Raw genomic sequence first — 144,179 nt, 5'->3', positions numbered from 1 at the left:
TTCGTCGTCAATATGAAGGTCCTAGGGATACAGTAAACCTGAAGTGAAGCATCGAAATCTATAACTAGTGTCACAGGAATGGTTCAAAACATAGAGAGTAAGAAGAATCAGTCTTCTAGTACTTAAGTCGGCATTGTGCCTTTTGTATTTAATTCCGATACAATTTCTGTGTTTCATCGTCAATAAGAAGGTCAGAGGGATACAGTAAACCTGAAGTGAAGCATCGGAATCTATAACTAGTGTCACAGGAATGGTTCAAAACATAGATAGTAGGAAGAGTCAGTCTTCTTGTACTTAAGTCGGCATTGTGCTTTTTGTATTTAATTCCGATGCAATTTCTGTGTTTCATCGTCAATAAGAAGGTCTGAGGGATACAGTAAACCTGATGTGAAGCATCGGAATCTATAACTAGTGTCACAGGAATGGTTCAAAACATAGTCAGTAAGAAGAGTCAATCTTCTTGTACTTAATTCGGTATTGTGCCTTTTTATTTAATTCCGATGCAATTTCTGTGTTTCATCGTCAATAAGAAGGTCCAAGGGATACAGTAAACCTGAAGTGAAGCATCGGAATCTATAACTAGTGTCACAGAAATGGTTCAAAAGATAGTCAGTAAGAAGAGTCAGTCTTCTTGTACTTAAGTCGGCATTGTGCCTTTTCTATTTAATTCCGAAGCAATATCTGTGTTTCATCGTCAATAAGAAGGTCGGAGGGATACAGTAAACCTGACGTGATGCATCGGAATGTATAACTAGTGTCACAGGAATCGTTCAAAACATAGACAGTAGGAAGAGTCCGTCTTCTTCTAGTTAAGTCGGCATTGTGCCTTTTATACTTAATTCCGATGCAATTTCCGTGTTTCATCGTCAATAAGAAGGTCAGAGGGATACAGTAAACCTGAAGTGAAGCATCGGAATCTATAACTAGTGCCACAGGAATGGTTCAAAATCATAGACAGTAGGAAGAGTCATTATTCTTGTACTTAAGTCGGACTTAGCCGTTCGTGCGCGCCTATATATTTTTACTAGTCTTTGTTGCTGGAAAATCAAGATTGCGCAACTTCCGGCAGTGTTATTCTAATGGAGAGTAGAGCGCTGATGAGGAAGTTGACTTGAAAATCAAGTGAAAATCAAACGCCGTTCTGCAGCAACGAGGGACCAAGATTTACAGGAATCGTTCAAAACATAGACAGTATTAAGAGTCCGTCTTCTTCGAGTTTAGTCGTCATTGTGCCTTTTGTATTTATTTCCGATGCAATTTCTGTGTTTCATCGTCAATAAGAAGGTCAGAGGGTTACAGTAAACCAGAAGTGAAGCATCGGAATCTATAACTAGTGTCACAGGAATGTTTCATAACATAGACAGTAAGAAGAGTCAGTCCTCTTGTACTTAAGTCGGCATTGTGCTTTTTGTATCTAAATCCGATGCAATTTCTGTGTTTCATCGTCCCTAAGAAGGTCAAAAGGGATACAGTAAACCTGAAGTGAAGCATCGGAATGTATAACTAGTGTCACAGGAATGGTTCAAAACATAGACAGTAGGAAGCGTCAGTCTTCTTGTACTTGAGTCGGCATTGTGCCTTTTGTAATTATTTCCGATGCAATTTCTGTGTTTCAACATCACTAAGAAGGTCAGAGGGATACAGTAAACCTGAAGTGAAGCATCGGAATCTATAACTAGTGTCACAGGACTGGTTCAAACATAGACAGTGGGAGGAGTCATTCTTCCTGTACTTAAGTCGGCATTGTGCCTTTTTTATTTAATTCCGATGCAATTTCTGTGTTTCATCGTCAAGAAGGAGGTCCAAGGGAGACAGTAAACCTGAAGTGAAGCATCGGAATCTATTACTAGTGTCACAGGAGTTGTTCAAACACAGTAAGAAGAGTCAGTCTCCTTGTACTTAAGTCGGCATAGTGCCTTTTGTATTTTATTCCGATGAATTTTCTTTGTTTCATCGTCAATAAGAAGGTCCAAGGGATACAGTAAACCTGAAGTGAAGCATCGGAATCTATAACTAGTGTCACAGGAATGGTTCAGAACATAGACAGTAAGAAGAGTCAGTATTCTTGTACTTAAGTCGGCATTGTGCCTTTTCTATTTAATTCCAATGCAATTTCTGTGTTCATCTTCAATAGGAAGGTCAGAGGGATACAGTAAACCTGAAGTGAAGCATCGGAATCTACATCTAGTGTCACAGAAATAGTTCAAACATAGACGGCAAGAAGAGTCAGTCTTCTTGTACTTATGTCGACATTGTGCCTTTTCTATTTAATTCCGATGCAATTTCTGTGTTTCATCGTCTATAAGAAGGTCACAGGGATACAGTAAACCTGAAGTGAAGCATCGGAATCTATAACTAGTGTCACAGGAATGGTTCAAATCATAGACAGAAGAAGAGTCAGTATACTTGTACTTATGTCGGCATTGTGCCTTTTCTATTTAATTCGGATGCAAGTTCTGTGTTTCATCGTCAATAAGATGGTCCAAGGGATACAGTTAACCTGAAGTGAAGCATCGGAAGCTATAACTAGTGTCAGAGGAATGGTTCATAACATAGTCAGTAAGAAGAGTAAGTCTTCTTACACTTAAGTCGGCATTGTGCCTTTCCAATTTAATTTCTACGCAATTTCTGTGTTTCATCGTCAATAAGAAGATCAGAGGGATACAGTAAACCAGAAGTGAAGCATCGGAATGTATAACTAGTGTCACAGGAATCGTTCAAAACATAGACTGTAGGAAGAGTCCGTCTTCTTCCAGTTGAGTCGGCATTGTGCCTTTTGTATCTATTTCCGATGCAATTTCTGTGTTTCAAAGTCAATAAGAAGGTCAGAGGGATACAGTAAACCTGAAGTGAAGCATCGGAATATATAACTAGTGTCTGGGGAATGGTTCAAAACATAGACAGTAGGAAGATTCATTCTTTTTGTACTTAAGTCGGCATTGTGCCTTTTCTATTTAATTCCGATGCAATTTCTGTGTTTCATCGTCAATAAGACGGTCAGAGGGATACAGTAAACCTGAAGTGAATCATCGGAATCTATACCTAGTGTCACAGGAATGGTTCAAAACATAGACAGTAGGAAGAGTCAGTCTACATGTACTTAAGTCGGCATTGTGCCTTTTGTATTTAATTCCGATGCAATTTTTGTGTTTCATCGTCAATAAGAAGGTCCAAGGGATACAGTAAACCGGAAGTGAAGCTTCGGAATCTATAACTAGTGTCACAGGAATGGTTCAAAACATAGTCAGTAAGAAGAGTCAGTTTTCTTGTACTTAAGTCGGCATTGTGCTTTTTCTATTTACTTCCGATGCTATTTCTGTGTTTCATCGTCAATAAGAAGTTCAGAGAAATACAGTAAACCTGAAGTGAAGCATCGGAATCTATAACTAGTGTCACAGGAATGGATCAAATCATAGACAGTAGGAAGAGTCAGTCTTCTTGTACTTAAGTCGTTAGTGTGCCTTTTGTATTTAATTCCGATGCAATTTGTGTGTTTCATCGTCAATAAGAAGGTTCAAGGGATACAGTAAACCTGAAGTGAAGCATCGGAATGTATAACTAGTGTCACAGGGATGGTTCAAAACATAGACAGTAGGAAGCGTCAGTCTTCCTGTACTTGAGTCGGCATTGTGCCTTTTGTAATTATTTCCGATGCAATTTAGTGTTTCATCATCAATAAGAAGGTCAGAGGGATACAGTAAACCTGAAGTGAAGCATCGGAATCTATAACTAGTGTCACAGGAATGGTTCAAACATAGACAGTGGGAGGAGTTATACTTCCTGTACTTAAGTCGGCATTGTGCCTTTTGTATTTAATTCCGATGCAATTTCTGTGTTTCATCGTCAACAAGGAGGTCCAAGGGATACAGCAAACCTGAAGTGAAGCATCGGAATCTATTACTAGTGTCACAGGAGTTGTTCAAACATAGTAAGAAGAGTCAGTCTCCTTGTACTTAAGTCGGCATTGTGCCTTTTGTATTTCATTCCGATGAATTTTCTTTGGTTGAACGTCAATAAGAAGGTCCAAGGCATACAGTAAACCTGAAGGGAATCATCGGAATCTATAACTAGTGTCACAGGAATGGTTCAGAACATAGACAGTAAGAAGAGTCAGTATTCTTGTACTTAAGTCGGCATTGTGCCTTTTCTATTTAATTCCGATGCAATTTCTGTGTTTCATCGTCAATAAGATGGTCAGAGGGATACAGTAAACCTGAAGCGAAGCATCGGAATCTATAACTAGTGTCACAGGAATGGTTCAAAACATAGACAATAGGGTGGGTCAGTCTTCTTGTACTTCAGTCGGCATTGTGCCTTTTCTTTTTAATTCCGATGCAATTTCTGTGTTTCATCGTCAATAAGAAGGTCCAAGGGATACAGTAAACCTGAAGTGAAGCATCGGAATCTATAACTAGTGTCACAGGAATGCTTCAAGATATAGACAGTAAGAAGAGTCAGTCCTCTTGTACTTAAGTCGGCATTGTGCCTTTTTGTATCTAATTCCGATGCAATTTCTGTGTTTCATCGTCAATAAGAAGGTCAGAGGGATACAGTATACCTGAAGTGAAGCATCGGAATCTATAACTAGTGTCACAGGAATGGTTCAAAACATAGTCAGTAAGAAGAGTCAGTCTTCTTGTACTTAATTCGGTATTGTGCCTTTTTATTTAATTCCGATGCAATTTCTGTGTTTGATCGTCAATATGAAGGTCCAAGGGATACAGTAAACCTGAAGTGAAGCATCGGAATCAATAACTAGTGTCACAGAAATGGTTAAAAACATAGTCAGTAAGAAGAGTCAGTCTTCTTGTACTTAAGTCGGCATTGTGCCTTTTCTATTTAATTCCGAAGCAATTTCTGTGTTTCATCGTCAATGAGAAGGTCAGAGGGATACAGTAAACCTGAAGTGATGCATCGGAATGTATAGCTAGTGTCACAGCAATAGTTCAAAACATAGACAGTAGGAAGAGTCCGTCTTCTTCTAGTTAAGTCGGCATTGTGCCTTTTATACTTAATTCCGATGCAATTTCCGTGTTTCATCGTCAATAAGAAGGTCAGAGGGATACAGTAAACATGAAGTGAAGCATCGGAATCTATAACTAGTGTCACAGGAATGTTTCATAACATAGACAGTAAGAAGAGTCAGTCCCCTTGTACTTAAGTCGGCATTGTGCTTTTTGTAACTAATTCCGATGCAATTTCTGTGTTTCATCGTCAATACGACGGTCAGAGGGATACAGTAAACCTGAAGTGAAGCATCGGAATCTATAACTAGTGTCACAGGAATGGTTCAAAGCATAGACAGTAGGAACAGTCGGTCTTCTAGTACTTAAGTCGGCATTGTGCCTTTTCTATTTAATTCCGATGCAGGTTCTGCGTTTCGTCGTCAATATGAAGGTCCTAGGGATACAGTAAACCTGAAGTGAAGCATCGAAATCTATAACTAGTGTCACAGGAATGGTTCAAAACATAGAGAGTAAGAAGAATCAGTCTTCTTGTACTTAAGTCGGCATTGTGCTTTTTGTATTTAATTCCGATACAATTTCTGTGTTTCATCGTCAATAAGAAGGTCAGAGGGATACAGTAAACCTGAAGTGAAGCATCGGAATCTATAACTAGTGTCACAGGAATGGTTCAAAACATAGATAGTAGGAAGAGTCAGTCTTCTTGTACTTAAGTCGGCATTGTGCTTTTTGTATTTAATTCCGATGCAATTTCTGTGTTTCATCGTCAATAAGAAGGTCTGAGGGATACAGTAAACCTGATGTGAAGCATCGGAATCTATAACTAGTGTCACAGGAATGGTTCAAAACATAGTCAGTAAGAAGAGTCAGTCTTCTTGTACTTAATTCGGTATTGTGCCTTTTTATTTAATTCCGATGCAATTTCTGTGTTTCATCGTCAAGAAGAAGGTCCAAGGGATACAGTAAACCTGAAGTGAAGCATCGGAATCTATAACTAGTGTCACAGAAATGGTCCAAAAGATAGTCAGTAAGCAGAGTCAGTCTTCTTGTACTTAAGTCGGCATTGTGCCTTTTATACTTAATTCCGATGCAATTTCCGTGTTTCATCGTCAATAAGATGGTCAGAGGGATACAGTAAACCTGAAGTGAAGCATCGGAATCTATAACTAGTGCCACAGGAATGGTTCAAAATCATAGACAGTAGGAAGAGTCATTATTCTTGTACTTAAGTCGGACTTAGCCGTTCGTGCGCGCCTATATATTTTTACTAGTCTTTGTTGCTGGAAAATCAAGATTGCGCAACTTCCGGCAGTGTTATTCTAATGGAGAGTAGAGCGCTGATGAGGAAGTTGACTTGAAAATCAAGTGAAAATCAAACGCCGTTCTGCAGCAACAAGGGACCAAGATTTACAGGAATCGTTCAAAACATAGACAGTAGGAAGAGTCCGTCTTCTTCGAGTTTAGTCGTCATTGTGCCTTTTGTATTTATTTCCGATGCAATTTCTGTGTTTCATCGTCAATAAGAAGGTCAGAGGGTTACAGTAAACCAGAAGTGAAGCATCGGAATCTATAACTAGTGTCACAGGAATGTTTCATAACATAGACAGTAAGAAGAGTCAGTCCTCTTGTACTTAAGTCGGCATTGTGCTTTTTGTATCTAAATCCGATGCAAATTCTGTGTTTCATCGTCCATAAGAAGGTCAAAAGGGATACAGTAAACCTGAAGTGAAGCATCGGAATCTATAACTAGTGTCACAGGAATGTTTCATAACATAGACAGTAAGAAGAGTCAGTCATCTTGTACTTAAGTCGGCATTGTGCCTTTTGTATTTAATTCCAATGCAATTTCTGTGTTTCATCTTCAATAGGAAGGTCAGAGGGATACAGTAAACCTGAAATGAAGCATCGGAATGTATAACTAGTGTCACAGGAATGGTTCAAAACATAGACAGTAGGAAGCGTCAGTCTTCTTGTACTTGAGTCGGCATTGTGCCTTTTGTAATTATTTCCGATGCAATTTCTGTGTTTCAACATCACTAAGAAGGTCAGAGGGATACAGTAAACCTGAAGTGAAGCATCGGAATCTATAACTAGTGTCACAGGACTGGTTCAAACATAGACAGTGGGAGGAGTCATTCTTCCTGTACTTAAGTCGGCATTGTGCCTTTTTTATTTAATTCCGATGCAATTTCTGTGTTTCATCGTCAAGAAGGAGGTCCAAGGGAGACAGTAAACCTGAAGTGAAGCATCGGAATCTATTACTAGTGTCACAGGAGTTATTCAAACACAGTAAGAAGAGTCAGTCTCCTTGTACTTAAGTCGGCATAGTGCCTTTTGTATTTTATTCCGATGAATTTTCTTTGTTTCATCGTCAATAAGAAGGTCCAAGGGATACAGTAAACCTGAAGTGAAGCATCGGAATCTATAACTAGTGTCACAGGAATGGTTCAGAACATAGACAGTAAGAAGAGTCAGTATTCTTGTACTTAAGTCGGCATTGTGCCTTTTCTATTTAATTCCAATGCAATTTCTGTGTTCATCTTCAATAGGAAGGTCAGAGGGATACAGTAAACCTGAAGTGAAGCATCGGAATCTATAACTAGTGTCACAGGAATGGTTCAAAGCATAGACAGTAAGAAGAGTCAGTCTTCTTGTACTTAAGTCGGCATTGTGCCTTTTCTATTTAATTCCGATGCAATTTCCGTGTTTCATCGTCAATAAGAAGGTCAGAGGGATACAGTAAACCTGAAGTGAAGCATCGGAATCTATAACTAGTGCCACAGGAATGGTTCAAAATCATAGACAGTAGGAAGAGTCATTATTCTTGTACTTAAGTCGGACTTAGCCGTTCGTGCGCGCCTATATATTTTTACTAGTCTTTGTTGCTGGAAAATCAAGATTGCGCAACTTCCGGCAGTGTTATTCTAATGGAGAGTAGAGCGCTGATGAGGAAGTTGACTTGAAAATCAAGTGAAAATCAAACGCCGTTCTGCAGCAACAAGGGACCAAGATTTACAGGAATCGTTCAAAACATAGACAGTAGGAAGAGTCCGTCTTCTTCGAGTTTAGTCGTCATTGTGCCTTTTGTATTTATTTCCGATGCAATTTCTGTGTTTCATCGTCAATAAGAAGGTCAGAGGGTTACAGTAAACCAGAAGTGAAGCATCGGAATCTATAACTAGTGTCACAGGAATGTTTCATAACATAGACAGTAAGAAGAGTCAGTCCTCTTGTACTTAAGTCGGCATTGTGCTTTTTGTATCTAAATCCGATGCAATTTCTGTGTTTCATCGTCCATAAGAAGGTCAAAAGGGATACAGTAAACCTGAAGTGAAGCATCGGAATCTATAACTAGTGTCACAGGAATGTTTCATAACATAGACAGTAAGAATAGTCAGTCATCTTGTACTTAAGTCGGCATTGTGCCTTTTGTATTTAAATCCAATGCAATTTCTGTGTTTCATCTTCAATAGGAAGGTCAGAGGGATACAGTAAACCTGAAGTGAAGCATCGGAATGTATAACTAGTGTCACAGGAATGGTGCAAAACATAGACAGTAGGAAGCGTCAGTATTCTTGTACTTGAGTCGGCATTGTGCCTTTTGTAATTATTTCCGATGCAATTTCTGTGTTTCAACATCACTAAGAAGGTCAGAGGGATACAGTAAACCTGAAGTGAAGCATCGGAATCTATAACTAGTGTCACAGGACTGGTTCAAACATAGACAGTGGGAGGAGTCATTCTTCCTGTACTTAAGTCGGCATTGTGCCTTTTTTATTTAATTCCGATGCAATTTCTGTGTTTCATCGTCAAGAAGGAGGTCCAAGGGAGACAGTAAACCTGAAGTGAAGCATCGGAATCTATTACTAGTGTCACAGGAGTTGTTCAAACACAGTAAGAAGAGTCAGTCTCCTTGTACTTAAGTCGGCATAGTGCCTTTTGTATTTTATTCCGATGAATTTTCTTTGTTTCATCGTCAATAAGAAGGTCCAAGGGATACAGTAAACCTGAAGTGAAGCATCGGAATCTATAACTAGTGTCACAGGAATGGTTCAGAACATAGACAGTAAGAAGAGTCAGTATTCTTGTACTTAAGTCGGCATTGTGCCTTTTCTATTTAATTCCAATGCAATTTCTGTGTTCATCTTCAATAGGAAGGTCAGAGGGATACAGTAAACCTGAAGTGAAGCATCGGAATCTATATCTAGTGTCACAGGAATGGTTCAAAGCATAGACAGTAAGAAGAGTCAGTCTTCTTGTACTTAAGTCGGCATTGTGCCTTTTCTATTTAATTCCGATGCAATTTCTGTGTTTCATCGTCAATAAGATGGTCAGAGGGATACAGTAAACCTGAAGTGAAGCATCGGAATCTATAACTAGTGTCACAGGAACGGTTCAAAGCATAGACAATAGGGTGGGACAGTCTTCTTTTACTTTAATCGGCATTGTGCCTTTTCTATTGAATTCCGATGCAATTTCTGTGTTTCATCGTCAATAAGACGGTCCAAGGGATGCAGTACACCTGAAGTGAAGCATAGGAATCTATAAGTAGTGTCACAGGAATGGTTCAAAACATAAACAGTAAGAAGAGTCAGTCTTCTTGTACTTAAGTCGGACTTGTGCCTTTTCTATTTAATTCCGATGCAATTTCTGTGTTTCATCATCTATAAGAAGGTCAGAGGGATACAGTAAACCTTAAGTGAAGCATCGGAATCTTTAAGTGGTGTCACAGGAATAGTTCAAAGCATAGTCAGTAAGAAGAGTCAGTCCTCTTGTACTTAAGTCGGCATTGTGCCTTTCGTATTTAATTCCGATGTAATTTCGGTGTTTCATCGTCAATAAGAAGGTCCTAGGGATACGGTAAACCTGAAGTCAAGCACCGGAATCTATAACTAGTGTCACAGAATTTGTTCAAAACATAGACAGTAAGAAGAGTCAGTCTTCTTGTACTTAAGTCGGCATTGTGCCTTTTCTATTTAATTCCGATGCAATCTCTGTGTTTCATCATCAATAAGAAGGTCAGAGGGATACAGTAAACCTGAAGTGTAGCATCGGAATCTATATGTGGTGTCACTGGAATGGTTCTAAACATAGTCAGTAAGAAGAGTCTGTCTTCTTGTACTTAAGTCGGCATTGTGTCTTTTGTAATTAATTCCGATGCAATTTCTGTGTTTCATCTTCAATATAATGGTCCAAGGGATACAGTAAACCTGAAGTGTAGCATCGGAATCTATATGTGGTGTCACTGGAATGGTTCTAAACATAGTCAGTAAGAAGAGTCTGTTTTCTTGTACTTAAGTCGGCATTGTGCCTTTTGTATTTAATTCCGATGCAATTTCTGTGTTTCATCGTCAATACGAAGGTCAGACGGGTACAGTAAACCTGAAGTGAAGCATCTGAATCCATAACTAGTGTCACAGGATTGGTTCAAAACATAGACAGTAAGTGGAGTCAGTCTACTTGTAGTCAATCGGATTTGTGCCTTTTGTATTTAATTCCGATGTAATATCTGTGTTTCATCGTCAATAATAAGGTCCAAGGGATACAGTACACCTGAAGTGAAGCATTGGAATCTATAACTTGTGTCACAGGAATGGTTCAATTCATAAACAGTAAGGAGAGTCAGTCTTCTTGTACTTAACTCAGCAATGTGCCCTTTCTATTTAATTCCGGTGCAAATACTGTGTTTCATCGTCAATAAAAAGGTCAGAGGGATACAGTTAACCTGAAGTGAAGCATCGGAATCTATAACTAGTGTCACAGGAATGGTTGAAATCATAGACAGTACGAAGAGTCAGTCTTCTTGTACTTGAGTCGGCATTGTGCCTTTTGCATTTAATTCCGATGCAATTTCTGTTTCATCGTCAATAAGAAGGTCAGAGGAATACAGTAAACCGGAAGTGAAGCATCGGAATCTATAACCAGTGTCACAGGAATGGTTCAAAACATTGATAACAGGAAGAGTCAGTCTTCTTGTACTTAAGTCGGCATTGTGCCTTTTCTATTTAATTCCGATGCAATTTCTGTGTTTCATCGTCAAGAAGAAGCTCCAAGAGATACAGTAAACCTGAAGTGAGGCATCGGATTCTATAACTAGGGTCACAGGAATGGTCAAAAACTTAGTCAGTAAGAAGAGTCAGTCTTCTTGTACCTAAGTCGGCATTGTGCGTTTTCTATTTATTTCCGATGCAATTTCTGTGTTTCATCGTCAATAAGAAGGACCAAGAGATGCAGTACACCTGATGTGAAGCATCGGAATCTATAACTAGTGTCACAGGAATGGTTCAAAGCATAGACAGTAAGAAGAGTCAGTCTTCTTGTACTTAAGTCGGCATTGTGCCTTTTCTATTTAATTCCGATGCAATTTCCGTGTTTCATCGTAAATAAGAAGGTCAGAGGGATACAGTTAACCTGAAGTGAAGCATTGGAATCCATAAGTGGTGTCACAGGAATTGTTCAAACATAGTCAGTAAGAAGAGACAGTCTTCTTGTACTTAAGTCGGCATTGTGCCTTCCGTACTTAATTCCGATGGAATTTCGGTGTTTCATCACCAATAAGAAGGTCCAAGGGATACAGTAAACCTGAAGTGAAGCATCGGAATCCATAACTAGTGTCACAGGAATGGTTCAAAACATAGTCAGTAAGAAGAGTCAGTTTTCTTGTACTTAATTCGGCATTGTGCCTTTCCTATTTAATTCCGTTGCAATTTCTGTGTTTCGTCGTCAATAAGAAGGTCCAAGGGATACAGTAAACCTGAAGCATCGGAATCAATAACTAGTGTCACAGGAATGGTTCAAAACATAGACAGTAAGATTAGTCCGTCTTCTTGTATATAAGTCGGCATTGTGCCTTTTGTATTTAATTCCGATGCAATTTCTGTGTTTCATCGTCATTAAGAAGGTCCAAGGGATATAGTAAACCTGAAGTGAAGCATCGGAATCTATGACTAGTGTCACAGGAATGGTTCAAAACATAGACAGTAATAAGAGTCAGTCCTCTTGTATTTAAGTCGGCATTGTGCCTTTTGTATTAAATTCCGATGCAATTTCTGTGTTTCATCGTCAATATGAAGGTCAGAGGGATACAGTAAACCTGAAGTGAAGCATCGGAATCTATAATTACTGTCACAGAAATGGTTCAAAACATAGTCAGTAAGAAGAGTCAGTCTTCTTGTACTTAATTCGGCATTGTGCCTTTTTATTTAATTCCGATGCAATTTCTGTGTTTCATCGTCAATAAGATGGGCCAAGGGATACAGTAAACCTGAAGTGAAGCATCGGAATCTATAACTAGTGTCACAGAAATGGTTCAAAACATAGTCAGTAAGAAGAGTCAGTCTTCTTGTTCTTAAGTCGGCATTGTGCCTTTTCTATTTAATTCCGATGCAATTTCTGTGTTTCATCGTCAATAAGAAAGTCAGAGGGATACCGTAAACCTGAAGTGAATCATCGGAATCTATAACTAGTGTCACAGGAATGGTTCAAATCATAGACAGTAAGAATAGTCAGTCTTCTTGTACTTAAGTCAGCATTGTGCCTTTCCTATTTAATTCCGATGCAATTTCTGTGTTTCATCGCCAAAAGGAGGTCAGATGGATACAGTAAACCTGAAGTGAAGCATCGGAATCTATAACTAGTGTGACAGGAATGGTTCAAACCATAGTCAGTAAGAAGAGTCAGTCTTCTTGTATTTAAGTCGGCATTGTGCCTTTTCTATTGAATTCCGATGCAATTTCTGTGTTTCATCGTCAACAAGACGGTCCAAGGGACGCAGTACTCCTGAAGTTAAGCATAGGAATCTATAAGTGGTGTCACAGGAATGGTTCAAAACATAGTCAGTAAGAAGAGTCCATCCTCTTGTACTTAAGTCGGCATTGTGCCTTTCGTATTTGATTCCGATGTAATTTCGGTGTTTCATCGTCAATAAGAAGGTCCAAGGGATACAGTAAACCTGAAGTGAAGCACCGGTATCTATAACTAGTGTCACAGAATCGGTTCAAAACATAGACAGTAAGAAGAGACAGTCTTCTTGTACGTAAGTCGGCATTGTGCCTTTTCTATTTAATGCCGATGTAATTTCTGTGTTTCATCATCAATAAGAAGGTCAGAGGGATACAGTGAACCTGAAGTGAAGCACCGGAATCTATAACTAGTGTCACAGAATCGGTTCAAAACATAGACAGTAAGAAGAGTCAGTCTTCTTGTACTTAAGTCGTAATTATGCATTTTCTATTTAATTCTGATGCAATCTCTGTGTTTCATCATCAATAAGAAGGTCAGAGGGATACAGTAAACCTGAAGTGAAGCATCGGAATCTATAACTAATGTCAGAGGAATGGTTCATAACATAGTCAGTAAGAAGAGTCAGTCTTCTTGTACTTAAGTCGGCATTGTGTGTTTTCTATTTACTTCCGATGCAAATTCTGTGTTTCATCGTCAATAAGAAGGTCAGAGGGATACAGTAAACCTGAAGTGAAGCATCGGAATCTATAACTAGTGTCACAGGAATGGTTCTAAACATAGACAGTAATAAGAGTCAGTCTTCTTGTACTTAAGTCGGCATTGTGCCTTTTGTATTTAATTCCGATGGAATTTCTGTGTTTCGTCGTCAATAAGAAGTTCAGCGGGATACAGAAAGACCTGAAGTGAAGCATCTGAATCCATAACTAGTGTCACAGGATTGGTTCAAAACATAGACAGTAAGAAGGGTCAGTCTACTTGTAGTTAATCGGAATTGTGCCTTTTGTATTTAATTCCGATGTAATTTCTGTGTTTCATCGTCAATAAGAAGGTCCAAGGGATACAGTACACCTGAAGTGATGCATCGGAATCTATAACTAGTGTCACAGGAATAATTCAATTCATGAACAGTAAGGAGAGTCAGTCTTCTTGTACTTAAGTCAGCAATGTGCCCTTTCTATTTAATTGCGATGCAAATTCTGTGTTTCATCGTCAATAAGAAGGTCAGAGGGATACAGTAAACCTGAAGTGAAGCATCGGAATCTATAACTAGTGTCACAGGATTGGTTGAAATCATAGACAGTAAGAAGAGTCAGTCTTCTTGTACTTGAGTCGGCATTGTGCCTTTTGCATTTAATTCCGATGCAATTTCTGTTTCATCGTCAATAAGGTGGTCAGAGGGATAGAGTAAACCTGAAGTGAAGCTTCGGAATCTATAACTAGTGTCACAGGAATGGTTCAAAACATAGACAGTTGGAAGAGTCAGTCATCTTGTTCTTAAGTCGGCATTGTGCCTTTTGGATTTATTTCCCATGCAATTTATGTGTTTCATCGTCAATAAGAAGGTCCAAGGGATACAGTAAAAATGAAGTGAGGCATCGGAATCTATAACTAGTGTCACAGGAATAGTTCAAAACATAGTCAGCAAGAAGTCTCAGTCTTCGTGTACTTAAGTCGACATTGTGCCATTTCTATTTAATTCCGATGCAATTCCTGTGTTTCATCGTCAATAAGAAGGTCCAAGGGATGCAGTACACCTGAACTGAAGCATCGGAATCTAACTAGTGCCACAGGAATGTTTTAAAACATAGACAGTATGAAGAGTCAGGCTTCTTGTACTTATGTCGGCATTGTGCCTTTCGTATTTAATTCCGATGCAATTTCGGTGATTCATCGTCAATAACAAGGTCCAAGGGATACAGTAAACCTGAAGTGTAGCATCGGAAGCTATAACTAGTGTCAGTGGATCGGCACAAGACATAGACAGTATGAAGAGTCAGTCTTCTTGTACTTAAGTCGGCATTGTGCCTTTTCTATTTAATTCCGATGCAATTTCTGTGTTTCATCATCAATAATAAGGTCAGAGGGATACAGTAAACCTGAAGTAAAGCATCGGAGTCTATAACTAGTGTCACAGGAATGGTTCAAATCATAGTCAGTAGATAGATTCAGTCTTCTTGTACTTAAGTCGGCAATGTGCCTTTTCTATTTAATTCCGATGCAATATCTGTGTTCCATCTTCAATAAGAAGGTCAGAGGAATACAGTAAACCGGAAGTGAAGCATCGGAATCTATAACCAGTGTCACAGGAATGGTTCAAAGCATAGTCAGTAAGGAGAGTCAGTCTTCTTGTACTTAAGTCGGCATTGTGCCTTTTGTATTTAATTCCGATGCAATTTCTGTGTTTCATCGTCAATAAGAAGGTCCAAGGGATACAGTTAACCTGAAGTGAAGCATTGCAACCCATAACTAGTGTCACAGGAATGGTTCAAAACATAGTCAATAAGAAGTGTCAGTCTTCTTGTACTTAAGTCGGCATTGTGCCTATTCTATTTAATTCCGATGCAATTTCTGTGTTTCATCATCAAGAAGAAGGTCAGAGGTATACAGTAAACCTGAAGTGAAGCATCGGAATCTATAACTAGTGTAACAGGAATGGTTCAAACATAGACAGTAGGAAGACTCAGTCTTCTTGTACTTGATTCGGCATTGTGCCTTTTCTAATTAATTCCGATGCAATTTCTGTGCTTCGTCGTCAATTAAAAGGTCAGATGGATACAGTAAACCTGAAGTGAAGCATCGGAATCTATAACTAGTGTCATAGGAATGGTTCAAAACATAGATAACAGGAAGAGTCAGTCTTCTTGTACTTAAGTCGGCATTGTGCCTTTTCTAATTAATTGCGATGCAATTTCTGTGTTTCATAGTCAAGAAGAAGCTCCAAGGGATACAGTACACCTGAAGTGAGGCAACGGATTCTATAACTAGTGTCACAGGAATGGTCCAAAACTTAGTCAGTAAGAAGAGTCAGTCTTCTTGTACTTAAGTCGGCATTGTGCCTTTTCTATTTATTTCCGATGCAATTTCTGTGTTTCATCGTCAATAAGAAGGTCCAAGAGATGCAGTACACCTGATGTGAAGCATCGGAATCTATAACTAGTGTCACAGGAATGGTTCAAAGCATAGACAGTAAGAAGAGTCAGTCTTCTTGTACTTAAGTCGGCATTGTGCCTTTTTATTTAATTCCGATGCAATTTCTGTGTTTCATAGTCAAGAAGAAGCTCCAAGGGATACAGTACACCTGAAGTGAAGCATCGGAATCTATAACTAGTGTCATAGGAATGGTTCAAAACATAGATAACAGGAAGAGTCAGTCTTCTTGTACTTAAGTCGGCATTGTGCCTTTTCTATTTAATTCCGATGCAATTTCCGTGTTTCATCGTCAATACAAAGGCCAGAGGGATACAGAAAACCTGAAGTGAAGCATCGGAATCCATAAGTGGTGTCACAGGAATTGTTCAAACATAGTCAGTAAGAAGAGTCAGTCTTCTTGTACTTAAGTCGGCATTGTGCCTTTCGTATTTAATTCCGATGGAATTTCGGTGTTTCATCGTCAATAAGAAGGTCCAAGGGAAACACTAAACCTGAAGTGAAGCATCGGAATCCATAACTAGTGTCACAGGAATGGTTCAAAACATAGACAGTAATAAGAGTCAGTCCTCTTGTATTTAAGTCGGCATTGTGCCTTTTGTATTAAATTCCGATGCAATTTCTGTGTTTCATCGTCAATATGAAGGTCAGAGGGATACAGTAAACCTGAAGTGAAGCATCGGAATCTATAATTACTGTCACAGAAATGGTTCAAAACATAGTCAGTAAGAAGAGTCAGTCTTCTTGTACTTAATTCGGCATTGTGCCTTTTTATTTAATTCCGATGCAATTTCTGTGTTTCATCGTCAATAAGATGGGCCAAGGGATACAGTAAACCTGAAGTGAAGCATCGGAATCTATAACTAGTGTCACAGAAATGGTTCAAAACATAGTCAGTAAGAAGAGTCAGTCTTCTTGTTCTTAAGTCGGCATTGTGCCTTTTCTCTTTAATTCCGATGCAATTTCTGTGTTTCATCGTCAATAAGAAAGTCAGAGGGATACCGTAAACCTGAAGTGAATCATCGGAATCTATAACTAGTGTCACAGGAATGGTTCAGATCATGGACAGTAAGAATAGTCAGTCTTCTTGTACTTAAGTCAGCATTGTGCCTTTCCTATTTAATTCCGATGCAATTTCTGTGTTTCATCGCAAAAAGGAGGTCAGATGGATACAGTAAACCGGAAGTGAAGCATCGGAATCTATAACCAGTGTCACAGGAATGGTTCAAAGCATAGTCAGTAGGGAGAGTCAGTCTTCTTGTACTTAAGTCGGCATTGTGCCTTTTGTATTTAATTCCGATGCAATTTCTGTGTTTCATCGTCAATAAGAAGGTCCAAGGGATACAGTTAACCTGAAGTGAAGCATTGCAACCCATAACTAGTGTCACAGGAATGGTTCAAAACATAGTCAATAAGAAGTGTCAGTCTTCTTGTACTTAAGTCGGCATTGTGCCTATTCTATTTAATTCCGATGCAATTTCTGTGTTTCATCATCAAGAAGAAGGTCAGAGGTATACAGTAAACCTGAAGTGAAGCATCGGAATCTATAACTAGTGTAACAGGAATGGTTCAAACATAGACAGTAGGAAGACTCAGTCTTCTTGTACTTGATTCGGCATTGTGCCTTTTCTAATTAATTCCGATGCAATTTCTGTGCTTCGTCGTCAATTAAAAGGTCAGATGGATACAGTAAACCTGAAGTGAAGCATCGGAATCTATAACTAGTGTCATAGGAATGGTTCAAAACATAGATAACAGGAAGAGTCAGTCTTCTTGTACTTAAGTCGGCATTGTGCCTTTTCTATTTAATTGCGATGCAATTTCTGTGTTTCATAGTCAAGAAGAAGCTCCAAGGGATACAGTACACCTGAAGTGAGGCAACGGATTCTATAACTAGTGTCACAGGAATGGTCCAAAACTTAGTCAGTAAGAAGAGTCAGTCTTCTTGTACTTAAGTCGGCATTGTGCCTTTTCTATTTATTTCCGATGCAATTTCTGTGTTTCATCGTCAATAAGAAGGTCCAAGAGATGCAGTACACCTGATGTGAAGCATCGGAATCTATAACTAGTGTCACAGGAATGGTTCAAAGCATAGACAGTAAGAAGAGTCAGTCTTCTTGTACTTAAGTCGGCATTGTGCCTTTTCTATTTAATTCCGATGCAATTTCCGTGTTTCATCGTCAATAAAAAGGCCAGAGGGATACAGAAAACCTGAAGTGAAGCATCGGAATCCACAAGTGGTGTCACAGGAATTGTTCAAACATAGTCAGTAAGAAGAGTCAGTCTTCTTGTACTTAAGTCGGCATTGTGCCTTTCGTATTTAATTCCGATGGAATTTCGGTGTTTCATCGTCAATAAGAAGGTCAAGGGATACAGTAAACCTGAAGTGAAGCATCGGAATCTATAACTAGTGTCACAGGAATGGTTCAAAACATAGTCAGTAAGAAGAGTCAGTTTTCTTGTACTTAAATCGGCATTGTGCCTTTTCTATTTAATTCCGTTGCGATTTCTGTGTTTCGTCGTCAATAAGAAGGTCCAAGGGATACAGTAAACCTGAAGCATCGTAATCAATAACTAGTGTCACAGGAATGGTTCAAAACATAGACAGTAACATTAGTCAGTCTTCTTGTATATAAGCCGGCATTGTGCCTTTTGTGTTTAAATCCGGTGCAACTTCTGTGTTTCATCGTCAATAAGAAGGTCCAAGGGAAACACTAAACCTGAAGTGAAGCATCGGAATCCATAACTAGTGTCACAGGAATGGTTCAAAACATAGACAGTAATAAGAGTCAGTCCTCTTGTATTTAAGTCGGCATTGTGCCTTTTGTATTAAATTCCGATGCAATTTCTGTGTTTCATCGTCAATATGAAGGTCAGAGGGATACAGTAAACCTGAAGTGAAGCATCGGAATCTATAATTACTGTCACAGAAATGGTTCAAAACATAGTCAGTAAGAAGAGTCAGTCTTCTTGTACTTAATTCGGCATTGTGCCTTTTTATTTAATTCCGATGCAATTTCTGTGTTTCATCGTCAATAAGATGGGCCAAGGGATACAGTAAACCTGAAGTGAAGCATCGGAATCTATAACTAGTGTCACAGAAATGGTTCAAAACATAGTCAGTAAGAAGAGTCAGTCTTCTTGTTCTTAAGTCGGCATTGTGCCTTTTCTATTTAATTCCGATGCAATTTCTGTGTTTCATCGTCAATAAGAAAGTCAGAGGGATACCGTAAACCTGAAGTGAATCATCGGAATCTATAACTAGTGTCACAGGAATGGTTCAAATCATAGACAGTAAGAATAGTCAGTCTTCTTGTACTTAAGTCAGCATTGTGCCTTTCCTATTTAATTCCGATGCAATTTCTGTGTTTCATCGCCAAAAGGAGGTCAGATGGATACAGTAAACCTGAAGTGAAGCATCGGAATCTATAACTAGTGTGACAGGAATGGTTCAAACCATAGTCAGTAAGAAGAGTCAGTCTTCTTGTATTTAAGTCGGCATTGTGCCTTTTCTATTGAATTCCGATGCAATTTCTGTGTTTCATCGTCAACAAGACGGTCCAAGGGACGCAGTACTCCTGAAGTGAAGCATAGGAATCTATAAGTGGTGTCACAGGAATGGTTCAAAACATAGTCAGTAAGAAGAGTCCGTCCTCTTGTACTTAAGTCGGCATTGTGCCTTTCGTATTTGATTCCGATGTAATTTCGGTGTTTCATCGTCAATAAGAAGGTCCAAGGGATACAGTAAACCTGAAGTGAAGCACCGGTATCTATAACTAGTGTCACAGAATCGGTTCAAAACATAGACAGTAAGAAGAGACAGTCTTCTTGTACGTAAGTCGGCATTGTGCCTTTTCTATTTAATGCCGATGTAATTTCTGTGTTTCATCATCAATAAGAAGGTCAGAGGGATACAGTGAACCTGAAGTGAAGCACCGGAATCTATAACTAGTGTCACAGAATCGGTTCAAAACATAGACAGTAAGAAGAGTCAGTCTTCTTGTACTTAAGTCGTAATTATGCATTTTCTATTTAATTCTGATGCAATCTCTGTGTTTCATCATCAATAAGAAGGTCAGAGGGATACAGTAAACCTGAAGTGAAGCATCGGAATCTATAACTAATGTCAGAGGAATGGTTCATAACATAGTCAGTAAGAAGAGTCAGTCTTCTTGTACTTAAGTCGGCATTGTGTGTTTTCTATTTACTTCCGATGCAAATTCTGTGTTTCATCGTCAATAAGAAGGTCAGAGGGATACAGTAAACCTGAAGTGAAGCATCGGAATCTATAACTAGTGTCACAGGAATGGTTCTAAACATAGACAGTAATAAGAGTCAGTCTTCTTGTACTTAAGTCGGCATTGTGCCTTTTGTATTTAATTCCGATGGAATTTCTGTGTTTCGTCGTCAATAAGAAGTTCAGAGGGATACAGAAAGACCTGAAGTGAAGCATCTGAATCCATAACTAGTGTCACAGGATTGGTTCAAAACATAGACAGTAAGAAGGGTCAGTCTACTTGTAGTTAATCGGAATTGTGCCTTTTGTATTTAATTCCGATGTAATTTCTGTGTTTCATCGTCAATAAGAAGGTCCAAGGGATACAGTACACCTGAAGTGATGCATCGGAATCTATAACTAGTGTCACAGGAATAATTCAATTCATAAACAGTAAGGAGAGTCAGTCTTCTTGTACTTAAGTCAGCAATGTGCCCTTTCTATTTAATTGCGATGCAAATTCTGTGTTTCATCGTCAATAAGAAGGTCAGAGGGATACAGTAAACCTGAAGTGAAGCATCGGAATCTATAACTAGTGTCACAGGATTGGTTGAAATCATAGACAGTAAGAAGAGTCAGTCTTCTTGTACTTGAGTCGGCATTGTGCCTTTTGCATTTAATTCCGATGCAATTTCTGTTTCATCGTCAATAAGATGGTCAGAGGGATAGAGTAAACCTGAAGTGAAGCTTCGGAATCTATAACTAGTGTCACAGGAATGGTTCAAAACATAGACAGTTGGAAGAGTCAATCTTCTTGTTCTTAAGTCGGCATTGTGCCTTTTGGATTTATTTCCGATGCAATTTATGTGTTTCATCGTCAATAAGAAGGTCCAAGGGATACAGTAAAAATGAAGTGAGGCATCGGAATCTATAACTAGTGTCACAGGAATAGTTCAAAACATAGTCAGCAAGAAGTCTCAGTCTTCGTGTACTTAAGTCGACATTGTGCCATTTCTATTTAATTCCGATGCAATTCCTGTGTTTCATCGTCAATAAGAAGGTCCAAGGGATGCAGTACACCTGAAGTGAAGCATCGGAATCTAACTAGTGCCACAGGAATGTTTTAAAACATAGACAGTATGAAGAGTCAGGCTTCTTGTACTTATGTCGGCATTGTGCCTTTCGTATTTAATTCCGATGCAATTTCAGTGATTCATCGTCAATAACAAGGTCCAAGGGATACAGTAAACCTGAAGTGTAGCATCGGAAGCTATAACTAGTGTCAGTGGATCGGCACAAGACATAGACAGTATGAAGAGTCAGTCTTCTTGTACTTAAGTCGGCATTGTGCCTTTTCTATTTAATTCCGATGCAATTTCTGTGTTTCATCATCAATAATAAGGTCAGAGGGATACAGTAAACCTGAAGTAAAGCATCGGAGTCTATAACTAGTGTCACAGGAATGGTTCAAATCATAGTCAGTAGATAGATTCAGTCTTCTTGTACTTAAGTCGGCATTGTGCCTTTTCTATTTAATTCCGATGCAATATCTGTGTTCCATCTTCAATAAGAACGTCAGAGGAATACAGTAAACCGGAAGTGAAGCATCGGAATCTATAACCAGTGTCACAGGAATGGTTCAAAGCATAGTCAGTAAGGAGAGTCAGTCTTCTTGTACTTAAGTCGGCATTGTGCCTTTTGTATTTAATTCCGATGCAATTTCTGTGTTTCATCGTCAATAAGAAGGTCCAAGGGATACAGTTAACCTGAAGTGAAGCATTGCAACCCATAACTAGTGTCACAGGAATGGTTCAAAACATAGTCAATAAGAAGTGTCAGTCTTCTTGTACTTAAGTCGGCATTGTGCCTATTCTATTTAATTCCGATGCAATTTCTGTGTTTCATCATCAAGAAGTAGGTCAGAGGTATACAGTAAACCTGAAGTGAAGCATCGGAATCTATAACTAGTGTAACAGGAATGGTTCAAACATAGACAGTAGGAAGACTCAGTCTTCTTGTACTTGATTCGGCATTGTGCCTTTTCTAATTAATTCCGATGCAATTTCTGTGCTTCGTCGTCAATTAAAAGGTCAGATGGATACAGTAAACCTGAAGTGAAGCATCGGAATCTATAACTAGTGTCATAGGAATGGTTCAAAACATAGATAACAGGAAGAGTCAGTCTTCTTGTACTTAAGTCGGCATTGTGCCTTTTCTATTTAATTCCGATGCAATTTCTGTGTTTCATAGTCAGGAAGAAGCTCCAAGGGATACAGTACACCTGAAGTGAGGCAACGGATTCTATAACTAGTGTCACAGGAATGGTCCAAAACTTAGTCAGTAAGAAGAGTCAGTTTTCTTGTACTTAAATCGGCATTGTGCCTTTTCTATTTAATTCCGTTGCAATTTCTGTGTTTCGTCGTCAATAAGAAGGTCCAAGGGATACAGTAAACCTGAAGCATCGTAATCAATAACTAGTGTCACAGGAATGGTTCAAAACATAGACAGTAACATTAGTCAGTCTTCTTGTATATAAGCCGGCATTGTGCCTTTTGTATTTCAATCCGGTGCAACTTCTGTGTTTCATCGTCAATAAGAAGGTCCAAGGGAAACACTAAACCTGAAGTGAAGCATCGGAATCCATAACTAGTGTCACAGGAATGGTTCAAAACATAGACAGTAATAAGAGTCAGTCCTCTTGTACTTAAGTCGGCATTGTGCCTTTTGTATTTAATTCCGATGCAATTTCTGTGTTTCATCGTCAATAAGAAGGTCCAAGGGATGCAGTAAACCTGAAGTGAAGCATCAGAATCTATAACTACTGTCACAGGAATGGTTCAAATCATAGACAGTAAGAGGTGTCAGTCTTCTTGTACTTAAGTCGGCATTGTGCCTTTCCTATTTAATTCCGACGCAATTTCTGTGTTTCATCGTCAAGAAGGAGGTCCAAGGGATACAGTAAACCGGAAGTGAGGCATCGGATTCTATAACTAGTGGCACATGAATGGTCCAAAACTTAGTCAGTAAGAAGAGTCAGTCTTCTTGTACTTATGTCGGCATTGGGCATTTTCTATTTATTTCGAATGCAATTTCTGTGTTTCATCGTCAATAAGAAGGTCCAAGGGATGCAGTACACCTGATGTGAAGCATCGGAATCTATAACTAGTGTCACAGGAATGTTTCAAAGATAAGACAGTGAGAAGAGTCAGTCTTCTTGTACTTAAGTCGGCATTGTGCCTTTTCTATTTAATTCCGATTCAATTTCCGTGTTTCATCGTCAATATGAAGGTCAGATGGATACAGTAGACCTGAAGTGAAGCATCGGAATCCATAAGTTTTGTCACAGGAATTGTTCAAACATAGTCAGTAAGAAGAGTCAGTCTTCTTGTACTTAACGCGGCATTGTGCCTTTCGTATTTAATTCCGATGCAATTTCTGTGTTTCATCGTCATTAAGAAGGTCCAAGGGATATAGTAAACCTGAAGTGAAGCATCGGAATCTATGACTAGTGTCACAGGAATGGCTCACAACATAGACAGTAATAAGAGTCAGTCCTCTTGTACTTAAGTCGGCATTGTGTCTTTTGTATTCAATTCCGATGCAATTTCTGTGTTTCATCGTCAATATGTAGGTCAGAGGGATACAGTAAACCTGAAGTGAAGCATCGGAATCTATAACTACTGTCACAGAAATGGTTCAAAACATAGTCAGTAAGAAGAGTCAGTCTTCTTGTCCTTAAGTCGGCATTGTGCTTTTTCTATTTAATTCCGAGGCAATTTCTGTGTTTCATCGTCAATACGAAAGTCAGAGGGATACCGTAAACCTGAAGTGAATCATCGGAATCTATAACTAGTGTCACAGGAATGGTTCAAATCATCGACAGTAAGAAGAGTCAGTCTTCTTGTATTTAAGTCGGCATTGTGCCTTTTCTATTGAATTCCGATGCAATTTCTGTGTTTCATCGTCAACAAGTCGGTCCAAGGGATGCAGTACACCTGAAGTGAAGCATAGGAATCTATAAGTGGTGTCACAGGAATGGTTCAAAACATAGTCAGTAAGAAGAGTCCGTCCTCTTGTACTTAAGTCGGCATTGTGCCATTTCTATTTAATTCCGATGCAATTCCTGTGTTTCATCGTCAATAAGAAGGTCCAAGGGATGCAGTACACCTGAGGTGAAGCATCGGAATCTAACTAGTGTCACAGGAATGTTTTAAAACATAGACAGTATGAAGAGTCAGGCTTCTTGTACTTAAGTCGGCATTGTGCCTTTCCTATTTAATTCCGATGCAATTTCGGTGTTTCATCGTCAATAAGAAGGTCCAAGGGATACAGTAAACGTGAAGTGTAGCATCGGAAGCTATAACTAGTGTCAGAGGATCGGTACAAAACATAGACAGTATGAAGAGTCATTCTTCTTGTACTTAAGTCGGCATGTGCCTTTTCTATTTAATTCCGATGCAATTTCTGTGTTTCATCATCTATAAGAAGGTCCAAGGGATACAGTTAACCTGAAGTGAAGCATCGCAACCCATAACTAGTGTCTCAGGAATGGTTCAAAACATAGTCAATAAGAAGTGTCAGTCTTCTTGTACTTAAGTCGGCATTGTGCCTATTCTATTTAATTCCGATGCAATTTCTGTGTTTCATCATCAATAAGAAGTTCAGAGGTATACAGTAACCCTGAAGTGAAGCATCGGAATCTATAACTAGTGTAACAGGAGTGGTTCAAACATAGACAGTAGGAAGACTCAGTCTTCTTGTACTTAATTCGGCATTGTGCCTTTTCTATTTAATTCCGATGCAATTTCTGTGCTTCGTCGTCAATAGGAAGGTCCAAGGGATACAGTGAATCTGAAGTGAAGCATCGGAATCTATAACTAGTGTCACAGGAATGGTTCAAAACATAGACAGTACGAAGAGTCAGTCTTCTTGTACTTAAGTCGGCATTGTGCCTTTTGCATTTAATTCCGATGCAATTTCTGTGTTTCATCGTCGATAAGATGGTCCAAGGGATACAGTAAACCTGAAGTGAAGCATCGGAATCTATAACTAGTGTCACAGAAATTGTTCAAAACATAGACAGGAAGAAGAGACAGTCTACTTGTACTTAAGTCGGCATTGTGCCTTTTGTATTTCATTTCGATGCCATTTCTGTGTTTCATCGTCAATAAGAAGGTCCAAGGGATACAGTAAACCTGAAGTGAAGCATCGGAATCTATAGCTAGTGTCACAGGAATGGTTCAAAACATAGACAGTAGGATGAGTCAGTCTTCTTGTACATAAGTCGGACTAGTGCTTTTTCTATTTAATTCCGATGCAATTTCTGAGTTTCGTCGTCTATAAGAAGGTCCAAGGGATACAGTAAACTTGAAGTGAACCATCGGAATCTATAACTAGTGTCACAGGAAGAGTTCAAACATAGGCATTAAGATGAGTCAGACTTCTTGTACATAAGTCCGCATTGTGCGTTTTCTATTTAATTCCGAAGTACTTTCTGTGGTTCATCGTCAATAAGAAGGTCTAAGGGATACAGTACACCTGAAGTGAAGCATCGGAATCTATAACTAGTGCTACAGGAATGGTTCAAAACATAGACAGTAAGAGGAGTCAGTCTTCTTGTACTTAAGTTGGCATTGTGCCTTTTCTATTATATTCCGATGTAATTTCTGTGTTATATCGTCAAAACGAAGGTCAGAGGGATACATTAAACCTGAAGTGAAGCATCGGAATCTATAACTAGTGTCACAGGAATGGTTCAAAACATAGACAATAGGAAGGGTCAGTCTTGTTGTACTGGAGTCGGCATTGTGCTTTTTCCATTTAATTCCGATGCAATTTCTGTGTTTCGTCGTCAATAAGAAGGTCCAAGGGATACAGTAAACCTGAAGTGAAGCAGCGGAAACTATAACTAGTGTCACTGGTATGGTTCAAGACATAGACAGTAAGATGAGTCGGTCCTCTTGTACTGAAGTCGGCATTGTACTTTTTGTATCTAATTCCGATGCAATTTCTGTGTTTCATCGTCAATAAGAAGGTCAGAGAGTTACAGTAAACCTGAGGTTAAGCATCGGAATCTATAACTAGTGTCACAGGAATGGTTCAAAACATAGGCTGTAGGAAGAGTCAGTCTTCTTGTACTTAAGTCGGCATTGTGCCCCTTCTATTTAATTCCGATGCAATTTCTGTGTTTCATCGTCAATAAGAAGGTTTAAGGGATACAATAAATCTGAAGTGAAGCGTCGGAATCTATAACTAGTGTCACAGGAATGGTTCAAAACATAGACAATAATAAGAGTCAGTCTCCTTGCACTCAAGTCTGCATTGTGCCTTTTGTATTTAATTCCGATGCAATTTCTGTGTTTCATCGTCAATAAGAAGGTCAGAGGGATACAGTAAACCTGAAGTGAAGCATCGGAATCTATAACTAGTGTCACAGGAACGGTTCAAAACATAGAGAGTAGTAAGAGTCAGTCTTCTTGTACTTAAGTCGGCATTGTGCCAATTGCATTTAATTCCGATGCAATTTCTGTGTTTCATCGGCAATAAGAAGGTCAGAGGGATACAGTAAACCTGAAGTGAAGCATCGGAATCTATAACTAGTGTCACAGGAATGGTTCAAAACATAGACACTAAGATGAGTCAGTCTTTTGCACATAAGTCGGCATTGTGCCTTTTGTATTTAATTCCGATGCAATTTCTGTGTTTCATCGTCAATAAGAAGGTCCAAGGGATACAGTAAACCTGACGTGAAGCATCGGAATCTATAACTAGTGTCACAGGAATGGTTCAAAACATAGACAGTAGGATGAGTCAGTCTTCTTGTACTTAAGTCGGACTTGTGCTTTTTCTATTTAATTCCGATGCAATTTCTGTGTTTCGTCGTCAATATGAAGGTCCAAGGGATACAGTAAACCTGAAGTGAAGCAACGGAATCTATAACTAGTGTCACAGGAATAGTTCAAACATAGACATTAAGATGAGTCAGTCTTCTTGTACATAAGTCGGCATTGTGCCTTTTCTATTTAATTCTGATGTAATTTCTGTGTTTCATCGTCAATAAGAAGGTCCATGGGATGCAGTACACCTGAAGCGAAGCATCGGAATCTATAACTAGTGTCACAGGAATGTTTTAAAACATTGACAGTAAGAAGAGTCAGTCTTCTTGTACTTAAGTCGGCATTGTGAATTTCGTTTTTAATTCCGATGCAATTTCGGTGTTTCATCGTCAATAAGAAGGTCCAAGGGATACAGTAAACCTGATGTGAAGCATCGGAAGTTATAACTAGTGTCAGAGGATCGGTAAAAAACATAGACAGTATGAAGAGTCATTCTTCTTGTACTTAGTCGGCATTGTGCCTTTTCTATTTAATTCCGAAGCAATTTCTGTGTTTCATCACCAATAATAAGGTCAGAGGGATACAGTAAACCTGAAGTGAAGCATCGGAGTCTATAACGAGTGTCACAGGAATGGTTCAAATCATAGTCAGTAGGAAGAGTCAGACTTCTTGTACTTAAGTCGGCATTGTGCCTTTTCTATTTAATTCCGGTGCATTATCTGTGTTCCATCGTCAATAAGAAGGTCAGAGGAATACAGTAAACCGGATGTGAAGCATCGGAATCTATAACTAGTGTCACAGGAATGGTTCAAACCATAGTCAGTAAGGAGAGTCAGTCGTCTTGTACTTAAATCGGCATTGTGCCTTTTGTATTTGCTTCCGATGCAATTTCAGTGTTTCATCGTTGATAAGAAGGTCCAAGGGATACAGTCAACCTAAAGTGAAGCATCGCAACCCATAACTAGTGTCACAGGAATAGTTCAAAACATAGTCAATAAGAAGAGTCAGTCTTCTTGTACTTAAGTCATCATTGTGCCTTTTCTATTTAATTACGATGCAATTTCTGTGTTTCATCATCAATAAGAAGGTCAGAGGTATACAGTAAACCTGAAGTGAAGCATCGGAATCTATAACTAGTGTAACAGGAATGGTCCAAAGCATAGACAGTAAGAAGACTCAGTCTTCTTGTACTTAATTTGGCATTGTGCCTTTTCTTTTTAATTCCGATGCAATTTCTGTGCTTCGTCGTCAATACGAAGGTCCAAGGGATACAGTAAATCTGAAGTGAAGCATCGGAATCTATATCTAGTGTAACAGGAATGGTTCAAAGCATAGACAGGACGAAGAGTCAGTCTTGTTGTACTTAAGTCGGCATTGTGCCTTTTGCATTTAATTCCGATGCAATTTCTGCGTTTCATCGTCGATAAGATGGTCCAAGGGATTCAGTAAACCTGAAGTGAAGCATCGGAACCTATAAGTGGTGTCACAGGAATGGTTCAAAATATAGTCAGTAAGAAGTGTCAGTCTTCTTGTACTTAAGTCGGCATTGTGTCTTTTGTATTTAATTCCGATGCAATTTCTGTGTTTCATCGTCAATAAGATAGTCCAAGGGATACAGTTAACCTGAAGTGAAGCATCGGAATCTATAACTAGTGTCAGAGGAATGGTTCACAACATAGTCAGTAAGAAGAGTCAGTCTTCTTGTACTTAAGTCGGCATTGTGCCTTTTCTATTTACTTCCGATGCAAATTCTGTGTTTCATCGTCAATAAGAAGGTCAAAGGGATACAGTAAACCTGAAGTGAAGGATCGGAATCTATAACTAGTGTCACAGGAATGGTTCTAAACATAGACAATAATAAGAGTCAGTCTTCTTGTGTTTAAGTCGGCATTGTGCCTTTTGTATTTAATTCCGATGCAATTTCTGTGTTTCATCGTCAATAAGAAGGTCCATGGGATGCAGTACACCTGAAGCGAAGCATCGGAATCTATAACTAGTGTCACAGGAATGTTTTAAAACATTGACAGTAAGAAGAGTCAGTCTTCTTGTACTTAAGTCGGCATTGTGAATTTCGTTTTTAATTCCGATGCAATTTCGGTGTTTCATCGTCAATAAGAAGGTCCAAGGGATACAGTAAACCTGATGTGAAGCATCGGAAGTTATAACTAGTGTCAGAGGATCGGTACAAAACATAGACAGTATCAAGAGTCATTCTTCTTGTACTTAATTCGGCATTGTGCCTTTTCTATTTAATTCCGAAGCAATTTCTGTGTTTCATCACCAATAATAAGGTCAGAGGGATACAGTAAACCTGAAGTGAAGCATCGGAGTCTATAACGAGTGTCACAGGAATGGTTCAAATCATAGTCAGTAGGAAGAGTCAGACTTCTTGTACTTAAGTCGGCATTGTGCCTTTTCTATTTAATTCCGGTGCATTATCTGTGTTCCATCGTCAATAAGAAGGTCAGAGGAATACAGTAAACCGGATGTGAAGCATCGGAATCTATAACTAGTGTCACAGGAATGGTTCAAACCATAGTCAGTAAGGAGAGTCAGTCGTCTTGTACTTAAATCGGCATTGTGCCTTTTCTATTTGCTTCCGATGCAATTTCAGTGTTTCATCGTTGATAAGAAGGTCCAAGGGATACAGTCAACCTAAAGTGAAGCATCGCAACCCATAACTAGTGTCACAGGAATAGTTCAAAACATAGTCAATAAGAAGAGTCAGTCTTCTTGTACTTAAGTCATCATTGTGCCTTTTCTATTTAATTACGATGCAATTTCTGTGTTTCATCATCAATAAGAAGGTCAGAGGTATACAGCAAACCTGAAGTGAAGCATCGGAATCTATAACTAGTGTAACAGGAATGGTCCAAAGCATAGACAGTAGGAAGACTCAGTCTTCTTGTACTTAATTCGGCATTGTGCCTTTTCTTTTTAATTCCGATGCAATTTCTGTGCTTCGTCGTCAATAGGAAGGTCCAAGGGATACAGTAAATCTGAAGTGAAGCATCGGAATCTATATCTAGTGTAACAGGAATGGTTCAAAGCATAGACAGGACGAAGAGTCAGTCTTGTTGTACTTAAGTCGGCATTGTGCCTTTTGCATTTAATTCCGATGCAATTTCTGCGTTTCATCGTCGATAAGATGGTCCAAGGGATTCAGTAGACCTGAAGTGAAGCATCGGAACCTATAAGTGGTGTCACAGGAATGGTTCAAAGTATAGTCAGTAAGAAGTGTCAGTCTTCTTGTACTTAAGTCGGCATTGTGTCTTTTGTATTTAATTCCGATGCAATTTCTGTGTTTCATCGTCAATAAGATGGTCCAAGGGATACAGTTAACCTGAAGTGAAGCATCGGAATCTATAACTAGTGTCAGAGGAATGGTCATAACATAGTCAGTAAGAAGAGTCAGTCTTCTTGTACTTAAGTCGGCATTGTGCCTTTTCTATTTACTTCCGATGCAAATTCTGTGTTTCATCGTCAATAAGAAGGTCAAAGGGATACAGTAAACCTGAAGTGAAGGATCGGAATCTATAACTAGTGTCACAGGAATGGTTCTAAACATAGACAATAATAAGAGTCAGTCTTCTTGTGTTTAAGTCGGCATTGTGCCTTTTGTATTTAATTCCGATGCAATTTCTGTGTTTCATCGTCAATAAGAAGGTCAGAGGGATACAGGAAACCTGAAGTGAAGCATCTGAATCCATAACTAGTGTCACAGGATTGGTTCAAAACATAGACAGTAAGAAGGGTCAGTCTACTTGTAGTTAATCGGAATTATGCCTTTGGTATTTAATTCCGATGTAATTTCTGTTTTTCATCGTCAATAAGAAGGTCCAAGGCATACAGTAAACCTGAAGTGAAGCATCGGAATCTATAACTAGTGTCACAGGAATGGTTCAATTCATAAACAGTAAGGAGAGTCAGTCTTCTTGTACTTAAGTCAGCAATGTGCCCTTTCTATTTAATTCCGATGCAATTTCTGTGTTTCATCGTCAATAAGAAGGTCCAAGGGATACAGTAAACCTGATGTGAAGCATCGGAAGTTATAAGTAGTGTCAGAGGATCGGTACAAAGCATAGGCAGTATGAAGAGTCATTCTTCTTGTACTTAAGTCGGCATTGTGCCTTTTCTATTTAATTCCGATGCAATTTCTGTGTTTCATCATCAATAATAAGGTCAGAGGGATGCAGTACACCTGAATTGAAGCATCGGAGTCTATAACTAGTGTCACAGGAATGGTTCAAATCATAGTCAGTAGGAAGAGTCAGTCTTCTTGTACTTAAGTCGGCATTGTGCCTTTTCTATTTAATTCCGATGCAATATCTGTGTTCCATCGTCAATAAGAAGGTCAGAGGAATACAGTAAACCGGAAGTGAAGCATCGGAATCTATAACTAGTGTCACAGGAATGGTTCAAAGCATAGTCAGTAAAGAGAGTCAGTCGTCTTGTACTTAAGTCGGCATTGTACCTTTTGTATTTAATTCCGATGCAATTTCTGTGTTTCATCGTCAATAAGAAGGTCCAAGGGATACAGTAACCCTGAAGTGGAGCATCGCAACCCATAACTAGTGTCACAGGAATGGTTCAAAACATAGTCAATAAGAAGAGTCCGTCTTCTTGTACTTATGTCTTCATTGTGCCTTTTCTATTTAATTCCGATGCAATTTCTGTGTTTCATCATCAATAAGAAGGTCAGATGTATACAGTAAACCTGAAGTAACTATCGGAATCTATAACTAGTGTAACAGGAATGGTTCAAAGAATAGACAGTAGGAAGACTCAGTCTTCTTGTACTTAATTCGGCATTGTGCCTTTTCTTTTTAATTCCGATTCAATTTCTGTGCTTCGTCGTCAATAGGAAGGTCCAAGGGATACAGTAAATCTGAAGTGAAGCATCGGAATCTATAACTAGTGTAACAGGAATGGTTCAAAACATAGACAGTACGAAGAGTCAGTCTTGTTGTACATAGGTCGGCATTGTGCCTTTTGCATTTAATTCCGGTGCAATTTCTGCGTTTCATCGTCGATAAGATGGTCCAAGGGATTCAGTAAACCTGAAGTGAAGCATCGGAATCTATAACTAGTGTCACAGGAATTGTTCAAAACATAGACAGTAAGAAGAGACAGTCTTCTTGTACTTAAGTCGGCATTGTGTCTACTTGTAGTTAATCGGAATTGTGACTTTTGTATTTAATTCCGATGCAATTTCTGTGTTTCATTGTCAATAAGATGGTCCAAGGGATACAGTTAACCTGAAGTGAAGCTTCGGAATCTATAACTAGTGTCAGAGGAATGGTTCATAACATAGTCAGTAAGAAGTGTCAGTCTTCTTGTACTTAAGTCGGCATTGTGCCTTTTCTATTTACTTCCGATGCAAATTCTGTGTTTCATCGTCAATAAGAAGGTCAGAGGGATACAGTAAACCTGAAGTGAAGCATCGGAATCTATAACTAGTGTCACAATAATGGTTCTAAACATAGACAATAATAAGAGTCAGTCTTCTTGTGTTTAAGTCGGCATTGTGCCTTTTGTATTTAATTCCGATGCAATTTCTGTGTTTCATCGTCAATAAGAAGGTCAGAGGGATACAGGAAACCTGAAGTGAAGCATCTGAATCCATAACTAGTGTCACAGGATTGTTTCAAAACATAGACAGTAAGAAGGGTCAGTCTACTTGTAGTTAATCGGAATTGTGCCTTTTGTATTTAATTCCGATGTAATTTCTGTGTTTCATCGTCAATAAGAAGGTCCAAGGCATACAGTACACCTGAAGTGAAGCATCGGAATCTATAACTAGTGTCACTGGAATGGTTCAATTCATAAACAGTAAGGAGAGTCAGTCTTCTTGTACTTAAGTCAGCAATGTGCCCTTTCTATTTAATTCCGATGCAATTTCTGTGTTTCATCGTCAATAAGAACGTCCAAGGGATACAGTAAACCTGATGTGAAGCATCGGAAGTTATAACTAGTGTCAGAGGATCGGTACAATACATAGGCAGTATGAAGAGTCGTTCTTCTTGTACTTAGGTCGGCATTGTGCCTTTTCTATTTAATTCCGATGCAATTTCTGTGTTTCATCATCAATAATAAGGCCAGAGGGATGCAGTACACCTGAAGTGAAGCATCGGAGTCTATAACTAGTGTCACAGGAATGGTTCAAATCATAGTCAGTAGGAAGAGTCAGTCTTCTTGTACTTAAGTCGGCATTGTGCATTTTCTATTAAATTCCGATGCAATATCTGTGTTCCATCGTCAATAAGAAGGTCAGAGGAATACAGTAAACCTGAAGTGGAGCATCGGAATCTATAACTAGTGTCACAGGAATTGTTAAAAACATAGCCAGTAAGAAGAGACAGTCTTCTTGTACTTAATGCCGATGTAATTTCTGTGTTTCATCATCAATAAGAAGGTCAGAGGGATACAGTAAACCTGAAGTGTAGCACCGGAATCTATAACTAGTGTCACAGAATCGGTTCAAAACATGGGCAGTAAGAAGAGTCAGTCTTCTTGTACTTAAGTCGGAATTGTGCCTTTTCTATTTAATTCCGATGCAATCTCTGTGTTTCATCATCAATAAGAAGGTCAGAGTGATACAGTAAACCTGAAGTGAAGCATCGGAATCTATAAGTGGTGTCACAGGAATGGTTCAAAACATAGTCAGTAAGAAGAGTCAGTCTTCTTGTACTTAAGTCGGCATTGTGTCTTTTGTATTTAATTCCAATGCAATTTCTGTGTTTCATCGTCAATAAGAAGGTCAGAGGGATACAGTAAACCTGAAGTGAAGCATCGGAAGCTATAACTAGTGTGACAGGAATAGTTCTAAACATAGACAATAATAAGAGTCAGTCTTCTTGTACTTAAGTCGGCATTTTGCCTTTTGTATTTAATTCCGATGCAGTTTCTGTGTTTCATCGTCAATAAGAAGGTCAGAGGGATACAGGAAACCTGAAGTGAAGCATCTGAATCCATAACTAGTGTCACAGGATTGGTTCAAAACATAGACAGTAAGAAGGGTCAGTCTACTTGTAGTTAATCGGAATTGTGCCTTTTGTATTTAATTCCGATGTAATTTCTGTGTTTCATCGTCAATGAGAAGGTCCAAGGGATACAGTACACCTGAAGTGAAGCATCGGAATCTATAACTAGTGTCACAGGAATGGTTCAATTCATAAACAGTAAGGAGAGTCAGTCTTCTTGTAATTAAGTCAGCAATGTGCCCTTTCTATTTAATTCCGATGCAATTTCTGTGTTTCATCGTCAATAAGAAGGTCAGGGGATAGAGTAAACCTGAAGTAAAGCATCGGAATCTATAACTAGTGTCACAGGAATGGTTGAAATCATAGACAGTAAGAAGAGTCAGTCTTCTTGTACTTGAGTCGGCATTGTGCCTTTTGTATTTCATTCCGATGCAATTTCTGTTTCATCGTCAATAAGAAGGTCAGAGGGATACAGCAAACCTCCAGTGAAGCATCGGAATCTATAACTAGTGTCACGGGAATGGTTCAAAACATAGACAGTGGGAAGAGTCAGTCTTCTTGTACTTAAGTCGGCATTGTGCCTTTTGTATTTATTTCCGATGCAATTTATGTGTTTCGTTGTCAATAAGAAGGTCCAAGGGATACAGTAGACCTGAAGTGAGGCATCAGAAACTATAACTAGTGTCACAGGAATAGTTCAAAACATAGTCAGTAAGAAGTGTTAGTCTTCTTGTACTTAAGTCGGCATTGTGCCATTTCTATTTAATTCCGATGCAATTTCTGTGTTTCAGCGTCAATAAGAAGGTCCAAGGGATGCAGTACACCTGAAGTGAAGCATCGGAATCTAACTAGTGTCACAGGAATGTTTTAAAACATAGACAGTAAGAAGAGTCAGTCTTCTTGTACTTAAGTTGGCATTGTGCCTTTCGTATTTAATTCCGATGCAATTTCGGTGTTTCATCGTCAATAAGAAGGTCCAAGGGATACAGTACACCTGAAGTGAAGCATCGGAATCTATAACTAGTGTCAGAGGAATGGTTCATAACATAGTCAGTAAGAAGAGTCAGTCTTCTTGTACTTAAGTCGGCATTGTGCCTTTTCTATTTACTTCCGATGCAAATTCTGTGTTTCATCGTCAATACAAAGGTCAGAGGGATACAGTTAACCTGAAGTGAAGCATCGGAATCGATAACTAGTGTCACAGGAATGGTTCTAAACATATACAATAATAAGAGTCAGTCTTCTTGTACTTAAGTCGGCATTGTGCCTTTTGTATTTAATTCCGATGCAATTTCTGTGTTTCATCGTCAATAAGAAGGTCAGAGGGATACAGTACACCTGAAGTGAAGCATCGGAATCTATAACTAGTGTCACAGGAATGGTTCAATTCATAAACAGTAAGAAGAGTCAGTCTTCATGTACTTAAGTCAGCAATGTGCCCTTTCTATTTGATTCCGATGCAATTTCTGTGTTTCATCGTCAATAAGAAGGTCCAAGGGATACAGTAAACCTGATGTGAAGCATCGGAAGTTATAACTAGTGTCAGAGGATCGGTACAATACATAGGCAGTATGAAGAGTCATTCTTCTTGTACTTAAGTCGGCATTGTGCCTTTTCTATTTAATTCCGAAGCAATTTCTGTGTTTCATCATCAATAATAAGGCCAGAGGGATGCAGTACACCTGAAGTGAAGCATCGGAGTCTATAACTAGTGTCACAGGAATGGTTCAAATCATAGTCAGTAGGAAGAGTCAGTCTTCTTGTACTTAAGTCGGCATTGTGCCTTTTCTATTAAATTCCGATGCAATATCTGTGTTCCATCGTCAATAAGAAGGTCAGAGGAATACAGTAAACCGGAAGTGAAGCATCGGAATCTATAACTAGTGTCACAGGAATGGTTCAAACCATAGTCAGTAAAGAGTGTCAGTCGTCTTGTACTTAAGTCGGCATTGTGCCTTTTGTATTTAATACCGATGCAATTTCTGTGTTTCATCGTCAATAAGAAGGTCCAAGGGATACAGTAAACCTGAAGTGGAGCATCGCAACCCATAACTAGTGTCACAGGAATGGTTCAAAACATAGTCAATAAGAAGAGTCCGTCTTCTTGTACTTAAGTCATCATTGTGCCTTTTCTATGTAATTCCGATGCAATTTCTGTGTTTCATCATCAATAAGAAGGTCAGAGGTATACTTAAACCTGACGTGAAGCATCGGAATCTATAACTAGTGTAACAGGAATGGTTTAAAGCAAAGACAGTAGGAAGACTCAGTCTTCTTGTACTTAATTCGGCATTGTGGCTTTTCTTTTTAATTCCGATGCAATTTCTGTGCTTCGTCGTCAATAGGAAGGTCCAAGGGATACAGTAAATTTGAAGTGAAGCATCGGAATCTATAACTAGTGTAACAGTAATGGTTCAAAACATAGACAGTACGAAGAGTCAGTCTTGTTGTACTTAAGTCGGCATTGTGCCTTTTGCATTTAATTCCGATGCAATTTCTGTGTTTCATCGTCGATAAGATGGTCCAAGGGATTCAGTAAACCTGAAGTGAAGCATCGGAAACTATAACTAGTGTCACAGGAATTGTTAAAAACATAGCCAGTAAGAAGAGACAGTCTTCTTGTACTTAATGCCGATGTAATTTCTGTGTTTCATCATCAATAAGAAGGTCAGAGGGATACAGTAAACCTGAAGTGTAGCACCGGAATCTATAACTAGTGTCACAGAATCGGTTCAAAACATGGGCAGTAAGAAGAGTCAGTCTTCTTGTACTTAAGTCGGAATTGTGCCTTTTCTATTTAATTCCGATGCAATCTCTGTGTTTCATCATCAATAAGAAGGTCAGAGTGATACAGTAAACCTGAAGTGAAGCATCGGAATCTATAAGTGGTGTCACAGGAATGGTTCAAAACATAGTCAGTAAGAAGAGTCAGTCTTCTTGTACTTAAGTCGGCATTGTGTCTTTTGTATTTAATTCCAATGCATTTTCTGTGTTTCATCGTCAATAAGAAGGTCAGAGGGATACAGTAAACCTGAAGTGAAGCATCGGAAGCTATAACTAGTGTCACAGGAATAGTTCTAAACATAGACAATAATAAGAGTCAGTCTTCTTGTACTTAAGTCGGCATTGTGCCTTTTGTATTTAATTCCGATGCAGTTTCTGTGTTTCATCGTCAATAAGAAGGTCAGAGGGATACAGGAAACCTGAAGTGAAGCATCTGAATCCATAACTAGTGTCACAGGATTGGTTCAAAACATAGACAGTAAGAAGGGTCAGTCTACTTGTAGTTAATCGGAATTGTGCCTTTTGTATTTAATTCCGATGTAATTTCTGTGTTTCATCGTCAATAAGAAGGTCAGGGGATAGAGTAAACCTGAAGTGAAGCATCGGAATCTATAACTAGTGTCACAGGAATGGTTGAAATCATAGACAGTAAGAAGAGTCAGTCTTCTTGTACTTGAGTCGGCATTGTGCCTTTTGTATTTATTTCCGATGCAATTTATGTGTTTCGTTGTCAATAAGAAGGTCCAAGGGATACAGTAGACCTGAAGTGAGGCATCAGAATCTATAACTAGTGTCACAGGAATAGTTCAAAACATAGTCAGTAAGAAGTGTTAGTCTTCTTGTACTTAAGTCGGCATTGTGCCATTTCTATTTAATTCCGATGCAATTTCTGTGTTTCAGCGTCAATAAGAAGGTCCAAGGGATGCAGTACACCTGAAGTGAAGCATCGGAATCTAACTAGTGTCACAGGAATGTTTTAAAACATAGACAGTAAGAAGAGTCAGTCTTCTTGTACTTAAGTTGGCATTGTGCCTTTCGTATTTAATTCCGATGCAATTTCGGTGTTTCATCGTCAATAAGAAGGTCCAAGGGATACAGTACACCTGAAGTGAAGCATCGGAATCTATAACTAGTGTCAGAGGAATGGTTCATAACATAGTCAGTAAGAAGAGTCAGTCTTCTTGTACTTAAGTCGGCATTGTGCCTTTTGTATTTACTTCCGATGCAAATTCTGTGTTTCATCGTCAATACAAAGGTCAGAGGGATACAGTAAACCTGAAGTGAAGCATCGGAATCGATAACTAGTGTCACAGGAATGGTTCTAAACATATACAATAATAAGAGTCAGTCTTCTTGTACTTAAGTCGGCATTGTGCCTTTTGTATTTAATTCCGATGCAATTTCTGTGTTTCATCGTCAATAAAAAGGTCAGAGGGATACAGTAAACCTGAAGTGAAGCATCTGAATCCATAACTAGTGTCACAGGATTGGTTCAAAACATAGACAGTAAGAAGGGTCAGTCTACTTAAAGTTAATCGGAATTGTGCCTTTTGTATTTAATTCCGATGTAATTCCTGTGTTTCATTGTCAATAAGAAGGTCCAAGGGATACAGTACACCTGAAGTGAAGCATCGGAATCTATAACTAGTGTCACAGGAATGGTTCAATTCATAAACAGTAAGAAGAGTCAGTCTTCATGTACTTAAGTCAGCAATGTGCCCTTTCTATTTGATTCCGATGCAATTTCTGTGTTTCATCGTCAATAAGAAGGTCAGAGGGATAGAGTAAACCTGAAGTGAAGCATCGGAATCTATAACTAGTGTCACAGGAATGGTTGAAATCATAGACAGTAAGAAGAGTCAGACTTTTTGTACTTGAGTCGGCCTTTTGCCTTTTGCATTTAATTCCGATGCAATTTCTGTTTCATCGTCAATAAGAAGGTCAGAGAAATACAGCAAACCTCCAGTGAAGCATCGGAATCTATAACTAGTGTCACAGGAATGGTTCAAATCATAGACAGTAGGAAGAGTCAGTCTTCTTGTACTTAAGTCGGCATTGTGCCTTTTGTATTTATTTCCTATGCAATTTATGTGTTTCGTCGTCAATAAGAGGGTCCAAGGGATACAGTAAACCTGAAGTGGGGCATCGGAATCTTTAACTAGTGTCACAGGAATAGTTCAAAACATAGTCAGTAAGAAGTGTCAGTCTTCTTGTACTTAAGTCAGCATTGTGCCATTTCTATTTAATTCCGATGCAGTTTCTGTGTTTCATCGTCAATAAGAAGGTCCAAGGAATGCAGTACACCTGAAGTGAAGCATCGGAATCTAACTAGTGACACAGGTATGTTTTAAAACGTAGACAGTAAGAAGAGTCAGTCTTCTTGTACATATGTCGGCATTGTGCCTTTCGTATTTATTTCCGATGCAATTTCGGTGTTTCATCGTCAATAAGAAAGTCCACGGGATACAGTAAACCTAAAGTGAAGCATCGGAAGCTATAACTAGTGTCAGAGGATCGGTACAAAACATAGACGGTAAGAAGAGTCAATCTTCTCGTACTTAAGTCGGCATTGTGCCTTTTCTATTTAATTCCAATGCAATTTCTGTGTTTCATCATCAATAATGAGGTCAGAGGGATACAGTAAACCTGAAGTGAAGCATCGGAGTCTATAACTAGTGTCACAGGAATGGTTCAAATCGTAGTCAGTAGGAAGAGTCAGTCTTCTTGTACTTAACTCGGCATTTTGCCTTTTCTGTTTAATTCCGATGCAATATCTGTGTTCCATCGTCTATAAGAAGGTCAGAGGAATACAGTAAACCGGAAGTGAAGCATCGGAATCTATAACTAGTGTCACAGGAATGGTTCAAACATAGTCAGTAAGGAGTGTCAGTCTTCTTGTACTAAAGTCGGCATTGTGCCTTTTGTATTTAATTCCGATGCAATTTCTGTGTTTCATCGTCAATAAGAAGGTCCAAGGGATACAGTAAACCTGAAGTGAAGCATCGCAACCCAAAACTAGTGTCACAGGAATGGTTCAAAACATAGTCAATAAGAAGAGTCAGTCTTCTTGTACTTAAGTCGGCATTGTGCCTTTTCTACTTAATTCCGATGCAATTTCTGTGCTTCGTCGTCAATAGGAAGGTCCAAGGGATATAGTAAATCTGGAGTGAAGCATCGGAATCTATAACTAGTGTCACAGGAATGGTTCAAAGCATAGACAGTACGAAGAGTCAGTCTTCTTGTACTTAAGTCGGCATTGTGCCTTTTGCATTTAATTCCGATGCAATTTCTGTGTTTCATCGTCGATAAGATGGCCCAAGGGATTCAGTAAACCTGACGTGAAGCATTGGAATCTATAACTAGTGTCACAGGAGTTGTTCAAAACATAGACAGTAAGAAGAGACAGTCCTCTTGTACTTAAGACGGCATTGTGCCTTTTGTATTTCATTTCGATGCCATTTCTGTGTTTCATCGTCAATAAGAAGGTCCAAGGGATACAGTAAACCTGAAGTGAAGCATCGGAATCTATAACTAGTGTCACTGGAATGGTTCAAAACATAGACAGTAGGATGAGTCAGTCTTCTTGTACTTAAGTCGGACTTGTGCTTTTTCTATTTAATTCCGATGCAATTTCTGTGTTTCGTCGTGTATAAGAAGGTCCAAGGGATACAGTAAACTTGAAGTGAACCATCGGAATCTATAACTAGTGTCACAGGAATAGTTCAAACATAGACATTAAGATGAGTCAGTCTTCTTGTACATAAGTCCGCATTGTGCCTTTTCTATTAGATTCCGATGTACTTTCTATGTTTCATCGTCAATAAGAAGGTCAGAGGGATACAGTAAACCTGAAGTGAAGCATCGGAATCTATAACTAGTGTCACAGGAATGGTTCAAAACATAGGCAATAGGAAGGGTCAGTTTTCTTGTACTCGAGTCGGCATTGTGCCTTTTCTATTTAATGCCGATGCAATTTCTGTGTTTCGTCGTCAATAAGAAGGTCCAAGGGGTACAGTAAACCTGAAGTGAAGCATCGGAAACTATAACTAGTGTCACTGGTATGGTTCAAAACATAGACAATAAGAAGAGTCGGTCCTCTTGTACTGAAGTCGGCATTGTACTTTTTGTATCTAATTCCAATGCAATTTCTGTGTTTCATCGTCAATAAGAAGGTCAAAGGGATACAGTAAACCTGAAGTGAAGCATCGGAATCTATAACTAGTGTCACAGGAATGGTTCAAAACATAGAGAGTAGGAAGAGTCAGTCTTCTTGTACCTAAGTCGGCATTGTGCCTATTGTATTTAATTCCGATGCAATTTCTGTGTTTCATCGCCAATAAGAAGGTCAGAGGGATACACTAAACCCGAAGTGAAGCAACGGAATCTATAACTAGTGTCACAGGAATGGTTCAAAACATAGACACTAAGATGAGTCAGTCTTTTGCACATAAGTCGGCATTGTGCCTTTTGTATTTAATTCCGATGCAATTTCTGTGTTTCATCGTCAATAAGAAGGTCCAAGGGATACAATAAACCTGACGTGAAGCATCGGAATCTATAACTAGTGTCACAGGAATGGTTCAAAACATAGACAGTAAGAAGAATCAGTCTTCTTGTACTTAAGTTGGCTTTGTGCCTTTTGTATTTAATTCCGATGCAATGTCTCTGTTTCATCGTCAATAAGAAGGTCAGAGGGATACAGTAAACCTGAAGTGAAGCATCGGAATCTATAACTAGTGTCACAGGAATAGTTCAAACATAGACAATAAGATGAGTCAGTCTTCTTGTACATAAGTCGGAATTGTGCCTTTTCTATTTAATTCCGATGTAATTTCTGTGGTTCATCGTCAATAAGAAGGTCCAAGGGATACAGCAAACCTGAAGTGAAGCATCGGAATCTATAACTAGTGTCACAGGAATGGTTCACAACATAGACAGTAGGAAGAGTCAGTCTTCTTGTACTTAAGTCGGCATTGTGCCTTTTCTATTTAATTCCGATGTAATTTCTGTGGTTCATCGTCAATAAGAAGGTCAGAGGGATACAGTAAACCTGAAGTGAAGCATCGGAAGCTATAACTAGTGTCACAGGAATAGTTCTATACATAGACAATAATAAGAGTCAGTCTTCTTGTACTTAAGTCGGCATTGTGCCTTTTGTATTTAATTCCGATGCAGTTTCTGTGTTTCATCGTCAATAAGAAGGTCAGAGGGATACAGGAAACCTGAAGTGAAGCATCTGAATCCGTAACTAGTGTCACAGGATTGGTTCAAAACATAGACAGTAAGAAGGGTCAGTCTACTTGTAGTTAATCGGAATTGTGCCTTTTGTATTTAATTCTGATGTAATTTCTGTGTTTCATCGTCAATGAGAAGGTCCAAGGGTACAGTCCACCTGAAGTGAAGCATCGGAATCTATAACTAGTGTCACAGGAATGGTTCAATTCATAAACAGTAAGGAGAGTCAGTCTTCTTGTACTTAAGTCAGCAATGTGCCTGTTCTATTTAATTCCGATGCAATTTCTGTGTTTCATCGTTAATAAGAAGGTCAGGGGGATAGAGTAAACCTGAAGTGAAGCATCGGAATCTATAACTAGTGTCACAGGAATGGTTGAAATCATAGACAGTAAGAAGAGTCAGTCTTCTTGTACTTGAGTCGGCATTGTGCATTTTGTATTTAATTCCGATGCAATATCTGTTTCATCGTCAATAAGGAGGTCAGAGGGATACAGCAAACCTCCAGTGAAGCATCGGAATCTATAACTAGTGTCACGGGAATGGTTCAAAACATAGACAGTAGGAAGAGTCAGTCTTCTTGTACTTAAGTCTTCATTGTGCCTTTTGTATTTATTTCCGATGCAATTTATGTGTTTCATCGTCAATAAGAAGGTCCAAGGGATACAGTAGACCTGAAGTGAGGCATCAGTATCTATAACTAGTGTCACAGGAATAGTTCAAAACATAGTCAGTAAGAAGTGTTAGTCTTCTTGTACTTAAGTCGGCATTGTGCCATTTCTATTTAATTCCGATGCAATTTCTGTGTTTCAGCGTCAATAAGAAGGTCGAAGGGATGCAGTACACCTGAAGTGAAGCATCGGAATCTAACTAGTGTCACAGGAATGTTTTAAAACATAGACAGTAAGAAGAGTCAGTCTTCTTGTACCTAAGTTGGCATTGTGCCTTTCGTATTTAATTCCGATGCAATTTCGGTGTTTCATCGTCAATAAGAAGGTCCAAGGGATACAGTAAACCTGAAGTGAAGCATCGCAACCCAAAACTAGTGTCACAGGAATGGTTCAAAACATAGTCAATAAGAAGAGTCAGTCTTCTTGTACTTAAGTCGGCATTGTGCCTTTTCTATTTAATTCCGATGCAATTTCTGTGCTACGTCGTCAATAGGAAGGTCCAAGGGATGTAGTAAATCTGGAGTGAAGCATCGGAATCTATAACTAGTGTCACAGGAATGGTTCAAAGCATAGACAGTAATAAGAGTCAGTCTTCTTGTACTTAAGTCGGCATTGTGCCTTTTGTATTTCATTTCGATGCCATTTCTGTGTTTCATCGTCAATAAGAAGGTCCAAGGGATACAGTAAACCTGAAGTGAAGCATCGGAATCTATAACTAGTGTCACAGGAATGGTTCAAAACATAGACAGTAGGATGAGTCAGTCTTCTTGTACTTAAGTCGGACTTGTGCTTTTTCTATTTAATTCCGATGCAATTTCTGTGTTTCGTCGTGTATAAGAAGGTCCAAGGGATACAGTAAACTTGAAGTGAACCATCGGAATCTATAACTAGTGTCACAGGAATAGTTCAAACATAGACATTAAGATGAGTCAGTCTTCTTGTACTTAGGTCGGCATTGTGCCTTTTCTATTTAATTCCGATGCAATTTCTGTGCTTCGTCGTCAATAAGAAGGTCAGAGGGATATAGTAAACCTGAAGTGAAGCATCGGAATCTATAACTAGTGTCACAGGAATGGTTCAAAACATTGGCAATAGGAAGGGTCAGTTTTCTTGTACTCGAGTCGGCATTGTGCCTTTTCTATTTAATTCCGATGCAATTTCTGTGTTTCGTCGTCAATAAGAAGGTCCAAGGGGTACAGTAAACCTGAAGTGAAGCATCGGAAACTATAACTAGTGTCACTGGTATGGTTCAAAACATAGACAATAAGAAGAGTCGGTCCTCTTGTACTGAAGTCGGCATTGTACTTTTTGTATCTAATTCCAATGCAATTTCTGTGTTTCATCGTCAATAAGAAGGTTTAAGGGATACAATAAACCTGAAGTGAAGCGTCGGAATCTATAACTAGTGTCACAGGAATGGTTCAAAACATAGACTGTAGTAAGAGTCAGTCTTCTTGTACTTAAGTCGGCATTGTGCCCCTTCTATTTAACTCCGATGCAATTTCTGTGTTTCGTCGACAATAAGAAGGTCAGAGGGATACAGTAAACCTGAAGTGAAGCATCGGAACCTATAACTAGTGTCACAGGAATGGTTCAAAACATAGACAGTGAGATGAGTCAGTCTTTTGTACATAAGTCGGCATTGTGCCTTTTGTATTTAATTCCGATGCAATTTCTGTGTTTCATCGTCAATAAGAAGGTTTAAGGGATACAATAAACCTAAAGTGAAGCGTCGGAATCTATAACTAGTGTCACAGGAATGGTTCAAAACATAGACAATATTAAGAGTCAGTCTCCTTGTACTTAAGTCGGCATTGTGCCTTTTGTATTAAATTCCGATGAAATTTCTGTGTTTCATCGTCAATAAGAAGGTCAAAGAGATACAGTAAACCTGAAGTGAAGCATCGGAATCTATAACTAGTGTCACAGGAATGGTTCAAAACATAGAGAGTAGGAAGAGTCAGTCTTCTTGTACCTAAGTCGGCATTGTGCCTATTGTATTTAATTCCGATGCAATTTCCGTGTTTCATCGCCAATAAGAAGGTCAGAGGGATACACTAAACCCGAAGTGAAGCATCGGAATCTATAACTAGTGTCACAGGAATGGTTCAAAACATAGACACTAAGATGAGTCAGTCTTTTGCACATAAGTCGGCATTGTGCATTTTGTATTTAATTCCGATGCAATTTCTGTGTTTCATCGTCAATAAGAAGGTCCAAGGGATACAATAAACCTGACGTGAAGCATCGGAATCTATAACTAGTGTCACAGGAACGGTTCAAAACATAGACAGTAAGAAGAATCAGTCTTCTTTTACTTAAGTTGGCTTTGTGCCTTTTGTATTTAATTCCGATGCAATGTCTCTGTTTCATCGTCAATAAGAAGGTCAGAGGGATACAGTAAACCTGAAGTGAAGCATCGGAATCTATAACTAGTGTCACAGGAATAGTTCAAACATAGACAATAAGATGAGTCAGTCTTCTTGTACATAAGTCGGAATTGTGCCTTTTCTATTTAATTCCGATGTAATTTCTGTGGTTCATCGTCAATAAGAAGGTCAGAGGGATACAGTAAACCTGAAGTGAAGCATCGGAAGCTATAACTAGTGTCACAGGAATAGTTCTAAACATAGACAATAATAAGAGTCAGTCTTCTTGTACTTAAGTCGGCATTGTGCCTTTTGTATTTAATTCCGATGCAGTTTCTGTGTTTCATCGTCAATAAGAAGGTCAGAGGGATACAGGAAACCCTTAAGTGAAGCATCTGAATCCATAACTAGTGTCACAGGATTGGTTCAAAACATAGACAGTAAGAAGGGTCAGTCTACTTGTAGTTAATCGGAATTGTGCCTTTTGTATTTAATTCTGATGTAATTTCTGTGTTTCATCGTCAATGAGAAGGTCCAAGGGATACAGTCCACCTGAAGTGAAGCATCGGAATCTATAACTAGTGTCACAGGAATGGTTCAATTCATAAACAGTAAGGAGAGTCAGTCTTCTTGTACTTAAGTCAGCAATGTGCCCGTTCTATTTAATTCCGATGCAATTTCTGTGTTTCATCGTCAATAAGAAGGTCAGGGGGATAGAGTAAACCTGAAGTGAAGCATCGGAATCTATAACTAGTGTCACAGGAATGGTTGAAATCATAGACAGTAAGAAGAGTCAGTCTTCTTGTACTTGAGTCGGCATTGTGCATTTTGTATTTAATTCCGATGCAATATCTGTTTCATCGTCAATCAGAAGGTCAGAGGGATACAGCAAACCTCCAGTGAAGCATCGGAATCTATAACTAGTGTCACGGGAATGGTTCAAAACATAGACAGTAGGAAGAGTCAGTCTTCTTGTACTTAAGTCGGCATTGTGCCTTTTGTATTTATTTCCGATGCAATTTATGTGTTTCATCGTCAATAAGAAGGTCCAAGGGATACAGTAGACCTGAAGTGAGGCATCAGAATCTGTAACTAGTGTCACAGGAATAGTTCAAAACATAGTCAGTAAGAAGTGTTAGTCTTCTTGTACTTAAGTCGGCATTGTGCCATTTCTATTTAATTCCGATGCAATTTCTGTGTTTCAGCGTCAATAAGAAGGTCGAAGGGATGCAGTACACCTGAAGTGAAGCATCGGAATCTAACTAGTGTCACAGGAATGTTTTAAAACATAGACAGTAAGAAGAGTCAGTCTTCTTGTACCTAAGTTGGCATTGTGCCTTTCTTATTTAATTCCGATGCAATTTCGGTGTTTCATCGTCAATAAGAAGGTCCAAGGGATACAGTAAACCTGAAGTGAAGCATCGCAACCCAAAACTAGTGTCACAGGAATGGTTCAAAACATAGTCAATAAGAAGAGTTAGTCTTCTTGTACTTAAGTCGGCATTGTGCCTTTTCTATTTAATTCCGATGCAATTTCTGTGCTTCGTCGTCAATAGGAATGTCCAAGGGATATAGTAAATCTGGAGTGAAGCATCGGAATCTATAACTAGTGTCACAGGAATGGTTCAAAGCATAGACAGTACGAAGAGTCAGTCTTCTTGTACTTAAGTCGGCATTGTGCCTTTTGCATTTAATTCCGATGCAATTTCTGTGTTTCATCGTCGATAAGATGGTCCAAGGGATTCAGTAAACCTGAAGTGAAGCATCGGAATCTATAACTAGTGTCACAGGAGTTGTTCAAAACATAGACAGTAAGAAGAGACAGTCCTCTTGTACTTAAGTCGGCATTGTGCCTTTTGTATTTCATATCGATGCCATTTCTGTGTTTCATCGTCAATAAGAAGGTCCAAGGGATACAGTAAACCTGAAGTGAAGCATCGGAATCTATAACTAGTGTCACAGGAATGGTTCAAAACATAGACAGTAGGATGAGTCAGTCTTCTTGTACTTAAGTCGGACTTGTGCTTTTTCTATTTAATTCCGATGCAATTTCTGTGTTTCGTCATGTATAAGAAGGTCCAAGGGATACAGTAAACTTGAAGTGAACCATCGGAATCTATAACTAGTGTCACAGGAATAGTTCAAACATAGACATTAAGAGGAGTCAGTCTTCTTGTACATAAGTCCGCATTGTGCCTTTTCTATTTAATTCCGATGTACTTTCTGTGGTTCATCGTCAATAAGAAGGTCTAAGGGATACAGTAAACCTGAAGTGAAGCATCGGAGTCTACAACTAGTGACACAGGAATGGTTCAAAACATAGACAGTAAGAGGAGTCAGTCGTCTTGTACTTAAGTCGGCATTGTGCCTTTTCTATTGTATTCCGATGTACTTTCTGTGTTTCATCGTCAATAAGAAGGTCAGAGGGATACAGTAAACCTGAAGTGAAACATCGGAATCTATAACTAGTGTCACAGGAATGGTTCAAACATAGTCAATAGGAAGGGTCAGTTTTCTTGTACTCGAGTCGGCATTGTGCCTTTTCTATTTAATTCCGATGCAATTTCTGTGTTTCGTCGTCAATAAGAAGGTCCAAGGGATACAGTAAACCTGAAGTGAAGCATCGGAAACTATAACTAGTGTCACTGGTATGGTCCAAAACATAGACAATAAGAAGAGTCGGTTCTCTTGTACTGAAGTCGGCATTGTACTTTTTGTATCTAATTCCAATGCAATTTCTGTGTTTCATCGTCAATAAGAAGGTCAGAGAGTTACAGTAAACCTGAGGCTAAGCATCGGAATCTCTAACTAGTGTCACAGGAATGGTTCAAAACATAGACTGTAGTAAGAGTCAGTCTTCTTGTACTTAAGTCGTCATTGTGCCCCTTCTATTTAACTCCGATGCAATTTCTGTGTTTCGTCGACAATAAGAAGGTCAGAGGGATACAGTAAACCTGAAGTGAAGCATCGGAACCTATAACTAGTGTCACAGGAATGGTTCAAAACATAGACAGTGAGATGAGTCAGTCTTTTGTACATAAGTCGGCATTGTGCCTTTTGTATTTAATTCCGATGCAATGTCTCTGTTTCATCGTCAATAAGAAGGTCAGAGGGATACAGTAAACCTGAAGTGAAGCATCGGAATCTATAACTAGTGTCACAGGAATAGTTCAAACATAGACAATAAGATGAGTCAGTCTTCTTGTACATAAGTCGGAATTGTGCCTTTTCTATTTAATTCCGATGTAATTTCTGTGGTTCATCGTCAATAAGAAGGTCAGAGGGATACAGTAAACCTGAAGTGAAGCATCGGAAGCTATAACTAGTGTCACAGGAATAGTTCTAAACATAGACCATAATAAGAGTCAGTCTTCTTGTACTTAAGTCGGCATTGTGCCTTTTGTATTTAATTCCGATGCAGTTTCTGTGTTTCATCGTCAATAAGAAGGTCAGAGGGATACAGGAATCCTGAAGTGAAGCATCTGAATCCATAACTAGTGTCACAGGATTGGTTCAAAACATAGACAGTAAGAAGGGTCAGTCTACTTGTAGTTAATCGGAATTGTGCCTTTTGTATTTAATTCTGATGTAATTTCTGTGTTTCATCGTCAATGAGAAGGCCCAAGGGATACAGTCCACCTGAAGTGAAGCATCGGAATCTATAACTAGTGTCACAGGAATGGTTCAATTCATAAACAGTAAGGAGAGTCAGTCTTCTTGTACTTAAGTCAGCAATGTGCCCGTTCTATTTAATTCCGATGCAATTTCTGTGTTTCATCGTCAATAAGAAGGTCAGGGGGATAGAGTAAACCTGAAGTGAAGCATCGGAATCTATAACTAGTGTCACAGGAATGGTTGAAATCATAGACAGTAAGTAGAGTCAGTCTTCTTGTACTTGAGTCGGCATTGTCATTTTGTATTTAATTCCGATGCAATATCTGTTTCATCGTCAATAAGAAGGTCAGAGGGATACAGCAAACCTCCAGTGAAGCATCGGAATCTATAACTAGTGTCACGGGAATGGTTCAAAACATAGACAGTAGGAAGAGTCAGTCTTCTTGTACTTAAGTCGGCATTGTGCCTTTTGTATTTATTTCCGATGCAATTTATGTGTTTCATCGTCAATAAGAAGGTCCAAGGGATACAGTAGACCTGAAGTGAGGCATCAGAATCTATAACTAGTGTCACAGGAATAGTTCAAAACATAGTCAGTAAGAAGTGTTAGTCTTCTTGTACTTAAGTCGGCATTGTGCCATTTCTATTTAATTCCGATGCAATTTCTGTGTTTCAGCGTCAATAAGAAGGTCGAAGGGATGCAGTACACCTGAAGTGAAGCATCGGAATCTAACTAGTGTCACAGGAATGTTTTAAAACATCGACAGTAAGAAGAGTCAGTCTTCTTGTACCTAAGTTGGCATTGTGCCTTTCTTATTTAATTCCGATGCAATTTCGGTGTTTCATCGTCAATAAGAAGGTCCAAGGGATACAGTAAACCTGAAGTGAAGCATCGCAACCCAAAACTAGTGTCACAGGAATGGTTCAAAACATAGTCAATAAGAAGAGTCAGTCTTCTTGTACTTAAGTCGGCATTGTGCCTTTTCTATTTAATTCCGATGCAATTTCTGTGCTTCGTCGTCAATAGGAATGTCCAAGGGATATAGTAAATCTGGAGTGAAGCATCGGAATCTATAACTAGTGTCACAGGAATGGTTCAAAGCATAGACAGTACGAAGAGTCAGTCTTCTTGTACTTAAGTCGGCATTGTGCCTTTTGCATTTAATTCCGATGCAATTTCTGTGTTTCATCGTCGATAAGATGGTCCAAGGGATTCAGTAAACCTGAAGTGAAGCATCGGAATCTATAACTAGTGTCACAGGAGTTGTTTAAAACATAGACAGTAAGAAGAGACAGTCCTCTTGTACTTAAGTCGGCATTGTGCCTTTTGTATTTCATTTCGATGCCATTTCTGTGTTTCATCGTCAATAAGAAGGTCCAAGGGATACAGTAAACCTGAAGTGAAGCATCGGAATCTATAACTAGTGTCACAGGAATGGTTCAAAACATAGACAGTAGGATGAGTCAGTCTTCTTGTACTTAAGTCGGACTTGTGCTTTTTCTATTTAATTCCGATGCAATTTCTGTGTTTCGTCGTGTATAAGAAGGTCCAAGGGATACAGTAAACTTGAAGTGAACCATCGGAATCTATAACTAGTGTCACAGGAATAGTTCAAACATAGACATTAAGAGGAGTCAGTCTTCTTGTACATAAGTCCGCATTGTGCCTTTTCTATTTAATTCCGATGTACTTTCTGTGGTTCATCGTCAATAAGAAGGTCTAAGGGATACAGTAAACCTGAAGTGAAGCATCGGAGTCTACAACTAGTGACACAGGAATGGTTCAAAACATAGACAGTAAGAGGAGTCAGTCGTCTTGTACTTAAGTCGGCATTGTGCCTTTTCTATTATATTCCGATGTACTTTCTGTGTTTCATCGTCAATAAGAAGGTCAGAGGGATACAGTAAACCTGAAGTGAACATCGGAATCTATAACTAGTGTCACAGGAATGGTTCAAACATAGTCAATAGGAAGGGTCAGTTTTCTTGTACTCGAGTCGGCATTGTGCCTTTTCTATTTAATTCCGATGCAATTTCTGTGTTTCGTCGTCAATAAGAAGGTCCAAGGGATACAGTAAACCTGAAGTGAAGCATCGGAAACTATAACTAGTGTCACTGGTATGGTTCAAAACATAGACAATAAGAAGAGTCGGTCCTCTTGTACTGAAGTCGGCATTGTACTTTTTGTATCTAATTCCAATGCAATTTCTGTGTTTCATCGTCAATAAGAAGGTCAGAGAGTTACAGTAAACCTGAGGCTAAGCATCGGAATCTCTAACTAGTGTCACAGGATTGGTTCAAAACATAGACAGTAAGAAAGGTCAGTCTACTTGTAGTTAATCGGAATTGTGCCTTTTGTATTTATTTCCGATTTAATTTCTGTGTTTCATCGTCAATGAGAAGGTCCAAGGCTTCCAGTACACCTGATGTGAAGCATCGGAATCTATAACTAGTGTCACAGGAATGGTTCAATTCATAAACAGTAAGGAGAGTCAGTCTTCTTGTACTTAAGTCAGCAATGTGCCCTTTCTATTTAATTCCGATGCAATTTCTGTGTTTCATCGTCGATAAGAAGGTCAGGGGGATAGAGTAAACCTGAAGTGAAGCATCGGAATATATAACTAGTGTCACAGGAATGGTTGAAATCATACACAGTAAGAAGAGTCAGTCTTCTTGTACTTGAGTCGGCATTGTGCCTTTTGTATTTAATTCCGATGCAATTTCTGTTTCATCGTCAATAAGAAGGTCAGAGGGATACAGCAAACCTCCAGTGAAGCATCGGAATCTATAACTAGTGTCACGGGAATGGTTCAAAACATAGACAGTAGGATGAGTCAGTCTTCTTGTACTTAAGTCGGCATTGTGCCTTTTGTATTTATTTCCGATGCAATTTATGTGTTTCATCGTCAATAAGAAGGTCCAAGGGATACAGTAGACCTGAAGTGAGGCATCAGAATCTATAACTAGTGTCACAAGAATAGTTCAAAACGTACTCAGTAAGAAGTGTTAATCTTCTTGTACTTAAGTCGGCATTGTGCCATTTCTATTTAATTCCGATGCAATTTCTGTGTTTCAGCGTCAATAAGAAGGTCCAAGTGATGCAGTACACCTGAAGTGAAGCATCGGAACCTAACTAGTGTCACAGGAAAGTTTTAAAACATAGACAGTAAGAAGAGTCAGTCTTCTTGTACTTAATTTGGCATTGTGCCTTTCGTATTTAATTCCGATGCAATTTCGGTGTTTCATCGTCAATAAGAAGGTCCAAGGGATACAGTTAACCTGAAGTGAAACATCGGAATCTGTAACTAGTGTCAGAGGAATGGTTCATAACATAGTCAGTAAAAAGAGTCAGTCTTCTTGTACTTAAGTCGGCATTGTGCCTTTTCTCTTTACTTCCGATGCAAATTCTGTGTTTCATCGTCAATAAAAAGGTCAGAGGGATACAGTAAACCTGAAGTGAAGCATCGGAATCTATAACTAGTGTCACAGGAATGGTTCTAAACATATACAACAATAAGAGTTAGTCTTCTTGTACTTAAGTCGGCATTGTGCCTTTTGTATTTAATTCCGATGCAATTTCTGTGTTTCATCGTCAATAAGAAGGTCAGAGGGATACAGGAAACCTGAAGTGAAGCATCTGAATTCATAACTAGTGTCACAGGATTGGTTCAAAACATAGACAGTAAGATGGGTCAGTCTACTTAAAGTTAATCGGAATTGTGCCTTTTGTATTTAATTCCGATGTAATTTCTGTGTTTCATTGTCAATAAGACGGTCTAAGGGATACAGTACACCTGAAGTGAAGCATCGGAATCTATAACTAGTGTCACAGGAATGGTTCAATTCATAAACAGTAAGAAGAGTCAGTCTTCTTGTACTTAAGTCAGCAATGAGCCCTTTCTAAATAATTCCGATGCAATTTCTGTGTTTCGTCGTCAATAAGAAGGTCAGAGGGATAGAGTAAACCTGAAGTGAAGCATCGGAATCGATAACTAGTGTCACAGGAATGGTTGAAATCATAGACAGTAGGAAGAGTCAGTCTTCTTGTACTTAAGTCGGCATTGTGCCATTTCTATTTAATTCCGATGCAGTTTCTGTGTTTCATCGTCAATAAGAAGGTACAAGGAATGCAGTACACCTGAAGTGAAGCATCGCAATCTAACTAGTGTCACAGGAATGTTTTAAAACGTAGACAGTAAGAAGAGTCAGTCTTCTTGTACATATGTCGGCATTGTGCCTTTCGTATTTATTTCCGATGCAATTTCGGTGTTTCATCGTCAATAAGAAGGTCCACGGGATACAGTAAACCTAAAGTGAAGCATCGGAAGCTATAACTAGTGTCAGAGGATCGGTACAAAACATAGACGGTATGAAGAGTCATTCTTCTCGTACTTAAGTCGGCATTGTGCCTTTTCTATTTAATTCCGATGCAATTTCTGTGTTTCATCGTCAATAAGAAGGTCCAAGGGATACAGTAAACCTGAAGTGAAGCATCGGAAGCTATAACTAGTGTCACAGGAATAGTTCTAAACATAGACAATAATAAGAGTCAGTCTTCTTGTACTTAAGTCGGCATTGTGCCTTTTGTATTTAATTCCGATGCAGTTTCTGTGTTTCATCGTCAATAAGAAGGTCAGAGGGATACAGGAAACCTGAAGTGAAGCATCTGAATCCATAACTAGTGTCACAGGATTGGTTCAAAACATAGACAGTAAGAAGGGTCAGTCTACTTGTAGTTAATCGGAATTGTGCCTTTTGTATTTATTTCCGATTTAATTTCTGTGTTTCATCGTCAATGAGAAGGTCCAAGGCTTCCAGTACACCTGATGTGAAGCATCGGAATCTATAACTAGTGTCACAGGAATGGTTCAATTCATAAACAGTAAGGAGAGTCAGTCTTCTTGTACTTAAGTCAGCAATGTGCCCTTTCTATTTAATTCCGATGCAATTTCTGTGTTTCATCGTCGATAAGAAGGTCAGGGGGATAGAGTAAACCTGAAGTGAAGCATCGGAATAAATAACTAGTGTCACAGGAATGGTTGAAATCATACACAGTAAGAAGAGTCAGTCTTCTTGTACTTGAGTCGGCATTGTGCCTTTTGTATTTAATTCCGATGCAATTTCTGTTTCATCGTCAATAAGAAGGTCAGAGGGATACAGCAAACCTCCAGTGAAGCATCGGAATCTATAACTAGTGTCACGGGAATGGTTCAAAACATAGACAGTAGGAAGAGTCAGTCTTCTTGTACTTAAGTCGGCATTGTGCCTTTTGTATTTATTTCCGATGCAATTTATGTGTTTCATCGTCAATAAGAAGGTCCAAGGGATACAGTAGACCTGAAGTGAGGCATCAGAATCTATAACTAGTGTCACAAGAATAGTTCAAAACGTAGTCAGTAAGAAGTGTTAATCTTCTTGTACTTAAGTCGGCATTGTGCCATTTCTATTTAATTCCGATGCAATTTCTGTGTTTCAGCGTCAATAAGAAGGTCCAAGTGATGCAGTACACCTGAAGTGAAGCATCGGAACCTAACTAGTGTCACAGGAAAGTTTTAAAACATAGACAGTAAGAAGAGTCAGTCTTCTTGTACTTAAGTTGGCATTGTGCCTTTCGTATTTAATTCCGATGCAATTTCGGTGTTTCATCGTCAATAAGAAGGTCCAAGGGATACAGTTAACCTGAAGTGAAACATCGGAATCTATAACTAGTGTCAGAGGAATGGTTCATAACATAGTCAGTAAGAAGAGTCAGTCTTCTTGTACTTAAGTCGGCATTGTGCCTTTTCTCTTTACTTCCGATGCAAATTCTGTGTTTCATCGTCAATAAAAAGGTCAGAGGGATACAGTAAACCTGAAGTGAAGCATCGGAATCTATAACTAGTGTCACAGGAATGGTTCTAAACATATACAACAATAAGAGTTAGTCTTCTTGTACTTAACTCGGCATTGTGCCTTTTGTATTTAATTCCGATGCAATTTCTGTGTTTCATCGTCAATAAGAAGGTCAGAGGGATACAGGAAACCTGAAGTGAAGCATCTGAATTCATAACTAGTGTCACAGAATTGGTTCAAAACATAGACAGTAAGATGGGTCAGTCTACTTAAAGTTAATCGGAATTGTGCCTTTTGTATTTAATTCCGATGTAATTTCTGTGTTTCATTGTCAATAAGACGGTCTAAGGGATACAGTACACCTGAAGTGAAGCATCGGAATCTATAACTAGTGTCACAGGAATGGTTCAATTCATAAACAGTAAGAAGAGTCAGTCTTCTTGTACTTAAGTCAGCAATGAGCCCTTTCTAAATAATTCCGATGCAATTTCTGTGTTTCGTCGTCAATAAGAAGGTCAGAGGGATAGAGTAAACCTGAAGTGAAGCATCGGAATCGATAACTAGTGTCACAGGAATGGTTGAAATCATAGACAGTAGGAAGAGTCAGTCTTCTTGTACTTAAGTCGGCATTGTGCCATTTCTATTTAATTCCGATGCAGTTTCTGTGTTTCATCGTCAATAAGAAGGTACAAGGAATGCAGTACACCTGAAGTGAAGCATCGCAATCTAACTAGTGTCACAGGAATGTTTTGAAACGTAGACAGTAAGAAGAGTCAGTCTTCTTGCACATATGTCGGCATTGTGCCTTTCGTATTTATTTCCGATGCAATTTCGGTGTTTCATCGTCAATAAGAAGGTCCACGGGATACAGTAAACCTAAAGTGAAGCATCGGAAGCTATAACTAGTGTCAGAGGATCGGTACAAAACATAGACGGTATGAAGAGTCATTCTTCTCGAACTTAAGTCGGCATTGCGCCTTTTCTATTTAATTCCGATGCAATTTCTGTGTTTCATCATCAATAATGAGGTCAGAGGGATACAGTAAACCTGAAGTGAAGCATCAGAGTCTATAACTAGTGTCACAGAAATGGTTCAAATCATAGTCAGTACGAAGAGTCAGTCTTCTTGTACTTAACTCGGCATTTTGCCTTTTCTGTTTAATTCCGATGCAATATCTGTGTTCCATCGTCTATAAGAAGGTCAGAGGAATACAGTAAACCGGAAGTGAAGCATCGGAATCTATAACTAGTGTCACAGGAATAGTTCAAACATAGTCAGTAAGGAGTTTCAGTCTTCTTGTACAAAAGTCGGCATTGTGCCTTTTGTATTTAATTCCGATGCAATTTCTGTGTTTCATCGTCAATAAGAAGGTCCAAGGGATACAGTAAACCTGAAGTGAAGCATCGCAACCCAAAACTAGTGTCACAGGAATGGTTCAAAACATAGTCAATAAGAAGAGTCAGTCTTCTTGTACTTAAGTCGGCATTGTGCCTTTTCTATTTATTTCCGATGCAATTTCTGTGCTTCGTCGTCAATAGGAAGGTCCAAGGGATATAGTAAATCTGGAGTGAAGCATCGGAATCTACAACTAGTGTCACAGGAATGGTTCAAAGCATGGACAGTACGAAGCGTCAGTCTTCTTGTACTTAAGTCGGCATTGTGCCTTTTGCATTTAATTCCGATGCAATTTCTGTGTTTCATCGTCGATAAGATGGTCCAAGGGATTCAGTAAACCTGAAGTGAAGCATCGGAATCTATAACTAGTGTCACAGGAGTTGTTCAAAACATAGACAGTAAGAAGAGACAGTCCTCTTGTACTTAAGTCGGCATTGTGCCTTTTCTATTATATTCCGATGTACTTTCTGTGGTTCATCGTCAATAAGAAGGTCTAAGGGATACAGTAAACCTGAAGTGAAGCGTCGGAATCTACAACTAGTGACACAGGAATGGTTCAAAACATAGACAGTAAGAGGAGTCAGTCTTCTTGTACTTAAGTCGGCATTGCGCCTTTTCTATTATATTCCGATGTTCTTTCTGTGTTTCATCGTCAATAAGAAGGTCAGAGGGATACAGTAAACCTGAAGTGAAGCATCGGAATCTATAACTAGTGTCACAGGAATGGTTCATAACATAGGCAATAGGAAGGCTCAGTTTTCTTGTACTCGAATCGGCATTGTGCCTTTTCTACTTAATTCCGATGCAATTTCTGTGTTTCGTCGTTAATAAGAAGGTCCAAGGGATACAGTAAACCTGAAGTGAAGCATCGGAAACTATAACTAGTGTCACTGGTATGGTTCAAAACATAGACAATAAGAAGAGTCGGTCCTCTTGTACTGAAGTCGGCATTGTACTTTTTGTATCTAATTCCAATGCAATTTTTGTGTTTCATCGTCAATAAGAAGGTCAGAGAGTTACAGTAAACCTGAGGTTAAGCATCGGAATCTCTAACTAGTGTCACAGTAATGGTTCAAAACATAGACTGTTGTAAGAGTCAGTCTTTTTGTATATAAGTCGGCATTGTGCCCCTTCTATTTAACTCCGATGCAATTTCTGTGTTTCGTCGACAATAAGAAGGTCAGAGGGATACAGTAAACCTGAAGTGAAGCATCGGAACCTATAACTAGTGTCACAGGAATGGTTCAAAACATAGACAGTGAGATGAGTCAGTCTTTTGTACATAAGTCGGCATTGTGCCTTTTGTATTTAATTCCGATGCAATTTCTGTGTTTCATCGTCAATAAGAAGGTTTAAGGGATACAATAAACCTGAAGTGTAGCGTCGGAATCTATAACTAGTGTCAGAGGAATGGTTCAAAACATAGACAATATTAAGAGTCAGTCTCCTTGTACTTAAGTCGGCATAGTGCCTTTTGTATTTAATTCCGATGAAATTTCTGTGTTTCATCGTCAATAAGAAGGTCAAAGGGATACAGTAAACCTGAAGTGAAGCATCGGAATCTATAACTAGTGTCACAGGAATGGTTCAAAACATAGAGAGTAGGAAGAGTCAGTCTTCTTGTACCTAAGTCGGCATTGTGCCTATTGTATTTAATTCCGATGCAATTTCTGTGTTTCATCGCCAATAAGAAGGTCAGAGGGATACACTAAACCCGAAGTCAAGCATCGGAATCTATAACTAGTGTCACAGGAATGGTTCAAAACATACACACTAAGATGAGTCAGTCTTTTGCACATAAGTCGGCATTGTGCCTTTTGTATTTAATTCCGATGCAATTTCTGTGTTTCATCGTCAATAAGAAGGTCCAAGGGATACAATAAACCTGACGTGAAGCATCGGAATCTATAACTAGTGTCACAGGAATGGTTCAGAGCATAGGCAGTAAGCAGAATCAGTCTTCTTGTACTTAAGTTGGCTTTGTGCCTTTTGTATTTAATTCCGATGCAATTTCTGTGTTTCATCGTCAATAAGAAGGTCAGAGGGATACAGTAAACCTGAAGTGAAGCATCGGAATCTATAACTAGTGTCACAGGAATAGTTCAAACATAGACAATAAGATGAGTCAGTCTTCTTGTACATAAGTCGGCATTGTGCCTTTTCTATTTAATTCCGATGTAATTTCTGTGGTTCATCGTCAATAAGAAGGTCCAAGGGATACAGCAAACCTGAAGTGAAGCATCGGAATCTACAACTAGTGTCACAGGAATGGTTCAAAACATAGACAGTAGGAAGAGTCAGTCTTCTTGTACTTAAGTCGGCATTGTGCCTTTCGTATTTAATTCTGTTGCAATTTCGGTGTTTCATCGTCAATAAGAAGGTCCAAGGGATACAGTAAACTTGATGTGAAGCATCGGAAGCTATAACTAGTGTCAGAGGATCGGTACAAAACATAGACAGTATGAAGAGTCATTCTACTTGTACTTAAGTCAGCATTGTGCCTTTTCTATTCAATTCCGATGCAGTTTCTATGTTTCATCGTCAATAAGAAGGTCAGAGGGATACAGGAATCCTGAAGTGAAGCATCTGAATCCATAACTAGTGTCACAGGATTGGTTCAAAACATAGACAGTAAGAAGAGTCAGTCTACTTGTAGTTAATCGGAATTGTGCCTTTTGTATTTATTTCCGATTTAATTTCTGTGTTTCATCGTCAATGAGAAGGTCCAAGGCTTACAGTACACCTGATGTGAAGCATCGGAATCTATAACTAGTGTCACAGGAATGGTTCAATTCATAAACAGTAAGGAGAGTCAGTCTTCTTGTACTTAAGTCAGCAATGTGCCCTTTCTATTTAATTCCGATGCTATTTCTGTGTTTCATCGTCGATAAGAAGGTCAGGGGGATAGAGTAAACCTGAAGTGAAGCATCGGAATATATAACTAGTGTCACAGGAATGGTTTAAATCATACACAGTAAGAAGAGTCAGTCTTCTTGTACTTGAGTCGGCATTGTGCCTTTTGTATTTAATTCCGATGCAATTTCTGTTTCATCGTCAATAAGAAGGTCAGAGGGATACAGCAAACCTCCAGTGAAGCATCGGAATCTATAACTAGTGTCACGGGAATGGTTCAAAACATAGACAGTAGGAAGAGTCAGTCTTCTTGTACTTAAGTCGGCATTGTGCCTTTTGTATTTATTTCCGATGCAATTTATGTGTTTCATCGTCAATAAGAAGGTCCAAGGGATACAGTAGACCTGAAGTGAGGCATCAGAATCTATAACTAGTGTCACAAGATTAGTTCAAAACGTAGTCCGTAAGAAGTGTTAGTCTTCTTGTACTTAAGTCGGCATTGTGCCATTTCTATTTAATTCCGATGCAATTTCTGTGTTTCAGCGTCAATAAGAAGGTCCAAGGGATGCAGTACACCTGAAGTGAAGCATCGGAACCTAACTAGTGTCACAGGAAAGTTTTAAAACATAGACAGTAAGAAGAGTCAGTCTTCTTGTACTTAAGTTGGCTTTGTGCCTTTTGTATTTAATTCCGATGCAATTTCTGTGTTTCATCGTCAATAAGAAGGTCAGAGGGATACAGTAAACCTGAAGTGAAGCATCGGAATCTATAACTAGTGTCACAGGAATAGTTCAAACATAGACAATAAGATGAGTCAGTCTTCTTGTACATAAGTCGGCATTGTGCCTTTTCTATTTAATTCCGATGTAATTTCTGTGGTTCATCGTCAATAAGAAGGTCCAAGGGATACAGTAAACCTGAAGTGAAGCATCGGAATCTATAACTAATGTCAGAGGAATGGTTCATAACATAGTCAGTAAGAAGAGTCAGTCTTCTTGTACTTAAGTCGGCATTGTGCCTTTTCTCTTTACTTCCGATGCAAATTCTGTGTTTCATCGTCAATAAAAAGGTCAGAGGGATACAGTAAACCTGAAGTGAAGCATCGGAATCTATAACTAGTGTCACAGGAATGGTTCTAAACATATACAACAATAAGAGTTAGTCTTCTTGTACTTAAGTCGGCATTGTGCCTTTTGTATTTAATTCCGATGCAATTTCTGTGTTTCATCGTCAATAAGAAGGTCAGAGGGATACAGGAAACCTGAAGTGAAGCATCTGAATTCATAACTAGTGTCACAGGATTGGTTCAAAACATAGACAGTAAGAAGGGTCAGTCTACTTAAAGTTAATCGGAATTGTGCCTTTTGTATTTAATTCCGATGTAATTTCTGTGTTTCATTGTCAATAAGACGGTCTAAGGGATACAGTACACCTGAAGTGAAGCATCGGAATCTATAACTAGTGTCACAGGAATGGTTCAATTCATAAACAGTAAGAAGAGTCAGTCTTCTTGTACTTAAGTCAGCAATGAGCCCTTTCTAAATAATTTCGATGCAATTTCTGTGTTTCGTCGTCAATAAGAAGGTCAGAGGTATAGAGTAAACCTGAAGTGAAGCATCGGAATCGATAACTAGTGTCACAGGAATGGTTGAAATCATAGACAGTAAGAAGAGTCAGACTTCTTGTATTTGAGTCGGCCTTTTGCCTTTTGCATTTAATTCCGATGCAAATTCTGTTTCATCGTCAATAAGAAGGTCAGAGAAATACAGCAAACCTCCAGTGAAGCATCGGAATCTATAACTAGTGTCACAGGAATGGTTCAAATCATAGACAGTAGGAAGAGTCAGTCTTCTTGTACTTAAGTCGGCATTGTGCCTTTTGTATTCATTTCCGATGCAATTTATGTGTTTCATCGTCAATAAGAAGGTCCAAGGGAGACAGTAAACCTGAAGTTAGGCATCGTAATCTATAACTAGTGTCACAGGAATAGTTCAAAACATAGTCAGTAAGAAGTGTCAGTCTTCTTGTACTTAAGTCGGCATTGTGCCATTTCTATTTAATTCCGATGCAGTTTCTGTGTTTCATCGTCAATAAGAAGGTACAAGGAATGCAGTACACCTGAAGTGAAGCATCGGAATCTAACTAGTGTCACAGGAATGTTTTAAAACGTAGACAGTAAGAAGAGTCAGTCTTCTTGTACATATGTCGGCATTGTGCCTTTCGTATCTATTTCCGATGCAATTTCGGTGTTTCATCGTCAATAAGAAGGTCCACGGGATACAGTAAACCTAAAGTGAAGCATCGGAAGCTATAACTAGTGTCAGAGGATCGGTACAAAACATAGACGGTATGAAGAGTCATTCATCTCGTACTTAAGTCGGCATTGCGCCTTTTCTATTTAATTCCGATGCAATTTCTGTGTTTCATCATCAATAATGAGGTCAGAGGGATACAGTAAACCTGAAGTGAAGCATCAGAGTCTATAACTAGTGTCACAGGAATGGTTCAAATCAAAGTCAGTACGAAGAGTTAGTCTTCTTGTACTTAACTCGGCATTTTGCCTTTTCTGTTTAATTCCGATGCAATATCTGTGTTCCATCGTCTATAAGAAGGTCAGAGGAATACAGTAAACCGGAAGTGAAGCATCGGAATCTATAACTAGTGTCACAGGAATAGTTCAAACATAGTCAGTAAGGAGTGTCAGTCTTCTTGTACTAAAATCGGCATTGTGCCTTTTGTATTTAATTCCGATGCAATTTCTGTGTTTCATCGTCAATAAGAAGGTCCAAGGGATACAGTAAACCTGAAGTGAAGCATCGCAACCCAAAACTAGTGTCACAGGAATGGTTCAAAACATAGTCAATAAGAAGAGTCAGTCTTCTTGTACTTAAGTCGGCATTGTGCCTTTTCTATTTATTTCCGATGCAATTTCTGTGCTTCGTCGTCAATAGGAAGGTCCAAGGGATATAGTAAATCTGGAGTGAAGCATCGGAATCTACAACTAGTGTCACAGGAATGGTTCAAAGCATGGACAGTACGAAGCGTCAGTCTTCTTGTACTTAAGTCGGCATTGTGCCTTTTGCATTTAATTCCGATGCAATTTCTGTGTTTCATCGTCGATAAGATGGTCCAAGGGATTCAGTAAACCTGAAGTGAAGCATCGGAATCTATAACTAGTGTCACAGGAGTTGTTCAAAACATAGACAGTAAGAAGAGACAGTCCTCTTGTACTTAAGTCGGCATTGTGCCTTTTGTATTTCATTTCGATGCCATTTCTGTGTTTCATCGTCAATAAGAAGGTCCAAGGGATACAGTAAACCTGAAGTGATGCATCGGAATCTATAACTAGTGTCACAGGAATGGTTCAAAACATAGACAGTAGGATGAGTCAGTCTTCTTGTACTTAAGTCGGACTTGTGCTTTTTCTATTTAATTCCGATGCAATTTCTGTGTTTCGTCGTGTATAAGAAGGTCCAAGGGATAGAGTAAACTTGAAGTGAACCATCGGAATCTATAACTAGTGTCACAGGAATAGTTCAAACATAGACATTAAGATGAGTCAGTCTTCTTGTACTTAAGTCCGCATTGTGCCATTTCTATTTAATTCCGATGTACTTTCTGTGGTTCATCGTCAATAGGAAGGTCTAAGGGATACAGTAAACCTGAAGTGAAGCGTCGGAATCTACAACTAGTGACACAGGAATGGTTCAAAACATAGACAGTAAGAGGAGTCAGTCTTCTTGTACTTAAGTCGGCATTGTGCCTTTTCTATTATATTCCGATGTTCTTTCTGTGTTTCATCGTCAATAAGAAGGTCAGAGGGATACAGTAAACCTGAAGTGAAGCATCGGAATCTATAACTAGTGTCACAGGAATGGTTCAAAACATAGGCAATAGGAAGGCTCAGTTTTCTTGTACTCGAATCGGCATTGTGCCTTTTCTATTTAATTCCGATGCAATTTCTGTGTTTCGTCGTTAATAAGAAGGTCCAAGGGATACAGTAAACCTGAAGTGAAGCAGCGGAAACTATAACTAGTGTCACTGGTATGGTTCAAAACATAGACAATAAGAAGAGTCGGTCCTCTTGTACTGAAGTCGGCATTGTACTTTTTGTATCTAATTCCAATGCAATTTTTGTGTTTCATCGTCAATAAGAAGGTCAGAGAGTTGCAGTAAACCTGAGGTTAAGCATCGGATCTCTAACTAGTGTCACAGTAATGGTTCAAAACATAGACTGTTGTAAGAGTCAGTCTTTTTGTACTTAAGTCGGCATTGTGCCCCTTCTATTTAACTCCGATGCAATTTCTGTGTTTCGTCGACAATAAGAAGGTCAGAGGGATACAGTAAACCTGAAGTGAAGCATCGGAACCTATAACTAGTGTCACAGGAATGGTTCAAAACATAGACAGTGAGATGAGTCAGTCTTTTTTACATAAGTCGGCATAGTGCCTTTTGTATTTAATTCCGATGAAATTTCTGTGTTTCATCGTCAATAAGAAGGTCAAAGGCATACAGTAAACCTGAAGTGAAGCATCGGAATCTATAACTAGTGTCACAGGAATGGTTCAAAACATAGAGAGTAGGAAGAGTCAGTCTTCTTGTACCTAAGTCGGCATTGTGCCTATTGTATTTAATTCCGATGCAATTTCTGTGTTTCATCGCCAATAAGAAGGTCAGAGGGATACACTAAACCCGAAGTGAAGCATCGGAATCTATAACTAGTGTCACAGGAATGGTTCAAAACATACACACTAAGATGAGTCAGTCTTTTGCACATAAGTCGGCATTGTGCCTTTTGTATTTAATTCCGATGCAATTTCTGTGTTTCATCGTCAATAAGAAGGTCCAAGGGATACAATAAACCTGACGTGAAGCATCGGAATCTATAACTAGTGTCACAGGAATGGTTCAGAGCATAGGCAGTAAGAAGAATCAGTCTTCTTGTACTTAAGTTGGCTTTGTGCCTTTTGTATTTAATTCCGATGCAATTTCTGTGTTTCATCGTCAATAAGAAGGTCAGAGGGATACAGTAAACCTGAAGTGAAGCATCTGAATCTATAACTAGTGTCACAGGAATAGTTCAAACATAGACAATAAGATGAGTCAGTCTTCTTGTACATAAGTCGGCATTGTGCCTTTTCTATTTAATTCCGATGTAATTTCTGTGGTTCATCGTCAATAAGAAGGTCCAAGGGATACAGCAAACCTGAAGTGAAGCATCGGAATCTATAACTAGTGTCACAGGAATGGTTCAAAACATAGACAGTAGGAAGAGTCAGTCTTCTTGTACTTAAGTCGGCATTGTGCCTTTTCTATTTACTTCCGATGCAATTTATGTGTTTCATCGTCAATAAGAAGGTCCAAGGGATACAGTAAACCTGAAGTGAGGCATCGGTATCTGTAACTAGTGTCACAGGAATAGTTCAAAACATAGTCAGTAAGAAGTGTCAGTCTTCTTGTACTTAAGTCGGCATTGTGCCTTTTCTATTTAATTCCGATGCAATTTCTGTGTTTCAACGTCAATACGAAGGGCCAAGGGATGCAGTACACCTGAAGTGAAGCATCGGAATCTATAACTAGTGTCACAGGAATGTTTTATAACATTGTCAGTAAGAAGAGTCAGTCTTCTTGTACTGAAGTCGGCATTGTGCCTTTCGTATTTAATTCCGTTGCAATTTCGGTGTTTCATCGTCAATAAGAAGGTCCAAGGGATACAGTAACCCTGATGTGAAGCATCGGAAGCTATAACTAGTGTCAGAGGATCGGTACAAAACATAGACAGTATGAAGAGTCATTCTACTTGTACTTAAGTCAGCATTGTGCGTTTTCTATTCAATTCCGATGCAATTTCTGTGTTTCATCATCAATAATAAGGTCAGAGGGATACAGTAAACCTGAAGTGAAGCATCGGAGTCTATAACAAGTGTCACAGGAATGGTTCAAATCTTAGTCAGTAGGAAGAGTCAGTCTTCTTGTACTTAAGTCGGCATTGTGCCTTTTCTATTTAATTCCGATGCAATATCTGTGTTCCATCGTCAATAAGTAGGTCAGAGGAATACAGTAAACCGGAAGTGACGCATCGGAATCTATAGCCAGTATCACAGGAATGGTTCAAACCATAGTCAGTACAAAGAGTCATTCTTCTTGTACTTAAGTCGGTATGTGCATTTTGTATTTAATTCCGATGCAATTTCTGTGTTTCATCGTCAATAAGAAGGTCCAAGGGATACAGTAAACCTGAAGTGAAGCATCGCAACCCATAACTAGTGTCACAGGAATGGTTCAAAACATAGTCAATAAGAAGAGTCAGTCTTCTTGTACTTAAGTCGGCATTGTGCCTTTCGTATTTAATTTCGATGACATTTTTTTGTTTCATCGTCAATAAGAAGGTCCAACGGATACAGTAAACCTGAAGTGAAGCATCGGAATCTATAACTAATGTCACAGGAATGGTTCAAAACATAGACAGTAGATTCAGTCAGTCTTCTTGTACCTAAGTCGGACTTGTGCTTTTGTGCTTTTTCCATTCAATTCCGATGCAATTTCTATGTTTCGTCGTCTATAAGAAGGTCCAAGGGATACAGTAAACTTGAAGTGAACAATCGGAATCTATAACTAGTGTCACAGGAATAGTTCAAAAATAGACATTAAGATGAGTCAGTCTTCTTGTACATAAGTCCGCATTGTGCCTTTTCTATTTAATTCCGATGTAATTTCTGTGTTTCATTGTCAATAAGAAGGTCCAAGGGATACAGTAAACCTGAAGTGAAGCATCGGAATCTATAACTAGTGTCACAGGAATGGTTCAAAACATAGACATTAAGAGGCGTCAGTCTTCTTGTACTTAAGTCGGCATTGTGCCTTTCTATTATATTCCGATGTAATTTCTGTGTTTCATCGTCGATAAGAAGGTCAGAGGGATACAGTGAACCTGAAGTGAAGCATCGGAATCTATAACTAGTGTCACAGGAATGGTTCCAAATATAGACAATAGGAAGGGTCAGTCTTCTTGTACTCGAGTCGGCATTGTGCCTTTTCTATTTAATTCCGATGCAATTTCTGTGTTTCGTCGTCAATAAGAAGGTCCAAGGGATACAGTAAACCTGAAGTGAAGCATCGGAAACTATAACTAGTGTCACTGGTATGGTTCAAAACATAGACAGTAAGAAGAGTCTGTCCTCTTGTACTGAAGTCGGCATTGTACTTTTTGTATCTAATTCCGATGCAATTTCTGTGTTTCATCGTCAATAAGAAGGTCAGAGAGTTACAGTAAACCTGAGGTGAAGCATCGGAATCTATAACTAGTGTCACAGGAATGGTTCAAAACATAGACAGTGAGATGAGTCAGTCGTTTGTACATAAGTCGGCATTGTGCCTTTTGTATTTAATTCCGATGCAATTTCTGTGTTTCATCGTCAATAAGAAGGTTTAAGGGATACAATAAACCTGAAGTGAAGCGTCGGAATCTATAACTAGTGTCACAGGAATGGTTCAAAACATTGACAATAATAAGAGTCAGTCTCCCTGTACTTAAGTCGGCATTGTGCCTTTTGTATTTAATTCCGATGCAATTTCTGTGTTTCATCGTCAATAAGAAGGTCAGAGGGATACAGTAAACCTGAAGTGAAGCAACGGAATCTATAACTAGTGTCACAGGAATGGTTCAAAACATAGAGAATAGGAAGAGTCAGTCTTCTTGTACTTAAGTCGGCATTGTGCCTATTGTATTTAATTCCGATGCAATTTCCGTGTTTCATCGGCAATACGAAGGTCAGAGGGATTCAGTAAACCTGAAGTGAAGCATCGGAATCTATAACTAGTGTCACAGGAATGGTTCAAATCATAGTCAGTACGAAGAGTCAGTCTTCTTGTACTTAACTCGGCATTTTGCCTTTTCTGTTTAATTCCGATGCAATATCTGTGTTCCATCGTCTATAAGAAGGTCAGAGGAATACAGTAAACCGGAAGTGAAGCATCGGAATCTATAACTAGTGTCACAGGAATAGTTCAAACATAGTCAGTAAGGAGTGTCAGTCTTCTTGTACTAAAGTCGGCATTGTGCCTTTTGTATTTAATTCCGATGCAATTTCTGTGTTTCATCGTCAATAAGAAGGTCCAAGGGATACAGTAAACCTGAAGTGATGCATCGGAATCTATAACTAGTGTCACAGGAATGGTTCAAAACATAGACAGTAGGATGAGTCAGTCTTCTTGTACTTAAGTCGGACTTGTGCTTTTTCTATTTAATTCCGATGCAATTTCTGTGTTTCGTCGTGTATAGGAAGGTCCAAGGGATAGAGTAAACTTGAAGTGAACCATCGGAATCTATAACTAGTGTCACAGGAATGGTTCAGAGAATAGGCAGTAAGAAGAATCAGTCTTCTTGTACTTAAGTTGGCTTTGTGAATTTTGTATTTAATTCCGATGCAATTTCTGTGTTTCATCGTCAATAAGAAGGTCAGAGGGATACAGTAAACCTGAAGTGAAGCATCGGAATCTATAACTAGTGTCACAGGAATAGTTCAAACATAGACAATAAGATGAGTCAGTCTTCTTGTACATAAGTCGGCATTGTGCCTTTTCTATTTAATTCCGATGTAATTTCTGTGGTTCATCGTCAATAAGAAGGTCCAAGGGATACAGCAAACCTGAAGTGAAGCATCGGAATCTATAACTAGTGTCACAGGAATGGTTCAAAACATAGACAGTAGGAAGAGTCTGTCTTCTTGTACTTAAGTCGGCATTGTGCCTTTTCTATTTACTTCCGATGCAATTTATGTGTTTCATCGTCAATAAGAAGGTCCAAGGGATACAGTAAACCTGAAGTGAGGCATCGGTATCTGTAACTAGTGTCACAGGAATAGTTCAAAACATAGCCAGTAAGAAGTGTCAGTCTTCTTGTACTTAAGTCGGCATTGTGCCTTTTCTATTTAATTCCGATGCAATATCTGTGTTTCATCGTCAATACGAAGGTCCAAGGGATGCAGTACACCTGAAGTGAAGCATCGGAATCTATAACTAGTGTCACAGGAATGTTTTAAAACATTGACAGTAAGAAGAGTCAGTCTTCTTGTACTTAAGGCGGCATTGTGCCTTTCGTATTTAATTCCGATGCAATTTCGGTGTTTCATCGTCAATAAGAAGGTCCAAGGGATACAGTAAACCTGATGTGAAGCATCGGAAGCTATAACTAGTGTCAGAGGATCGGTACAAAACATAGACAGTATGAAGAGTCATTCTACTTGTACTTAAGTCAGCATTGTGCCTTTTCTATTCAATTCCGATGCAATTTCTGTGTTTCATCATCAATAATAAGGTCAGAGGGATACAGTAAACCTGAAGTGAAGCATCGGAGTCTATAACAAGTGTCACAGGAATGGTTCAAATCTTAGTCAGTAGGAAGAGTCAGTCTTCTTGTACTTAAGTCGGCATTGTTCCTTTCTATTTAATTCCGATGCAATATCTGTGTTCCATCGTCAATAAAAAGGTCAGAGGAATACAGTAAACCGGAAGTGACGCATCGGAATCTATAGCCAGTATCACAGGAATGGTTCCAACCATAGTCAGTACAAAGAGTCAGTCTTCTTGTACTTAAGTCGGTATGTGCATTTTGTATTTAATTCCGATGCAATTCCTGTGTTTCATCGTCAATAAGAAGGTCCAAGGGATACAGTAAACCTGAAGTGAAGCATCGCAACCCATAACTACTGTCACAGGAATGGTTCAAAACATAGTCAATAAGAAGAGTCAGTCTTCTTGTACTTAAGTCGGCATTGTGCCTATCGTATTTAATTTCGATGACATTTTTTTGTTTCATCGTCAATAAGAAGGTCCAACGGATACAATAACCCTGAAGTGAAGCATCGGAATCTATAACTAATGTCACAGGAATGGTTCAAAACATAGACAGTAGGATCAGTCAGTCTTCTTGTACTTAAGTCGGACTTGTGCTTTTGTGCTTTTTCCATTCAATTCCGATGCAATTTCTATGTTTCGTCGTCTATAAGAAGGTCCAAGGGATACAGTAAACTTGAAGTGAACAATCGGAATCTATAACTAGTGTCACAGGAATAGTTCAAAAATAGACATTAAGATGAGTCAGTCTTCTTGTACATAAGTCCGCATTGTGCCTTTTCTATTTAATTCCGATGTAATTTCTGTGTTTCATTGTCAATAAGAAGGTCCAAGGGATACAGTAAACCTGAAGTGAAGCATCGGAATCTATAACTAGTGTCACAGGAATGGTTCAAAACATAGACATTAAGAGGAGTCAGTCTTCTTGTACTTAAGTCGGCATTGTGCCTTTCTATTATATTCCGATGTAATTTCTGTGTTTCATCGTCGATAAGAAGGTCAGAGGGATACAGTGAACCTGAAGTGAAGCATCGGAATCTATAACTAGTGTCACAGGAATGGTTCCAAATATAGACAATAGGAAGGGTCAGTCTTCTTGTACTCGAGTCGGCATTGTGCCTTTTCTATTTAATTCCGATGCAATTTCTGTGTTTCGTCGTCAATAAGAAGGTCCAAGGGATACAGTAAACCTGAAGTGAAGCATCGGAAACTATAACTAGTGTCACTGGTATGGTTCAAAACATAGACAGTAAGAAGAGTCTGTCCTCTTGTACTGAAGTCGGCATTGTACTTTTTGTATCTAATTCCGATGCAATTTCTGTGTTTCATCGTCAATAAGAAGGTCAGAGAGTTACAGTAAACCTGAGGTGAAGCATCGGAATCTATAACTAGTGTCACAGGAATGGTTCAAAACATAGACAGTGAGATGAGTCAGTCGTTTGTACATAAGTCGGCATTGTGCCTTTTGTATTTAATTCCGATGCAATTTCTGTGTTTCATCGTCAATAAGAAGGTTTAAGGGATACAATAAACCTGAAGTGATGCATCGGAATCTATAACTAGTGTCACAGGAATGGTTCAAAACATAGACAGTAGGATGAGTCAGTCTTCTTGTACTTAAGTCGGACTTGTGCTTTTTCTATTTAATTCCGATGCAATTTCTGTGTTTCGTCGTGTATAGGAAGGTCCAAGGGATAGAGTAAACTTGAAGTGAACCATCGGAATCTATAACTAGTGTCACAGGAATGGTTCAGAGAATAGGCAGTAAGAAGAATCAGTCTTCTTGTACTTAAGTTGGCTTTGTGAATTTTGTATTTAATTCCGATGCAATTTCTGTGTTTCATCGTCAATAAGAAGGTCAGAGGGATACAGTAAACCTGAAGTGAAGCATCGGAATCTATAACTAGTGTCACAGGAATGGTTCAAAACATTGACAATAATAAGAGTCAGTCTCCCTGTACTTAAGTCGGCATTGTGCCTTTTGTATTTAATTCCGATGCAATTTCTGTGTTTCATCGTCAATAAGAAGGTCAGAGGGATACAGTAAACCTGAAGTGAAGCAACGGAATCTATAACTAGTGTCACAGGAATGGTTCAAAACATAGAGAATAGGAAGAGTCAGTCTTCTTGTACTTAAGTCGGCATTGTGCCTATTGTATTTAATTCCGATGCAATTTCCGTGTTTCATCGGCAATACGAAGGTCAGAGGGATTCAGTAAACCTGAAGTGAAGCATCGGAATCTATAACTAGTGTCACAGGAATGGTTCAAATCATAGTCAGTACGAAGAGTCAGTCTTCTTGTACTTAACTCGGCATTTTGCCTTTTCTGTTTAATTCCGATGCAATATCTGTGTTCCATCGTCTATAAGAAGGTCAGAGGAATACAGTAAACCGGAAGTGAAGCATCGGAATCTATAACTAGTGTCACAGGAATAGTTCAAACATAGTCAGTAAGGAGTGTCAGTCTTCTTGTACTAAAGTCGGCATTGTGCCTTTTGTATTTAATTCCGATGCAATTTCTGTGTTTCATCGTCAATAAGAAGGTCCAAGGGATACAGTAAACCTGAAGTGATGCATCGGAATCTATAACTAGTGTCACAGGAATGGTTCAAAACATAGACAGTAGGATGAGTCAGTCTTCTTGTACTTAAGTCGGACTTGTGCTTTTTCTATTTAATTCCGATGCAATTTCTGTGTTTCGTCGTGTATAGGAAGGTCCAAGGGATAGAGTAAACTTGAAGTGAACCATCGGAATCTATAACTAGTGTCACAGGAATGGTTCAGAGAATAGGCAGTAAGAAGAATCAGTCTTCTTGTACTTAAGTTGGCTTTGTGAATTTTGTATTTAATTCCGATGCAATTTCTGTGTTTCATCGTCAATAAGAAGGTCAGAGGGATACAGTAAACCTGAAGTGAAGCATCGGAATCTATAACTAGTGTCACAGGAATAGTTCAAACATAGACAATAAGATGAGTCAGTCTTCTTGTACATAAGTCGGCATTGTGCCTTTTCTATTTAATTCCGATGTAATTTCTGTGGTTCATCGTCAATAAGAAGGTCCAAGGGATACAGCAAACCTGAAGTGAAGCATCGGAATCTATAACTAGTGTCACAGGAATGGTTCAAAACATAGACAGTAGGAAGAGTCTGTCTTCTTGTACTTAAGTCGGCATTGTGCCTTTTCTATTTACTTCCGATGCAATTTATGTGTTTCATCGTCAATAAGAAGGTCCAAGGGATACAGTAAACCTGAAGTGAGGCATCGGTATCTGTAACTAGTGTCACAGGAATAGTTCAAAACATAGCCAGTAAGAAGTGTCAGTCTTCTTATACTTAAGTCGGCATTGTGCCTTTTCTATTTAATTCCGATGCAATATCTGTGTTTCATCGTCAATACGAAGGTCCAAGGGATGCAGTACACCTGAAGTGAAGCATCGGAATCTATAACTAGTGTCACAGGAATGTTTTAAAACATTGACAGTAAGAAGAGTCAGTCTTCTTGTACTTAAGGCGGCATTGTGCCTTTCGTATTTAATTCCGATGCAATTTCGGTGTTTCATCGTCAATAAGAAGGTCCAAGGGATACAGTAAACCTGATGTGGAGCATCGGAAGCTATAACTAGTGTCAGAGGATCGGTACAAAACATAGACAGTATGAAGAGTCATTCTACTTGTACTTAAGTCAGCATTGTGCCTTTTCTATTCAATTCCGATGCAATTTCTGTGTTTCATCATCAATAATAAGGTCAGAGGGACACAGTAAACCTGAAGTGAAGCATCGGAGTCTATAACAAGTGTCACAGGAATGGTTCAAATCTTAGTCAGTAGGAAGAGTCAGTCTTCTTGTACTTAAGTCGGCATTGTTCCTTTCTATTTAATTCCGATGCAATATCTGTGTTCCATCGTCAATAAAAAGGTCAGAGGAATACAGTAAACCGGAAGTGACGCATCGGAATCTATAGCCAGTATCACAGGAATGGTTCCAACCATAGTCAGTACAAAGAGTCAGTCTTCTTGTACTTAAGTCGGTATGTGCATTTTGTATTTAATTCCGATGCAATTCCTGTGTTTCATCGTCAATAAGAAGGTCCAAGGGATACAGTAAACCTGAAGTGAAGCATCGCAACCCATAACTACTGTCACAGGAATGGTTCAAAACATAGTCAATAAGAAGAGTCAGTCTTCTTGTACTTAAGTCGGCATTGTGCCTATCGTATTTAATTTCGATGACATTTTTTTGTTTCATCGTCAATAAGAAGGTCCAACGGATACAATAAACCTGAAGTGAAGCATCGGAATCTATAACTAATGTCACAGGAATGGTTCAAAACATAGACAGTAGGATCAGTCAGTCTTCTTGTACTTAAGTCGGACTTGTGCTTTTGTGTTTTTTCTATTCAATTCCGATGCAATTTCTATGTTTCGTCGTCTATAAGAAGGTCCAAGGGATACAGTAAACTTGAAGTGAACAATCGGAATCTACAACTAGTGTCACAGGAATAGTTCAAAAATTAACATTAAGATGAGTCAGTCTTCTTGTACATAAGTCCGCATTGTGCATTTTCTATTTAATTCCGATGTAATTTCTGTGGTTCATTGTCAATAAGAAGGTCCAAGGGATACAGTAAACCTGAAGTGAAGCATCGGAATCTATAACTAGTGTCACAGGAATGGTTCAAACATAGACATTAAGAGGAGTCACTCTTCTTGTACTTAAGTCGGCATTGTGCCTTTCTATTATATTCCGATGTAATTTCTGTGTTTCATCGTCAATAAGAAGGTCAGAGGGATACAGTGAACCTGAAGTGAAGCATCGGAATCTATAACTAGTGTCACAGGAACGGTTCCAAATATAGACAATTGGAAGGGTCAGTCTTCTTGTACTCGAGTCGGCATTGTGCCTTTTCTATTTAATTCCGATGCAATTTCTGTGTTTCGTCGTCAATAAGAAGGTCCAAGGGATACAGTAAACCTGAAGTGAAGCATCGGAAACTATAACTAGTGTCACTGGTATGGTTCAAAACACTGACAGTAAGAAGAGTCTGTCCTCTTGTACTGAAGTCGGCATTGTACTTTTTGTATCTAATTCCGATGCAATTTCTGTGTTTCATCGTCAATAAGTAGGTCAGAGAGTTACAGTAAACCTGAGGTGAAGCATCGGAATCTATAACTAGTGTCACAGGAATGGTTCAAAACATAGACAGTGAGATGAGTCACTCGTTTGTAGATAAGTCGGCATTGTGCCTTTTGTATTTAATTCCGATGCAATTTCTGTGTTTCATCGTCAATAAGAAGGTTTAAGGGATACAATAAACCTGAAGTGAAGCGTCGGAATCTATAACTAGTGTCACAGGAATGGTTCAAAACATAGACAATAATAAGAGTCAGTCTCCCTGTACTTAAGACGGCATTGTGCCTTTTGTATTTAATTCCGATGCAATTTCTGTGTGTCATCGTCAATAAGAAGGTCAGAGGGATACAGTAAACCTGAAGTGAAGCAACGGAATCTATAACTAGTGTCACAGGAATGGTTCAAAACATAGAGAATAGGAAGAGTCAGTCTTCTTGTACTTAAGTCGGCATTGTGCCTATTGTATTTAATTCCGATGCAATTTCCGTGTTTCATCGGCATTAAGAAGGTCAGAGGGATTCAGTAAACCTGAAGTGAAGCATCGGAATCTATAACTAGTGTCACAGGAATGGTTCAAAACATAGACAGTAAGATGAGTCAGTCTTTTGTACATAAGTCGGCATTGTGCCTTTTGTATTTAATTACGATGCAATTTCTGTGTTTCATCGTCAATAAGAGGGGCCAAGGGATACAGTAAACCTGAAGTGAAGCATCGGAATCTATAACTAGTGTCACAGGAATAGTTCAAACATAGACATTAAGATGAGTCAGTCTTCTTGTACCTAAGTCGGCATTGTGCCTTTTCTGTTTAATTCCGAAGTAATTTCTGTGGTTCATCGTCAATAAGAAGGTCCAAGGGATACAGTAAACCTGAAGTGAAGCTTCGGAATCTATAACTAGTATCACAGGAATGGTTCAAAACATAGACAGTAAGAGGAGTCAGTCTTCTTGTACTTAAGTCGGAATTGTGCCTTTTCTATTATATTCCGATGTAATTTCTGTGTTTCATCGTCAATAAGAAGGTCAGAGGGATACAGTAATCCTGAAGTGAAGCATCGGAATCTATTACTAGTGTCACAGGAATGGTTCAAAACATTGACAGTAAGAAGAGTCATCTACTTGTACTTAAGTCGGCATTGTGCTTTTGTATTTAATTCCGATGCAATTTCTGTGTTTCATCGTCAATAAGAGAGTCCAAGAGATACAGTACACCTGAAGTGAAGCTTCGGATTATACAACTAGTGTCACAGGAATGGTTCAAATCATAGACAGTAAGATGAGTCAGTCTTCTTGTACTTGAGTCGACATTGTGCCTTTTGTATTTAATTCCGATGCAATTTCTGTATTTAATCGTCAATAAGAAGGGGAGAGGGATACAGTAAACCTGAAGTGAAGAATCGGAATCTATACCTAGTGTCACAGGAATAGTTCAAAACATAGAAAGTAGTAAGAGTCAGTCGTCTTGTTCTTAAGTCGGCATTGTGCATTTTCTATTTAATTCCGATGCAATTTCTGTGTTTCAACGTCAATAAGAAGGATAGAGGGATACAGTATAGCTGAAATGAGACATCGGAATCTATAACTAGTGTCACAGGAATGGTTCAAAACATAGACAGTAAGAAGAGTCAGTCTTCTTGTACTTAATTCGGCATTGACCTTTTTCTAGTTAATTCCGATGCAATTTCCGTGTTTCATTGTCAATAACAAGGTCCAAGGGATGCAGTACACCTGAAGTGAGGCATCGAAGTCTATAACTAGTGTCACAGCAATGGTACAAAACGTAGACAGTAAGAAGAGTCAGTCTTATTGTGCTTAAGTCGGGATTGTGCCTTTTCTATTTAATTCCGATGCAATTTCTGTGTTTCATCGTCAATAAGAAGGTCCAAGGGATACTGTAAACCTGAAGTGCAGCATCTTAATCTATAACTAGTGTCACTGGAATGGTTAAAAACATAGACATAAGAAGGATCAGTCTTCTTGTACTAGAGTCGGCATTGTGCCTTTTGTATTTAATTCCGATGCAATTTCTGTGTTTCATCGTCAATAAGAAGGTTAGAGGGATACAGTAAACCTGAAGTGAAGAATCGGAATCTCGAACTAGGGTCACAGGAAAGGTACAAAACATAGAAAGTAGGTAGAGTCAGTCTTCTTGTACTTAAGTCGGCATTGTGCCTTTCCTATTTAATTCCGATGCAATTTTTGGGTTTCATCGTCAATAAGAAGGTCAGAACGGTACAGTACATCTGAAATGAGGCATCGGAATCTATAACTAGTGTCACAGGAATGGATTCAAAACATAGACAGTAGGAAGAGTCACTCTACATGTACTTAAGTCGGCATTGTGCCTTTTGTATTTAATTCCGATGCAAATTCTGTGTTTCACCGTCAATATGAAGGTCAGAGGGATACAGTAAACATGAAGTGAAGCATCGGAATCTATAACTAGTGTCACAGGAATGATTCAAAACATAGTCAGTAAGAAGAGTCAGTCTTCTTGTACTTAAGCCAGCATTGTTTCTTTTGTATTTAATTCCGATGCAATATCTGTGTTTCATCGTCAATAAGAAGGTCAGAGAGATACAGTAAACCTGTAGTGAAGCATCGGAATCTATAACTAGCTTCACAGGAATGGTTTGAAACATAGACAGTCGGAAGAGTCAGTCTTCTTGTACTTAAGTCGGCATTGTGCCTTTTCTATTTGATTCCGATGCAATTTCTGTGTTTCATCGTCAATAAGAAGGTCCAAGGGATACTGTAAACCTGAAGTGCAGCATCTTAATCTATAACTAGTGTCACTGGAATGGTTAAAAACATAGACATAAGAAGGATCAGTCTTCTTGTACTAGAGTCGGCATTGTGCCTTTTGTATTTATTTCCGATGCAATTTCTGTGTTTCATCGTCAATAAGAAGGTTAGAGGGATACAGTAAACCTGAAGTGAAGAATCGGAATCTCGAACTAGGGTCACAGGAAAGGTACAAAACATAGAATGTAGGTAGAGTCTGTCTGCTTGTACTTCAGTCGGCATTGTGCCTTTTCTATTTAATTCCGATGCAATTTCAGTGTTTCATCGTCAATAAGAAGGTCAGAGGGATACACTAAACCTGAAGTGAAGCTTCCGAATCTATAACTAGTGTCACAGGAATGGTTCAAAGCGTAGACAGTAAGGAGAATCAGTCTTCTTGTACTTAAGTTGGCTTTGTGCCTTTTGTATTTAATTCCGATGCAACTTCTGTGTTTCATCGTCAATAAGAAGGTCAGAGGGATACAGTAAACCTGAAGTGAAGCATCGGAATCTATAAGTAGTGTCACAGGAATGGTTCAAAACATAGACAGTAGGATGAGTCAGTCTTCTTGTACTTAAGTCGGACTTGAGCTTCTTCTATTTAATTCCGATGTAATTTCTGTGTTTCATCGTCAATAAGAAGGTCAGAGGGATACAGTAAACCTGAAGTGAAGCATCGGAATCTATAACTAGTGTCACAGGAATGGTTAAAACATAGTCAGTAAGAAGCGTCAGTCTTCTTGTACTTAAGTCGGCATTGTGCCTTTTTATTGAATTCCGATGCAATTTCTGTGTTTCATCATCAATAAGAAAGTCAGAGGGATACAGTAAACCTGAAGTGAAGCTTCGGAATCTATTACTAGTGTCACAGGAATGGTTCAAAATATAGTCAGTAAGAAGAGTCAGTCTTCTTGTACTTAAGTCGGCATTGTGCCTTTTGTATTTAATTCCGATGCAATTTCTGTGTTTCGTCGTCAATAGGAAGGTCAGAGGGACACCGTAAACCTGAAGTGAAGCATCAAAATCTATAACTAGAGTCACAGGAATGGTACAAAACATAGACAGTAAGAAGAGTCAGTCTTCTTGTACTTAAGTCGGCATTGAGACTTTTCTAGTTAATTCCGATGCAATTTCCGAGTTTCATCGTCAATAACACTTGGTTTAAGAATCATGAAAGAAGGTTGTATACATGGAAGAACCCTGGAGATACTAAAAGGTATCAGATAGATTATATAATGGTAAGACAGAGATTTAGGAACCAGGTTTTAAATTGTAAGACATTTCCAGGGGCAGATGTGGACTCTGACCACAATCTATTGGTTACGACCTGTAGATTAAAACTGAAGAAACTGCAAAAAGGTGGGAATTTAAGGAGATGGGACCTGGATAAACTAAAAGAACCAGAGGTTGTACAGAGATTCAGGGAGAGCATAAGGGAGCAGTTGACAGGAATGGGGGAAATAAATGCAGTAGAAGAAGAATGGGTAGCTTTGAGGGATGAAGTAGTGAAAGCAGCAGAGGATCATGTAGGTAAAAAGACGAGGGCTAGTAGAAATCCTTGGGTAACAGAAGAAATATTGAATTTAATTGATGAAAGGAGAAAATATAAAAATGCAGTAAGTGAAACAGGCAAAAAGGAATACAAACGTCTCAAAAATGAGATCGACAGGAAGTGCAAAATGGCTAAGCAGGGATGGCTAGAGGACAAATGTAAGGACGTAGAGGCCTATCTCACTGGGGGTAAGATAGATACCGCCTACAGGAAAATTAAAGAGACCTTTGGAGATAAGAGAACCACTTGCATGAATATCAAGAGCTCAGATGCCATCCCAGTTCTAAGCAAAGAAGGGAAAGCTGAAAGGTGGAAGGAGTATATAGAGGGTCTATACAAGGGCGATGTACTTGAGGACAATATTATGGAAATGGAAGAGGATGTAGATGAAGATGAAATGGGAGATATGATACTGCGTGAAGAGTTTGACAGAGCACTGAAAGACCTGAGTCAAAACAAGGCCCCCGGAGTAGACAATATTCCATTGGAACTACTGACGGCCTTGGGAGAGCCAGTCCTGACAAAACTCTACCATGTGGTGAGCAAGATGTATGAAACAGGCGAACTACCCTCAGACTTCAAGAAGAATATAATAATTCCAATCCCAAAGAAAGCAGGTGTTGACAGATGTGAAAATTACCGAACTATCAGTTTAATAAGTCACAGCTGCAAAATACTAACACGAATTCTTTACAGACGAATGGAAAAACTAGTAGAAGCCAACCTCGGGGAAGATCAGTTTGGATTCCGTAGAAACACTGGAACACGTGAGGCAATACTGACCTTACGACTTATCTTAGAAGAAAGATTAAGGAAAGGCAAACCTACGTTTCTAGCATTTGTAGACTTAGAGAAAGCTTTTGACAATGTTGACTGGAATACTCTCTTTCAAATTCTAAAGGTGGCAGGGGTAAAATACAGGGAGCGAAAGGCTATTTACAATTTGTACAGAAACCAGATGGCAGTTATAAGAGTCGAGGGACATGAAAGGGAAGCAGTGATTGGGAAGGGAGTAAGACAGGGTTGTAGCCTCTCCCCGATGTTGTTCAATCTGTATATTGAGCAAGCAGTAAAGGAAACAAAAGAAAAATTCGGAGTAGGTATTAAAATCCATGGAGAAGAAATAAAAACTTTGAGGTTCGCCGATGACATTGTAATTCTGTCAGAGACAGCAAAGGACTTGGAAGAGCAGTTGAATGGAATGGACAGTGTCTTGAAAGGAGGATATAAGATGAACATCAACAAAAGCAAAACAAGGATAATGGAATGTAGTCTAATTAAGTCGGGTGATGCTGAGGGAATTAGATTAGGAAATGAGGCACTTAAAGTAGTAAAGGAGTTTTGCTATTTGGGGAGCAAAATAACTGATGATGGTCGAAGTAGAGAGGATATAAAATGTAGGCTGGCAATGGCAAGGAAAGTGTTTCTGAAGAAGAGAAATTTGTTAACATCCAGTATTGATTTAAGTGTCAGGAAGTCATTTCTGAAAGTATTCGTATGGAGTGTAGTCATGTATGGAAGTGAAACATGGACGATAACTAGTTTGGACAAGAAGAGAATAGAAGCTTTCGAAATGCGGTGCTACAGAAGAATGCTGAAGATTAGATGGGTAGATCACATAACTAATGAGGAAGTATTGAATAGGATTGGGGAGAAGAGAAGTTTGTGGCACAACTTGACCAGAAGAAGGGATCGGTTGGTAGGACATGTTCTGAGGCATCAAGGGATCACCAATTTAGTATTGGAGGGCAGCGTGGAGGGTAAAAATCGTAGAGGGAGACCAAGAGATGAATACACTATGCAGATTCAGAAGGATGTAGGTTGCAGTAGGTACTGGGAGATGAAGAAGCTTGCACAGGATAGAGTAGCATGGAGAGCTGCATCAAACCAGTCTCAGGACTGAAGACCACAACAACAACAACAAGGTCCAAGGGATGCAGTACACCTTAAGTGAGGCATCGGAATCTATAACTAGTGTCACAGCAATAGTACAAAACATAGACAGTAAGAAGAGTCAGTCTTATTTTGCTTAATTCAGCATTGTGCTTTTTTGTTTAATTCCGATGCAATTTCTGTGTTTCATCGTCAATAGGAAGGACCAAGGGATACTGTAAACCTGATGTGAAGCATCTTATTCTATAACTAGTGTCACTGGAATGGTTCAAAACATAGACAGTAAGAAGGGTCAGTCTTCTTGTACTAGAGTCGGCATTGTGCCTTTTGAATTTAATTCCGATGCAATTTCTGTGTTTCATCGTCAATAAGAAAGTCAGAGGTATACAGTAAACCTGAAGTGAAGCATCGGAATCTATAACTAGTGTCACAGGAATGGTTCAAAACATAGAGAGTAGGAAGAGTCAGCCTTCTTGTACTTAAGTTGGCATTGTGCCTTTTTATTTCATTCCGATGCAATTTCTGTGTTTCATCGTCAATAAGAAGGTCAGAGGGATACAGTAAACCTGAAGTGAGGCATCGGAATCTATAACTAGTGTCACAGGAATGGTTCAAAACATAGACAGTAAGAAGAGTCAGTCTTCTTGTACTTGAGTCGGCATTGTGCCTTTTGTATTTAATTCCGATGCAATTTCTGTTTTTCATCGTCAATAAGAAGGTCAGAGGGATACAGTAAACCTGAAGTGAAGAATCGGAATCTCGAACTAGTGTCACAGGAAAGGTACAAAACAAAGAAAGTAGGTGGAGTCAGTCTTCATGTACTTAAGTCGGCATTGTGACTTTCCTATTTAATTCCGATGCAATTTCTGGGTTTCATCGTCAATAAGAAGGTCAGAGGGATACAGTATACCTGAAGTGAGGCATCGGAATCTGTAACTAGTGTCACAGGAATGGTTCAAAACATAGACAGTTGGAAGAGTCAGTCTACATGTACTTAAGTCGGCATTGTGCCTTTTGTATTTAATTCCGATGCAATTTCTGTGTTTCACCGTCAATAAGAAGGTCAGAGGGATACAGTAAACCTGAAGTGAAGCATCGTAATCTATAACTAGTGTCACAGGAATGGTTCAAAACATAGTCACTAAGAAGAGTCAGTCTTCTTGTACTTAAGCCAGCATTGTGCCTTTTGTATTTAATTCCGATGCAATATCTGTGTTTCATCGTCAATAAGAAGGTCAGAGGGATACAGTAAACCTGAAGCGAAGCATCGGAATCTGTAACTATCGTCACAGGAATGGTTCAAACCAAAGACAGTAAGAAGAGTCTGTCTTCTTGTACTTAAGTCGGCATTGTGCCTTTTCTATTTAATTCCGATGCAATTTCTGTGTTTCAACGTCAATAAGAAGGTCAGAGGGATACAGTAAACCTGTAGTGAAGCTTCGGAATCTATAACTAGCTTCACAGGAATAGTTTGAAACATAGACAGTAGGAAGAGTCAGTCTTCTTGTACTTTAGTCGGCATTGTGCCTTTTCTATTTATTTCCGATGCAATTTCTGTGTTTCATCGTCAATAAGAAGGTCAGAGGGATACAGTAAACCTGAAGTGAAGCTTCGGAATCTATAACTAGTGTCACAGGAATGGTTGAAAAAATAGTCAGTAAGAATCGTCAGTCTTCTTGTACTTAAGTCGGCATTGTGACTTTGTAAATAATTCCGCTGCAATATCTGTGTTTCATCGTCACTAAGAAGGTCCAAGGGATACAGTAAACCTGAAGCGAAGCATCGGAATCTGTAACTAGCGTCGCAGGAATGGTTCAAATCATAGACAGTAAGAAGAGTCTGTCTGCTTGTACTTAAGTCGACATTGTGCCTTTTCTATTTAATTCCGATGCAATTTCGTTGGTTCATTGTCAATAAGAAGGTCAGAGGGATACAGTAAACCTGAAGTGAAGCATCGGAATCTATAACTAGTGTCACAGGAAAGGTTTAAAACATAGACAGTAGGAAGAGTCAGACTACTTGTACTTAAGTCGGCATTGTGCCTTTTGTATTTAATTCCGATGCAATTTCTGTGTTTCATCGTCCTTAAGAGGGTCCAAGGGATACAGTAAACCTGAAGTGAGGCATCGGAATCTAAAACTAGTGTCACAGGAATGGTTCAAAACATCGTCAGAAAGAAGAGTCGGTCTTCTCGTACTTAAGTCGGCATTGTGCCTTTTGTATTTAATTCCGATTCAATTTCTGTGTTTCACTGTCAATAAGAAGGTCGGAGGGATACAGTAAAACTGAAGTGAAGCATCAGAATCCATAACTAGTGTCACAGGATTGGTTCAAAACATAGAAAGTAAGAAGAGTCAGTCTCCTTGCAGTTAAGTCGGCATTGTGCTTTTTGTATTTAATTCCGATGTAATTTCTGTGTTTCATCGTCAATAAGAAGGTCCAAGGGATACAGTACACCTGAAGTGAAGCATCGGAATCTATAACTAGTGTCACAGGAATGGTTCACATCATAAACAGTAAGAAGAGTCAGTCTTCTTCTACTTAAGTCAGCATTGTGCCCTTTCTATTTAATTCCGATGCAATTTCTGTGTTTCATCGTCAAAAAGATAGGCAGAGGGATACAGTAAACCTGAAGTGAAGCATCGGAATCTATAACTAGTGTCACAGGAATGGTTCAAAACATAGACAGTAGGAAGAGTCCGTATTCTTGTACTTAAGTCGGCATTGTGTCTTTTGTATTTAATTCCGTGGCAATATCTGTGTTCCATCGTCAATAAGAAGGTCAGATCGATACAGTAAACCTGAAGTGAAGCATCGGAATCTATAACTAGTGTCACAGGAATGGTTCAAAACATAGACAGTAGGAAGAGTGAGACTACTTGTACTTAAGTCGGCATTGTGCCTTTTGTATTTAATTCCGATGCAATTTCTGTGTTTCACCGTCAATAAGAAGGTCAGAGGGATACAGTAAACCTGAAGTGAAGCATCGGAATCTATAACTAGTGTCACAGGAAAGGTTTAAAGCATAGACAGTAGGAAGAGTCAGACTACTTGTACTTAAGTTGGCATTGTGCCTTTTGTATTTAATTCCGATGCAATTTCTGTGTTTCACCGTCAATTAGAAGGTGAGAAGGATACAGTTTACCTGAAGTGAAGCTTCGGAATCTGTAACTAGTGTCACAGGAATGGTTGTAAACATAGTCAGTAAGAATCGTCAGTCTTCTTGTACTTAAGTCGGCATTGTGACTTTTGTAAATAATTCCGATGCAATATCTGTGTTTCATCGTCACTAAGAAGGTCCAAGGGATACAGTAAACCGGAAGTGAAGCATCGGAATCTGTAACTAGCGTCACAGGAATGGTTCATATCATAGACAGTAAGAAGAGTCTGTCTGCTTGTACTTAAGTCGGCATTGTGCCTTTTCTATTTAATTCCGATGCAATTTCTGTGTTTCATCGTCAATAAGAAGGTCAGAGGGATACAGTAAACCTGAAGTGAGGCATCGGAATCTATAACTAGTGCCACAGGAAAGGTTTAAAGCATAGACAGTGGGAAGAGTCAGACTACTTGTACTTAAGTCGGCATTGTGCCTTTTGTATTTAATTCCGATGCAATTTCTGTGTTTCATCGTCAATATGAGGGTCCAAGGGATACAGTAAACCTGAAGTGAGGCATCGGAATCTATAACTAGTGTCACAGAAATGGTTCAAAACATAGTCAGAAAGAAGAGTCGGTCTTCTCGTACTTAAGTCGGCATTGTGCCTTTTGTATTTAATTCCGATTCAATTTCTGTGTTTCACCGTCAATAAGAAGGTCGGAGGGATACAGTGACTCCTGAAGTGAAGCATCAGAATCCATAACTAGTGTCACAGGATTGGTTCAAAACATAGAAAGTAAGAAGAGTCAGTCTACTTGTAGTTAAGTCGGCATTGTGCCTTTTGTATTTAATTCCGATGCAATATCTATGTTTCATCGTCAATACGAAGGTCAGATCGATACAGTTAACCTGAAGTGAAGCATCGGAATCTATAACTAGTGTCTCAGGAATGGTTCAAAACATAGACAGTAGGAAGAGTCAGACTACTTGTACTTAAGTCGGCATTGTGCCTTTTGTATTAAATTCCAATGCAATTTCTGTGTTTCATCGTCAATAAGAAGGCCCAAGGGATACAGTAAACCTGAAGTGAGGCATCGGAATCTATAACTAGTGTCACAGGAATGGTTCAAAACATAGTCAGTAGGAAGAGTCAGTCTTCTTGTATTTAAGTCGGCATTGTGCCTTTTCTATTTAATTCCGATGCAATTTCTGTGTTTCAACGTCAAAAGATGGTCCAATGGATGCAGTACACCTCAAGTGAAGCATCGGAATTTATAACTAGTGTCACAGGAATGGTTCAAAACATAGACAATAAGATGAGTCAGTCTTCTTATACTTAAGTCGGCATTGTGCCTTACGTATTTAATTCCGATGCAATTTCGGTGTTTCATCGTCAATGAAAAGGTCCAAAGGATACAGTAAACCTGAAGTGAAGCATCGGAATCTATAACTAGTGTCTCAGGATCGGTTCAAAAAATAGACAGTTTGAAGAGTCAGTCTTCTTGTAATTAAGTCGGGAATGCGCCTTTTCTATTTAATTCCGATGCAATTTCTGTGGTTCATCATCAATAAGAGGGTCAGAGGGATACAGTAAACCTGAAGTGAAGCATCGGAATCTATAACTAGTGTCACAGGAATGGTTCAAATCATAAACAGTAAGAGGAGTCAGTCTTCTTGTACTTAAGTCAGCAATGTGCCCTTTCTATTTAATTCCGTTGCAATTTCTGTGTTTCATCGTCAATAAGAAGGTCAGCGCGATACATTAAACCTGAAGTGAAGCATCGGAATCTATAACTAGTGTCACAGGAATGGTTCAAATCATAGACAGTAGGAAGAGTCAGTCTTCTTCTAGTTGAGTCGGCATTGTGCCTTTTGCATTTAATTCCGATGCAATTTCTGTGTTTCATCGTCAATAAGAAGGTCAGAGGGATACAGCAAACCTGAAGTGAAGCATCGTAATCTATAACCAGTGCCACAGGAATTTTTCAAAACATAGACAATAGGAAGAGTCAGTCTTCTTGTACTTAAGTCGGCATTGTGCCTTTCGTATTTAATTCCGATGCAATTTCGGTGTTTCATCGTCAATAAAAAGGTACAAGGGATACAGTAAACCTGAAGTGATGCATCGGAAGCTATAACTAGTGTCACAGGAATGGTTAAAAACATAGAGAGTAGGAAGAGTCAGCCTTCTTGTACTTAAGTTGGCATTGTGCCTTTTGTATTTAATTCCGATGCAATTTCTGTGTTTCACCGTCAATATGAAGGTCAGAGGGATAAAGTAAACCTGACGTGAAGCATCGTAATCTATAACTAGTGTTCAGGAATGGTTCAAAACAAAGTCAGTAAGAAGAGTCAGTCTTCTTGTACTTAAGCCAGCATTGTGCCTTTTGTATTTAATTCCGATGCAATATCTGTGTTTCATCGTCAATAAGAAGGCCAGAGGGATACAGTAAACCTGAAGTGAAGCATCGGAATCTGTAACTATCGTCACAGGAATGGTTCAAATCAAAGACAGTAAGAAGCGTCTGTCTTCTTGTACTTAAGTCGGCATTGTGCCTTTTCTATTTAATTCCGATACAATTTCTGTGTTTGATCGTCAATAAAAAGGTCAGAGGGATACAGTAAACCTGTAGTGAAGCATCGGAATCTATAACTAGCTTCACAGGAATGGTTTGAAACATAGACAGTAGGAAGAGTCGGTCTTCTTGTACTTCAGTCGGCATTGTGCCTTTTGTATTTAATTCCGATGCAATTTCTGTGTTTCATCGTCAGTAAGAAGGTCAGAGGGATACAGTAAACCTGAAGTGAAGCTTCGGAATCTATAACTAGTGTCACAGGAATGGTTGAAAACATAGTCAGTAAGAATCGCCAGTCTTCTTGTACTTAAGTCGGCATTGTGACTTTTGTAAATAATTCTGATGCAATATCTGTGTTTCATCGTCACTAAGAAGGTCCAAGGGATACAGTAAACCTGAAGTGAAGCATCGGAATCTGTAACTAGCGTCACAGGAATGGTTCATATCATAGACAGTAAGAGGAATCTGTATGCTTGTACATAAGTCAGCATTGTGACTTTTCTACTTAATTCCGATGCAATTTCTCTGTTTCATCGTCAATAAGAAGGTCAGAGGGATACAGTAAACCTGAAGTGAATCATCGGAATCTATAACTAGTGTCACAGGAAAGGTTTGAAGCATAGTCAGTAGGAAGAGTCATACTACTTGTACTTAAGTCGGCATTGTGCCTTTTGTATTTAATTCCGATGCAATTTCTGTGTTTCATCGTCAATATGAGGGTCCAAGGGATACAGTAAACCTGACGTGAGGTGTCGGAATCTATAAGTAGTGTCACAGGAATGGTTCAAAACATAGTCAGAAAGAAGAGTCGGTCTTCTCGTACTTAAGTCGGCATTGTGCCTTTTTTATTTAATTCCGATTCAATTTCTGTGTTTCACCGTCAATACGAAGGTCGGAGGGATACAGTAAACCTGAAGTGAAGCATTAGAATCCACAACTAGTGTGACAGGATTGGTTCAAAACATAGAAAGTAAGAAGAGTTAGTCTACTTGTAGTTAAGTCGGCATTGTGCCTTTTGTATTTAATTCCGATTTAAGTTCTGTGTTTCATCGTAAATAAGAAGGTTAGATGTATACAGTAAACCTGAAGTGAAGCATCGGAATCTATAACTAGTGTAAAAGGAATGGTTCAAAACATAGGCAGTAGGAAGAGTCAGTCTTCTTGTACTTAAAACGGCATTGTGCCTATTCTATTTAATTCCGATGCAATTTCTGTGTTTTGTCGTCAATAAGAAGGTCCAAGGGATACAGTAAATCTGAAGTGACGCATCGGAATCTATAACTAGTGTCACAGGAATGGTTCATAACATAGACAGTAAGAAGAGTCAGTCTTCCTGTACCTAAGTCGGCATTGTGCGTTTTGTATTTAATTCCGATGCAATTTCTGTGTTTCATCGTCGATAAGAAGGTCCAAGGGATACAGTAAACCTGAAGTGAAGCATCGGAATCTATAACTAGTGTCACAGGAATTGTTCAAAGCATAGACAGTAAGAAGAGTCAGTCTTCTTGTACTTAAGTCGGCATTGTGCGTTTTGTATTTAAATCCGATGCCATTTCTGTGTTTCATCGTCAATAAGAAGGTCCCAGGGATACAGTAAACTTGAAGTGAAGCATCGGAATCTATAACTGGTGTCACAGGAATGGTTCAAAACATAGACAGTAAGAAGAATCAGTATTCTTGTACTTGTGTCGGCATTGTGCCTTTTGTAATTAATTCCGATCCATTTTCTGTGTTTCATCGTCAATAAGAAGGTCAAAGGGATACTGTAAACCTGAAGTGAAGCATTGGAATCTATAATTAGTGTGACAGGATTGGTTCAAAACATAGACAGTAGGATGAGTCAGTCTTCTTGTACTTAAGTCGGCATTGTGCCTTTCGTATTTAATTCCGATGCAATTTCGGTGTTTCATAGTCAATAAAAAGGTACAAGGGATACAGTAAACCTGAAGTGAAGCATCGTAAGCTATAACTAGTGTCACAGGATCGGTTCAAAACATAGACAGTATGAAGAGTCAGTTTTCTTGTACCTAGGTCGGCATTGTACCTTTTCTATTTAATTCCGATGCAATAACTGTGTTCCATCGTCAATAAGAAGGTCAGAGGGATACAGTAAACCTGAAGTGAAGCATCGGAATCTATAACTAGTGTCACAGGAATGGTTCAAAGCATAGTCAGTAAGAGGAGTCAGTCTTCTTGTACTTAAGTCGGCATTGTGCCTTTTGTATTTAATTCCGATGCAATTTCTGTGTTTCATCGTCAATAAGAAGGTCCAAGGGATACAGTAAATCTGAAGTGAAGCATCGCAATCTATAACTAGTCTCACAGGAGCGGTTCAAAACATAGTCAGTACGAAGAGTCGGTCTTCTTGTACTTAAGTCGGCACTGCGCTTTTTCTATTTAATTCCCATGCAATTTCTGTGTTTCATCCTCAATAAGAAGGTCAGATGTATTCAGTAAACCTGAAGTGAAGCATCGGAATCTATAACTAGTGTAACAGGAATGGTTCAAAACATAGACAGTAGGAAGAGTCAGTCTTCTTGTACTTAAGACGGCATTGCGCCTATTCTATTTAATTCTGATGCAATATCTGTGTTTCATCGTCAATAAGAAGGTCCAAGGGATACAGTAAACCTGAAGTGAGGCATCGGAATCTATAACTAGTGTCACAGGAATGGTTAAAAACATAGTTAGTAAGAAGAATCAGTATTCTTGTACTTGTGTCGGCATTATGCCTTTTGTAATTAATTCCGATGCATTTTCTGTGTTTCATCGTCAATAAGAAGGTCCAAGGGATACTGTAAACCTGAAGTGCAGCATCTTAATCTGTAACTAGTGTCACTAGAATGGTTCAAAACATAGACAGTAAGAAGGGTCAGTCTTCTTGTACTAGAGTCGGCAATGTGCCTTTAGTATTTAATTCCGATGCAATTTCTGTGTTTCATCGTCAATAAGAAGGTCAGAGGTATACTGTAAACCTGAAGTGAAGCATCGGAATCTATAACTAGTGTCACAGGAATGGTTCAAAACATAGAGAGTAGGAAGAGTCAGCCTTCTTGTACTTAAGTTGGCATTGTGCCTTTTTTATTTCATTCCGATGCAATTTCTGTGTTTCATCGTCAATAAGAAAGTCAGAGGGATACAGTAAACCTGAAGTGAGGCATCGGAATCTATAACTAGTGTCACAGGAATGGTTCAAAACATAGACAGTAAGAAGAATCAGTCTTCTTGTACTTGAGTCGGCATTGTGCCTTTTGTATTTAATTCCGATGCAATATCTGTGTTTCACCGTCAATAAGAAGGTCAGAGGGATACAGTAAACCTGTAGTGAAGCTTCGGAATCTATAACTAGCTTCACAGGAATGGTTTGAAACATAGACAGTAGGAAGAGTCAGTCTTCTTGTACTTAAGTCTTCATTGTGCCTTTTCTATTTAATTCCGATGCAATTTCTGTGTTTCATCGTCAATAAGAAGGTCCAAGGGATACAGTAAATCTGAAGTGAAGCATCGGAATCTATAACTAGTGTCACAGGAATGGTTCATAACATAGACAGTAAGAAGAGTCAGTCTTCCTGTACTTAAGTCGGCATTGTGCGTTTTGTATTTAATTCCGATGCAATTACTGTGTTTCATCGTCGATAAGAAGGTCCAAGGGATACAGTAAACCTGAAGTGAAGCATCGGAATCTATAACTAGTGTCACAGGAATTGTTCAAAGCATAGACAGTAAGAAGAGTCAGTCTTCTTGTACTTAAGTCGGCATTGTGCGTTTTGTATTTAAATCCGATGCATTTCTGTGTTTCATCGTCAATAAGAAGGTCCCAGGGATACAGTAAACTTGAAGTGAAGCATCGGAATCTATAACTAGTGTCACAGGAATGGTTCAAAACATAGACAGTAAGAAGAATCAGTATTCTTGTACTTGTGTCGGCATTGTGCCTTTTGTAATTAATTCCGATGCATTTTCTGTGTTTCATCGTCAATAAGAAGGTCAAAGGGATACTGTAAACCTTAAGTGAAGCATTGGAATCTATAATTAGTGTGACAGGATTGGTTCAAAACATAGACAGTAGGATGAGTCAGTCTTCTTGTACGTAAGTCGGCATTGTGACTTTTGTAATTAATTCCGATGCAATATCTGTGTTTCATCGTCAATAAGAAGGTCAGAGGTATACTGTAAACCTGAAGTGAAGCATCGGAATCTATAACTAGTGTCACAGGAATGGTTCAAAACATAGAGAGTAGGAAGTGTCAGCCATCTTGTACTTAAGTTGGCATTGTGCCTTTTTTATTTCATTCCGATGCAATTTCTGTGTATCATCGTCAATAAGAAAGTCAGAGGGATACAGTAAACCTGAAGTGAGGCATCGGAATCTATAACTAGTGTCACAGGAATGGTTCAAAACATAGACAGTAAGAAGAATCAGTCTTCTTGTACTTGAGTCGGCATTGTGCCTTTTGTATTTAATTCCGATGCAATTTCTGTGTTTCACCGTCAATAAGAAGGTCAGAGGCATACAGTAAACCTGTAGTGAAGCTTCGGAATCTATAACTAGCTTCACAGGAATGGTTTGAAACATAGACAGTAGGAAGAGTCAGTCTTCTTGTACTTAAGTCGGCATTGTGCCTTTTCTATTTAATTCCGATGCAATTTCTGTAATTCATCGCCAATAAGAAGGTCAGAGGGATACAGTAAACCTGAAGTGATGCTTCGGAATCTATAACTGGTGTCACAGGATTGGTTGAAAACATAGTCAGTAAGAATCGTCAGGCTTCTTGTACTTAAGTCGGCATTGTGACTTTTGTAATTAATTCCGATGCAATATCTGTGTTTCATCGTCACTAAGAAAATCCAAGGGATACAGTAAACCTGAAGTGAAGCATCGGAATCTGTAACTAGCGTCACAGGAATGGTTCAAATCATAGACAGTAAGAAGAGTCTGTCTGCTTGTACCTATGTCGGCATTGTGCCTTTTCTATTTAATTCCGATGCAATTTCGTTGGTTCATCGTCAATAAGAAGGTCAGAGGGATACAGTATACCTGAAGTGAAGCATCGGAATCTATAACTAGTGTCACAGGAATGGTATAAATCATAGACAGTAGGAGGAGTCAGACTACTTGTACTTAAGTCGGCATTGTGCCTTTTTATTTAATTCCGATGCAATTTCTGTGTTTCATCGTCAATAAGAAGGTCAGAGGTATACTGTAAACCTGAAGTGAAGCATCGGAATCTATAACTAGTGTCACAGGAATGGTTCAAAACATAGTCAGTAGGAAGAGTCAGTCTTCTTGTATTTAAGTCGGCATTGTCCCTTTTCTATTTAATTCCGATGCAATTTCTGTGGTTCATCATCAATAAGAGGGTCAGAGGGATACAGTAAATCTGAAGTGAAGCATCGGAGTCAATAACTAGTGTCACAGGTATGGTTCAAAGCATAGTCAGTAGGAAGAGACAGTCTTCTTGTACTTAAGTCGACATTGCGCCTTTTCTATTTAATTCTGATGCATTTACTGTGTTTCATCGTCAATAAGAAGGTCAGGGGGATACAGTAAACCTGAAGTGAAGCATCGGAATCTATAACTAGTGTCACAGGAATGGTTCAAATCATAAACAGTAAGAGGAGTCAGTCTTCTTGTACTTAAGTCAGCAATGTGCCCTTTCTATTTAATTCCGTTGCAATTTCTGTGTTTCATCGTTAATAAGAAGGTCAGCGCGATACAGTTAACCTGAAGTGAAGCATCGGAATCTATAACTAGTGTCACAGGAATGGTTCAAATCATAGACAGTAGGAAGAGTCAGTCTTCTTCTAGTTGAGTCGGCATTGTGCCTTTTGCATTTAATTCCGATGCAATTTCTGTGTTTCATCGTCAATAAGAAGGTCAGAGGGATACAGCAAACCTGAAGTGAAGCATCGTAATCTATAACCAGTGCCACAGGAATTTTTCAAAACATAGACAATAGGAAGAGTCAGTCTTCTTGTACTTAAGACGGCATTGTGCCTTTTGTATTTAATTCCGATGCAATTTCTGTGTTTCATCGTCAATAAGAAGGTCAGAGGGATACAGTAAACCTGAAGTGATGCTTCGGAATCTATAACTAGTGTCACAGGAATGGTTGTAAACATAGTCAGTAAGAATCGCCAGTCTTCTTGTACTTAAGTCGGCATTGTGACTTTTGTAAATAATTCTGATGCAATATCTGTGTTTCATCGTCACTAAGAAGGTCCAAGGGATACAGTAAACCTGAAGTGAAGCATCGGAATCTGTAACTAGCGTCACAGGAATGGTTCATATCATAGACAGTAAGAAGAATCTGTCTGCTTGTACTTAAGTCGGCATTGTGACTTTTCTATTTAATTCCGATGCAATTTCTCTGTTTCATCGTCAATAAGAAAGTCAGAGGGATACAGTAAACCTGAAGTGAATCATCGGAATCTATAACTAGTGTCACAGGAAAGGTTTGAAGCATAGACAGTAGGAAGAGTCAGACTACTTGTACTTAAGTCGGCATTGTGCCTTTTGTATTTAATTCCGATGCAATTTCTGTGTTTAATCGTCAATAAGAAGATCGGAGGGATACAGTAAACCTGAAGTGAAGCATCAGAATCCATAACTAGTGTCACAGGTTTGGTTTAAAACATAGACAGTCAGAAGAGTCAGTCTACTTGTTGTTAAGTCGGCATATTGCCTTTTGAATTTAATTCCGATGTAATATCTATGTTTCATCGTCAATATAGAGGTCCAAGGGATACAGTACACCTGAAGTGAAGCATCGGAGTCTATAACTAGTGTCACAGGAATGGTTCAAATCATAAACAGTAAGAGGAGTCAGTCTTCTTGTACTTAAGTCAGCAATGTGCCCTTTCTATTTAATTCCGTTGCAATTTCTGTGTTTCATCGTCAATAAGAAGGTCAGAGCGATACAGTAAACCTGAAGTGAAGCATCGGAATCTATTACTAGTGTCACAGGATTGGTTCAAATCATAGAAAGTAGGAAGAGTCAGTCTTCTTCTACTTGAGTCGGCATTGTGCCTTTTGCATTTGATTCCGATGCAATTTCTGTGTTTCAGCGTCAATAAGAAGGTCAGAGGGATACAGCAAACCTGAAGTGAAGCATCGTAATCTATAACTAGTGTCACAGGAATTTTTCAAATCATAGACAATAGGAAGAGTCAGTCTTCTTGTACTTAAGTCGGCATTGTGCCTTTCGTATTTAATTCCGATGCAATTTCGGGGTTTCATCGTCAATAAGAAGGTCCAAGGGATACAGTAAACCTGAAGTGAAGCATCGGAATCTATAACTAGTGTCACAGGAATGGTTCAAAACATAGACAGTAAGAAGAGCCGGTCTTCTTGTACCTAAGTCGGCATTGTGCGTTTTGTATTTAATTCCGATGCAATAACTGTGTTCCATCGTCAATAAGAAGGTCAGAGGGATACAGTATACCTGAGGTGAAGCATCGGAATCTATAACTAGTGTCACAGCAATTGTTCAAAGCATAGACAGTAAGAAGAGGCAGTCTTCTAGTACTTAAGTCGGCATTGTGCGTTTTGTATTTAAATCCGATGCCATTTCTGTGTTTCATCGTCAATAAGAAGGTCCAAGGGATACAGTAAACCTGAAGTGAAGCATCGGAATCTATAACTAGTGTCACAGGAACGGTTCAAAACATAGACAGTAAGAAGAATCAGTGTTCTTGTACATGAGTCGGCATTGTGCCCTTTGTAATTAATTCCGATGCATTTTCTGTGTTTCATCGTCAATAAGAAAGTCAGAGGGATACTGTAAACCTGAAGTGAAGCAGTGGAATCTATAATTAGTGTCACAGGGATGGTTCAAAACATAGACAGTAGGATGAGTCAGTCTTCTTGTACTTAAGTCGGCATTGTGCCTTTTCTCTTTAATTCCGATGCAATTTCTGTGTTTCGTCGTCAATAAAAAGGTCCATGGGATACAGTAACCCTTAAGTGAAGCATCGGAGTCTATAACTAGTGTCACAGGTATGGTTCAAAGCATAGTCAGTAGGAAGAGTCAGTCTTCTTGTACTTAAGTCGGCATTGCGCCTTTTTATTTAATTCCGAAGAAATTTCTGTGTTTCATCGTCAATAAGAATGTCAGATGGATAGAGTAAACCTGAAGTGAAGCATCGGAATCTATAACTAGTGTCACAGGAATGGTTCAAAACATAGACAGTAAGAAGAGTCAGTCTTCTTGTACTTAAGTCGGCATTGCGCCTTTTTATTTAATTCCATTGCAATTTCTGTGTTTCATCGTCAATAAGAAGGTCCAAGGGATACAGTAAACCTGAAGTGAAGCATCGGAATCTATAACTAGTGTCACAGGAAAGGTATAAAGCATAGACAGTAGGAAGAGTCAGACTACTTGTACTTAAGTCGGCATTGTGCCCTTTGTATTTCATTCCGATGTAAGTTCTGTGTTTCATCGTCAATAAGAAGGTCCAAGGGATACAGTACACCTGAAGTGAAGCATCGGAATCTATAACTAGTGTCACAGCAATGGTTCACATCATAAACAGTAGGAAGAGTCTGTCGTCTTGTACTTAAGTCAGCAATGTGCCCTTTCTATTTAATTCCGCTGCAATTTCTGTGTTTCATCGTCAATAAGAAGGTCAGAGGGATACAGTTAACCTGAAGTGAAGCATCGGAATCTATAACTAGTGTCACAGGAATGGTTCAAATCGTAGACAGTAGGAAGTGTCAGTCCTCTTGTACTTGAGTCGGCACTGTGCCTTTTGCATTTAATTCCGATGCCATTTCTGTGCTTCATCGTCAATAAGATAGGCAGAGGGATACAGTAAACCTGAAGTGAAGCATCGGAATCTATAACTAGTGTCACAGGATCGGTTCAAAAAATAGACAGTATAAAGAGTCAGTCTTCTTGTAATTAAGTCGGGATTGCGCCTTTTCTATTTAATTCCGATGCATTTACTGTGTTTCATCGTCAATAAGAAGGTCAGAGGGATACAGTATACCTGAAATGAAGCATCGGCATCTCTAAATAGTGTCACAGGAGTGGTTCAAAACATAGTCAGTAAGAAGAGTGAGTCTTCTTGTACTTAAGTCGGCATTGTGCCTTTTGTATTTAATTCCGATGCAATATCTGAGTTTCATCGTCAATAAGAAGGTCCAAGCGATACAGTAAACCTGTAGTGAAGCAACGGAATCTATAACTAGTGTTACAGGAATGGTATAAATCATAGACAGTAGGAGGAGGCAGACTACTTGTACTTAAGTCGGCATTGTGCCTTTTTATTTAATTCCGATGCAATTTCTGTATTTCATCGTCAATAAGAAGGTCCAAGGGATACAGTAAACCTGAAGTGAGGCATCCGACTCTATAACTAGTGTCACAGGAATGATTCTAAATATATTCAGAAAGAAGAGTCAGTCTTCTTGTACGTAAGTCGGCATTGTGCCTTTTGTATTTAATTCCGATTCAATTTCTGTGTTTAATCGTCAATAAGAAGGTCGGAGGGATACAGTAAACCTGAAGTGAAGCATCAGAATCCATAACTAGTGTCACAGGATTGGATCAAAACATAGACAGTCAGAAGAGTCAGTCTACTTGTTGTTAAGTCGGCATTGTGCCTATTGAATTTAGTTCCGATGTAATTTCTATGTTTCATCGTCAATATGGAGGTCCAAGGGATACAGTACACCTGAAGTGAAGCATCGGAATCTATAACTAGTGTCACAGGAATGGTTCAAATCATAAATAGTAATAAGAGACAGTCTTCTTGTACTTAAGTCAGCAATGTGCCCTTTCTATTTAATTCCGTTGCAATTTCTGTGTTTCATCGTCAACAAGAAGGTCAGAGGGATACAGCAAACCTGAAGTGAAGCATCGTAATCTATAACTAGTGTCACAGGAATTTTTCAAAACATAGACAATTGGAAGAGTCAGTCTTCTTGTACTTAAGTCGGCATTGTGCCTTTCGTTTTTAATTCCGATGCAATTTCGGTGTTTCATCGTCAATAAAAAGGTACAAGGGATACAGTAAACCTGAAGTGAAGCATCGGAAGCTATAACTAGTGTCACAGGATCGGTTCAAACCATAGACAGTATGAAGAGTCAGTCTTCTTGTACTTAAGTCGGCATTGTACCTTTTCTATTTAATTCCGATGCAATAACTGTGTTCCATCGTCAATAAGAAGGTCAGAGGGATACAGTAAACCTGAAGTGAAGCATCGGAATCTATAACTAGTTTCACAGGAATGGTTCAAAGCATAGTCAGTAAGAGGAGTCAGTCTTCTTGTACTTAACTCGGCATTGTGCCTTTTGTATTTAATTCCGATGCAATTTCTGTGTTTCATCGTCAATAGGAACGTCCAAGGGATACAGTAAATCTGAAGTGAAGCATCGCAATCTATAACTAGTGTCACAGGAGCGGTTCAAAACATAGTCAGTAAGAAGAGTCGGTCTTCTTGTACTTAAGTCGGCACTGTGCCTTTTCTATTTAATTCCCATGCAATTTCTGTGTTTCATCGTCAATAATAAGGTCAGATGTATACAGTAAACCTGAAGTGAAGCATCGGAATCTATAACTAGTGTAACAGGAATGGTTCAAAACATAGACAGTAGGAAGAGTCAGTCTTCTTGAACTTAAAACGGCATTGTGCCTATTCTATTTAATTCCGATGCAATTTCTGTGTTTTGTCGTCAATAAGGAGGTCCAAGGGATACAGTAAATCTGAAGTGAAGCATCGGAATCTATAACTAGTGTCACAGGAATGGTTCATAACATAGACAGTAAGAAGAGTCAGTCTTCCTGTACCTAAGTCGGCATTGTGCGTTTTGTATTTAATTCCGATGCAATTTCTGTGTTTCATCGTCGATATGAAGGTCCAAGGGATACAGTAAACCTGAAGTGAAGCATCGGAATCTATAACTAGTGTCACAGGAATTGTTCAAAGCATAGACAGTAAGAAGAGTCAGTCTTCTTGTACTTAAGTCGGCATTCTGCGTTTTGTATTTAAATCCGATGCCATTTCTGTGTTTCATCGTCAATAAGAAGGTCCAAGGGATACAATAAACTTGAAGTGAAGCATCGGAATCTATAACTAGTGTCACAGGAATGGTTCAAAACATAGACAGTAAGAAGAATCAGTATTCTTGTACTTGTGTCGGCATTGTGCCTTTTGTAATTAATTCCGATGCATTTTCTGTGTTTCATCGTCAATGAGAAGGTCAAAGGGATACTGTAAACCTGAAGTGAAGCATTGGAATCTATAATTAGTGTGACAGGATTGGTTCAAAACATAGACAGTAGGATGAGTCAGTCTTCTTGTACTTAAGTCGGCATTGTGCCTTTCGTATTTAATTCCGATGCAATTTCGGTGTTTCATAGTCAATAAAAAGGTACAAGGGATACAGTAAACCTGAAGTGAAGCATCGTAAGCTATAACTAGTGTCACAGGATCGGTTCAAAACATAGACAGTATGAAGAGTCAGTCTTCTTGTACTTAGGTCGGCATTGTACCTTTTCTATTTAATTCCGATGCAATAACTGTTTTCCATCGTCAATAAGAAGGTCAGACGGATACAGTAAACCTGAAGTGAAGCATCGGAATCTATAACTAGCGTCACAGGAATGGTTCAACGCATAGTCAGTAAGAGGAGTCAGTCTTCTTGTACTTAAGTCGGCATTGTGCCTTTTGTATTTAATTCCGATGCAATATCTGTGTTTCATCGTCAATAAGAAGGTCCAAGCGATACAGTAAATCTGAAGTGAAGCATCGCAATCTATAACTAGTCTCACAGGAGCGGTTCAAAACATAGTCAGTACGAAGAGTCGGTCTTCTTGTACTTAAGTCGGCACTGTGCTTTTCCTATTTAATTCCCATGCAATTTCTGTGTTTCATTCTCAATAAGAAGGTCAGATGTATTCAGTAAACCTGAAGTGAAGCATCGGAATCTATAACTAGTGTAACAGGAATGGTTCAAAACATAGACAGTAGGAAGAGTCAGTCTTCTTGTACTTAAGACGGCATTGCGCCTATTCTATTTAATTCCGATGCAATTTCTGTGTTTCATCGTCAATAAGAAGGTCCAAGGGATACAGTAAACCTGAATTGAGGCATCGGAATCTATAACTAGTGTCACAGGAATGGTTAAAAACATAGACAGTAAGAAGAATCAGTATTCTTGTACTTGTGTCGGCATTGTGACTTTTGTAATTAATTCCGATGCATTTTCTGTGTTTCATCGTCAATAAGAAGGTCCAAGGGATACTGTAAACCAGAAGTGAAGCATCTTAATCTGTAACTAGTGTCACTGGAATGGTTCAAAACATAGACAGTAAGAAGGGTCAGTCTTCTTGTACTAGAGTCGGCAATGTGCCTTTAGTATTTAATTCCGATGCAATTTCTGTGTTTCATCGTCAATAAGAAGGTCAGAGATATACTGTAAACCTGAAGTGAAGCATCGGAATCTATAACTAGTGTCACAGGAATGGTTCAAAACATAGAGAGTAGGAAGAGTCAGCCTTCTTGTACTTAAGTTGGCATTGTGCCTTTTTTATTTCATTCCGATGCAATTTCTGTCTTTCATCGTCATTAAGAAGGTAGATCGATACAGTAAACCTGAAGTGAGGCATCGGAATCTATAACTAGTGTCACAGGAATGGTTCAAAACATAGTCAGTAGGAAGAGTCAGTCTTCTTGTATTTAAGTCGGCATTGTGCCTTTCCTATTTAATTCCGATGCAATTTCTGTGTTTCATCGTCAATAAGATGGTCCAATGGATGCAGTACTACTCAAGTGAAGCATCGGAATTTATAACTAGTGTCACAGGAATGGTTCAAGACATAGAAAATAAGAAGAGTCAGTCTTCTTGTACTTAAGTCGGCATTGTGCCTTTCGTATTTAATTCCGATGCAATTTCGGTGTTTCATCGTCAATAAAAAGGTCCAAGGGATACAGTAAACCTGAAGTGAAGCATCGGAATCTATAACTAGTGTCACAGGATCGTTTCAAAAAAAAGACAGTATAAACAGTCAGTCTTCTTGTAATTAAGTCGGCATTGCGCCTTTTCTATTTAATTCCGATGCATTTACTGTGTTTCATCGTCAATAAGAAGGTCAGAGGGATACAGTATACCGGAAATGAAGCATCGGCATCTCTAAATGGTGTCACAGGAGTGGTTCAAAACATAGTCAGTAAGAAGAGTGAGTCTTCTTGTACTTAAGTCGGCATTGTGCCTTTTGTATTTAATTCCGATGCAATATCTGAGTTTCATCGTCAATAAGAAGGTCCAAGCGATACAGTAAACCTGAAGTGAAGCATCGGAATCTATAACTAGTGTCACAGGAATGGTATAAATCATAGACAGTAGGAGGAGTCAGACTACTTGTACTTAAGTCGGCATTGCGCCTTTTTATTTAATTCCGATGCAATTTCTGTGTTTCATCGTCAATAAGAAGGTCCAAGGGATACAGTAAACCTGAAGTGAGGCATCCGAATCTATAACTAGTGTCACAGGAATGGTTCTAAATATATTCAGAAAGAAGAGTCAGTCTTCTTGTACGTAAGTCGGCATTGTGCCTTTTGTATTTAATTCCGATTCAACTTCTGTGTTTAGTCGTCAATAAGACGGCCGGAGGGATACAGTAAACCTGAAGTGAAGCATCAGAATCCATAACTAGTGTCACAGGATTGGTTCAAAACATAGACAGTCAGAAGAGTCAGTCTACTTGTTGTTACGTCGGCATTGTGCCTATTGAATTTAATTCCGATGTAATTTCTATGTTTCATCGTCAATATGGAGGTCCAAGGGATACAGTACACCTGAAGTGAAGCATCGGAATCTATAACTAGTGTCACAGGAATGGTTCAAATCATAAACAGTAAGAAGAGTCAGTCTTCTTGTACTTAACTCAGCAATGTGCCCTTTCTATTTAATTCCGTTGCAATTTCTGTGTTTCATCGTCAATAAGAAGGTCAGAGTGATACAGTAAACCTGAAGTGAAGCATCGGAATCTATAACTAGTGTCACAGGAATGGTTCAAATCATAGACAGTAGGAAGAGTCAGTCTTCTTCTAGTTAAGTCGGCATTGTGCCTTTTGCATTTAATTCCGATGCAATTTCTGTGTTTCATCGTCAATAAGAAGGTCAGAGGGATACAGCAAACCTGAAGTGAAGCATCGTAATCTATAACTAGTGTCACAGGAATTTTTCAAAACATAGACAATAGGAAGAATCAGTCTTCTTGTACTTAAGTCGGCATTGTGCCTTTCGTTTTTAATTCCGATGCAATTTCGGTGTTTCATCGTCAATAAAAAGGTACAAGGGATACAGTAAACCTGAAGTGAAGCATCGGAAGCTACAACTAGTGTCCCAGGATCGGTTCAAAACATTGACAGTATGAAGAGACAGTCTTCTTGTACTTAAGTCGGCATTGTACCTTTTCTATTTAATTCCGATGCAATAACTGTGTTCCATCGTCAATAAGAAGGTCAGAGGGATACAGTAAACCTGAAGTGAAGCATCGGAATCTATAACTAGTGTCACAGGAATGGTTCAAAGCATAGTCAGTAAGAGGAGTCAGTCTTCTTGTACTTAAGTCGGCATTGTGCCTTTTGTATTTAATTCCGATGCAATTTCTGTGTTTCATCGTCAATAGGAAGGTCCAAGGGATACAGTAAATCTGAAGTGAAGCATCGCAATCTATAACTAGAGTCACAGGAGCGGTTCAAAACATAGTCAGTAAGAAGAGTCGGTCTTCTTGTACTTAAGTCGGCACTGTGCCTTTTCTATTTAATTCCCATGCAATTTCTGTGTTTCATCGTCAATAAGAAGGTCAGATGTATACAGTAAACCTGAAGTGAAGCATCGGAATCTATAACTAATGTAACAGGAATGGTTCAAAACATAGACAGTAGGAAGAGTCAGTCTTCTTGTACTTAAAACGGCATTGTGCCTATTCTATTTAATTCCGATGCAATTTCTGTGTTTTGTCGTCAATAAGAAGGTCCAAGGGATACAGTAAATCTGAAGTGAAGCATCGGAATCTATAACTAGTGTCACAGGAATGGTTCATAACATAGACAGTAAGAAGAGTCAGTCTTCCTGTACCTGAGTCGGCATTGTGCGTTTTGTATTTAATTCCGATGCAATTTCTGTGTTTCATCGTCGATAAGAAGGTCCAAGGGATACAGTAAACCTGAAGTGAAGCATAGGAATCTATAACTAGTGTCACAGGAATTGTTCAAAGCATAGACAGTAAGAAGAGTCAGTCTTCTTGTACTTAAGTCGGCATTGTGCGTTTTGTATTTAAATCCGATGCCATTTCTGTGTTTCATCGTCAATAAGAAGGTCCAAGGGATACAGTAAACTTGAAGTGAAGCATCGGAATCTATAACTAGTGTCACAGGAATGGTTGAAAACATAGACAGTAAGAAGAATCAGTATTCTTGTACTTGTGTCGGCATTGTGCCTTTTGTAATTAATTCCGATGCATTTTCTGTGTTTCATCGTCAATAAGAAGGTCAAAGGGATACTGTAAACCTGAAGTGAAGCATTGGAATCTATAATTAGTGTGACAGGATTGGTTCAAAACATAGACAGTAGGATAAGTCAGTCTTCTTGTACTTAAGTCGGCATTGTGCCTTTCGGATTTAATTCCGATGCAATTTCGGTGTTTCATAGTCAATAAAAAGGTACAAGGGATACAGTAAACCTGAATTGAAGCATCGTAAGCTATAACTAGTGTCACAGGATCGGTTCAAAACATAGACTGTATGAAGAGTCAGTCTTCTTGTACTTAGGTCGGCATTGTACCTTTTCTATTTAATTCCGATGCAATAACTGTGTTCCATCGTCAATAAGAAGGTCAGAGGGATACAGTAAACCTGAAGTGAAGCATCGGAATCTATAACTAGTGCCACAGGAATGGTTCAAAGCATAGTGAGTAAGAGGAGTCAGTCTTCTTGTACTGAAGTCGGCATTCTGCCTTTTGTATTTAATTCCGATGCAATTTCTGTGTTTCATCGTCAATAAGAAGGTCCAAGGGATGCAGTAAATCTGAAGTGAAGCATCGCAATCTATAACTAGTCTCACAGGAGCGGTTCAAATCATAGTCAGTACGAAGAGTCGGTCTTCTTGTACTTAAGTCGGCACTGTGCTTTTTCTATTTAATTCCCATGCAATTTCTGTGTTTCATCGACAATAAGAAGGTCAGATGTATTCAGTAAACCTGAAGTGAAGCATCGGAATCTATAACTAGTGTAACAGGAATGGTTCAAAACATAGACAGTAGGAAGAGTCAGTCGTCTTGTACTTAAGACGGCATTGCGCCTATTCTATTTAATTCCGATGCAATTTCTGTGTTTCATCGTCAATAAGAAGGTCCAAGGGATACAGTAAACCTGAAGTGACTCATCGGAATCTATAACTAGTGTCACAGGAATGGTTAAAAACATAGACAGTAAGAAGAATCAGTATTCTTGTACTTGTGTCGGCATTGTGCCTTTTGTAATTAATTCCGATGCATTTTCTGTGTTTCATCGTCAATAAGAAGGTCCAAGGGATACTGTAAACCTGAAGTGAAGCATCTTAATCTGTAACTAGTGTCACTGGAATGGTTCAAAGCATAGACAGTAAGAAGGGTCAGTCTTCTTGTACTAGAGTCGGCAATGTGCCTTTAGTATTTAATTCCGATGCAATTTCTGTGTTTCATCGTCAATAAGAAGGTCAGAGGTATACTGTAAACCTGAAGTGAAGCATCGGAATCTATAACTAGTGTCACAGGAATGGTTCAAAACATAGAGAGTAGGAAGAGTCAGCCTTCTTGTACTTAAGTTGCCATTGAGCCTTTTTTATTTCATTTCGATGCAATTTCTGTGTTTCATCGTCAATAAGAAAGTCAGAGGGATACAGTAAACCTGAAGTGAGGCATCGGAATCTATAACTAGTGTCACAGGAATGGTTCAAAACATAGACAGTAAGAAGAGTCAGTCTTCTTGTACCTGAGTCGGCATTGTGCCTTTTGTATTTAATTCCGCTGCAATTTCTGTGTTTCACCGTCAATAAGGTCAGAGGGATACGGTAAACCTGTAGTGAAGCTTCGGAATCTATAACTAGCTTCACAGGAATGGTTTGAAACATAGACAGTAGGAAGAGTCAGTCTTCTTGTACTTAAGTCGGCATTGTGCCTTTTCTATTTAATTCCGATGCGATTTCTGTGTTTCATCGTCAATAAGAAGGTCAGAGGGATACAGTAAACCTGAAGTGATGCTTCGCAATCTATAACTGGTGTCACAGGAATGGTTGAAAACATAGTCAGTAAGAATCGTCAGTCTTCTTGTACTTAAGTCGGCATTGTGACTTTTGTAATTAATTCCGATGCAATATCTGTGTTTCATCGTCACTAAGAAGGTCCAAGGGATACAGTAAACCTGAAGTGAAGCATCGGAATCAATAACTAGTGTCACAGGAATGGTTCAAATCATAGACAATAGGAAGAGTCAGTCTTCTTCTACTTGAGTCGGCATTGTGCCTTTTGCATTTAATTCCGATGCAATTTATGTGTTTCATCGTCAATAAGAAGGTCAGAGGGATACAGCAAACCTGAAGTGAAGCATCGTAATCTGTAACTAGTGTCACAGGAATTTTTCAAAACATAGACAATAGGAAGAGTCAGTCTTCTTGTACTTAAGTCGGCATTGTGCCTTTTGTATTTAATTCCGATGCAATATCGGTGTTTCATCGTCAATAAGAAGGTCAGAGGGATACAGTAAACCTGAAGTGAAGTATCGGAATCTGTAACTATTGTCACAGGAATGTTTCAAATCAAAGACAGTAAGAAGAGTCTGTCTTCTTGTACTTAAGTCGGCATTGTGCCTTTTCTACTTAATTCCGATACAATTTCTGTGTTTCATCGTCAATAAGAAGGTCAGAGGGATACAGTAAACCTGTAGTGAAGCATCGGAATCTATATCTAGCTTCACAGGAATGGTTTGAAACATAGACAGTAGGAAGAGTCAGTCTTCTTGTACTTAAGTCGGCATTGTGCCTTTTCTATTTAATTCCGATGCAATTTCTGTGTTTCATCGTCAATAAGAAGGTCAGAGGGATACAGTAAACCTGAAGTGTAGCTTCGGAATCTATAACTAGTGTCACAGGAATGGTTGAAAACATAGTCAGTAAGAATCGTCAGTCTTCTTGTACTTAAGTCGGCATTGTGACTTTTGTAATTAATTCCGATGCAATATCTGTGTTTCGTCGTCACTAAGAAGGTCCAAGGGATACAGTAAACTTGAAGTGAAGCATCGGAATCTGTAACTATCGTCACAGGAATGGTTCAAATCATAGACAGTAAGAAGAGTCTGTCTGCTTGTACTTAAGTCGGCATTGTGCCTTTTCTATTTAATTCCGATGCAATTTCTGTGTTACAACGTCAATAAGAAGGTCAGAGGGATAAAGTAAACCTGAAGTGAAGCATCGGAATCTATAACTAGTGTCACAGGAGAGGTTTTAAACATAGACAGTAGGAAGAGTCAGACTACTTGTACTTAAGTCGGCATTGTGCCTTTTGTATTTAATTCCGATGCAATTTCTGTGTTTCATCGTCAATAAGACGGTCCAAGGGATACAGTAAACCTGAAGTGAGGCATCGGAATCTATAACTAGTGTCACAGGAATGGTTCAAAACATAGTCAGAAAGAAGAGTCGGTCTTCTCGTACTTAAGTCGGCATTGTGCCTTTTGTATTTAATTCCGATTCAATTTCTGTGTTTCATCGTCAATAAGAAGGTCAGAGGGATACAGTTAACCTAAAGTGAAGCATCGGAATCTATAACTAGTGTCGCAGGATTGGTTCAAAACATAGAAAGTAAGAAGAGTCAGTCTACTTGTAGTTAAGTCGGCATTGTGCCTTTTGTATGTAATTCCGATGTAAGTTCTGTGTTTCATCGTCATTAAGAAGGTCCAAGGGATACAGTACACCTGAAGTGAAGCATCGGAATCTATAACTAGTGTCACAGGAATGTTTCAAAACATAGTCAGTAGGAAGAGTCAGTCTTCTTGTATTTAAGTCGGCATTGTGCCTTTTCTATTTAATTCCGATGCAATTTCTGTGTTTCATCGTGAATAAGATGGTCAAATGGATGCAGTACACCTCAAGTGAAGCATCGGAATTTATAACTAGTGTCACAGGAATGGTTCAAGACATAGACAATAAGAAGAGTCAGTCTTCTTGTACTTAAGTCGGCATTGTGCCTTTCATATTTAATTCCGATGCAATTTCGGTGTTTCAGCGTCAATAAAAAGGTCCAAGGGATACAGTAAACCTGAAGTGAAGCATCGGAATCTATAACTAGTGTCAAAGGATCGGTTCAAAAAATAGACAGTATGAAGAGTCAGTCTTCTTGTAATTAAGTCGGGATTGTGCCTTTTGTATTTAATTCCGATGCAATTTCTGTGGTTCATCATCAATAAGAAGGTCAGAGGGATACAGTAAACTTGAAATGAAGCATCGGCATCTCTAATTAGTGTCACAGGAGTGGTTCAAAACATAGTCAGTAAGAAGAGTGAGTCTTCTTGTACTTACGTCGGCATTGTGCCTTTTGTATTTAATTCCGATGCAATATCTGTGTTTTATCGTCAATAAGAAGGTGCAAGGGATACAGTAAACCTGAAGTGAGGCATCGGAACCTATAACTAGTGTCACAGGAATGGTTCTAAACATATTCAGAAAGAAGAGTCAGTCTTCTTGTACTTAAGTCGGCATTGTGCCTTTTGTATTTAATTCCGATTCAATTTCTGTGTTTCATCGTCAATACGAATTTCGGAGGGATACAGTAAACCTGAAGTGAAGCATCAGAATCCATAACTAGTGTCACAGGATTGGTTCAAAACATAGACAGTCAGAATAGTCAGTCTACTTGTTGTTAAGTCGCCATTGTGCCTTTTGAATTTAATTCCGATGTAATTTCTATGTTTCATCGTCAAAATGGAGGTCCAAGGGATACAGTACACCTGAAGCGAACCATCGGAATCTATAACTAGTGTCACAGGAATGGTTCAAATCATAAACAGTAAGAGGAGTCAGTATTCTTGTACTTAAGTCAGCAATGTGCCCTTTCTATTTAATTCCGTTGCAATTTCTGTGTTTCATCGTCAATAAAAAGGGCAGAGCGATACAGTAAACCTGAAGTGAAGCATCGGAATCTATAACTAGTGTCACAGGAATGGTTCAAATCATAGACAGTAGGAAGAGTCAGTCTTCTTCTACTTGAGTCGGCATTGTGCCTTTTGCATTTAATTCCGATGGAATTTCTGTGTTTTATCGTCAATAAGAAGGTCAGAGGGATACAGCAAACCTGAAGTGAAGCATCGTAATCTATAACTAGTGTCACAGGAATTTTTCAAAACATAGACAATAGGAAGAGTCAGTCTTCTTGTACTTAAGTCGGCATTGTGCCTTTCGTATTTAATTCCGATGCAATTTCGGTGTTTCATCGTCAATAAAAAGGTACAAGGGATACAGTAAACCTGAAGTGAAGCATCGCAATCTATAACTAGTGTCACAGGAGCGGTTCAAAACATAGTCAGTAAGAAGAGTCGGTCTTCTTGTATTTAAGTCGGCACTGTGCCTTTTCTATTTAATTCCCATGCAATTTCTGTGTTTCATCGTCAATAAGAAGGTCAGAGGGATACAGAAAACCTGAAGTTTAGCATCGGAATCTATAACTTGAAATGAAGCATCGGCATCTGTAATTAGTGTCACAGGAGTGGTTCAAAACATAGTCTGTAAGAAGAGTGAGTCTGCTTGTACTTAAGTCGGCATTGTGCCTTTTGTATTTAATTCCGATGCAATATCTGTGTTTCATCGTCAATAAGAAGGTCCAAGCGATACAGTAAACCTGAAATGATGCATCGGAATCTATAACTAGTGTCACAGGAATGGTATAAATAATAGACAGTGGGAGGAGTCAGACTACTTGTACTTAAGTCGGCATTGTGCCTTTTTATTTAATTCCGATGCAATTTCTGTGTTTCATCTTCAATACGAAGGTCCAAGGGATACAGTAAACCTGAAGTGAGGCATCGGAATCTATAACTAGTATCACAGGAATGGTTCTAAACATATTCAGAAAGAAGAGTCAGTCTTCTTGTACTTAAGTCGGCATTGTGCCTTTTGTATTTAATTCCGATTCAATTTCTGTGTTTCATCGTCAATAAGAATTTCGGAGGGATACAGTAAACCTGAAGTGACGCATGAGAATCCATAACTAGTGTCACAGGATTGGCTCAAAACATAGACAGTCAGAATAGTCAGTCTACTTGTTGTTAAGTTGGCATTGTGCCTTTTGAATTTAATTCCGATGTAATTTCTATGTTTCATCGTCAATATGGAGGTCCAAGGGATACAGTACACCTGAAGTGAAGCATCGGAATCTATAACTAGTGTCACAGGAATGGTTCAAATCATAAACAGTAAGAAGAGTCAGTCTTCTTGTACTTAAGTCAGCAATGTGCCCTTTCTATTTAATTCCGATGCAATTTCTGTGTTTCATCGTCAATACGAAGGTCAGAGCGATACAGCAAACCTGAAAAGTAGCATCGGAATCTATAACTAGTGTCACAGGAATGGTTCAAATCATAGACAGTAGGAAGAGTCAGTCTTCTTCTACTTGAGTCGGCGTTGTGCCTTTTGCATTTAATTCCGATGCAAATTTCTGTGTTTCATCGTCAATAAGAAGGTCAGAGGGATACAGCAAACCTGAAGTGAAGCATCGTAATCTATAACTAGTGTCACAGGAATTTTTCAAAGCATAGACAATAGGAAGTGTCAGTCTTCTTGTACCTAAGTCGGCATTGTGCCTTTCGTATATAATTCCGATGCTATTTCGGTGTTTCATCGTCAATAAAAAGGTACAAGGGATACAGTAAACCTGAAGTGAAACATCGGAAGCTATAACTAGTGTCACAGGATCGGTTCAAAACATAGTCAGTAAGAAGGGTCGGTCTTCTTGTACTTAAGTCGGCACTGTGCCTTTTCTATTTAATTCCCATTCAATTTCTGTGTTTCATCGTCAATAAGAAGGTCCGATGTATACAGTAAACCTGAAGTGAAGCCTCGGAATCTATAACTAGTGTTACAGGAATGGTTCAAAGCATAGGCAGTAGGAAGAGTCTGTCTTCTTGTACTTAAGACGGCATTGTGGCTATTCTATTTAATTCCGATGCAATTTCTGTGTTTTGTCGTCAATAAGAAGGTCCAAGGGATACAGTAAATCTGAAGTGAAGCATCGGAATCTATAACTAGTGTCACAGGAATGGTTCAAAACATAGACAGTAAGAAGAGTCAGTCTTCTTGTACCTAAGTCGGCATTGTGCGTTTTGTATTTAATTCCGATGCAATTTCTGTGTTTCATCGTCGATAAGAAGGTCCAAGGGATACAGTAAACCTGCAGTGAAACATCGGAATCCATAACTAGTGTCACAGGAATTGTTCAAAGCATAGACAGTAAGAAGCGTCAGTCTTCTTGTACTTAGGTCGGCATTGTGCGTTTTGTACTTAAATCCGATGATATTTCGGTGTTTCATCGTCATTAAGAAGGTCCAAGGGATACAGTAAACCTGAAGTGAAGCATCGGAATTTACAAACTAGTGTCACAGGAATGGTTCAAAACATAGACAGTAAGAAGAATCAGTATTCTTGTACTTGTGTCGGCATTGTGCCTTTTGTAATTAATTCCGATGCATTTTCTGTGTTTCATCGTCAATACGAAGGTCAGAGGGATACTGTAAACCTGAAGTGAAGCATTGGAATCTATAGTTAGTGTCACAGGAATGGTTCAAAACATAGACAGTAGGATGCGTCAGTCTTCTTGTACTTAAGTCGGCATTGTGCCTTTTCTCTTCAATTCCGATGCAATTTCTGTGTTTTGTCGTCAATAAGAAGGTCCATGGGATACAGTAAACCTTAAGTGATGCATCGGAATCTATAACTAGTGTCACAGGAATAGCTCAAACATAGACATCAACATGAGTCAGTCTTCTTGTACATAAGTCGGCATTGTGCCTTTTTTATTTAATTCCGATGTAATTTCTGTGTTTCATCGTCAATAAGTAGGTCAGAGGGATACAGTAAACCTGAAGTGAAGCATCAGAATCCATAAGTAGTGTCGCAGGATTGGTTCATTACATAGACAGTAAGAAGAGTCAGTCTACTTGTAGTGAAGTCGGCATCGTGCCTTTTGTTTTTAAATCCGATGTAATTTCTGTGTTTCATCGTCAATAAGAAGGTCCAAGGGATACAGTACACCTGAAGTGAAGCATCGGAATCTATAACTAGTGTCACAGGATTGGTTGAAATCATAAACACTAAGAAGAGTCAGTCTTCTTGTACTTAAGTCAGCATTGTGCTCTTTCTATTTAATTCCGATGCAATTTCTGTGTTTCATCGTCAATAAGAAGGTCAGAGGGATACAGAAAACCTGAAGTGGAGCATCGGAATCTATAACTAGTGTCACAGGAATGGTTCAAATCATAGGCAGTAGGAAGTGTCAGTCTTCTTGTACTTGAGTCGGCATTGTGCCTTTTGCATTTAATTCCGATGCAATTTCTGTGTTTCATCGTCAATAAGAAGGGCCGAGGTATACAGTAAACCTGAAGTGAAGCATCGGAATCTATAACTAGTGTCGCAGGAATGTGTTCCAAACATAGACAGTAGGAAGAGACAGTCTTCTTGTACGTAAGTCGGCATTGTGCCTTTTGATTTTAATTCCGATGCAATATTTGTGTTTCATCGTAAATGAGAAAGTCAGATGGATACAGTAAACCTGAAGTTAAGAATCGGAATCTATAACTAGTGCCACAGGAATATTTCAAAACTTAGACAGTAAAAAGAGTCAGTCTTCTTGTACTTAAGTCGGCATTGTGCCTTTTGTTTTTAATTCCGATGCAATTTCTGTGTTTTATCGTCAATAAGAAGGTCAGAGTGAAACAGTAAACCTGAGGTGAAGCTTTGGAATCTATAACTAGTGTCACAGGAATGGTTCAAAACATAGACCGTAGGAAGAGTCAGACTTCTTGTACTTGAGTCGGCATTGTGCCTTTTGTATTTAATTCCGATTCAATTTCTGTGTTTCATCGTCAATAAGATAGTCAGAGGGATACAGTAAACCTGAAGTGAAGCATCGTAATCTATAACTAGTGTCACAGGAATTGTTCAAAACATAGACAGTAAGAAGAGTTAGTCTTCTTGTACTTAAGTCGGCATTGTGCCTTTTGTATTTCATTCCAATGCCATTTCTGTAATTCATCGTCAATAAGAAGGTCCAAGGGATACAGTTAGCCTGAAGTGAAGCATCGGAATCTATAACTAGTGTCACAGGAATAGTTCAAAACATAGACAGTAAGAAGAATTAGTCGTCATGCACTTAAGTCGTCATTGTGACTTTTGTTTTTAATTCAGATGCAATTTCTGTGTTTCATCGTCAATAACAAGGTCAGAGGGATACAGTAAAAGTGAAGAGAAGCATCAGAATCTATAACTAGTGTCACAGGAATGGTTCAAAACATAGACAGTAGGATGAGTCAGTCTTCTTGTACCTATGTCAGCATTGTGCCTTTTCTATTTAATTCCGATGCAATTTCTGTGTTTCGTCGTCAATAAGAAATTCCAAGGGATACAGTTAACCTGAAGTGAAGCATCGGAATCTATAACTAGTGTCACAGGAATGGTTGAAAACATAGACAGTAAGAAGAGAAAGTCTTCTTAAACTTAAGTCGGCATTGTGCCTTCTCTATTTAATTCCGATGCCATTTCGGTGTTTCATCGTCAATAAGAAGGTCAGAGGGACACAGTAAACCTGATGTGAAGCATCGGAATCTATAACTAGTGTCACAGGAATGGTTCAAATCATAGACATTAGGAAGGGTCAGTCTTCTTACACTCAAGTCCTCATTGTGACTTCTCTATTTAATTCCGATGCAATTTCTGTGTTTCGTCGTCAATAAGAAGGTCAGGGTATACAGTAAACCTGAAGTGAAACATCGGAATCTATAACTAGTGTCACAGGAATGGTTCAAAACATAGACAGTAAGCAGAGTCGGTCCTCTTGTACTGAAGTCGGCATTGTGCTTTTTGTATCTAATTCCGATGCAATTTCTGTGTTTCGTCGTCAATAAGAAGGTCAGAGGGATACAGTAAACCTGAAGTGAAGCAACGGAATCTATAACCAGTGTCACAGGAATGGTTCAAATCATAGACAGTAAGATGAGTCCGTCCTTTGTACATAAGTCGGCATTGTGCCTTTTGTATTTACCTCCGATGCAATTACTGTGTTTCATCGTCAATAAGAAGGTCCAAGGGATACAGTAAACCTGAAGTCAAGCATCGGAATGTATAAGTAGTGTCACAGGAATGGTTCAAAACATAGACAGTTATAAGAGTCGGTCTTCTTGTACTTAAGTCGGCATTGTGCCTTTTGTATTTAATTCCGATGCAATTTCTGTGTTTCACCGTCAATAAGAGGGTCAGAGGGATACAGTAAACCTGAAGTGAAGCATCGGAATCTATAACTAGTGTCACAGGAATGGTTCAAAACATAGTCAGTAAGAAGAGTCAGTCTTCTTGTACTTAAGTCGACATTGTGCCTTTTAATTGAATTCGGATGCAATTTCTTTGTTTCATCGTCAGTAAGAAGGTCGGAGGGATACCGTAAACCTGAAGTGAAGCATCGGAATCTATAACTAGTGTCACAGGAATGGTTCAAATCATGGACAGTAAGATGAGTCAGTCTTCTTGTACTTAAGTCTGCATTGTGCCTTTTCTATTTAATATCGATGCGTTTTCTGCTTTTCTTCGTCAATAAGATGGTTAGAGGGATACAGTAAACCTGAAGTTAAGCATCGGAATCTATAACTAGTGTCAAAGGAATGGTTCAAAACATAGACAGTAGGAAGAGTCAGTCGTCTTGTACTTGAGTCGGCATTGTGCATTTTGTATTTAATTCCGATGCAATTTCTCTGTTTCATCGTCAATAAGAAGGTCAGAGGGATACTGTAAACCTGAAGTGAAGCATCGGAATCTATAACTAGTGTCACAGGAATGGTTCACAACATAGACAGTAGGAAGAGTCAGTCTTCTTGTACTTAAGTCGGCATTGTGCCTTTTCTAATTAATTCCGATGCAATTTCTGTGTGTCATCGTCAATACGAAAGTCAGAGGGATACAGTAAACCTGAAGTGAAGCATCGGAATCTATAACTAGTGTCACAGGATTGGTTCAAAACATAGACAATAGGAAGGGTCAATCTTCTTTTTTTCAAGTCGGCATTGTGCCTTTTCCATTTAATTCCGATGCAATTTCTGTGTTACGTCGTCAATAAGAAGGTCCAAGGGATACAGTAAACCTGAAGTGAAGCATCGGAATCTATAACTAGTGTCACAGGAATGGTTCAAAACATTGACAGTAAGAAGAATCAGTCGTCTTGTACTTAAGTCGGCATTGTACCTTTTGTTTTTAATTCCGATGCAATTTCTGTGTTTCATCGTCAATAAGAAGGTCAGAGAGATACAGTGAACCTGAGCTGAAGCTTCGGAATCTATAACTAGTGTCAAAGTTATGGTTCAAATCATAGACCGTAGGAAGAGTCAGTCTTCTTGTACTTGAGTCGGCATTGTGCCTTTTGTATCTAATTCCGATGCAATTTCTGTGTTTCATCGTCAATAAGAAAGTCAGAGGGATACAGTAAACCAGAAGTGAAGCATCGGAATCTATAACTAGCGCCACAGGAATTGTTCAAAACATAGACAGTAAGAAGAGTCAGTCTTCTTGTACTTAAGTCGGCATTGTGCCTTTTGTATTTAATTCCGATTCAATTTCTGTGTTTCATCGTCAATAAGAAGGTCAGAGGGATAGAGTAAACCTGAAGTGAAGCATCGTAATCTATAACTAGAGTCACAGGAATTGTTCAAAACATAGACAGTAAGAAGAGTTAGTCTTCTCGTACTTAAGTCGGCATTGTGCCTTTTGTATTTAATTCCGATGCCATTTCTGTGTTTCATCGTCAACTAGAAGGTCCAAGGGATACAGTAAGCCCGAAGTGAAGCATCGGAATCTATAACTAGTGTCACAGGAATGGTTCAAAACATAGACAGTAAGAAGAATTAGTCGTCTTGTACGTAAGTCGGCATTGTGCCATTTGTTTTTAATTCCGATGCAATTTCTGTGTTTCATCGTCAATAAGAAGGTCAGAGGGATACAGTAAAAGTGAAGAGAAGCATCAGAATCTATAACTAGTGTCCCAAGAATGGTTCAAACATAGACAGTAGGATGAGGCAGTCTTCTTGTACTTAAGTCAGCATTGTGCCTTTTCTATTTAATTCCGATGCAAATTCTGTGTTTCGTCGTCAATAAGAAATTCCAAGGGATACAGTAAACCTGAAGTGAAGCATCGGAATCTATAAGTAGTGTCACACGAATGATTCAAAGCATAGACAGTAAGAAGAGTCAGTCTTCTTGTACTTAAGTCGGCATTGTGCCTTCTCTATTTAATTCCGATGCCATGTCGGTGTTTCATCGTCAATAAGAATGTCAGAGGGACACAGTAAACCTGAAGTGAAGCATCGGAATCTATAACTAGTGTCAAAGGAATGGTTCAAATCATAGACATTAGGAAGGGTCAGTGTTCTTACACCCAAGTCCTCATTGTGCCTTTTCTATTTAAATCCGATGCAATTTCTGTGTTTCGTAGTCAATAAGAAGGTCAAGGGATACAGTAAACCTGAAATGAAACAGCGTAATCTATAACTAGTGTCACAGGAATGGTTCAAAACATAGACAGTAAGCAGAGTCGGTCCTCTTGTACTGAAGTCGGCATTGTGCATTTTGTATCTAACTCCGATGTAATTTCTGTGTTTCGTCGTCAATAAGAAGGTCAGAGGGATGCAGTAAACCTAAAGTGAAGCATCGGACTCTATAACTAGTGTCACAGGAATGGTTCAAATCATAGACAGTAAGATGAATCAGTCATCTGTACATAAGTCGGCATTGTGCCTTTTGTATTTAATTCCGATGCAATTTCTGTGTTGCATCGTCAATAAGAAGGTCCAAGGGATACAGTAAACCTGAAGTGAAGCATCGGAATGTATCACTAGAGCCACAGGAATGGTTCAAAACATAGACAGTAACAAGAGTCAGCCTTCTTGTACTTAAGTCGGCATTGTGCCTTTTGTATTTATTTCCGATGCAATTTCTGTGTTTCATCATCAATAAGAAGGTCAGAGAGATACAGTAAACCTGAAGTGAAGCATCGGAATCTATAACTAGTGTCACAGGAATGGTTCAAATCATAGTCAGTAAGAAGAGTCAGTCTTCTTGTACTTAAGTCGGCATTGTGCCATTTGATTGAATTCGGATGCAATTTCTTTGTTTCATCATCAATAAGAAGGTCAGAGGGATACCGTAAACCTGAAGTTAAGCATCGGATCTATAACTAGTGTCACAGGAATGGTTCAAAACATAGACAGCAGGAAGAGTCAGTCTTCTTGTACTTGAGTCGGCATTGTGCGTTTTGTATTTAATTCCGATGTAATTTCTGTGTTTCATCGTCAATAAGAAGGTCAGAGGGATACAGTAAACCTGAAGTGAAGCATCGGAATCTATAACTAGTGTCACAGGAATGGTTCAAATCATAGTCAGTAAGAAGAGTCAGTCTTCTTGTACTTAAGTCGGCATTGTGCCATTTAATTGAATTCGGATGCAATTTCTTTGTTTCATCATCAATAAGAAGGTCAGAGGGATACCGTAAACCTGAAGTTAAGCATCGGAATCTATAACTAGTGTCACAGGAATGGTTCAAAACATAGACAGCAGGAAGAGTCAGTCTTCTTGTACTTGAGTCGGCATTGTGCGTTTTGTATTTAATTCCGATGTAATTTCTGTGTTTCATCGTCAATAAGAAGGTGCAAGGGATACAGTAAACCTGAAGTGAGGCATCGGAACCTATAACTAGTGTCACAGGAATGGTTCTAAACATATTCAGAAAGAAGAGTCAGTCTTCTTGTACTTAAGTCGGCATTGTGCCTTTTGTATTTAATTCCGATTCAATTTCTGTGTTTCATCGTCAATACGAATTTCGGAGGGATACAGTAAACCTGAAGTGAAGCATCAGAATCCATAACTAGTGTCACAGGATTGGTTCAAAACATAGACAGTCAGAATAGTCAGTCTACTTGTTGTTAAGTCGCCATTGTGCCTTTTGAATTTAATTCCGATGTAATTTCTATGTTTCATCGTCAATATGGAGGTCCAAGGGATACAGTACACCTGAAGCGAACCATCGGAATCTATAACTAGCGTCACAGGAATGGTTCAAATCATAAACAGTAAGAGGAGTCAGTCTTCTTGTACTTAAGTCAGCAATGTGCCCTTTCTATTAAATTCCGTTGCAATTTCTGTGTTTCATCGTCAATAAAAAGGGCAGAGCGATACAGTAAACCTGAAGTGAAGCATCGGAATCTATAACTAGTGTCACAGGAATGGTTCAAATCATAGACAGTAGGAAGAGTCAGTCTTCTTCTACTTGAGTCGGCATTGTGCCTTTTGCATTTAATTCCGATGGAATTTCTGTGTTTTATCGTCAATAAGAAGGTCAGAGGGATACAGCAAACCTGAAGTGAAGCATCGTAATCTATAACTAGTGTCACAGGAATTTTTCAAAACATAGACAATAGGAAGAGTCAGTCTTCTTGTACTTAAGTCGGCATTGTGCCTTTCGTATTTAATTCCGATGCAATTTCGGTGTTTCATCGTCAATAAAAAGGTACAAGGGATTCAGTAAACCTGAAGTGAAGCATCGCAATCTATAACTAGTGTCACAGGAGCGGTTCAAAACATAGTCAGTAAGAAGAGTCGGTCTTCTTGTACTTAAGTCGGCACTGTGCCTTTTCTATTTAATTCCCATGCAATTTCTGTGTTTCATCGTCAATAAGAAGGTCAGAGGGATACAGAAAACCTGAAGTTTAGCATCGGAATCTATAACTTGAAATGAAGCATCGGCATCTGTAATTAGTGTCACAGGTGTGGTTCAAAACATAGTCTGTAAGAAGAGTGAGTCTGCTTGTACTTAAGTCGGCATTGTGCCTTTTGTATTTAATTCCGATGCAATATCTGTGTTTCATCGTCAATAAGAAGGTCCAAGCGATACAGTAAACCTGAAATGAAGCATCGGAATCTATAACTAGTGTCACAGGAATGGTATAAATAATAGACAGTGGGAGGAGTCAGACTACTTGTACTTAAGTCGGCATTGTGCCTTTTTATTTAATTCCGATGCAATTTCTGTGTTTCATCTTCAATACGAAGGTCCAAGGGATACAGTAAACCTGAAGTGAGGCATCGGAATCTATAACTAGTATCACAGGAATGGTTCTAAACATATTCAGAAAGAAGAGTCAGTCTTCTTGTACTTAAGTCGGCATTGTGCCTTTTGTATTTAATTCCGATTCAATTTCTGTGTTTCATCGTCAATAAGAATTTCGGAGGGATACAGTAAACCTGAAGTGACGCATGAGAATCCATAACTAGTGTCACAGGATTGGTTCAAAACATAGACAGTCAGAATAGTCAGTCTACTTGTTGTTAAGTTGGCATTGTGCCTTTTGAATTTAATTCCGATGTAATTTCTATGTTTCATCGTCAATATGGAGGTCCAAGGGATACAGTACACCTGAAGTGAAGCATCGGAATCTATAACTAGTGTCACAGGAATGGTTCAAATCATAAACAGTAAGAAGAGTCAGTCTTCTTGTACTTAAGTCAGCAATGTGCCCTTTCTATTTAATTCCGATGCAATTTCTGTGTTTCATCGTCAATACGAAGGTCAGAGCGATACAGCAAACCTGAAAAGTAGCATCGGAATCTATAACTAGTGTCACAGGAATGGTTCAAATCATAGACAGTAGGAAGAGTCAGTCTTCTTCTACTTGAGTCGGCGTTGTACCTTTGGCATTTAATTCCGATGCAATTTCTGTGTTTCATCGTCAATAAGAAGGTCAGAGGGATACAGCAAACCTGAAGTGAAGCATCGTAATCTATAACTAGTGTCACAGGAATTTTTCAAAGCATAGACAATAGGAAGTGTCAGTCTTCTTGTACCTAAGTCGGCATTGTGCCTTTCGTATATAATTCCGATGCTATTTCGGTGTTTCATCGTCAATAAAAAGGTACAAGGGATACAGTAAACCTGAAGTGAAACATCGGAAGCTATAACTAGTGTCACAGGATCGGTTCAAAACATAGTCAGTAAGAAGGGTCGGTCTTCTTGTACTTAAGTCGGCACTGTGCCTTTTCTATTTAATTCCCATTCAATTTCTGTGTTTCATCGTCAATAAGAAGGTCCGATGTATACAGTAAACCTGAAGTGAAGCATCGGAATCTATAACTAGTGTCACAGGAATGGTTCAAAAAATAGACAGTAAGAAGAGTCAGTCTTTTTGTACCTAAGTCGGCATTGTGCGTTTTGTATTTAATTCCGATGCAATTTCTGTGTTTCATCGTCGATAAGAAGGTCCAAGGGATACAGTAAACCTGCAGTGAAACATCGGAATCCATAACTAGTGTCACAGGAATTGTTCAAAGCATAGACAGTAAGAAGCGTCAGTCTTCTTGTACTTAGGTCGGCATTGTGCGTTTTGTACTTAAATCCGATGCCATTTCGGTGTTTCATCGTCAATAAGAAGGTCCAAGGGATACAGTAAACCTGAAGTGAAGCATCGGAATCTACAAACTAGTGTCACAGGAATGGTTCAAAACATAGACAGTAAGAAGAATCAGTATTCTTGTACTTGTGTCGGCATTGTGCCTTTTGTAATTAATTCCGATGCATTTTCTGTGTTTCATCGTCAATACGAAGGTCAAAGGGATACTGTAAACCTGAAGTGAAGCATTAGAATCTATAATTAGTGTCACAGGAATGGTTCAAAACATAGACAGTAGGATGCGTCAGTCTTCTTGTACTTAAGTCGGCATTGTGCCTTTTCTCTTTAATTCCGATGCAATTTCTGTGTTTTGTCGTCAATAAGAAGGTCCATGGGATACAGTAAACCTTAAGTGATGCATCGGAATCTATAACTAGTGTCACAGGAATAGCTCAAACATAGACATCAAGATGAGTCAGTCTTCTTGTACATAAGTCGGCATTGTGCCTTTTTTATTTAATTCCGATGTAATTTCTGTGTTTCATCGTCAATAAGTAGGTCAGAGGGATACAGTAAACCTGAAGTGAAGCATCAGAATCCATAAGTAGTGTCGCAGGATTGGTTCATAACATAGACAGTAAGAAGAGTCAGTCTACTTGTAGTGAAGTCGGCATCGTGCCTTTTGTTTTTAAATCCGATGTAATTTCTGTGTTTCATCGTCAATAAGAAGGTCCAAGGGATACAGTACACCTGAAGTGAAGCATCGGAATCTATAACTAGTGTCACAGGATTGGTTGAAATCATAAACAGTAAGAAGAGTCAGTCTTCTTGTACTTAAGTCAGCATTGTGCTCTTTCTATTTAATTCCGATGCAATTTCTGTGTTTCATCGTCAATAAGAAGGTCAGAGGGATACAGAAAACCTGAAGTGAAGCATCGGAATCTATAACTAGTGTCGCAGGAATGAGGTCCAAACATAGACAGTAGGAAGAGACAGTCTTCTTGTACGAAAGTCGGCATTGTGCCTTTTGATTTTAATTCCGATGCAATATTTGTGTTTCATCGTAAATGAGAAAGTCAGATGGATACAGTAAACCTGAAGTTAAGAATCGGAATCTATAACTAGTGCCACAGGAATGGTTCAAAACTTAGACAGTAAAAAGAGTCAGTCTTCTTGTACTTAAGTCGGCATTGTGCCTTTCGTATTTAATTCCGATGCAATTTCGGTGTTTCATCGTCAATACGAAGGTCCAAGGGATACTGTAAACCTGAAGTGAAGCATCGGAATCTATAACTAGTGTCACAGGAATGGTTCAAAACATAGACAGTAAGAAGAATCTGTCGTCTTGTACTTAAGTCGGCATTGTGCCTTTTGTTTTTAATTCCGATGCAATTTCTGTGTTTTATCGTCAATAAGAAGGTCAGAGAGATACAGTAAACCTGAGGTGAAGCTTTGGAATCTATAACTAGTGTCACAGGAATGGTTCAAAACATAGACCGTAGGATGAGTCAGTCTTCTTGTACCTAAGTCAGCATTGTGCCTTTTCTATTTAATTCCGATGCAATTTCTGTGTTTCGTCGTCAATAAGAAATTCCAAGGGATACAGTTAACCTGAAGTGAAGCATCGGAATCTATAACTAGTGTCACAGGAATGGTTGAAAACATAGACAGTAAGAAGAGAAAGTCTTCTTAAACTTAAGTCGGCATTGTGCCTTCTCTATTTACTTCCGATGCCATTTCGGTGTTTCATCGTCAATAAGAAGGTCAGAGGGACACAGTAAACCTGATGTGAAGCATCGGAATCTATAACTAGTGTCACAGGAATGGTTCAAATCATAGACATTAGGAAGGGTCAGTGTTCTTACACTCAAGTCCTCATTGTGACTTCTCTATTTAATTCCGTTGCAATTTCTGTGTTTCGTCGTCAATAAGAAGGTCAGGGTATACAGTAAACCTGAAGTGAAACATCGGAATCTATAACTAGTGTCACAGGAATGGTTCAAAACATAGACAGTAAGCAGAGTCGGTCCTCTTGTACTGAAGTCGGCATTGTGCTTTTTGTATCTAATTCCGATGCAATTTCTGTATTTCGTCGTCAATAAGAAGGTCAGAGGGATACAGTAAACCTGAAGTGAAGCAACGGAATCTATAACCAGTGTCACAGGAATGGTTCAAATCATAGACAGTAAGATGAGTCCGTCCTTTGTACATAAGTCGGCATTGTGCCTTTTGTATTTACCTCCGATGCAATTACTGTGTTTCATCGTCAATAAGAAGGTCCAAGGGATACAGTAAACCTGAAGTCAAGCATCGGAATGTATAAGTAGTGTCACAGGAATGGTTCAAAACATAGACAGTTATAAGAGTCGGTCTTCTTGTACTTAAGTCGGCATTGTGCCTTTTGTATTTAATTCCGATGCAATTTCTGTGTTTCACCGTCAATAAGAGGGTCAGAGGGATACAGTAAACCTGAAGTGAAGCATCGGAATCTATAACTAGTGTCACAGGAATGGTTCAAAACATAGTCAGTAAGAAGAGTCAGTCTTCTTGTACTTAAGTCGACATTGTGCCTTTTAATTGAATTCGGATGCAATTTCTTTGTTTCATCGTCAGTAAGAAGGTCAGAGGGATACCGTAAACCTGAAGTGAAGCATCGGAATCTATAACTAGTGTCACAGGAATGGTTCAAATCATAGACAGTAAGATGAGTCAGTCTTCTTGTACTTAAGTCTGCATTGTGCCTTTTCTATTTAATATCGATGCGTTTTCTGCTTTTCTTCGTCAATAAGATGGTTAGAGGGATACAGTAAACCTGAGGTTAAGCATCGGAATCTATAACTAGTGTCAAAGGAATGGTTCAAAACATAGACAGTAGGAAGAGTCAGTCGTCTTGTACTTGAGTCGGCATTGTGCCTTTTGTATTTAATTCCGATGCAATTTCTCTGTTTCATCGTCAATAAGAAGGTCAGAGGGATACTGTAAACCTGAAGTGAAGCATCGGAATCTATAACTAGTGTCACAGGAATGGTTCACAACATAGACAGTAGGAAGAGTCAGTCTTCTTGTACTTAAGTCGGCATTGTGCCTTTTCTAATTAATTCCGATGCAATTTCTGTGTGTCATCGTCAACACGAAAGTCAGAGGGATACAGTAAACCTGAAGTGAAGCATCGGAATCTATAACTAGTGTCACAGGATTGGTTCAAAACATAGACAATAGGAAGGGTCAATCTTCTTTTTTTCAAGTCGGCATTGTGCCTTTTCTATTTAATTCCGATGCAATTTCTGTGTTTAATCTTCAATAGGAAGGTCAGAGGGGTACAGTAAACCTGAAGTCAAACATCGAAATCTATAACTAGTGTCACAGGAATGGTTCAAAACATAGACAGTAAGAAGAGTCAGTCTTCTTGTACTTAAGTCGGCATTGTGCCTTCTCTATTTAATTCCGATGCCATGTCGGTGTTTCATCGTCAATAAGAAGGTCAGAGGGACACAGTAAACCTGAAGTGAAGCATCGGAATCTATAACTAGTGTCAAAGGAATGGTTCAAATCATAGACATTAGGAAGGGACAGTGTTCTTACACCCAAGTCCTCATTGTGCCTTTTCTATTTAAATCCGATGCAATTTCTGTGTTTCGTCGTCAATAAGAAGGTCAAGGGATACAGTAAACCTGAAGTGAAACATCGGAATCTATAACTAGTGTCACAGGAATGGTTCAAAACATAGACAGTAAGCAGAGTCGGTCCTCTTGTACTGAAGTCGGCATTGTGCATTTTGTATCTAACTCCGATGTAATTTCTGTGTTTCGTCGTCAATAAGAAGGTCAGAGGGATGCAGTAAACCTAAAGTGAAGCATCGGACTCTATAACTAGTGTCACAGGAATGGTTCAAATCATAGACAGTAAGATGAATCAGTCTTCTGTACATAAGTCGGCATTGTGCCTTTTGTATTTAATTCCGATGCAATTTCTGTGTTGCATCGTCAATAAGAAGGTCCAAGGGATACAGTAAACCTTAAGTGAAGCATCGGAATGTATCACTAGAGCCACAGGAATGGTTCAAAACATAGACAGTAACAAGAGTCAGCCTTCTTGTACTTAAGTCGGCATTGTGCCTTTTGTATTTATTTCCGATGCAATTTCTGTGTTTCATCATCAATAAGAAGGTCAGAGAGATACAGTAAACCTGAAGTGAAGCATCGGAATCTATAACTAGTGTCACAGGAATGGTTCAAATCATAGTCAGTAAGAAGAGTCAGTCTTCTTGTACTTAAGTCGGCATTGTGCCATTTAATTGAATTCGGATGCAATTTCTTTGTTTCATCATCAATAAGAAGGTCAGAGGGATACCGTAAACCTGAAGTTAAGCATCGGAATCTATAACTAGTGTCACAGGAATGGTTCAAAACATAGACAGCAGGAAGAGTCAGTCTTCTTGTACTTGAGTCGGCATTGTGCATTTTGTATTTAATTCCGATGCAATTTCTGTGTTTCATCGTCAATAAGAAGGTCAGAGGGATACAGTAAACCTGAAGTGAAGCATCGGGATCTATAACTAGTGTCACAGGAAGGTTTCAAAAGATAGACAGTAGGAAGAGTCAGTCTTCTTGTACTTAAGTCGGCATAGTGTCTTTTCTATTAAATTCCGATGCAATTACTGTGTTTCACCGTCAATAGGAGAGTCAGAGGGATACAGTAAACCTGAAGTGAAGGATGGGAATCTATAACTAGTGTCACAATAATGGATAAAACATAGTCAGTAAGAAGAGTGAGTCTTCTTGTACTTAAGTCAGCATTGTGCTTTTCTATTTAATTTCGTAGCAATTTCTGTGTTTCATCGTCAATAAGAAGGTCAGAGGGATACAGTAAACCTGAAGTTAAGCATCGGAATCTATAACTAGTGTCACAGGAATGGTTCAAAACATAGACAGCAGGAAGAGTCAGTCTTCTTGTACTTGAGTCGGCATTGTGCATTTTGTATTTAATTCCGATGCAATTTCTGTGTTTCATCGTCAATAAGAAGGTCAGAGGGATACAGTAAACCTGAAGTGAAGCATCGGGATCTATAACTAGTGTCACAGGAAGGTTTCAAAAGATAGACAGTAGGAAGAGTCAGTCTTCTTGTACTTAAGTCGGCATAGTGTCTTTTCTATTAAATTCCGATGCAATTACTGTGTTTCACCGTCAATAGGAGAGTCAGAGGGATACAGTAAACCTGATGTGAAGCATCGGAATCTATAACTAGTGTCCCAGGAATGGTTCAAATCATAGTCAGTAAGAAGAGTCAGTCTTCTTGTACTTAAGTCGGCATTGTGCCATTTAATTGAATTCGGATGCAATTTCTTTGTTTCATCATCAATAAGAAGGTCAGAGGGATACCGTAAACCTGAAGTTAAGCATCGGAATCTATAACTAGTGTCACAGGAATGGTTCAAATCATATACAGTAAGATGAGTCAGGCTCCTTGTACTTAAGTCCGCATTGTGCCTTTTCTATTTAATTTCGATGCAATTTCTGTGTTTCATCGTCAATACGATGGTCAGAGGGTCACAGTAAACCTGAAGTGAAGCATCGGAATCTATAACTAGTGTCACAGGAATGGTTCAAATCATAGACATTAGGAAGGGTCAGTCTTCTTACACTCGAGTCCTCATTGTGCCTTCTCTATTTAATTCCGATGCAATTTCTGTGTTTCGTCGTCAATAAGAAGGTCAGGGGATACAGTAAACATGAAGTGAAACATCGGAATCTATAACTAGTGTCACAGGAATGGTTCAAAACATAGACAGTAAGCAGAGTCGGTCCTCTTGTACTGAAGTCGGCATTGTGCTTTTTGTATCTAATTCCGATGCAATTTCTGTGTTTCGTCGTCAATAAGAAATTCCAAGGGATACAGTTAACCTGAAGTGAAGCATCGGAATCTATAACTAGTGTCACAGAAATGGTTGAAAACATAGACAGTAAGAAGAGTAAGTCTTCTTAAACTTAAGTCGGCATTGTGCCTTCTCTATTTAATTCCGATGCCATTTCGGTGTTTCATCGTCAATAAGAAGGTCAGACGGACACAGTAAACCTGAAGTGAAGCATCGGAATCTATAACTAGTGTCACAGGAATGGTTCAAATCATAGACATTAGGAAGGGTCAGTCTTCTTACACTCAAGTCCTCATTGTGCCTTCTCTACTTAATTCCGATGCAATTTCTGAGTTTCGTCGTCAATAAGAAGGTCAGGGGATACAGTAAACCTGAAGTGAAACATCGGAATCTATAACTAGTGTCACAGGAATGGTTCAAAACATAGACAGTAAGCAGAGTCGGTCCTCTTGTACTGAAGTCGGCATTGTGCTTTTTGGATCTAATTCCGATGCAATTTCTGTGTTTCGTCGTCAATAAGAAGGTCAGAGGGATACAGTAAACCTGAAGTGAAGCATCGGAATCTATAACTAGTGTCACAGGAGTGGTTCAAATCATAGACAGTAAGATGAGTCAGTCTTTTGTACATAAGTCGGCATTGTGCCTTTTGTATTTAATTCCGATGCAATTTCTGTGTTTCACCGTCAATAAGAGGGTCAGAGGGATACAGTAAACCTGAAGTGAAGCATCGGAATCTATAACTAGTGTCACAGGAATGGTTCAAAACATAGTCAGTAAGAAGAGTCAGTCTTCTTGTACTTAAGTCGGCATTGTGCCTTTTAATTGAATTCGGATGCAATTTCTTTGTTTCATCGTCAGTAAGAAGGTCAGAGGGATACCGTAAACCGGAAGTGAAGCATCGGAATCTATAACTAGTGTCACAGGAATGGTTCAAATCATAGACAGTAAGATGAGTCAGTCTTCTTGTACTTAAGTCTGCATTGTGCCTTTTCTATTTAATATCGATGCGTTTTCTGTGTTTCATCGTCAATAAGATGGTTAGAGGGATACAGTAAACCTGAAGTTAAGCATCGGAATCTATAACTAGTGTCAAAGGAATGGTTCAAAACATAGACAGTAGGAAGAGTCAGTCGTCTTGTACTTGAGTCGGCATTGTGCCTTTTGTATTTAATTCCGATGCAATTTCTCTGTTTCATCGTCAATAAGAAGGTCAGAGGGATACAGTAAACCTGAAGTGTAGCATCGGAATCTATAGCTAGTGTCACAGGAATGGTTCACAACATAGACAGTAGGAAGAGTCAGTCTTCTTGTACTTAAGTCGGCATTGTGCCTTTTCTAATTAATTCCGATGCAATTTCTGTGTGTCATCGTCAATACGAAAGTCAGAGGGATACAGTAAACCTGCAGTGAAGCATCGGAATCTATAACTAGTGTCACAGGATTGGTTCAAAACATAGACAATAGGAAGGGTCAATCCTCTTTTTTTCAAGTCGGCATTGTGCCTTTTCCATTTAATTCCGATGCAATTTCTGTGTTACGTCGTCAATAAGAAGGTCCAAGGGATACAGTAAGCCCAAAGTGAAGCATCGGAATCTATAACTAGTGTCACAGGAATGGTTCAAAACATAGACAGTAAGAAGAATTAGTCGTCTTGTACTTAAGTCGGCATTGTGCCATTTGTTTTTAATTCCGATGCAATTTCTGTGTTTCATCGTCAATAAGAAGGTCAGAGGGATGCCGTAAACCTGAAGTGAAGCATCGGAATCTATAACTAGTGTCACAGGAATGGTTTACAACATAGACAGTAGGAAGCGTCAGTCTTCTTGCACTTAAGTCGGCATTGTGCCATTTCTATTTAATTCCGATGCAATTTCTGTGTTTCATCGTCAATACGAAGGTCAGAGGGATACAGTAAACCTGAAGTGCAGCATCGGAATCTGTAACTAGTGTCACAGGATTGGTTCAATACATAGACAATAGGAAGGGTCAATCTTCCTTTTTTTCAAGTCGGCATTGTGCCTTTTCCATTTAATTCCGATGCAATTTCTGTGTCTCGTCGTCAATAAGAAGGTCCAAGGGATACAGTAAAGCTGAAGTGAAGCATCGGAATCTATAACTAGTGTCACAGGAATGGTTCAAAACATAGACAGTAAGAAGAGTCGGTCCTCTTGTATTGAAGTCGGCATTGTAGTTTTTGTGTCTAATTCAGATGCAATTTCTGTGTTTCATCGTCAATAAGCAGGTCAGAGAGATACAGTAAACCTGAGGTGAAGCATCGGAATCTATAACTAGTGTCACAGGAATGGTTCAAAGCATAGACCGTAGGAAGAGTCAGTCTTCTTGTACTTGAGTCGGCATTGAGCCTTTTGTATTTAATTCCGATGCAATTTCGGTGTTTCGTCGTCAAAAAGAAGGTCAGAGGGATACAGTAAACCTGAAGTGAAGCATCGGAATCTATAAAGAGTGTCACAGGAATGGTTCAAAACATAGACAATAGGAAGGGTCAATCTTCTTTTTTTCAAGTCGGCATTGTGCCTTTTCCATTTAATTCCGATGCAATTTCTGTGTTTCGTCGTCAATAAGAAGGTCCAAGGGATACAGTAAACGTGAAGTGAAGCATCGGAATCTATAACTAGTGCCACACGATTGGTTCAAAACACAGACAGTAAGAAGAGTCAGTCCTCTTGTACTTAAGTCGGCATTGTGCCTTCTCTATTTAATTCCGATGCCATTTCGGTGTTTCATCGTCAATAAGAAGGTCAGAGGGACACAGTAAACATGAAGTGAAGCATCGGAATCTATAACTAGTGCCAAAGGAATGGTTCAAATCATAGACATTAGGAAGGGTCAGTCTTCTTACACCCAAGTCCTCATTGTGCCTTTTCTATTAATTTCCGATGCAATTTCTGTGTTTCGTCGTCAATAAGAAGGTCAAGGGATACAGTAAACCTGAAGTGAATCATCGGAATCTATAACTAGTGTCACAGGAATGGTTCAAAACATAGACAGTAAGCAGAGTCGGTCCTCTTGTACTGAAGTCGGCATTGTGCATTTTGTATCTAATTCCGATGTAATTTCTGTGTTTCGTTGTCAATAAGAAGGTCAGAGGGATGCAGTAAACCTGAAGTGAAGCATCGGACTCTATAAATAGTGTCACAGGAATGGTTCAAATCATAGACAGTAAGATGAATCAGTCTTCTGTACATATGTCGGCATTGTGCCTTTTGTATTTAATTCCGATGCAATTTCTGTGTTGCATCGTCAATAAGAAGGTCCAAGGGATACAGTAATCCTAAAGTGAAGCATGGAATCTATAGCTAGTGTCACAGGAATGGTTCAAAACATAGATAGTAATATGAGTCTGTCTTTTGTACATAAGTCGGCATTGTGCCTTTTGTATTTAATTCCGATGCAATTTCTGTGTTTCATCGTCAATACGAAGGTCAGAGGGATACAGTAAACCTTAAGTGAAGCACCGGAACCTATAACTAGTGTCACAGGAATGGTTCAAAACATAGACAGTAGGAAGGGTCAGTCTTCTTGTACTGAAGTAGGCATTGTGCATTTTCTATTTAATTCCGATGCAATTTCTGTGTGTCATCGTCAATACGAAGGTCAGAGGGATACAGTAAACCTGAAGTGAAGCATCGGAATCTATAACCAGTGTCATAGGAATGGTTCAAAACACAGACAATAGGAAGGGTCAATCTTCTTTTACTCAAGTCGGCATTGTGCCTTATCAATGTGTATTCCAATGCAATTTCTGTGTTTCGTCGTCAATAAGAAGGTCCAAGGGATACAGTAAACCTGACGTGAAGCATCGGAATCTATAACTAGTGCCACAGGAATGTTTCAAAACATAGACTGTAAGAAGAGTCGGTCCTCTTGTACTGAAGTCGGCATTGTGCTTTTTGTATCTTATTCAGATGCAATTTCTGTGTTTCATCGTCAATAAGAAGGTCAGAGGGATACAGTAAACCTGAAGTGAAGCATCGTAATCTATAACTAGAGTCACAGGAATTGTTCAAAACATAGACAGTAAGAAGAGTTAGTCTTCTCGTACTTAAGTCGGCATTGTGCCTTTTGTATTTAATTCCGATGCCATTTCTGTGTTTCATCGTCAACTAGAAGGTCCAAGGGATACAGTAAGCCCGAAGTGAAGCATCGGAATCTATAACTAGTGTCACATGAATGGTTCAAAACATAGACAGTAAGAAGAATTAGTCGTCTTGTACGTAAGTCGGCATTGTGCCATTTGTTTTTAATTCCGATGCAATTTCTGTGTTTCATCGTCAATAAGAAGGTCAGAGGGATACAGTAAAAGTGAAGAGAAGCATCAGAATCTATAACTAGTGTCCCAAGAATGGTTCAAACATAGACAGTAGGATGAGGCAGTCTTCTTGTACTTAAGTCAGCATTGTGCCTTTTCTATTTAATTCCGATGCAAATTCTGTGTTTCGTCGTCAATAAGAAATTCCAAGGGATACAGTAAACCTGAAGTGAAGCATCGGAATCTATAAGTAGTGTCACACGAATGATTCAAAGCATAGACAGTAAGAAGAGTCAGTCTTCTTGTACTTAAGTCGGCATTGTGCCTTTTCTATTTAATTCCGATGCAATTTCTGTGTTTAATCTTCAATAGGAAGGTCAGAGGGGTACAGTAAACCTGAAGTCAAACATCGAAATCTATAACTAGTGTCACAGGAATGGTTCAAAACATAGACAGTAAGAAGAGTCAGTCTTCTTGTACTTAAGTCGGCATTGTGCCTTCTCTATTTAATTCCGATGCCATGTCGGTGTTTCATCGTCAATAAGAAGGTCAGAGGGACACAGTAAACCTGAAGTGAAGCATCGGAATCTATAACTAGTGTCAAAGGAATGGTTCAAATCATAGACATTAGGAAGGGTCAGTGTTCTTACACCCAAGTCCTCATTGTGCCTTTTCTATTTAAATCCGATGCAATTTCTGTGTTTCGTCGTCAATAAGAAGGTCAAGGGATACAGTAAACCTGAAGTGAAACATCGGAATCTATAACTAGTGTCACAGGAATGGTTCAAAACATAGACAGTAAGCAGAGTCGGTCCTCTTGTACTGAAGTCGGCATTGTGCATTTTGTATCTAACTCCGATGTAATTTCTGTGTTTCGTCGTCAATAAGAAGGTCAGAGGGATGCAGTAAACCTAAAGTGAAGCATCGGACTCTATAACTAGTGTCACAGGAATGGTTCAAATCATAGACAGTAAGATGAATCAGTCTTCTGTACATAAGTCGGCATTGTGCCTTTTGTATTTAATTCCGATGCAATTTCTGTGTTGCATCGTCAATAAGAAGGTCCAAGGGATACAGTAAACCTGAAGTGAAGCATCGGAATGTATCACTAGAGCCACAGGAATGGTTCAAAACATAGACAGTAACAAGAGTCAGCCTTCTTGTACTTAAGTCGGCATTGTGCCTTTTGTATTTATTTCCGATGCAATTTCTGTGTTTCATCATCAATAAGAAGGTCAGAGAGATACAGTAAACCTGAAGTGAAGCATCGGAATCTATAACTAGTGTCACAGGAATGGTTCAAATCATAGTCAGTAAGAAGAGTCAGTCTTCTTGTACTTAAGTCGGCATTGTGCCATTTAATTGAATTCGGATGCAATTTCTTTGTTTCATCATCAATAAGAAGGTCAGAGGGATACCGTAAACCTGAAGTTAAGCATCGGAATCTATAACTAGTGTCACAGGAATGGTTCAAAACATAGACAGCAGGAAGAGTCAGTCTTCTTGTACTTGAGTCGGCATTGTGCGTTTTGTATTTAATTCCGATGTAATTTCTGTGTTTCATCGTCAATAAGAAGGTCAGAGGGATACAGTAAACCTGAAGTGAAGCATCGAAATCTATAACTAGTGTCACAGGAATGGTTCAAATCATAGTCAGTAAGAAGAGTCAGTCTTCTTGTACTTAAGTCGGCATTGTGCCATTTAATAGAATTCGGATGCAATTTCTTTGTTTCATCATCAATAAGAAGGTCAGAGGGATAACGTAAACCTGAAGTTAAGCATCGGAATCTATAACTAGTGTCACAGAATGGTTCAAAACGTAGAGAGTAGGAAGAGTCAGTCTTCTTGGTCTTAAGTCGGCATTGTGCCTTTTGTATTTAATTCCGATTCAATTCCTGTGTTTTACCGTCAATAAGAGGGTCAGAGGGATACAGTAAACCTGAAGTGAAGGATGGGAATCTATAACTAGTGTCACAATAATGGATAAAACATAGTCAGTAAGAAGAGTGAGTCTTCTTGTACTTAAGTCAGCATTGTGCTTTTCTATTTAATTTCGTAGCAATTTCTGTGTTTCATCGTCAATAAGAAGGTCAGAGGGATACAGTAAACCTGAAGTTAAGCATCGGAATCTATAACTAGTGTCACATGAATGGTTCAAAACATAGACAGCAGGAAGAGTCAGTCTTCTTGTACTTGAGTCGGCATTGTGCATTTTGTATTTAATTCCGATGCAATTTCTGTGTTTCATCGTCAATAAGAAGGTCAGAGGGATACAGTAAACCTGAAGTGAAGCATCGGGATCTATAACTAGTGTCACAGGAAGGTTTCAAAAGATAGACAGTAGGAAGAGTCAGTCTTCTTGTACTTAAGTCGGCATAGTGTCTTTTCTATTAAATTCCGATGCAATTACTGTGTTTCACCGTCAATAGGAGAGTCAGAGGGATACAGTAAACCTGATGTGAAGCATCGGAATCTATAACTAGTGTCACAGGAATGGTTCAAATCATAGTCAGTAAGAAGAGTCAGTCTTCTTGTACTTAAGTCGGCATTGTGCCATTTAATTGAATTCGGATGCAATTTCTTTGTTTCATCATCAATAAGAAGGTCAGAGGGATACCGTAAACCTGAAGTTAAGCATCGGAATCTATAACTAGTGTCACAGGAATGGTTCAAATCATATACAGTAAGATGAGTCAGGCTCCTTGTACTTAAGTCCGCATTGTGCCTTTTCTATTTAATTTCGATGCAATTTCTGTGTTTCATCGTCAATACGATGGTCAGAGGGTCACAGTAAACCTGAAGTGAAGCATCGGAATCTATAACTAGTGTCACAGGAATGGTTCAAATCATAGACATTAGGAAGGGTCAGTCTTCTTACACTCAAGTCCTCATTGTGCCTTCTCTATTTAATTCCGATGCAATTTCTGTGTTTCGTCGTCAATAAGAAGGTCAGGGGATACAGTAAACCTGAAGTGAAACATCGGAATCTATAACTAGTGTCACAGGAATGGTTCAAAACATAGACAGTAAGCAGAGTCGGTCCTCTTGTACTGAAGTCGGCATTGTGCTTTTTGTATCTAATTCCGATGCAATTTCTGTGTTTCGTCGTCAATAAGAAATTCCAAGGGATACAGTTAACCTGAAGTGAAGCATCGGAATCTATAACTAGTGTCACAGAAATGGTTGAAAACATAGACAGTAAGAAGAGTAAGTCTTCTTAAACTTAAGTCGGCATTGTGCCTTCTCTATTTAATTCCGATGCCATTTCGGTGTTTCATCGTCAATAAGAAGGTCAGACGGACACAGTAAACCTGAAGTGAAGCATCGGAATCTATAACTAGTGTCACAGGAATGGTTCAAATCATAGACATTAGGAAGGGTCAGTCTTCTTACACTCAAGTCCTCATTGTGCCTTCTCTACTTAATTCCGATGCAATTTCTGAGTTTCGTCGTCAATAAGAAGGTCAGGGGATACAGTAAACCTGAAGTGAAACATCGGAATCTATAACTAGTGTCACAGGAATGGTTCAAAACATAGACAGTAAGCAGAGTCGGTCCTCTTGTACTGAAGTCGGCATTGTGCTTTTTGGATCTAATTCCGATGCAATTTCTGTGTTTCGTCGTCAATAAGAAGGTCAGAGGGATACAGTAAACCTGAAGTGAAGCATCGGAATCTATAACTAGTGTCACAGGAGTGGTTCAAATCATAGACAGTAAGATGAGTCAGTCTTTTGTACATAAGTCGGCATTGTGCCTTTTGTATTTAATTCCGATGCAATTTCTGTGTTTCACCGTCAATAAGAGGGTCAGAGGGATACAGTAAACCTGAAGTGAAGCATCGGAATCTATAACTAGTGTCACAGGAATGGTTCAAAACATAGTCAGTAAGAAGAGTCAGTCTTCTTGTACTTAAGTCGGCATTGTGCCTTTTAATTGAATTCGGATGCAATTTCTTTGTTTCATCGTCAGTAAGAAGGTCAGAGGGATACCGTAAACCTGAAGTGAAGCATCGGAATCTATAACTAGTGTCACAGGAATGGTTCAAATCATAGACAGTAAGATGAGTCAGTCTTCTTGTACTTAAGTCTGCATTGTGCCTTTTCTATTTAATATCGATGCGTTTTCTGTGTTTCATCGTCAATAAGATGGTTAGAGGGATACAGTAAACCTGAAGTTAAGCATCGGAATCTATAACTAGTGTCAAAGGAATGGTTCAAAACATAGACAGTAGGAAGAGTCAGTCGTCTTGTACTTGAGTCGGCATTGTGCCATTTGTATTTAATTCCGATGCAATTTCTCTGTTTCATCGTCAATAAGAAGGTCAGAGGGATACAGTAAACCTGAAGTGAAGCATCGGAATCTATAGCTAGTGTCACAGGAATGGTTCACAACATAGACAGTAGGAAGAGTCAGTCTTCTTGTACTTAAGTCGGCATTGTGCCTTTTCTAATTAATTCCGATGCAATTTCTGTGTGTCATCGTCAATACGAAAGTCAGAGGGATACAGTAAACCTGCAGTGAAGCATCGGAATCTATAACTAGTGTCACAGGATTGGTTCAAAACATAGACAATAGGAAGGGTCAATCCTCTTTTTTTCAAGTCGGCATTGTGCCTTTTCCATTTAATTCCGATGCAATTTCTGTGTTACGTCGTCAATAAGAAGGTCCAAGGGATACAGTAAGCCCAAAGTGAAGCATCGGAATCTATAACTAGTGTCACAGGAATGGTTCAAAACATAGACAGTAAGAAGAATTAGTCGTCTTGTACTTAAGTCGGCATTGTGCCATTTGTTTTTAATTCCGATGCAATTTCTGTGTTTCATCGTCAATAAGAAGGTCAGAGGGATGCCGTAAACCTGAAGTGAAGCATCGGAATCTATAACTAGTGTCACAGGAATGGTTTACAACATAGACAGTAGGAAGCGTCAGTCTTCTTGCACTTAAGTCGGCATTGTGCCATTTCTATTTAATTCCGATGCAATTTCTGTGTTTCATCGTCAATACGAAGGTCAGAGGGATACAGTAAACCTGAAGTGCAGCATCGGAATCTGTAACTAGTGTCACAGGATTGGTTCAATACATAGACAATAGGAAGGGTCAATCTTCCTTTTTTTCAAGTCGGCATTGTGCCTTTTCCATTTAATTCCGATGCAATTTCTGTGTCTCGTCGTCAATAAGAAGGTCCAAGGGATACAGTAAAGCTGAAGTGAAGCATCGGAATCTATAACTAGTGTCACAGGAATGGTTCAAAACATAGACAGTAAGAAGAGTCGGTCCTCTTGTATTGAAGTCGGCATTGTAGTTTTTGTGTCTAATTCAGATGCAATTTCTGTGTTTCATCGTCAATAAGAAGGTCAGAGAGATACAGTAAACCTGAGGTGAAGCATCGGAATCTATAACTAGTGTCACAGGAATGGTTCAAAGCATAGACCGTAGGAAGAGTCAGTCTTCTTGTACTTGAGTCGGCATTGAGCCTTTTGTATTTAATTCCGATGCAATTTCGGTGTTTCGTCGTCAAAAAGAAGGTCAGAGGGATACAGTAAACCTGAAGTGAAGCATCGGAATCTATAAAGAGTGTCACAGGAATGGTTCAAAACATAGACAATAGGAAGGGTCAATCTTCTTTTTTTCAAGTCGGCATTGTGCCTTTTCCATTTAATTCCGATGCAATTTCTGTGTTTCGTCGTCAATAAGAAGGTCCAAGGGATACAGTAAACGTGAAGTGAAGCATCGGAATCTATAACTAGTGCCACACGATTGGTTCAAAACACAGACAGTAAGAAGAGTCAGTCTTCTTGTACTTAAGTCGGCATTGTGCCTTCTCTATTTAATTCCGATGCCATTTCGGTGTTTCATCGTCAATAAGAAGGTCAGAGGGACACAGTAAACATGAAGTGAAGCATCGGAATCTATAACTAGTGCCAAAGGAATGGTTCAAATCATAGACATTAGGAAGGGTCAGTCTTCTTACACCCAAGTCCTCATTGTGCCTTTTCTATTAATTTCCGATGCAATTTCTGTGTTTCGTCGTCAATAAGAAGGTCAAGGGATACAGTAAACCTGAAGTGAATCATCGGAATCTATAACTAGTGTCACAGGAATGGTTCAAAACATAGACAGTAAGCAGAGTCGGTCCTCTTGTACTGAAGTCGGCATTGTGCATTTTGTATCTAATTCCGATGTAATTTCTGTGTTTCGTTGTCAATAAGAAGGTCAGAGGGATGCAGTAAACCTGAAGTGAAGCATCGGACTCTATAAATAGTGTCACAGGAATGGTTCAAATCATAGACAGTAAGATGAATCAGTCTTCTGTACATATGTCGGCATTGTGCCTTTTGTATTTAATTCCGATGCAATTTCTGTGTTGCATCGTCAATAAGAAGGTCCAAGGGATACAGTAATCCTAAAGTGAAGCATGGAATCTATAGCTAGTGTCACAGGAATGGTTCAAAACATAGATAGTAATATGAGTCTGTCTTTTGTACATAAGTCGGCATTGTGCCTTTTGTATTTAATTCCGATGCAATTTCTGTGTTTCATCGTCAATAAGAAGGTCAGAGGGATACAGTAAACCTTAAGTGAAGCACCGGAACCTATAACTAGTGTCACAGGAATGGTTCAAAACATAGACAGTAGGAAGGGTCAGTCTTCTTGTACTGAAGTAGGCATTGTGCATTTTCTATTTAAGTCCGATGCAATTTCTGTGTGTCATCGTCAATACGAAGGTCAGAGGGATACAGTAAACCTGAAGTGAAGCATCGGAATCTATAACCAGTGTCATAGGAATGGTTCAAAACACAGACAATAGGAAGGGTCAATCTTCTTTTACTCAAGTCGGCATTGTGCCTTATCAATGTGTATTCCAATGCAATTTCTGTGTTTCGTCGTCAATAAGAAGGTCCAAGGGATACAGTAAACCTGACGTGAAGCATCGGAATCTATAACTAGTGTCACAGGAATGGTTCAAAACATAGACAGTAAGAAGAGTCGGTCCTCTTGTACTGAAGTCGGCATTGTGCTTTTTGTATCTTATTCAGATGCAATTTCTGTGTTTCATCGTCAATAAGAAGGTCAGAGAGATACAGTAAACCTGAGGTGAAGCATCGGAATCTATAACTAGAGTCACAGGAATGGTTCAAAACATAGAACGTAGGAAGAGTCAGTCTTCTTCTACTTAAGTCGGCATTGTGCCTCTTCCATTTAATTCCGATGCAATTTCCGTGTTTCATCGTCAATAAGAAGGTCAGAGGGATACAGTAAGCCTGAAGTGAAGCATCGGAATCTATAGCTAGTGTCACAGGAATGGTTCAAAACATAGATGGTAATATGAGTCAGTCTTTTGTACATAAGTCGGCATTGTGCCTTTTGTATTTAATTCCGATACAATTTCTGTGTTTCATCGTCAATAAGAAGGTCCAAGGGATACAGTAAACCTGAAGTGTAGCATCGGAATCTATAACTAGTGTCACAGGAATGGTTCAAAACATAGTCAGTAAGAAGAGTCAGCCTTCTTGTACTTAAGTTGGCATTGTGCCTTTTTATTGAATTCCGATGCAATTTCTGTGTTTCATCGTCAATAAGAAGGTCAGAGGGATACAGTAAACCTGAAGTGAAGCATCGGAATCTATAACTAGTGTCACAGGAATGGTTCAAAACATAGTCAGTAAGAAGAGTCAGTCTTCTTGTACTGAAGTCGGCATTGTGCCTTTTGAATTTAATTCCGATGCAATTTGTGTGTTTCATCGTCATTAAGAAGGTCCAAGGAATACAGTAAACCTGAAGTGAGGCATTATAATCTATAACTAGTGTCACGGGACTGGTTCAAAACATAGTCAGTAAGGAGAGTCAGTCTTCTTGTACTTAAGTCGGCATTGTGCCTTTTGTATTTAATTCCGATGCAATTTCTGTGTTTCATCTTCAATAAGAAGGTCCAAGGGATACAGAAAACCTGAAGTGAAGCATCGAAATCTATAACTAGTGTCACAGGAATGGTTCAAACATAGACAGTAATAAGAGTCAGTCTTCTTGTACTTAAGTAGGCATTGTGCCTTTTGTATTTTATTCCGGTGCAATTTCTGTGTTTCATCGTCAATAAGAAGGTCAGAGGGATACAGTAAACCTGAAGTGGAGCATCGGAATCTATAAATAGTGTCACAGGAATGGTTCAAAACATAGACAGTAATAAGAGTAAGTCTTCTTGTACTTAAGTCGCCATTGTGCCTTTTGTATTTAATTCCGATGCTATTTCTGTGTTTCATCGTCAATAAGAAGGTCCAAGGGATACAGTAAACCTGAATTGTAGCATCGGAATCTATAACTAGTGTCACAGGAATGGTTCAAAACATAGTCAGTAAGAAGAGTCAGTCATCTTGTACTTAAGTTGGCATTGTGCCTTTTTATTGAATTCCGATGCAATTTCTGTGTTTCATCGTCAATAAGAAGGTCAGAGGGATACAGTAAACCTGAAGTGAAGCATCGGAATCTATAACTAGTGTCACAGGAATGGTTCAAAACATAGTCAGTAAGAAGAGTCAGTCTTCTTGTACTTAAGTCGGCATTGTGCCTTTTGTATTTAATTCCGATGCAATTTCTGTGTTTCATCGTCAATAAGAAGGTCAGAGGGATACAGTAAACCTGAAGTGAAGCATTGGAATCTAAAACAGGTCTCACAGGGAAGGTTCATAACTGACAGTAAGAAGAGTCAGTCTTCTTGTACTTATGTCGGTATTGGGCCATTTGTATTTAATTCCAATGCAATTTCTGTGTTTAATCGTCAATAAGAAGGTCAAAGGGATACAGTAAGCCTGACATGAAGCATCGCAATCTAAAACTGGCCGCCCAGGAAAGGTTCAAATCATGGAATGTAAGAAGAGTCAGTCCTCTTGTACTTAAGTCGGCATATTGCGTTCTGTACTAAATTCCGATGCAATTTCTGTGTTTCATCGTCAATAAGAAGGTCCAAGGGATACAGAAAACCTGAAGTGAAGCATCCGAATCTAAAACTGGTCTCACAGGAAAGTTTCAAAACATAGAATGTAACAAGAGTCATTACTCTTGTCCTTAAGTCGGCATTGTGCCTTTTGTATTTAATACCAATGCAATTTCTGCGTTTCATCATCAATAAGAAGGTCCAGGGGATACAGTAAACCTAAAATGAAGCATCGGAATCTAAAACTGGTCTCTCAGGAAAACTTCAAATCATAGAATGTAAGAAGAGGCAGTCCTCTTGTACTTAAGTCGGCATTGTGTGTTTTGTATTTAATTCCGATGCAATTTCTGTGTTTCAACGTCTTTAAGAAGGTCCAAGGGATACAGTAAACCTGAAGTGAGGCATCAGAATCAAAAACTGGTCTCACAGGAAAGGTTTAAAACATAGACAGTCAGAAGGGATTGTCTTCTTCCTCATAAATTGGCATTGTGCCATTTGTATTTAAGTCCGATGCAATTTCTGTGTTTCATCGTGAATAAGAAGGTCCAAGGGATACATTAAACCTGAAGTGAGGAAATTGGAATCTAAAACTGGTTCCACAGGGTTGGTTCATAACAGACAGAAAGAAGAGTCAGACTTCTTGTACTCCTGTCGGAATTGTGCTTTTGTATTTAATTCCGATGCAATATCTGTGTTTCATCGTTAATAAGAAGGACCAAGGGATACAGTAAACCTGAAGTAAGCATCGTAATCTGAAACTGGTCTCACAGGAAAGGTTCAAAACATAGACGGTAATAAGAGTCAGTCTTCTTGTACTTAAGTCGGCATTGTGCCATTTGTATTTAATTCCGATGCAATTTCTAGGTTTAATCGTCAATAAGAAGGTCCAAGGGATACAGTTAACATGAAGGGAAGCATCGTAATCCAAAACTGGTCTAAAATTTAAGGTTCAGAACAGAGACAGTAAGAAGAGTCAGTCTTCATGTACTTAAGATTTCATTGTGATTTTTGTATTTAATTCCGATGCAATTTTTTGGTTTCGTCGTCAATAAGAAGGTCCAAAGGATACCGTAAACCTGAAGCGAAGCATCGAAATCTAAAACTGGTCTCACAGGAAAGGTTCAAAACATAGACGGTAAGAAGAGTCAGTCTTCTTGTACTTAAGTCGGCATTGTGTCTTTTGTATTTAGATCCGATGCAATTTCTGTGTTTAATCGTCAGTAAGAGGGTCCAAGGGATACAGTATACATGAAGGGAAGCATCGGAATCTAAAACTGGTCTCAAATTTAAGGTTCAGAACAGAGACAATAAGAAGAGTCAGTCTTCATGTACTTAAGATTTCATTGCGCCTTTTGTATTCAATTCCGATGCAATTTTTGGGTTTTGTCGTCAATAAGAAGGTCCAAAGGATACAGTAAACCTGAAGTGAAGCATCGAAATCTAAAACTGGTCTCACAGGAAAGGTTTAAAACATAGACAGTCAGAAGGGCCAGTCTTCTTGCGCATAAATTGGCATTGTGCCATTTGTATTAAAGTCCGATGCAATTTCTGTGTTTCATCATGAATAAGAAGGTCCAAGGGATACACTAAACCTGAAATGAGGAAATTGTAATCTAAAACTGGTCCCACAGGGAAGGTTCACAACAGACAGAAAGAAGAGTCAGTCTTCTTGTACTCCTGTCGGGATTGTGCCTTTTGTATTTAATTCAGATGCAATTTCTGTGTTTCATCGTTAATAAGAAGGTCCAAGGGATACAGTAAACCTGAAGGAAAGCATCGTAATCTGAAACTGGTCTCACAGGAAAGGTACAAAACATAGACGGTAAGAAGAGTTAGTCTTCTATTACTTAAGTCGGCATTGTGCTTTTTGTATTTAATTCCGGTGCAGTTTCTGTGTTCAATCGTCAATATGAAGGTCCAAGGGATACAGTAAACCTGACGTGAAGCATCGGAATCTAAAACTGGCCTCACAGGAATGGCTCAAATCATGGAATGTAAGAAGAGTCAGTCCTCTTGTACTTAAGACGGCATATTCGCATTTGTACTTAATTCCGATGCTATTTCTGTGTTTCATCGTCAATAAGAAGGTCCAAGGGATACAGAAAACCTGAAGTGAAGCATCGGAATCCAAAACTGGTCTCACAGGAAAGTTTCAAATCATAGAATGTAATAAGAGTCAGTACTCTTGTTCTTATGTCGTCATTGTGCCTTTTGTATTTAATTCCGATGCAATTTCTGTGTTTCATCGTCAATAAGAAGGGCCAAGGGATACAGTAAAGCTGAAGTGTAGCATCGGAATCTAAGACTGGTCTCACAGGAAATGTTCAAAATATAGACAGTAAGAAGAGTCAGTCTTCCTGTACTTAAGTCGGCATTGTGCCTTTTGTATTCAATTCCGATGCAATTTCTTTGTTTCATAGTCAATAAGAGGGACCAAGGGATACAGTAAACCTGAAGAGAAGCATCGGATTTTAAAACTGGTTTCCCAGGAAAGGTTCAAAACATAGACAGTAAGAAGAGTCTGTCTTCTTGTACTTAAGTCGGCATCGTGCCGTTTGTATTTAATTCCGATGCATTTTCTGTGTTTCAAAGTCAATAAGAAGGTCCAAGGGATACAGTATCCTGAGGTGAAGCATCGATATCTAAAAGTGGTCTCACAGGAAAGGCTCATTGCATAGAATGAAAGAAGAGGCAGTCCTCTTGTACTTAAGTCGGCATTGTGCATTTTGTATTTAATTCCGATGCAATATCTGTGTTTCAACGACGATAAGAAGGTCCAAGGGATACAGTAAATCTGAAGTGAAGCAACGGTATCAAAAACTGGTCACACAGGAAAAGTTCATAACATAGACAGTAAGAACAGTCCGTCTTCTTGTACTTAAGTCGGCATTGTGCCTTTTGTATTTAATTCCGATGCAACTTCTGTGTTTAATAGTCAATAATAAGGTCCAAGGGTTAGAGCAAACCTGACGTGAAGCATCGGAATCTAAAACTGGCCTCACAGGAATGGTTCAAATCATGGAATGTAAGAAGAGTCAATCCTCTTGTACTTAAGGCGGCATTTTGCCTTTTGTACTTAATTCCGATGCAATTTCTGTGTTTTATCGTCAATAAGAAGGTCCAAGGGATACAGAAAACCTGAAGTGAAGCATTGGAATCTAAAACTGGTCTCACAGGAACGGTTCAAATCATAGAATGTAATAAGAGTCAATACTCTTGTACTTAAGTCGTCATGGTGCCTTTTGTATTTAATTCCGATCCAATTTCTGCGTTTCATCGTCAATAAGAAGGTCGAAGGGATACAGTAAACCTGAAGTGAAGCATCGGAATCTACAACTGGTCTCACAGGAAAGGTTCAAAGCATAGACAGTAAGAAGAGTCAGTCTTCTTGTACTATATACGGCATTGTGGCCTTTGTGTTTAATTCCGATGCAATTTCTGTGTTTCATCGTCAATAAGGAGGTCCAAGGGATACATTAAACCTGAGGTGAAGCATCGGAATTTAAAACTGGTCTCACAGGAAAGGTTCAAAACATAGACAGTAAGAAGAGTCAGTCCTTTTGTACCTAAGTCGGCATTGTGCATTTTGTATTTAATTCCGGTGCAATTTCTGTGTTTCGTCGTCAATAAGAAGGTCCAAGGGATGCAGTAAAGCTGAAGTGTAGCATCAGAATCTAGGACTGGTCTCAGAGGAAATGTTCAAAAGATAGACAGTAAGAAGAGTCAGTCTTCTTGTACTTACGTCGGCATTGTGCCTTTTGTATTTAATTCCGATGCAATTTCTTTGTTACGTAGACAATAAGAGGGACCAAGGGATAGAGTAAACCTGAAGAGAAGCATCGGATTTTAAAACTGGTCTCCCAGGAAAGGTTCAAATCATAGACAGTAAGAAGAGTCTGTCTTCTTGTACTTAAGTCGGCATCGTGCCTTTTGTATTTAATTCCGATGCAATTTGTGTGTTTCAAAGTCAATAAGAAGGTCCAAGGTATACAGTATCCTGAGGTGAAGCATCGATATCTAAAACTGGTCTCACAGGAAAGGCTCATTGCATAGAATGTAAGAAGAGGCAGTCCTCTTGTACATAAGTCGGCATTGTGCCTTTTCTATTTAATTCCGATGCAATGTCTGTGTTTCAACGACGATAAGAAGGTCCAAGGGATACAGTAAATCTGAAGTGAAGCAACGGTATCAAAAACTGGTCACACAGGAAAAGTTCAAAATATAGACAGTAAGAAGAGTCAGTCTTCTTGTACATAAGTCGGCATTGTGCCTTTTGTATTTAATTCCGATGGAATTTCTGTGTTTCATCGTTAATAAGTAGGTCCAAGGGATACAGTAAACCTGAAGTGAAGCATCGGAATCTAAACTTGTCTCACAGGAGATGTTCAAGCATAGACAGTAGGAACATTCATTCATCCTGTACTTATGTCGGAATTGTGCATTTTGTATTTATTTCCGATGCAATTTCTGTGTTTCATCGTCAATAACAAGGTCCAAGGGGTACAGTAATACTGAAGTGACGCATCGGAATCTAAACCTGGTCTCACAGGAAAGGTTTAAAGCATAGTCAGTAAGAAGAGTCAGTCTTCTTGTACTTAAGTCGGCATTGTGCCTTTTGTTTTCAATTCCGACGCAATTTCTGTGTTTCATCGTCAATGAAAACGTCCAAGTTATTCAGTAAACCTGAAGTGAAGCATCAGATTCTAAAACTTGTCTCACAGGAAAGATTCAAAGCATAGACAGGAAGAAGAGTCAGTCTTCTTGTGCTTAAGTCGGAAAATTGGCTTTTGTATTTAATTCCGATGCAATTTCTGCGTTTCAACGTCAATAAGAACGTGAAAGGGATACAGTATCCTGAGGTGAAACATAGATATCTAAAACTGGTCTCACCGGAGATGTTCAAAACATAGACAGTAAGAAGAGACAGACTTCTTGTACTTAAGTCGGCATTGTGCGTTTCGTATTTAATTCCAATGCAATTTCTTTGATTCATCGTCAGTAAGAAGGTCCAAGGGATACAGTAGACCTGAAATCAAGCATCGGAATCCAACTCTGGGCTCACAGGAAAGGTTCAAAACATAGACAGTAGGAAGATTCAGTCATCCTGTACTTATGTCGGAATTGTGCCTTTTGTTTTTATTTCCGATGCTATTTCTGTGTTTCTTTGTCAATAATAAGGTCCAAGGGATACAGTAATCCTGAAGTGAAGCATCGGAATCTAAATGTGGTCTCACAGGAATGGTTCAAAACATAGACAGTAAGAAGAGACAGTCTTCTTGTACTTATGACGGCATTGTGCCTTTGGTATTTAGTTCCGATGCAATTTCTGTGTTTCATCGTCAATACGAAGGTCCAAGGGATACAGGAAACCTGAAGTGAATCATCGGAATCTAAGACTGGTCTCACAGGAAAGGTTCAAAACATAGACAGTACGTAGAGTCAGTCCTTTTGTACCTAAGTCGGCATTGTGCATTTTGTATTTAATTCCGATGCAATTTCTGTGTTTCATCGTCAATAAGAAGATACAAGTCATACAGTAAACCTGAAGTGAAGCATCGGAATCTACAACTGGTCTCACAGGAAAGGTTCAAAGCATAGACAGTAAGAAGAGTCAGTCTTCTTGTACTTAAAACGGCATTGTGCCTTTTCTATTTAATTCCGATGAAATTTCTGTGTATCAACGTCGATAAGAAGGTCAAAGTGATACAGTAAACCTGAAGTGAAGCGACGGAATCAAAAACTGGTCACACAGGAAAAGTTCAAAACATAGACAGTAAGAAGAGTCAGCTTTCTTGTACTTAAGTCGGCATTGTGCCTTTTGTATTTAAATCCGATGCAATTTCTGTGTTTCCTCGTGAATAAGAAGGTCCAAGTTATACAGTACACCTGAAGTGAATCATCGGAATCTGAAACTGGTCTCACAGGAAAGGTTCAAAGCATAGACAGTAAGAAGAGTCAGTCTTCTTGTACTTAAGTCAGCATTGTGTCTTTTGTATTTAATTCCGATGCAATTTCTGTGTTTCAACGTCAATAGGAAGGTCCAAGGGATACAGTATCCTGAGGTGAAGCATCGATATCTAAAACTGGTCTCACAGGAGAGTCTCAAATCATGGAATGTAAGTTGGGTTAGTCCTCTTGTACTTAAGTCGGCATTGTGCCTTTTCTATTTAATTCCGCTGAAATTTCTGTTTTTTAACGTCGATAAGAAGGTCAAAGGGATACAGTAAACCTGAAGTGAAGCAACGGAATCAAAAACTGGTCTCACAGTAAAGATTCAAATCGTAGACAGTATGAAGAGCCCGTCATCTTGTACTTAAGTCTGCATTTAGCCTGTTGTGTTTAACTACGATTCAATTTCTGTGTTTCAACGTCAATAAGCAGGTCCAAGGGATACAGTAAAACTGAAGTTAGGCATCGGAATCTAAAACTGGTCTCACAGGAAAGGCTCAAAACATTGACAGTAAGAAGAGTCAGTCTTCTGGTACTTAAGTCAGCATTGTGCCTTTCGATCTGTGCGTCATCGTCAATAAGAAGGTCCAATTGATACAGTAAACCTGAAGGGAAGCATCGGAATCTAATACTGGTCTCACAGGAAAGGTTCAAAGCATAGACAGTAAGAAGAGTCAGTCTTCTTGTACTTAAGTCGGCGTTGTGCCTTTTGTATTTAATTCCGATGCAATATCTGTGTTTCAACGTCAATAAGAAGGTCCAAGTTATACAGTAAACCTGAAGTGAAGCATCGGAATCTAAAACTGGTCTCACAGGAAAGGTTCGAAGCATAGACAGTAAGAAGAGTCAGTCTTCTTGTACTTAAGACGGCATTGTGCCTTTTGTATTATGATTTCGATGCAATTTCTGTGTTTCAACGTCAGTAAGAAGGTCCAAAGGATACAGTATCCTGAGGTGAAGCATCGATATCTAAAACTGGTCTCACAGGAAAGTCTCAAATCATGGAATGTAAGAAGAGTTAGTCCTCTTGTACTTAAGTCAGCATTGTGCCTTTTGTATTTAATTCCGATGACATTTCTGTGTAACAACGTCGATAAGAAGGTCAAAGGGATACAGTAAACCTGAAGTGATGCAACGGAATCAAAAACTGGTCACACAGGATAAGTTCAAAACATAGACAGTAAGAAGAGGAAGTTTTCTTGTACATAAGTCGGCATTGTGACTTTTGTATTTACTTCCGATGCAATTTGTGTTTTTCCTCGTCAATAAGAAGGTCCAAGGGATACAGTAAACCTGAAGTGAAGCATCGGAATCAAAAACTGGTCTCACAGGAGTGGTTCAAAACATAGACAGTAAGAAGAGTCAGTCTTCTTGTACTTAAGTCGGCATTGTGCATTTCGTATTTAATTCCGATGCAATTTCTGTGTTTCATCGTCAATACTGAGGTCCAAGTGATACAGTAATCCTGAAGTGAAGCATCGGAATCTAAACCTGGTCTCACAGGAAATGTTCATACATAGTCAGTAAGTAGAGTCAGTCTTCTTGTACTTAAGTCGGCATTGAGCCTTTTTGTATTTTATTTTGATGCAATTTCTGTGTTTCATCGTCAATCAGAAGGTCCAAGGAATACAGTAAACGTGGAGTGAAGTATCGAAATCTAAAACTGGTCTCACAGTAAAGATTCAAATCGTAGACAGTATGAAGAACCCGTCATCTTATACTTAAGTCGGCATTTTGCCTGTTGTGTTTAACTACGATTCAATTTCTGTGTTTCAACGTCAATAAGCAGGTCCAAGGGATACAGTAAAACTGAAGTTAGGCATCGGAATCTGAAACTGGTCTCACAGGAAAGGCACAAAACATTGACAGTAAGAAGAGTCAGTCTTCTGGTACTTAAGTCAGCATTGTGCCTTTTGTTCTGTGCGTCAGCGTCAATAAGAAGGTCCAATTGATACAGTAAACCTGAAGGGAAGCATCGGAATCTAAAACTGGTCTCACAGGAAAGGTTCAAAGCATAGACAGTAAGAAGAGTCAGTCTTCTTGTACTTAAGTCGGCGTTGTGCCTTTTGTATTTAATTCCGATGCAATATCTGTGTTTCAACGTCAATAAGAAGGTCCAAGTTATACAGTAAACCTAAAGTGAAGCATCGGAATCTAAAACTGGTCTCACAGGAAAGGTTCAAAGCATAGACAGTAAGAAGAGTCAGTATTCTTGTACTTAAGTCGGCATTGTGTCTTTTGTATTATGATTTCGGTGCAATTTCTGTGTTTCAACGTCAGTAAGAAGGTCCAAAGGATACAGTATCCTGAGGTGAAGCATCGATATCTAAAACTGGTCTCACAGGAAAGGCTCAAATCATAGAATGTAAGAAGAGTCAGTTCTCATGTACTTAAGTCGGCATTATGCCTTTTGTATTTAATTCCGATGCAATTTCTGTGTTTCATCGTCAATAAGA

Source organism: Schistocerca serialis, chromosome 1, assembly GCF_023864345.2.
Source record: "Schistocerca serialis cubense isolate TAMUIC-IGC-003099 chromosome 1, iqSchSeri2.2, whole genome shotgun sequence".
NCBI classification, from domain to species: domain Eukaryota; kingdom Metazoa; phylum Arthropoda; class Insecta; order Orthoptera; family Acrididae; genus Schistocerca; species Schistocerca serialis.
Note: the sequence above shows the minus strand (reverse complement) of the source record.